At 41.7% G+C, this 144179-nt stretch overlaps 2 protein-coding genes across 3 annotated transcripts; both read right to left on the minus strand.

Annotated features, from left to right (window-relative positions):
• Nucleotides 1–2281: 2281 nt before the first annotated feature.
• Nucleotides 2282–19999, minus strand: LOC122530002 (glycine receptor subunit alpha-4). 2 transcript variants are annotated; one of them, XM_043656599.1, is made up of 9 exons: nucleotides 19712–19999; nucleotides 18519–18594; nucleotides 17246–17377; nucleotides 12441–12618; nucleotides 11248–11474; nucleotides 11086–11168; nucleotides 9783–10094; nucleotides 7767–7972; nucleotides 2282–2546 (listed from the first exon to the last, which is right to left on the minus strand). In XM_043656599.1, the coding sequence occupies exons 2-9, from the start codon at nucleotides 18590–18592 to the stop codon at nucleotides 2370–2372; spliced, it is 1389 nt and encodes a 462-aa protein (XP_043512534.1). In that variant the 5' UTR covers nucleotides 18593–18594; nucleotides 19712–19999; the 3' UTR covers nucleotides 2282–2369. The 2 variants fall into 2 exon arrangements, with proteins under 2 accessions (XP_043512534.1, XP_043512535.1); XM_043656600.1 differs by lacking the exon at nucleotides 17246–17377.
• An 18554-nt stretch (nucleotides 20000–38553) lies between these two features.
• LOC122530001 lies at nucleotides 38554–116527 on the minus strand. Its single transcript, XM_043656598.1, has 14 exons — nucleotides 116499–116527; nucleotides 116183–116310; nucleotides 109451–110467; nucleotides 108044–108220; nucleotides 90947–91052; nucleotides 90240–90392; nucleotides 86166–86309; nucleotides 84179–84384; nucleotides 80620–80880; nucleotides 79514–79578; nucleotides 77269–77473; nucleotides 76476–76621; nucleotides 75468–75596; nucleotides 38554–39324 (listed from the first exon to the last, which is right to left on the minus strand). Exons 1-14 carry the CDS (start codon nucleotides 116525–116527, stop codon nucleotides 39094–39096), a joined length of 2997 nt encoding a protein of 998 aa, XP_043512533.1. The 3' UTR covers nucleotides 38554–39093.
• Between the last annotated feature and the right edge of the window lie 27652 nt (nucleotides 116528–144179).

Genomic DNA, 144179 nt, shown 5'->3' on the forward strand with positions numbered 1-144179 from the left:
ATCCAGACTCTAAGTACCAAGCTTGGCAATTTAATATTTGATCGTTTCTTTCATCTCTTTCCCTTTGTCTTTTAATTTTATAATGCGCAATGAAATTTATTGAATTAATTTCATAATGCATTTCAATGAGAGATGCTCTCATTTTTTTAACAGGCAGAGATTATTTTTATTAATATGAAAAAAGGATGGCAAATTAAATGAAGGTCTGTCCAAGTACCAATCGCTCTTTTCATTTCTTTCTCGCGTTTTAATTTTCATGCATTCCAATGAGAGACATTTTCATTTTCAACAAGCAGAGATTATTTTTATTCTGTTTTTTACGGGGGGAGGAGGCAAAGGGGTGGTAAGCTAAAGTTTGTCTAGGATCTAGATTCTAGAACGAGCTCGAGTTCACGATGGCAAGGGGATTCCACCATCGATCCACCATCAAACCGAAGTGAAGAGGACCCACGAAGACAGGAAGCCAGAATCTGTTTAAACGCTGGAAATAAAACCATCTATCGACTGCGAAACGAACGAATAAACGAGTTGGCGCTGTTGAAGCTCGTCTTTTTCATTGCTCCTTTAACCCACCCCTTTTCGCGTTCGCGCGATTTACTTCGCCCCAGCAAGGGAGCAACGATTCTCCACAAACCTGTTTAATAGTCCTACGTGTTTATTCGCCCTTAAATTCAGCGATCGCCTCGCACAAACGAGCAGAACGATTCCTCTTGCGAACGACGTAATCGCGATCGAACCTCCACGCGAGCAACCGTCTGCATTTCAACGCCGTCCCATAAAATTGCGTGTCGAAACACCGTAAAAACTGCAAGACCATCGTGTTTTTATCAATTTCCAATCGTCCCACTTTACAACGTTTTCGTATAAAAAAGATTCGAACGATCTCGGAGAATTTTTTTTCGCTTCTCGCTTTTTCTCTATTGTCGCTTCTCTGCGTACATGTCGCGACTAACGTGAATTACTTCGAGGAAACGCGTGGTCACCGAGTATATTTATCGTGGCTAATCTCGAAGAGGCAATCGAGTAATTAATAATTGAAAAGACTAGATAAATTAACCCGTTGCCTTATTTTTCTCATAGATCGACGTGTATACGGCGCGAATCAGTAAAACAATTGTTGTTGATAATTAATAACTAAGGACTATATTTTATTTATTTCAGAAGAAACTCAACAGACGGAATCGCAATTTAATTTCTCACGTTCTACATTTTCGTTCTACAGTCGACTTGCTCCGTAATTTTTTGAATCGAACAAAGTGTTAAAAAAAAAAAAAAAAAAAAGAAAGTCGTACACGACCGGTCGTGCCTGATGAATCTTACGCGCAACGTCGGGACGAAAGAATGTTTCAAAGACGAGTGGTAAGGAAAATGCAGCGTGTTTTTAGAAAAACGGAATTATATTTCATAAGTGCAGTGAGTAAATGTAAAATACACTTTAGAATACATTTGCTATCGGCTAACACGGCAAAGAACATGATATCCATATTGTGAACTTCCTCTGATCTGCTATCGCTATCTGAAGATAAGTCAAGAGAGAGGTCTAAGTAGAAATTGAACTTCCACGCAAGTGCAAGTACAAGTTTGCTTGAACTTCGTTGCGTTCGAATCTGTGAATCGATGCCGCAAGTGTATCACTCGGTATTATAAGGCAATGGGTTAAACGATCAATCGTTTGATGATGAACGAACACGGATTGCAAGGAAAGAGAGAGAGAGAGAGAGATCGTTCAACGTGGATCGAGGGGAAGGTAAGTACTTGCACGATCGTTCGATTCGATATAAACTCTTGGAACGCGATATACGCTCTTACACAATGATCTTAGAACGCTAACTTAATTGCTAGGATGCTCTTACGATTAATCGATCCTAAGCTCTCTGTTCTCTACGTTATATAAAAGACACTGAACTCGTTTCCCTTCCAGCAGACTTTCTGTCGTAGAAAAATCGGCAACCGTTCCTTTCTTTCTTAATTGCTTACTACGCCCTGTCGAACGATCCACGAATTAAATTCCTCAGACGAAGATATAGATTTGTCTCGTGTTTTCGTATGTTCTTGTATGATTCAAAGTATCAATGCTTCATCATCCATAGATCTTTGCGTGTACAAAAATTTGACGGTGCAAAAAGAAAAAAAAAAAAAAAAGAAAATGTACACGCAGCGCAACACGCGAAGATATATAAAATATACATAGAGCAGAATATTTATACGCGTCAAACAAATTTCCATTTCCATTCTCCTTCCGTTCTGCGCATACAAAAATCATCCGCAGTCCAATTCATTTAACCCTGGATAGGCTAAGAAAGATCGAACGATTGGAGATTGTCCAGAGATGATCCAGCGATCTTCGTTTCCGCCCTCGTCCGTCCCTTTTACAGGAAGGTGCTCCAGTAGACGACGTTCAGGATGAGAAAGGAGAACGGGAAGAAGAATCTGGAGAACTTGTCGATGTAAATGGCTGTTGCTCGGCCCTGGCAGCAGGTGTCGTATTGCACGGTCGCAGGTCTGACGGGGCTTCTGCTCCTCTCGGACTCGTTCCTCATTGGTGTCTGTTGGGAAGAGACACGTTCAACAAAATACCACCAAGCTTCTCGGGGTAAAAGCCGTAGCGAGAAGATTTAGCGACGAGGGTTATACAGCTGCATCCGGTTGACTGATTGCGAGGCAACAGAACGTGAAAGCAAATAAAAAACGTACATAAAGCACGGAGGGATGGCTGATGGATCAGCAGATTGTGAATGTTTTGTATATTCATGGGAAATTTGAGGACGCGAATGTGTCGAAAATAGCGTGCTTGGTAATACTCTGGTGTTCACAAAAATATGGAATTGCACTGTTGATGCGGGTGATCTCGTTTTAAATCAATTATTATGTTACCTTTTCTTCTTATAATAATTATTTAATTTCGCTGGTTTAGTGGTTCAGTTATTTAATTCGCACTCTGTATCGCTTCTTTAAAATTATTCCTTGATTTATTCATATTTATAGCATTGCCATTATTATCGCTACTATTTTCAAATATAAATTTATTTAGTCTCGAGTAAAAATCAGAAATGGTATTCGAAGCGAGTTAGAAACTCAGTGGAACAATCACTGAAAAGTCAGCCAAGTCAGCTAAATTAAAATTCAATTCGCTCGCTATGATTTTATCCTCGCGATCAGTTTCTCGACTCTTCCCGATGAAACCGACTCGCCAATAAAATCTCCGAGAAACAAACAATTTTATCCAAACAGTATTCGGAACAGATCTTTACGTTTTTCTTTTTTCTTTTTCTTCGAAAAGAAAATTATTTCTATCATAGTTAATATTGACGAGACACAGCGTTTCACTATAGATTGTTTTCGAGCAAACGATCCAAACAGTTGTCGAGAGTCTGCAATGAAAAAATACATAAGTCAGCCGTTGTTATAATCATCCGCGATCCGGCGGGACCGAGGATAAAAATAAAGCTTCCTTATATTTCCTTACACTCCCGCATGGCCGATCTGCTCGCAAACGTAATAAATTATTAATCCGGTTGTAAAAGCGCGCGCGTTACACGTTTCAACGGTACCGTCGGGTTGTGTCTGGCGGCGAGACCCGAATGAAATTTAAATTAATCTCGGTTTGTTCGGGGGTTCCGTGGGTTCATGCGTTATTCAAGGCACGCGAGATTATCTTGCTCTCGGTACTCGCGCATGCAGCCCTGCAGAAACGGCAAGTTTTCTCTTTGCGTTTGATGTAAAACGTCACTATTTTTTCTCTTTCTTTCTCCAGACTTTGGTCCTCTCGTCCTCCCGCCTTTTCCACGGGAAAATCTGCGTAACACGCTGCTTCGAAGCTCTAAATTGATAATTTGAAACGTTCAAGGAGAGCTTAAGTTTCGTATATATCGCGAGGTAAAATGGCGAACGATTGGCAGAAATTTCGGAGGTCTATTCGAGTGAGAATCTCGGAAATTTGTCTCAACCCTTCGGTTAATTTAAAGGAAACTTCAAAGTTTAAATTTTGAATACACGGCGTGGTTAAAATTCTGCAAAGTAGAACAGACGAGTGTTATAATTCGTTGCTAGTTGAAAGTTTGGAGGTTAAATTCTCGTTAAACTCCCAAAAAATTTAAAGAAATTTCAAAGTTCGAATTACAAGCGTACGGCACGTTCGAGAATTCTGCAAAATGAATAGAAGCGTTTTGCAATTCGTTGTCGGGATGAAATTTTCAGGTTTCGTTTATCGTTGAGACCCGGCGATCGAAAAAGAGGGGAAGAGAAAGACCGACGAGATCCATCTCGTTCGTAGATCCAAGTTTCCGTCGAGTTCTTGGCCGAGCAAGTTTCGAAACTTCTCACTTTGCTTACCCCGGGCGAACTAATTTCGCCTCGAGATAATGTTTGTTCCTCGTGCCTCTCAGATGGGAAACGCATCTCATCGCGGTCGCCATTTTCACGCGCAACGATCGCCTTTCCTCTTTCATTTACTTTCGTCAATGCTCGTTTAACCGACTGGAACTCTTTCCAGTTGAAACTGTCGGCGATATTTATTTTCCAGCAAGAAGAATAAATATGTGGTTGCTCGTTGTATAAATTATTAACTGTAATCGGTCACGATTGTGATCATTATACTGGTTAATTTTCAAACAAATCTAGAAATACGTATAAACATAATGAAATACTTAATACACGTAGTACATGTTGTTCGTGGAAGCATTTGAACACTAATGAATACACTATGCGCGCGTAAAATATTTCATGTAGTGAAACTCAACTGATCTAAAAATCTATGTACAAATTATATGATTAACCATGAATATAAATTATCCGTTAAATATTGCGCTTTTCATAGCGATAACAAAGCAAGATCTTCAGCAAGACAATACTGTTTTCCAATAACGCTATCTCTTTCAACATTATTACCAGTTACCTCGTAACTTTTCATAAAAATTTTATAGACTTGCAATCGTACTGCTTTAGGAATTTAAACGATTTTTCGTTCAAACGAAAGCCTCTGTTCTTCAACGTCATTACAAACTTTTTTCCTCGCGTTTGAATTCCTCTGAACACGTGTTTTGTAACACTGAAGCATGTTCGAATATTCTAAGTCAAGGAGACTCTTCCTGTTTGCCCCTAAAAATTTTTTACACGCATCGTGTCCGCCGGTTCCACGTGTAACGAATGGCGAACGATGATAATCAGGTCAGAATGTTCGAGGCCAAATGTTCGATAAACCGCGCGCAACTCGACGAGCGATGATAATTTAAATTCAATTTCATCGCGGCATTACGTTTAAGCGTTAACCTCTTCAGCCTCTTTCGCGCATTCCGTCCCAGAAAGCTTTCGTGCTTCCTCCGTTCGCCACTCGACGCGCCATAATTGACGTTTAATTTTATAAAACGGAACGCCAAGTGAAACAGACACGGTTCGCTTTGTGCGAATGGAAGTCGACGACCGGCGAGTCGCTCCGGTTCGCCTCTGAAAAAACGCGATTTCTCTCTGTGGAACGTTCGTAGAAAAAAAAAAAAAGGAAAAAAAAAAGGGAAATCGACGCGATCTCGATTCACGAGGCCACGGCAAAATTACGTGTTTGCGTTTTACGCGACGCGGCCGCGCGCTTTTCGCAAACACAGAGAATTTAAAGGCGACCCATGGCTGATTCACACGCCACGTCATTAATTACGCCATTAATTATGCCTCGGGCCTATACGTCAACGTCAAAACGGTCCTGTTTTTCGGTATTAATGAATCAATAATTAGACACGTCGCTGAGTTCTGCGAGCTCGTTGAATTACTTTATTTTCTCATTTGTTTTTCTTTTCTTTTTTTTTTTTTCACTATTTTATTCTGCTCAGAAGCAAAGATTATTTATTTCAAAATCGTACAAATTGAATCTAAATTGCATCACTTCTCCTTAAAATTGTTCACGTCTCCTTAAAATTGTCTTTCTATTATTTTCAAGATCTTTACAAAACCAATACACGTAAATCCGAAAAAAGCGACTTCTTTTCGCGATTAATTTCTGAACCTAAAGAAGTGACTTGGATACTGAGTTACCGACTATACAAGTACACAAGAAAGTTTCCCAAAGAGATGCCACGCGCATATTCATATCGCCGTCGACTTTCGAATATTTTCATTAACCGCCATAGCCCTCCTCCTTCTCCCCGTTCTTTTCTTTCAATATATAACAAGTTTTTGCCGGGAGTCGAGAGAAAGTTGCCAGACGCGCTCGTAGAGCGAGCGCGTTAATTAAAGTCGCGGCACTTTCGGGCTGCTGAGGTTGAAGTACTAAGTATGTCAGGTGTTATCAAAGCTCGCGCGTGTACCTGGCTTCCTCCGGTCTCCCTTCTCACCCCTCTCTTTCCCAGATGTCGCATTAAACGGCCGACCTCCGGAAAGAAAAGGGATCAAAAGACGAGGAAAGAGCAGAAACAAACGTCTCCTCTCCCCGAAACTTCTCGTTTCTTTTATATCATATTTTATCTTTAGCAAATCTTTCTCCTTCTTGCGGCGTATTGTGTCTACAGAAGCAGATAGAACTCCTGGGTTCGCGTTCGCGCAGTCGAAAAATCGGCGGCCATTTGTTATTTACGTCCCCTGCCTCTGTACCTGCTAATTGTAAGTTCGAGATGCATAATTCTTTGGGCGAATGCAAAACGAGAACGCGCCGCCGCTGCCGTTTCATGAATCACCCGCCTGCCCAGTGAAAACCGGCCGGCCTTTCTGCCTCCTATTTCCGCCGGTTTTCCGCGAATTTTCCCTCGCCTCTCGCTGCCACGATTTCCCATTTCCTCGTTCGAACCGTGGTAATTACCAGGCGCGCGAATTTATTACGCTCCGCGAGGCAGCCAGGCGTCGATATTTTTGCACGTGGTGTTTCTCTCCGCCACCTCGACGCGGACGTCGCTCGCACGTTTCTTAAAACTCGCCGGAGGGGAAGTCGAGGGAACTTTGTGGCTCTCAGTTTTAAATACGACAGTCCTCTTGTTGTTTCTGCCTGTTTGCGGGAAATTTGGAAGCAAATGCAAATAAAATAGAGTATGATCTGGATATATTATAGTTTGATAAGTAAGGGATGTAGATATAGCAATCTAGCTTAGACGTTAGACACGTGTCGCATATGGCGTTTAATTGTGATGAAACCAATCTCTACTTGTAGGAAGCTATTAATATTATACAAGCATAGAGGTAATCTGTTTGTTACTTTTTCAACTTAAATTGGATTTCCAATGGACTCTGTGTTAGAAATTCTGTAGACAAGCATACTCTTATTCTTCAGCATGCATGCCGAGTTGTCTATGTCCGTATTTTCTCATCTTTTCCAAAACACCTATATATTTTGGGACACTTGTGCAGTTAATTTTTCGAATATTTGAAAATGAATTTACTCTGTCTCGATCGTACGATGTATAATAATCATTTTAACACTATAATTTTCCATGGAAATTTTTAACAGTGTGTTTTTAGATACTCGAGTGATTTTTAATAGAAGCTCGTGTCCTTTATTGTGCCATCAACTTTCTCTTGTATCTCGCACTTTAATTTCTTTCCCCCACAAACATTACACCTCAATGGTTGGTAGTTCTAGCGTTAATATTCCGAAAGTTTTGCAGATACTTTGAGAGCTTGTGTCTCTTTGGAAAAATTAGAAAAACAAATGCATGAGGAAGGATTCAATTTCTATACTTGTCCCAGAGTGTTTGAGAGCCTTTAACAGAGGATTGAAAAAAAATTATGGTGGTATAAATGATTTAGGCTTGCTTACGAAAGAGGTATTTAACGAAATCTAGGCTTCGTACTTTGAATTCGTCGATAGCTTCCCTTAGATCCTCGTCGGAGTAGCCTTTCATCGCCTTGGTGGCCACTGGTCCCATGTAGTTGTTCACCACGGCGAACTCCATGAGCGAGAGGAACACGAACACGCTGCACGAGGACATCCACACGTCGATGGCCTTCACGTAGGAGACCGGCGGCAGTGATTGCTGGGACTGCGTGTTCTGAGTCGCTGCAAATCAAACAATCGGGACGTATCTCGGTCGCTCTGTGCCAACATTAATTTGCTGTTTGCTATTCGTTTCGCAATTACACCCCCTCCCTTACTGTTCTGTATGCAGCAGGACCACGTTTGTATGAATTTCATTTACGAGAGTGAATGTGATTTATTAATTATCAACAGCAACACTTTTTTGTTCTACGTGTATGGTCGCTGACTTTGACATTATGAGATCAAAGAACCTCAATGTTCATCTTTCTATGTAAGTATAATGATTTTTTTCTTTTATCGAATATTTTCTGCTTTAATTTCCATCACTAACGTTTCTTGTGCGTCATATTTTATCACGAATTCACGTTACATTTCTCTTACTCTATAGAAGATATTCGTTTTCCTGATGCCTCTTTTCGCACATGTTACGAGCATCAATTTTATAATTTTGCAATAAATTTTCCTAAACACATTTCTCACGCTTCATACCTTTACGAGCCATAAATATCCTACAGAGATAATTTATGGGAAATTTCTCATATTTTACTAAAGTTACGGTAGATTAAAGGTGTAAAGTAAGCCACGACCATTCCTTTTAGAAGCGTCGGTAACCACTCTGAAAATACATGCTCCACCCTTTTCAACGAGCTGAACGAGGCAGACTGCGTCTAAAACGAGCCCGAACCTAAACCCGAGCCCTTGCCCGTATCACGAACTCCATGACCCACGATTTTAAAGACACCTCGTTATTCCGTACATGGCATTGAAAAACGCGCGGATGCTATGTCACTTATTCTCGTAGCCTCTGTGCCACCCTCGATTCATCTCAACACAAAAGCACCGACCTCGTGTCGTTTGAATGGCCACGGTGTACTGCGCGTTTCAAACTTCAACCCTCATCCGTCCCTTGCGTCAATTTCTTTTGTATAAAATAATATTATATGATTATATATTACTTATTATATATAATATTAAAAATATTAATCAATATTAATGTTTATTAATATTTTTTCGTATAAAGGTACTTTTAACGTATAACATGTACTATTGACGACAAAATATATCGCCAAGAGTTGCAAGCAACTTTCAAGTCCCTTGACGATACATTATTAATTATTAACTAACTTATACCTGAATCTGTTCAAATTTGCAGAAATTTCTGATTCAGTTAAATATATATAAATTATTTGTTATATATAATATTAAAAATATTAATATTTATAAATATTTTTTTGTATAAAGTCATATTGTACAGGTACTTTTAACGTATAACATGTACTTTTGACGACAAAATCTATCGCCAAGAGTTGCAAGCAACTTTCAAGTCCCTTGACGATACATTATTAATTATTATTAATTATTAACTAACTTCTATCTGTTCAATTTTGCAGAAATCTCAGATTCAGTTAAATATATATAAATTTAGTTTGTTTATTTTCCTATCTTCAGTTTGTTCAGTTCATTTAATTAATTTATCTTCAAATTTGAATTTGGATGAGTTGTTGAATCTCCGTCGTCTCAGCAAAAAGTATATAACACAAACAGCGGAAGGGTAGTAGGACGGAAAGTAAAAAGAGCACGAAAAGAAAACTCGAGGAGTACGCGATTTTGAACTCAATGCAGAATGGTTTCGTGGTAAATTTATCGCGAGGGAGGTTGCACGTGTAAACCCAAGTGGCTAATTTCTTGTTGAAATTGTTGTTCCAATCTGCTGTTCCAAGAAAAAACCGAATCTTTGAGTGGTCGACCGAGTCGATCGATCTACGGAGATGGAAAAACGTCGGCGAAGAAACGTCGTCCAGGATGTGGTAGCGGGGCACGATGACCTTACCGAGGGTCAGCAGTGACGTCACTCCCAGGGTGACCCGGGCCGGGATCGCCTCCGGTTTGATCCAGAACGCGATCCACGACATGACGACGATCAGCGCGGACGGTATGTACGTGTGGAAGAGATGATAGCCCAGCCGACGGCGCAGATTGAACACGATCTGGATGCACGTGAAGTTGCCGGTCGAGTACTCGATCGTGCAGTCGGTCGTGTAATTATTTGAAATGTCCAGCTGGGGCAGCTCGATCTCCGGGTTCACCACCAAAGGATCCGTCATGTTCCAAATGAACACCAGATCCTGGGTGGTGTGCGACACTGAAAGGCAACTCGGGTTAAAAACATTTTCATTTTCGAGATAGCGTACGCGAATTCGGCGTTTGTAGACGAGCGGAAGATTCTTCAGACGACGTGTCGAGATTAAATTAGGAAAGTATCTTTTTATTCGGAGCTATCGATTTTTAGAAATTGTTAGCTTGTTACGGATCAAGATTATTTGAAATTTTATACCTGTTGACGTAATTATTATGATTTACATTGTTGCGTTGGAAGAAAAATTTAATGTATAACACGTACTATATGAAAAATGATTTCTTAAAGTAGAAATCCATTAAATTTTTGACTGTCGATATTCACAAAAAGTAACCACTTTTGTAATAAGTTAAATTCGTCTTTCACTTTTTCTTTTCTCACATGAAGCGAGTAATGTTATATATTGGATTTTTAAATGACCATGATAACTTAGATTACAAAAATTCAGAAAATTTTGCATTTTATATTCAGCGTAATGAAGATTTGCTAGTCCGTCGAGGGTGAGCTTCGCGTTCGGGGAGGTTGACGCGTGGTGAACGTTAATATTTACGGAGAAAGTAACACTTTTGAAATTTAAATTGGTCATCTTGGGTCGGAAAGCAGGGAATTGCGTTATCAAGGGAGGATTTCAATTTCTTGGGTTAAGTATGAAAAGCAGATCTCGCCGTCTGTTAGTCGATCCTTAACTATGGGTACATTTCAACAAATCGCGTCTGTGGAACGTCAAAAAGTAACAAAACTAAAATACAAACCAAGTAATTTAATTTTAGACGAATAAATGTAACGTAACTATAAAGTTACTGTAACATAAATTATCTCTATATAAATAAATCTCAGAGATGACTAAATACTCGATTATTGATATTACCCGGGTTTCGCGTATATTTTACTTCGACTTTTGTTTGAGTACGTTAAAGTTAAAAGCCCATAGTTAAAGGGTTCACAAGTCAGAGTTTTATTAATCAATACGAACATCTACGTAACGAATGATACGTACGACTTTCGATCATCATTGAGCAAATCTGAGTGTCGTGAGGATAGGACTCGAACTTCATCGCGCAAGACAGCACGAGAGTCAATCTAGAAAGAAAGAAAAAAGAAAATAGAACAAATGAGAAATACGTGAATATCGCGGGACGATCGTTTCGATCGATCTTACTTCGACATGTACAGCAGCGTCTTGTCGTGGTACAGCCAGAGATAGTGATTCGGTATGGACATCTCGTGAAAGGTGACTTTCTTCGCGTTCTTGAAGAAGCAGTCAGGTCTCCAGATATTGTGCAGCCAGTCTACGTCCAATATTCTGTACTCCTCGGACATGTTCTCCGGAAGTCGCAGTCTAGAGTCCCGCCAGCTTTGCGCCAGAAATATGTCCGCGACGTACGTCTAAAAGTCAAAGCCAATGAAACGTTCCGCGGAGAATTTAAAAGTAAAACTTTATATGTAGAAACACTTGTCGAGGAAATACATAATTAAGAATTAAGAATATATATATAATATACAATAATATAATTATGATATTAATTATTTGTCTTCTTTAATTATTCCTTGTTCTATTATCATTACTCCTGTTAAATAAATATTATTTATATTATATCTCTACAATATTGCTGTTTAAATAAATATTATTTATATTATATCTCTACAATAAGGCAATGAAACGTTCCGCGGAGAATTTAAAAGTAAAACTTTATATATAGAAACACTTGTCGAGGAAATATATAATTAAGAATATATATATATATATATATATATATATATATATATATATATATATAATATATATTAATAATATAATTATGATATTAATTATTTGTCTTCTTTAATTATTCCTTGTTCTATTATCATCACTCCTGTTAAATAAATATTATTTATATTATATCTCTACAATATTGATAATCATTCGTATATCTTAGAAAAAAAAAAAAAAACATACTGCAAAAGCGTCTGAAGCCAAAAGTATTCCCGCCAGAAGTCTAAACTGATGAATATTCAATTTATAATCGTTATCTCAGCCGTTTAGCCCCGGTTAACCCCCGACGAGATAAGACGTCAACTAAGACACGAGCGGTTACACGCTACGTGGCCCAATTTGCATGCGCGTTAGCGACGATGCGCGAGAAAAAGAGGCATACGCAGGCACGCGGAAAGGTGTGAAACACCGCAGCCAAGGCTTGCGTCTCTTCGACTCCCACCGCGAGGACTGCCACCCCCATTTACACGGTTTTCCCCTGTGTTCGAGGCGCGTGATGCCTCGGGCGCGGGCAGGCTTCCCCCCGGTGTTGGGTTAGGTCTTAATTAAACGCGAGTACCCGAGTACGGCGGTCGCTCTTTCGCGTCAGGCGAAATTACCATAGATTCCTCGTTTATGGAGTCGAGGCTGAGCACCGTCACGTGGAAGTAGACAATGGTAGGCTGGCCGAGGAACTTGGGCGCTCTGTGCTTGTCGTATTGCTTCGGGTTCAACGGGAGGATGTCCCTGAGTGACAGAGAGGCCTCCTTCCTGCCGTATTCCTCGAGGTCCGACTCCCTGGAGGAAAACAGAGAAGCGAGGAGAAAACGTGACCTGCGGTGGAGGAACTCGGGAGGGGAGAGGACTCGCGCCGAGTCCGCCATTATGGTGTGTCGTCGTGAATGCATCGAGAGATTTCTTTCATTTATTGCTACTGGAGATTGTCGTGAATGACTCTGACGGTGATTCGACGATTTTGTTCGACGGGTTGTTTTATTAGTCTGTCACTGTATTTAGACAGGCGAACTGTTGTATTGTATTTTCTTTAATTCTGAAACTGAAACTAAATCTGTGATTCTTCTCTATGCGATGGTTGATCGTTTCAATTCCAAAAATCTATCTCCAAGAGAATACGAATGAACGAAAGAGGTGGGAGTAGGTTGAGCAACAAATAACGATACACTCACGTACAACTGATTTTTTTGTTTATATTATATATGTTATATATGTTATTTATTATATTTTGTTTATATTATATATGTTATTTGAGTATTAATTAATACTCTAATTCTAAAAATAAATCACAATTTACGCATACACGTTATTCTTTTGTTGTATTTATTGTTTATACGATCATTCTTACTTTCAATAATTGACACTCTCTGCTCTGCGATTCTTTTTCGGAATAACATGAATAAATAGAAAGCATTTATTGTATACACATATTGTATGCAGTGTTGCTTGACGTAGAATATACTTCACACATCTTCACCTTGTCACATTTACCATCACCGAAGCACAAAAAATGTTCTCCACGTTTCATATTCTCTTTGACGGAGTTTCTTCAGAACCGAGTTGACATTCACACCTAAACAGGAACTTTCTGACTAAGACAAGAGATCATTCACTATTTTCCTTAACAGTCTCGCTGCTTTAATTTTGGTTTTCTCTATCCTTGACCCTGTTCGTCGTATTCTCTTCTTTCCTGTTCCAAGTGATCAGATTATCTTATCTTTCGTTAGTTAAGCTTGTTACGTTATCTCTTGTCTTTGATCGTTAACGAAGCTTTGTGTGTGTTTCCTATTGATTTCAGTAGCGTTACTGAATCGCTGGGGAGTAACTCGATCAAAAACTTAAACTGTTGTGTGTAGTCTCTCTCTCTCTTTTTCTTGTTAGTTTCAAAACTTTTGAATTCAAAGAGGAACAATTCATATCATTCACTTGTATATTTATAGAATATGCTAATCGGTGCCACCATGTATCCTATGGAACCAGTCTCAGTGTTTTTGGCACCGTTCTTCTCGCATTTTCTCGCTTTCGAAGTTTTTGTGCATTGTTTTGAATTAAGTCGTGCATTAACAACTTTTCTATGTACGAAATATGATAATTAGGTGGAAAACGACATAGGTTGACGCATCTCGGAACCTCGAGATTTTTCTTTTACATTCTTTTCGTTTCTCTATCTTTAAGCGGATTTTCAATGTCAGTTTAAGTAGTTGGAGTTTACGTTCATACTTGCACCGAATTGGCAAATAAAAATGGATTTTCTTCTGCAGCATTGAAAATGCCGGTGAGACGTAAATTTTGCATAATGACAAAAAAATTCTACCATTTAAAATTAAATGAAACCACGATCATAACGATCCACTTGGGGGTAATCTTTTTCTTACTTTGCAAACAGAATTTCTCTTGCTTACAAGAGGAAAAGATTATTTTTTGTTAATTGTAGTTATTCATTTCGCTGTAAAATATATATCGCAATTAATAACTACATCATTTGGTATCTGCGTAATTAATTATACAAAGTAATGATTCAACGTTCGTAATTAATAAAATGGAATAACGAAATTCGAGCTACAAATAGTGCAGTGAATGTTAGAGTTACAATAACTGCGAAATAGTTTTCTACCGGAGTGAAATTTTATTCCAGCCAGTAGAATTCTCCTCATAAAAAAATCTTTCCGATGTATGAAGTACAATTCACGTTACAAAACAGATTTTCGTTTTCGAGAATTCTTCACTTCAACGAGACAGAGTAAAATTATTCCTTCGGTCAGAAACTTCTTGCAGTCGCTGCGTACTTACGAATCTACTCCCTCGAATTTATAACACAATGCTTGAAAGATGAGAATTCTAATTGCGGGAACAGTGCTTAAACGAAGAAACAAACAAGTAAGCTAAATTAAAAATAGCAAGAAACTGGCGATCGTCACGTTCGAGTGGCACGCGTAAATTCACGATGAAAAACGCGACGGTGAGTCGCTCCGATATTCGCGAAGTCGTCTCGTTACCTCTCTCGATTTACGACACTCGGCCGCAATTCCGGCGAATTATTTCGTCATATTTCTCGAGCGGGGCGAAGACACCGATGAAACGCCGATGGATCGAGCAGATCGGGGCCAAAGGAAGTCCAGCGACGATGCGGCGAGCGAGCCGGACTCTAAAATATTGCCGCGATTCCGATGAAACAGCAATATCGCAGAAGCCATAATAGGTCTTCGTGCTTGGCACACCTTTAGGTCCGGCCGAGATACGTGTGTTCCTTGCACGCGGACATTTTAATATGCTAACCTACGACCTCCGGGTCCGGTTACCCCCCCGGAGAATTTCCACTTTCGTTCGTGCAATTTACCCGCTCTTTTCCCCTCGCCAACCTTATCCTCCCACCTCCAACCCTCGTGACGATTTACGCCGGGCGGCTCGGCTTCCACCAAGGTGTCACGTTCGATTTTAATCGAACGACGCCGAACACCTGCTCCGGGGATCTTCTTTGATCTTTGATTTACGACCTCGTGATTTAGTGGGATTTGCGAGGGTCGAGTGGTTGCGTCGTACGAATTGTCCTTGAGTCGCAGTCGAGAGGACAGTGAATACAAAAGAATCCAATGTTTCGTCGTATAGCCATAATATTGCCTCGTGTTCTCTCTTTATTCTTCTTTTTTTTTTTTCTTTAATAAAATGCCCAAATATCCATAATTGAGAGCAGGTCAGACGAAAGTTTAATTATTCATCTTTCCATCGTAGGTATTTTATCGTCTTTCTTTCTTTTCAGCATTCCTTTTCAATTCGACACCAAGGGATGAATTAAATTGAACGAGGTTTTGAAGTTTGATAAAGTGGCAATGGCAGGAAATCGTGCAGCAAGTTGTCAGGGATTGATCCTCACGAACCAGTGACACGATTTTTTTTCATAATTCTGAAGTTTGACAATTTCGACGATTCTCGAGGATGAATGCGTCCTTACTTCTCCATTCGTTGCGTGACGTAAGGATATCCTCGAACGAACAAACTCAGGACTATCGAAGCAGAGGCTTCACGCTTTAAAATGAGACCCGGTGGATTGTTACGTGATTCTTCTTTACGAAATTGTAACAATTTAAAGTACCGATGGTTCTTCATTGTCATTCTTCTTTCTCGAGATAGTTTTTCTGAATAATTACGAAACGTGTTCGGATTGTCGCGATGATAATTATATCGTAGATGATGAAAAGCGCGCGACGTCCATTTATTAGAGCGCACGATTCGTGAAATCTGCCGAGCTGATAATTTACGACAATTTTTAGGAATTTTCTTATAATTTCTTCCCCGAGCGGCTGGACTCCAGCATCGAATCAGACGGAAGAGGTTCTCCTGTTTCACTGTCAAGTCATTTCCAAGATTTTTCTCCTCGTTGAACGAACATTCGCGAAAATCGCAGCAGAACTCGCAGAAACTCGATAAAATCTCCCGCGAAAGCCATCTGTACGAGAAAATGTGCTTTGAAAATTGCAAACGCAAACGTAAATCGAACGTAAAGAAATGGATCGGATGATGAGTTATTAAAGTCCGCATACATCTGTCAAACTTCGAGTATTCAATCCTTGGACATCGGATGCTCCAACAGTCACTAAAGTAATTTATAATGACGAACGATTTATACGTAAACGTCGCTGCTGCTTTATTATTTTTGATTTTATCCGGCAATTAGGATTATGTAACAAAGTATAATGAAGTAAGCAATTAGAAATATATAGTAAAGTACTATGATAAAAATTGTAGCAAACGAGTTGTTTGGGTTGGTCAAAATAGAGATAAAATATCAATGTGTAAGTGGATTTTGAGAATTTTATGAATCTTAATTAATCTTTTAAGTAAAATATTGACAACGTTTCTTATATTTATTTAGGAGAATATAAATCGCAATCTTCGGTAACGCAATCTACATATATAGATCTGCAATTATCATACGCTTTTTTGATATGCTCGTGATAGTTAACCCTTTGGTCTATTCCAAGAGAAAGTTATGTCAAGAACACGTTGAAAAATGAGATTTTCATTAATTCTGACATCTCTCGACGTCTTAATTTTATTCCTTAATTCTACAAATACATGACAGAATTTTAAAAAAAAGAAGAGGAAAATAGCAGTTTCAATTATATTTCACTATTGTACCCCTCAATTGCAGAAATATCTTTCATTTACGTTTATCTACGCTAATCGTCACATTTTTTTTCAGAATCTATGCAACTGTGATAAATACAAAACATTTAAGATCCCTGTTTTCCTTTAAGTATTCAAAATATTCGACAGATGCACGTGGACTTTCGTGACCAAACCGTGTCAAATCGAATTCTGCGTAGAGAAATAGAGAGAAAGAGAGAGAGAGAGAGAGAAAGGGAGCAGGGAAGAAATGTTTTGATGATGTCGATCTAGCTTGGTGCGTTACCTTTCGATCTTCGGAAAAAACCGGTACCCGCGCTTTCTCGCCGAAAGTCGAAACGTACTGGACGATAGGCTATCGACTTTAATATGCCAGCCTTCGACCTCCGTGGAAAGTACCGGTTCGCATATTTCCTCGCTGAAACTCGACACAGTCGCGGGTGATGCTGGGCCAGATTCTATCGTCGCCGTGTTTCGCAACGAGAACGAATTTACCGATGAACCTTTCCATCCATCTCTCACGCCTCCCTCGCCATATATTAAAATTCGTTCAGAACAAGACGTTCAGACAAAATTTTTGCCGACGCGAGTTGACACTCGAAAAGGACACGAATTTTAATTACAATGCAAAAAAAAAAAAAAAGGAATTTATATTAACTCCTTGCCTTGTTAATTTCGAAAGGATTGAAAAGTTATTTCAAAGAGTCTTTTCATTTTGTATTTTAAAATATATTCACGTAGACAAAGAAACGCATTAACCTAAAGTTTGATACAATTGATTTTTAAAGAATTAAAATTATAATTAAAAATATAATTAAAAAAGTTATCGCGAGTCTTCAATTGTACTGAAATCATCTCGGCTGGATCTGTATGTATTCGAATACTGTCGGAAAGTGAGCTCTATTTTTACTTTTATTTCATTAATCTCCTTTTTTGTTTTATTACACCTATACCTTTCTCTATAAATTTACATATACTGTTCTTCGAAAAAGAATTTTGCAAACGTAATACGACGGAGATGAATCTTAAAGAGTTTTCTTGTTCTGCACAGTTCCCTTTTTCTCCAAATTGACTTGCTATTAACGAGGCAAGGTACCACAGGATTTTAAGTATAAAATTCTATTTTAACAAATATAATTTAATAATAATTAATAATATTTAAAATTATAATAATGTATAACATTCATTTAGATGTCACCGTACAATCGTCAAATCGAAAATTAAAACAGACCGGCGAATGAGAAAAGTGTCCGGCACATTTTTAGCGTCCGCTAATGACGGTACGTTCGTTCTTTTTGCAAGTAGGCCACGATACTCGTCCTCGGGATCGCGTTACTCAGCGATCGAAGGGGCGTGCATGCGTGAAAGAGAAAGATAAACCAGGAACGAGACTCGGAAGGCACGAGAGAGATTTCCGTCGCATTGGTCGAACCGATCGGACGAGAAATTACACGAGAAATCTCTGCGCCCTTCGATCTAAAGGCTAGCCTTCAGCACTGCTCTACTCAAACCGGTCGCGGCTTCTATAGCTTCCGAGTTACTCGTGTTCGCCTACTCACGGAAAATGCAGGGCCACCATGTCAAAGAGCGTGTACAGGTAGCAGCATAGGATCACCAGAGAGTGCCTCGTCATTCCTGAAACAAATTGTCGATGTCAGTGAAGCTGAGAAAGATTGGAACGAGAGTCGTAAAGATCGTGGATAACGTCGAGAGCATGTAACTTTCAGTGGAAAACAAAAAAAAAATGATATTCAACCGAGCGGAACGAACACGATCGAGTGGAAAATTCTCGCGTTTCACGAATTTTTATGGTTCGTGAGCATGTCTCTTTTTTCCAGTGTTGCCCTGTACGACGAAATATAACGACGACAGACTGTGTCGCGTGTGTTAATCTACCAACCAGTTTGTCAAAAGATCAGGCAGTAACTAATTACAATTGAATTGCGGATTTTTATACGTTTAGAGGAAATAGAATAATGGCTTCTACAATTGTTCAACAATTTTCTATTCATTCAATTATAGTTTCAACAGCGCGAATTTGTATAAAAGTGTCTAATAATTTTATATTAATGTGTCAGTTTCTTGAAATTTCGTGAAACTGTAGAAGATGAAGGTTATTAGTAATGAATATTAATCGAATCGGTGGAACTTCATAGGACGTTAAAAAGAATCGAATTTGGTAATATGAATCGACAAGAAGGAATTCACAAAATGATAAATAATAATTTGTAAAATGTTATATTTGTATCCATCCATTGAAAAATCTAATAGTGGTCACTAATGATCTTGTTGTTACGCGTGATGGAACGTAAACAATCGAGAGAGAAAGGAAACTCCCATAATTCGGCGAGGAAACCCTCGTCGCCACGGCGTTCTATCGGTGCCGCGAAACGGAGAAATTTAGGTCGAGGCTCGTTTCCCAACGTTGTTCAAACTTCGCCGTTCTTCTTTCGCGCTAATCCACCAGCAAGTTCTTTCCGATTCTTCTAAAATCCACTTGCGAAATCCCCGCAATCGATCGCAAGTCTACGCGACAATATCCCGAACGTCAATATCAAGCGAGAAATCAGAAGCGAGAGTTGGTCGAATCGAAACGGAATTTCCCTTGGCCATACGTTTCGCCGCCGATCCAGGCCAGGAATTTGAATATTACCCCGGCGCTTCTGTCACTCGTGATAGCTCGATCACCATTCTTGGACAGGATAACGAACCGGCAAGTTTCAAAAGCCACGACGTCAACCGTGAGACTTACCGATCAGCTGAACATTCTACCGTGCCGATCCTCTTTGACCAATCGAGCAGCTGGCGCACTACGAATCCTCTCCCGACCGCTCCACAACTCCTTATCGCGATAGCGCACAACCGGCTTATCAACCCAGCAGCCACATCCGCCGGAAGTTCCCTCCAATATCCATCAAAGTCGATGGGCTAAACACGCGGCTTCGATCAGCGACAACCGGCCCGATCCGTGAACGATCATTACCAAAAATCTCTGTGTTACGCGTTTCTCTTTGGCAAAAACGGTGAAACGTGGCTCGCGTATATACGCGGTAAATCGGTAATGCACGCGATGGAGAACAAGCTCGGAGAACAGAACGAGGAGTACGCGTCGCGCACAGTGTCGTTGCACAGTGTTGCCTGTGCGAAATTCACAATTTTGTGGGAATTCTCGGGGGCGCGATCGCGTCGAGGAAACCCCAGCAAGGATCGGGGACACACGGGGCGCGACTCTTATCGGCGAAGGGTTGATTCGCCACTCGGCCACTGGCCACTGGCGGGGCTTGCTGGTTCTGTAAACCACCCTGTCGGTCGCTGCCTCTAAGCCAATTTGCCTATCGACTAACTGATTAAGCCCTACTCTCTTTCATCGTGGTAGACGTGCTCACGCTCTACTGGACCTACCTAACCAATGTTGTCCAACATTGTGCGCGACTCTCGCGCGTGTTTGTGGAGAAGCGGCTGTGCACGTCGTTGTGCCGAGGGACGGCCGAGGCGTTTTCGTGTGTGCGTTACGCCGAGAGACAGAGACCTGTGCGAACCTCGTGTCCCGGCACGAGATACGGCTATAGTTGGCTAGAGCCACGACGCCCGGTTCATTCGTCCGCGTTTCCGTAGCGCTGTACCACTGGAAACTCTACCACCTTTTTTCTTTTTTTTTTTTTTTATTCTTTTCGGTATATTTCGGTATATTTGATAGACACCGCCGGATTTTTTATTTTTCTTTATTCTTTTTATTTTTAAATCTTCGCCGCTTGCTTTCGTTACTCGTAGCTTGTAATTACGTAACGGACGTAATACCGCGCCGTGGTATAGTAGCTGGCGTGCTAGCAATTGGAGCAACGAGGACGCGATTGTTTTTTTTTCCCCCCCTTTTTTTTTTCGGTGAAAGTTTTCGCAACGTCGAGAGTTTTATACCGATCGGAGAGGAGAACGGTATGATGCGAAATGCATTTTCGTGCATTACGCATTGCTATCATTTGCGGAACTTTCGACGTCTCGTTAGTTTTATTAGTTCGAAAAAAAAAAAAAAACAAAGAGAACCTCGTGATGTATTACTTACGATTAATTACGAATTTCGGCGTGAGAGAGAAATTACGATCGAATCGAGAAGGATTCGATCGGAAAATGTAGTAGATTCTGGAAAGTGTTGTAGAAAACATTTCGAAACGTCATTAGTATTGTAAATGGATGGAACAAGATATGTGATAAATATGTATTTAAACAAATGTGCAAATGTACATTTGTTCAATTCCAAATACTCAAAGTGGAAAATCAACTTTCAATCTTTCAATTTTGACCCTCTTGAAAGTAACATTAGCAATTTTTTAAAAATTTTCTCCACTTGCTACTTCGCTGCAAGAATATCAAACGAACTATTTATACGAACGACATTGAATTAATTTTTAATTGCAACAAATGGCCGTAATTCATCTTTCCTTCTTGCAAGTAAACGAAATACCGGATAATGTAATATATATATAACGTCTTTCTTTAAAATTTTGTTCAAAAGTTTGACACATTTTGCAAGCTTTCATCGTGCGACAGTTTATGATAACGGGTATCTGAACCCGCAAGCCAATTCCCTTGTTAGGCAAATGAATCGATGGCACCATAAACGTCGAAACGCGCTGATCAATGCATTCAGCATTATACCGGATGGTCCACCGCAAATGGAACATCCGAATAGTGCGTCGAAGGCTCAAAGAGATTCTATTTAAAGGGGGAATGTTTAACAAGCTATTCAACGTATTCGCGTTTCCTGTTCGCTACTAATGGCGAACAGAATACTCGGCCGCTCTATTTTAGGCGAATACAGTGCAACACAGTAGCGGCCGCTGCTAGTTTCTTACGCTCTGAGGCTTGTTTCTTACGCGATCTTCGGTAAGACGATCGAATCTGAAACCGACGAATCGACCCCTGCGTACTCAGATTCTCAGTCTTCTGAACCTGCTAAGCGAGCTAATAAAATCCTCGTCGTCTCTCCGCGCTTCAAGAACTTCGTATCCATCCTCGCGAGCTGTGCAAGACGAGTTTCCACCTTGCGAACATAAACGTCCCGCTTGGCTGGATCATCTGACGCTGATCATGTCAAAGTTCGCTCGAAATTTCGCGTGCACGGTTGGTTAAGCCGTGAAATTTCAATAATTTTTAGTAATAAACGCGTGTTACCTTCTAGGAAAGTATAGTGTTTCCGAAGCACCAGTTTCTGACGAAGTAACTTGGAAATGAACTCGACTGAGTCCCAGAAACGAAATCGATTTAATTTTCTTTTTCCGAGACAGTATAATTCTTGTGTTATCAGTATCTATAAATCCGATTGTTAAATTCTAGTAGCAGATGTGTCAATTTCATGTTTCTCGCAACAGTCAACAACTAGGACAACTCAGTCTGGATTTGTTTCAGTCTTTCTAATTATTTCAACACGTCGTGCACATCGACAACACTGTTGTCGTGCTTAATTTTTCAATAAACATGGCACGATCCCGTCCCCGTAATAACTGGTACATTCTCTCGCCACCAGTGAAATGTTCGTCCACACGTGCAACGTGCATGTGTGCACACATGGCTGTTATTGGATATAAATATCCGTACGTGGCCAGTTATGGCACACACGCGACTGTGTCGAGCGTACATGCGAGTATCGATACCCCTCCTGGTCTAATGAGATTCACCGGAGGCGCAAGTACAAACGAAGAGGGTTTTCCGAGCGGATCCGATCGATCGACTCCTCTGACCGATTCTTCGATTATTCCCGATTAATTGGACGCCTCTTTATCAAGAACGTTCAAACACCGGTTATCTTTTCTTCACGAAGATTAAGCAGTACTTTTTACTTCGCTTCGGGGAAAAATATTATAGTTGGAAACGAGAATAATTCCTCCTCTTTCTCGAGTAGTAGCTCTAGTACCTGTTAAAGTTTTATAAAAATGGAATAAAACAAGTCTAATACGTTTATAATAAATTTGGACTTGTCCAATCTCTGCAGCTTCCAAACTTTACTAAATTTATTTTTTAAACATCTTTTGGTACTTTGTCACTGTTTACTTTTAAAATCACGCGGATACGTCCTTTACGAATAAAGGGAAATCAATGATCCGAAGCAGCCTGTATCTGTTAAAAGATATTGAAATATGTATCTGTGTAAAAAATATTAATAACAAAGCTTATGAATTAGACTTCTTATTTATACCTTCAGCTGTTCGTTTTTTTTTTTTCATTTTCTAACAATCTAATTTAATCCTGCGAATTTTTCATTAATTCCCAATATTTCGAATCAGGCAAGTTCAGATCAATGTACTGAAATTCCAACCGAGGATGAACATTTACAACAGTACAGTATTGAGTAAGTCTACAGTATTAAGTTATTAAAACAATTTACTGATTTTTCAAAAAACAAGCGTCGTTTCTTATATCTTTCCAAGTTCAAAATATCGACGTCACTGCACAAACGAGCTGCGTGCAATTCGATTTTATTTTTCTTTTTTTTTCAATTTCCCAGAACTTTCAAGATTTGGAGCTCTGGTTATTGCACCGAGATCTTCAATTACTCGCGAACAACGAGAATAACTCTCGTGGCGCGATCTGCGTCAGCCGAAAATAGCCGATTCTCAAGATCTGACTCACTCGATTCGAACGTCGAATTAAATCTCTATATTTTCAACTGGTTATCGAGCTGATTTAGACGGTCGTTGTGCGTACTCACCGCGGCTTTGTTTCGCCCTTGTCTGCTCTATTTGCCGCCCAGACTAATTATAAGACACGTCACGCTCGCAGCGTGAAAAAAAAAGCACCGGTCTATTTTGATAGAAACCGGCCTTTCTCTCCAGCGCGGAATCTGGACCGCACGATTTACGCGGTCGTTCAACTTGCAAACATCCTGATTAATCATCCTTTGATCGCTTCTTGCGTCAGTTTACCCATCGTTTTGTTTCAACCGTTCTTTTGTTTCAACAGAACGCTCAACAATCGATTCGTTGTTGTTTCGTGAATATCGTTCCTGGTTCTTATTTCCATCGGGAAGACCGAGGTCTTGTTTTCGTCTCTCTGTGTACAGTTGGCAGCTGAAAAGGCGAATACTTTGAAGAAGAGAAAGCTGAGAGCCGGACGAAACTTTGTTAGCTTCAGGTTTGAGGAGAGTTGATAAATCATTATTTCTTCGACGAGTTGATTTTAGTACTCTAACATATTGGAAATATCTCAATGTTTGATAAAGAAGAAATATTTCCTTCTATCTCTATGCCAAATAAACTTTCAACACCATAACGAATGGGTACTTTAGGAAAGTAATTTTCACTAAAGATAAGCCACGTGCATAATCTGAGACGCTTAAAATAATTAATTTATTCGTTAGAGGTTCGAAGAAAACATACATTGAATGTGTTTTACATTTTTAATGTGTTACGTGCTTTTCATTTGACGTTAAAGTACTCAACGAGTTGACAACTTATGACTCTTGTCTATTTATAACGGAATTGTTAATAAAAAAAAAAAAAAACGAAAGTACTACATACTTAGACGAGAATACCATTGACTGTTATAGTATTAAAGAGTCAAACTTTAGAGGGTAATTTCATCCCTTACACTTGAATCACCACGATGAAAAAAATATAAAATCTACTCTTGTTAACTTTCCTTGCAAGCTTATAAAGTTTCACCTAAATCATCCTTTCCTTGCTAATTACGTTACCTACATAGTTTTTATTATTACAGCAAAACTAAATTAAACTAAACTAAACTACTAACACTAATGCAGTCTATTACAGTTTTGCTGTGATGAACTAAACTAATATTACAGCGAAACTAAACTACTTAAACTAAATTCTCATCGATATCTGATTAAATTCGAACTCGCGCTCGTCGCGAGTCCATTTATTCGAACCTGAGTTAACCTATTATATACAGACGAAAAATCACCAAGGAGAAATGGAACGGCTGTTACACGAACTCCAACAAATTCATACAAACGTAGTTCTGCTGTAGATACGATCGACACGTCTGCATGTATTTTGCTTTCATGCGTCTGTCCACCGTAACAAACTAGAGCACCGAATCGCAGCCAACCTCGCAGTCATCCTCGCGGCCAGTACGTGGTCAATAAATGTGTTGAAAGAAATTACCCAGTAGGTAAGATGGGCGAAAGGGGATGGAAGAAGATCGCGGACGAACGTGCTCGTCTAACCCCCTCGAATCCAATTATTGGACGAGCAGGTGTTTTGACAGTTCGCGCGGTTAAGCGTGTACAGAGTGGCAGCAGCCACATGCTCGCACGCTGAAATATACCTTTAAATCCTCTCGCCGCTCGGCGAGCAGCCGAGGGGTAAGTGGGGTTAAGCTGGCCTAGTCGTGAGGTCGCGTCAAACAGAATCGTAAGAGGGATGTTACCGGGTTATAACGCATACCGGACGTTTTATAAATTCCACGGCGCGTTCTGCAAGCAATGTAAGATCATTTCCGCGGTTTGGTCAGTTTCGTCTGAAGCAGCTCGCGAAACTTCTCGGGCGCTTGTAACAACTGTTTATGATTATGCATGTTGTCTGTGTCGCATAATGGGACATTTTATAATTTTGTGCAACGACGTTCGATTATTAAGATCAGACTGTGGTTGTTTATGCATAAATATAAATATAAATATAAATATAAATATAAATATAAATATAAATATAAATATAAATATAAATATAAATATAAATATATATTTATATTTATATATATTTATATACAGATCCTAGTGTGTCAAATAAATAGAAATTTTGCAAAATAATGAGCATACTTTTAATATCAATTATTTCGTTTTAGTATGGTGTCTGTCGTTGTACAGCGTAGGAGAAAGAAATTAATATATATAGTAGAATGTTAAACTCTACTTAGTTTGTAATTTAGTGTGAAATGCAGCATAATAATTGATCCAAACTTTAACCGGTTGGAAATTATTATTATTACTGAACGTTATATGATTATTATTGAGGATTGTAATGATCACAGAGAGGTATAATACACGTTCCTGTGTATTTTTTTGATAGGTTGTTTCATGTTCATTAAAATGAGCTAAGATATGCTACGTAACGTAAGGTATAATGCCGTATCCTGTCTGTCGACTAAGATAACAATTACATTCTTGTTTGAAAGTCTTAAAACGCTTTTTACTTTTACTTAATATTTATTTATCGCAAATAATAAAATCATTATGTCGTATATGTAATTACTAATGCAAGAACACTTTCCAGTACAAACTTTCGTTTAACGGTTCCAGTTTAAAACAAATAGTTTAAATAGTTTAACAGTTTCAGTTTAAAACAAATAGTTTTAATAGTTCCAATAGTTTAAAACAAATGCAACATCTGTTCCCAAGACTCTTGACACGTTTCTAAATCCTCACGAAAAAAAATTTTTCTATTCTATCGGTCTTAATTATCAATTCCCAATGACTGAAAGGTCAAAGTTAACGAATGATTCTTTCTCTTTTTTTCTTTTTTCACGAAATGGCGGACCTTGGACCGCGAGGAATTCGAAAACGGAAGTTTCTCTGTCCTGAAAAAAAGAAAGAAAGAAAGAAAGAAAGAAAGAGAAAAATCACTCTGATTCATCGCGTTTCTCCGCGAGTATTTTTAACCAAGAGGAATCCTTAGGTGTGGCACAGTTACAGATTTCATTCAGGCGTCCCGCGGCCGACCGATTCGCGTTTGCATTTGCGTTTGACCTATATGCGTTTGCGGTCTGCGTTCGTGCACGCGTGGACGCACGTCCAAATTGGACGATCGATCCGCGGCCGGCCCGCGCGATATCGATATCGCGCTGCCTGCCCTCAACATTCAATTTCACCGTGTCACTGTTTTCGCCGAGGTGTTTTGCCAAGGCACGACCGAGACTAACGTGCGAACAGACTGTCCCAATCATGTGTGTGTGTGTGTGTGTGTGTGTGTGCTCACTGCAAACAGCTCGACGATTTAATTAATGTCCGCGACAAACTTTCGCCGGTAAGACGCATTCATTAGCTACCGACCGGTTGGCCCGATCTATAGATTCAAGACTAGTTGATTCAACGAGAGTTGAATGCAGCTCTGAAGACTGATAGAATGGAATTAAATTTCATTTCCCGTTGAAATAGGGATCGATAGGTTGCAGAGCAGACTGCGGATTTCCATGCATTTGTATGAAATTTAACAGACGAGACAATTCTCTATCCGGATTTTCATTCTTCCAGTTACATCTGCAAAAGTATGAATTTAGAACATTGTTATATGTGTATCTCATTTCTTGATTGTGAAGTTTATACCACAGATATATAGTGACAGATAAAAAGGAATTTGATCTATCAAGTTAGATCAACGTTTCGCTTGCAGTTCTTTTTAATCGATTCGTATTGGCACATTATAGTATACATGGGCTGTGAGAGAAAATTCCATCTAATATCTTTTTGATCGTTATGTCTTTCATCTGAATTTCATGATTTTATGAAATTTTCAGAGTTTTGGAATATCTAGAATGTTATGATGAATTATTTAATGAATTGAGAAACAAGTGCTAAGAAGACGTAGCGGATTTTTAGAAAACAGAATTATAGTTGACGAGAGCAATGCAAACGAATAAAATGTAAAGTGTACTTCAGAAAATAAATTACTGCCGCTACAGTAATATCGAAAACTTTCTTTCATCTGTAACCCATTTTTGACAACTTAAAACTATTAACAACATATCTAAAAAATTCTTCTATCCACTACCGTTCACTACTAAATGTCCAGTGCTATTATTTCTGACAAGTTACAGCTAAAAAATATATGAAATATATAAAATATATAAAATAAGTATAATATAATATATAAAATAAACATAATATAATATATAAAATATATAAAATAAATATAATGTAATATATAAAATATATAAAATAAATATAATGTAATATATAAAATATATAAAATAAATATAATGTAATATATAAAATATATAAAATAAATATAATGTAATATATAAAATATATAAAATAAATATAATGTAATATATAAAATATATAAAATAAATATAATGTAATATATAAAATATATATAAAATATATAAAAAATTCCTTTGTCCCCCCACTGTGCACCAAGATTCATCCAGCTCTATAATTTTCGACGCATAAAAAGAATGTCACTAACTACGTTAATTAATGCACAAGCGTCTTCGAGGAAGCGGGGAGGAGGAGAAAAGAATACAGAAACTCGGACAGAGCTTTTATAATTTCAGAGGCCCGGGAGGACCCGTTCGTATTTATTTACCAACGCCTCGGCAACTCGTTAGTCGTCAGTATAATAATATTGTAACAAGTACTCGCGCTCTTGTACGCATCGTCCACACGCACGCTCACGCACCCTCCACTTTGAATATTCTCTCTTTTATTTTTCACTCTATATCGTACACCCACGCCATCCGCACCGGTGTGTCGTTTATTTCGTTAATATTCGTACTTCTCGTCGTTTTTCTCTATTTTCTTCTTTTTTTCCCTTTTTCTCTCTTTTTGTTTTTTTTTCTTCTTCTTTTTGGTTTTTTCCTCGTTTCCCCGTTTGTCTTGATGGCTTGCTCGCATATTTTCTAAGCGGCCTGTGCGTTCCTCGAACGGCCATTGTTCGCCAACTCGTTGGAAGCTATCGAGGCACCACCGATAATGACCGAAATTCGACGACGATGGCAGCTCGAGGAACTACGTCCGATATTTTTCTAGGTGATTTAGGTACGCGTGCGTACCTTCGTGTATATGTATATTATGTATGTTCATATGTATATATATATATTTATATATATATATGTATATGTATACTTATGTATAGGTATATACAATCAACGTTACATCGGTATCGCGCTAGAGGGTTAGTCGAGAGGGGTTGTTGATGTTTTGCGAAATCTAAGGGATGTCCTGTCTCCCACCCATATGTTCTTTCCTCGTGTTTCCCGCGAACTAAAGAATTTTGAAGTCGCACGAGCTTCTCAGAAACCATGTCACCGATCAATCTCGCAGAGATTATTAACGACTGTACAACAGAAATCTTATTTTCTTTTTTTAAACTTACCAATCGCGAGGAGAGATAGCGTAAATAATAAACTTCTGTGACACACTTGGATAAATCGTCGTTTTTCATTGTATTTTAATTCACGTAATTTTGATCGATGCAGCTTCTGAACGACTCGTATCCAGACTGCGGATCTTTATGCAATTGTGAGAAATACGAAGACGCGGAAAACGAACGCAATGCAAACAACACGGAGGGAAACGTACAAAGCATTTAAAACATCACATTCCTCGCCGGTGAATATTCAACCGGTGAAATAACGCTCTACTTGCATTTCGTTTTTTCCCCGCCCCCCATCCTTTCCGGAAAACATGAAATTGCATAAATATCCACGGTCTAACGCAGCCAGGCTATCGATTACGAATTCCGTTGACCGAGAGGAATTTGTTCGTTCCGCCCCGATTATTCGCCATTATCGTTGTCCATTAGCAACTACGGTAGAATTACGGTGCAAATTACCAATAATCACCGTCGTCCATTTGTTATTTACAAGTAGAGATTCTCTCGAGGACACCCCCGCGGTTCAAACGGCGAATCACTTGATGTCTTTCTCTTTTTTTTTCTCTCTCTCTCTTTTTGTTCCATTAACATTCGATGTACGTTTTCAGGGATGATTTTCAGGGATGAATTTGAAGGAATCTACGCGTAGCCATCGTCTCTCCGTGTTTTTCGGTAGCGTCGAGCCGAGCGAACGACTACGCTGTCAGGTCGGAATATCAATCGCGGTTACGGTTTGCTTACAATTAGCCTATTAATCTTCCTTCCGGCATCTCGTTGGATCGAAGCAGAAAGCGGTCATCATACACAGGGTTTCCGGACACACACACACACACACGCATACACACACACATGGACAACAGGCTCTCGTGCACGCGGTTACGTTGCTTTCGAGTACACCACGGGACAGCCAGAACACCGTCGTCCCCCTTAGTTTTATTATACTCTCCGCCTAGTCTGCTTTCCTGTTCCGCGTGCGAGCCGAGAGAGATCTACTGAAAGCGACGTCCCACTTTCACGCCTTCTAAAGTGACCTCCTCTGAAAGGAGCGTCTCGCAAGCATCTCAGTTCGTTAAATATTCACGCGATGGAAAAAGTGGCGCCGACGTACACTCGGTCTCCGTAATTTTCACCGTCGTTGGCCACTCGTTTGCCGAGCGGTTTGTCGAAAATTCGATTCGCGAATCGGCAAACCGGCGGCGGTTCAGACGATTACAATTTTTATACATGGCGACGATCATTTTGATTCCGTTAGAAGGAGGGAAGGTGAATTTATTAGAGAGCTTAACGCGCTCACACGTCGATGGGACGTGGTCGGCTCATCTTTTTTTCCATCCGTAAGCGTACGTACGTTTGACTGAATGTTGGCTGCTTACGAGACGAGAGGTCCTCGACGGCTGTTACGAGGATTTACGTGTGTCGTTCAGGAAGGGTGAAAGCATTTTGAATGGTGCGCTACTTAAGTTTACGTTACGTAACCGTACGTTTTATATTACACGCGTGGCCGGGGTCAGAGTGCGTTTCAAGTAATAAAATATATGTATATATATTATATATATATGTATATTATGTATATGTATATACGCACACGGGTATATATGTATAATTGCGCGCGTTTAGTAAGTGTTAAGTGTGTAGTCGGAGAGGTTGAGCTTTCGTTCTGTTTTACCAACGGCGAATTATCGTCTTCCGTAGGAGGCATACGCGAATTGACACCATTCGGAGATCGAACGATCATCGGACCGTCTCTCAAACAAATGTACCAATTGCAAGAAATCTAAAGGCGCGTACGGATTTGTTATTCAATCTCGTCGCATGTTATTTATTATTTTTCGTAATAACGAAAGCAAACGATAAGGAAATCGTTTCTAAATCTGTCTACCGATACCAGCGAGTCTACACTCGTTCAAGAGATATAAGTGTTCCAAGTAACGAGTCGCGATATAACAGAACGCAGAGTTTAGCATCTCTTGTCGCGACGCATTGGTAACGAGACAAAGTAACAAATATACACGCGCTCTAAGAACTCAAGTAACAATATACAAGCGCTCAAACGATGTCAATCGAGTAAGTGTAACGTTGGAAAAATTATTTAACATACCCTCCACCAGTGTAATAACCGATGAATGGTAAAACAACTCGCGAAAGGTTGACATAGCTTGGTGTCGGTACCGAGTGGTCACGGTACCAAGAATGAGGTAGTTCTCCACGAAACTAGTTACTAAAGCAGGGTAGGTACTGGGGCCGACGATACCAGTTTCTCGCCGTTGGTAAAACAGGAACGCTTTCAGTGAGCTTACTTACTAGCTAAGGAATCGAATAAGAGAGGACCACGCGGTTTAGTGCCGCGTGGAAAATCGATATCTGACCCCTGCCACATTTGTAGCGTTTCTCGCCTCGCGTTGATACATCCGCAATCAGTTTTTGAAACGTAGCGATTGGCGTCGATATGCCGGTAACAGTGTTGCCATGTTCAGGTATTTTCTCCTCGCAGAGCTTTTCCCCTAGACGATATCTAGGGCGGTTTTCGAACTCGGTCGGTAAATTTGCCGTAGGCGAAAATTCGGACCGAGTTTTACTCGATCGGACGAGAAACGAGAGAAAAAAGGAAAAAAAAAAGGATCGCAAGAAAATAGCGCGTTTCATCGGCAGAAAACGTGTCGAATCGCTCGTCTGTCGCGGAGAAATCCCTGTAGCAATGGCAACGGGAGCGCGAACGGGCCACTTTTGTGTGTTTTCTTCATTTTTTTTTTTTTTTTTTTCTTTTTGTTCTCATAATCCTCACGTTCGAAAAAAGCATCGAAAAAACTGAAGCTACCAGTGAAATAAATCGCTTATTGGCTGGCCACTTCTAAGAGGCCTTGATATGTTCGATTGGAACCATCGTGTCTTCTTTTTCTCACGAATTGTTTTTCGTCGGCCTCGTGTCGTCCACGAGGCGACGCTCGTACGAGCTTTTTGTCTCGAAACGACGCTCGGATCGGTCTCGCGATTTCACGTCTGTTTTTTTCTTTGCGCTTTGGCGTTCGTTCCATAAATTATTGCCATCGCTTCTTTTTTCGCGAAGCTCTCGGAGCTTTCCCTCGAAAACAACTGCAAAAACAACGGTGCCGCCGCTCTCTTTTGTAAATCGATTCCCTATGAGTCTTCGTACGTTTCTTTGGAGCGAACGAAATAAAAACGGCGAACGTCTGTACAAAGTGTCGATATAACGGGAGCAACTCCTCTGTTTAACGGATATGTTTGTCGGAACGTCGAGTCCCGTCAACGAGATCTCTACTGCAAGTAGAATCGGCCCGTCATACGAAGACCCACGAGCGTAACTTATAGGAAGAAACAACTTATCCCTCGTCCACTTCTCTCCACTTCGTTTTAAACATCCGGCACACGAACTCGTTATTTTCCACCTCTGTTCGTCCTCGACGATCGCCATCGGATTTCCATCGGGTTTGGGTTAGGTTCTCGCTCGATTCTCACGAAGCACAGAAGTGTGCGTAACGACGAAAGTAACATCGAAAGCATACGAGACACACACGCAGTTAGGCCACACGAGTCTCGCCCTCTCACGTAGCTGCCGAATATATACGCGAGGCTACAATTTACATGTACAATCGTGCCGAACGTAAATCGCGTAGAAACACGGGAACGATCGCGAGTCGTGTGCGTGTTTGGTGCAACTCCGACTCTCGGTGTGCTACGATAGATAGAACCAACGTAAATTTGTGCATCCGTTCCCCCGTTACAACACCGAGGGAACTTTAGAATCTCTTCTTAACCCATTAAGGACCAAAGAATGATTTATCACGAATATTTCAGTTCCTTTCAAATTTTGTAAAACTGTCGAATCCAGAAGAAATAACGATGAAAAGATATTAATTTCTTGTCACAATCGCAAATATTCTGTACGATATCTTCATCGTGGATGGAATTGTAACATTTGTTTTTAACTTTCTTTCTTCTTTTTTTTTATTAGAATATGAATTTGACAGACTCGATTAGAACAATCGAACTTGTCAATATTCTTCTTTGTCAAAATTAATATTGATTTCTGTTTAGACAGAAACATAACTGTACAAATCTATCGTTTGGAAACTGATGATTTGTACGTAGACTATTTCGATACATGTTAAAGAGCGGCTGTTTCAATGTTGTTCCAAAGTCATTTAACAATAACTTTTCAATCGTGCAACGACCGCCGTTTAATACAATCACTGTCAAGCAATCTAGCTGATCGTTATTAGCAACGAAATTGTAAATCCGAATTTGATGATACAAATTGATCGATGATGTTGTTGCATCAACGCAATCTTGGCCCTTAATGAATTAACAAACGCGAAAAGTATTTTACAAGCCGATGAAATCTTCCGTGCTTCGTGAAAATAGTCACGTACGCTCTCGCACACACATACATATACGCTTGATTCTTCGTTTTCCTTCAGTTTCTTCCAAACTGTTCGAAACTCCGATATAGAATCGATCGTTTTACGTTCTCACAGGTAAAAGATCTGTCGTTACACCCTTCCCCGGTTCGTTTCATACGTTCGATCGCGATGGAACATTATCAGCCGTTCGTTCCCCTCCCCCTCCCCCTCCCTCCTCTCGCCCCGGCAGGGCCGAGAATTTCGACGCGAATTAACATATATACGCGTTACAATTATTATACGGTTTCTCCTACGTGCGTGTTATGTATAACGTGACATTTATACATTTCGCCCTGGCTATATAACCCGTCAACCCCCAAACACACCTCTCCCCCACCCGTTTTTGAGCGACGTGCCCGTGGATCGTAAACTTTATACATTATTGCTTTGCCGATAGCCACGTCACGTACCTACGATCCGGCACACGTTCGTCCCGTCGAAATTCCACTAATTGCGCGGACGCGTTTCGCCGACTTTCGCCGCGGCGGCGACGCGACGCTTCTTGTAATTTTTGTGGAGTAAAACTCGAAAACGTTCCCGGGAGTGAGAAACGTTGACTAACGAGATTCGCAGAAGAGCCAATTTCGGCCAATTGTCGTGGAAAATTTGTTGACAGACAAGGAAATTATTTTATCTAAATTTGAAGCGAGTTTCACGGCGCGACTGTTCGTCGAGTTCAAAGATATTTTCAGGGCGGTATTTCGAAAAGGTTAGGCCGGAATTTTGTAGACAGATTTTTGGATTTTTGTGAAACTTAACTTGAAACTTAACTGGAAACGAACGAAGAATGAGTATGCTTTTTTTTCGCGGAAAGAGTAATCCTTGGTGTTGAGTAGCAAGTTTGGTAGAAGGAAAAATTTTGAAATGTATTAAGAAATAGAAAGAAGAATCACTGTATTCCGATAGTGAGAAATAAACGATGACTCTTGCGATACAGGCGCAAAAGACTTGTCATTTTCAAATACAGCGACTTATGACAGACCATTTTTCTGCAGCTACCAAGTTTAACCTGCCCTATCTTTTTGCAATACGTGTTTCAAAATTCGAGAATGCTAATTAATCGTAATTGTACCAATGTACATCATCATTGAAAAAAATGTTAAATTAAAACAGTATCGATTCTCAAGGTCCATAATTGAATAATACATCGTCGTTCGGTCGAGAAATATTTTAAAGACACGCGAAAGATTTTGAATCGAAGAAAAAGTATTTCGGTTTCGAACCACTGTACATCTTTTGTTGGTACGAGGAACACGTCTTTTGTTTCGAACGAACGCGAGCCGGAATCTCCCTCGAACCTCTTCACGCTTCTTTTCTTTACACGGACTGGCGCGCGAACGCACGCACAATTAATTCTGCTAAATTGACGAATCTCTTTCATTCTCAGACCGTCGTTCCTTTTCATCCTCGCTCCGAAGGCTCGTCGGCTTCCCCTTCCGTTTCCCGCGTTTTATCTCGCGATCGTGACTAACGTGGAACACGTATTCGTACGTTGGAACAGAAGAAGCGCCTGTCTCGTTTAAGCCTCCTTTTTTCCCCTTGAGCTCGAGCCGCGTTTTCCCGCTTGACACGCGGCAAACTAAAGCTCTCTTCTCTCTCTCTCTCTCTCTCTCTCATTCTTTGGCCGTGATAATTTTCGAACCTTTTGTTTCCGAATTAACCTTTGCTTTATGTCGTCTCGCGGAAAATCTGGAGGAAAATGAACGAAATAGAGGTAAGTAGCCTAAAAATCTGACAAATAGCCTATAGCTATTACGTGTTTCCGCTGTTCAGAAACTTCCGACGATTGTGTGAGTGAATGTGTCGTGTCTTTTGTTTTTTTTAATTTTATTATTTAATATATTTTTTTAATACTTTTACGTCTGTAACTATCTTTGACATTTTTAGTCATTTTTCTTTTATTTGTGCTTATTTATTATTTCTTTTCGTAATATTTGTGGACCTGCGTGATTTTTGTTTAAACAGCAGAATATCGTGTTTTCAACTTTACGTCAAACATAAACGCTTAATTGTGGAAAGCAGAAATACGTTGGTACAAAGTCAGATAGTTGGATGTGAGATTACTGCTACTAATTATAATTTATAATTTTCCAGCCGAAATGTTTTGATTAGTGAAAAGAATAAAATCAGTTTTTGTTCATTCCCTAATAAAAATATTATCCCATATTTTGGTATATACATATTTTATATTATTACTGAAAATTATATAATTACAATATTGAAAATTGCTCGTAATTAGATTGTAGTTTCTTATGCGTTCATGAAAAATTTGAAACCGCAAAAATATACAGAATTATAATTATAACATAATATAAAAATACATGTATATGAAATATCCAATGTTAATCTGTATTACTTGTAAAAATTTATGTATCAACGTATCATTTCATAACAAATTTATATGTTAATAATGGAAACACTGTTCTCTCTATATGTATTATAACTCAAATGACATTAAAAGTACAAAGTTGGTGTTCGTTCTATTGATTTGGCTACTTTCCTCGATTAGTTCGAATCTCTGACTTTCTTTCGCCGATCGGGAGGGAATCTTGCGACAAGTGTCGCGAGTTTCGCGCGAGACAATTGGGAAATTTTGCGAAAATTCGCCCCATTTCGTGCGAAAAGTTTGGCCAGCCACGGGGAGATTATAATCGAGCCGACGAGCGGAACGAGGAGTTTTTCCCGCTGAATAATTTCAGGTCGTGTGTTTCCGCGCCGTTTGTAAACGTCACGCGTCCGGGAAGCTGTTTAGAAGTTTCCCCTGTTTCCCGCTTCTTTCTCTCCTGTCCGCTGACAAATCGACCGTTTCGAGAGCGGCTGTCTCTCGCGCACGTACTCGCGTACCATTCACGAAACGACCGAATTATCGCCAACTCCTGGCGCTATAATGCGCGACTCGTGTCAGCTTTGTCGTGTCACTGACTAAACTGGTAATTAAACAAGCAGGATCCCTGGCTTTTCTCTATTATCGAGCGAAATGAGCGTCGAAACCAGCGTCACCGTCATTCGTGAAAGAAGACTGAAATTGAAATTCCGGCATTGTTGCTGTAATTACGGAAATGTAATTTAGAAATTCTCGATTGGCCTGGTTTAGAAATTCTGGATTTATCGACGAAAATCTGTCACTAAAAATCTGATATTGAAATCTACTGACAGTAAGAAATTATCTTTTTACATGTAAAAAAAAAAAAAAAAAAACAATTAAATGAAAACGAATGGTATTCCAAAAATTCTAGGCGTACGACAGAAAAATTATTATCGATTATGAAACTTATAAAATAAAAATAAAAATAGAAATTTTACATATGTAACAAGAAGAGTAATACTGACCAAAATATTCCACGTTCCAAGTGAAACTAGAAGAAACTATTTCAAAAAACTCTGGAAAGACTAGCGTCGACTGAAATATTCCGCGTCCATAAACAAGAATGAAATAGAACTAGAAAGTATTCCAGAAATTCTAAGAGAATTGTTCCGAGAGAAAGATTCGTTTACCGATTAAAATTATTATTTCGATTGCACAAAATTAGTCTCTGAAGTAAACTCTACAAATCCTCCATCTATAGCAAAAGAATTCGCATCGATCAAAGAGAATTCTTCGCCAATAGACAGCCGCTCGCTCACGTTCGATCGTTCGAAGCGATACGTTCGTACACGTCCGCGTACGAATTCTTTCTCAGTCATCATCCGCATCGATTCTACTTAGTTACAACTCTATATATAACAATCTACAAATTATCTACACACTCGAGCCTCTTGCGGTATGCCTGAAAAAAACGCCCGTTAGATTTTTTAGCTCTGAACAACGTTTAATAAACACCTAATGGTCCGATTACAGGAGGAGCGTTCGCGTTTTTTTTTTCTCTTCAGCTAGATTACGTTAATTACATGGTAGGTTAGCGCGTTTTCATTTACAGACTCTACGGTGCTTCCCTTTTATACACACGCGCGTTTCGTCGTTGCGCGCGATCGAGGATCACGCCGTTCTCACCGTCCTCTCGCCGCTTCGAACCAAATAAGAATTCTTTCGTGAGGGGAGATATGCGAGAAATTTGCTTAATTTTCGACGTGACGTTCGCGTTCGACGACTTCGAAAAATTTGCAATTACGCCCGTGTCGCGAGCGGGCACCTCTGTTAATGGGGGAGGGAAGAAAGGAGAGACGTAAAAAAGGGAAATGGAGAAAAAGTTGGAATCGAACCGCGAGCCAGCGTTTCGAAACTCGAAGAGATCCGGCAAAACTATCACCGATACGTTCCCTCCTTCGAATCGGGGCCACGGTTATCGAGTCGATCCACCCTTTCGAGGCCAGTTGCACAGATATGTCGCGCGCGATTCTAATGACCGAGATCGTTCCGGGATTTCCGGGATTCGTCGGAATATCGTCGCTGATCCAGCAGCGAGAGTGGCTGACGGAGCCACGTGTTTGGATCCACGGCCATTCTCTGCATATGGGATCCCTCCTCCCTCTTATTATTGACCACGTCCGCGGGAGAGGGTTGTTTCGTTGTCGAACGACGCTGTACACCGTGCGGCAATAAAAATTCTGACCGTGTGCGCCGCGTGCGCTCTTTTCGAGAGAGATCGAACGTGGTTACGATGGAACCGGTCGGCCGACGTGGAGTAAACGACTTCGATTCGCGGCCCACGGGAAAGTACGAAATTCAGAGGGACAAATAAATGGGTTAACCCTTTTAGCGCTGATGACAAAGATATCTCTTTTTGACCGAGCGAAATGCGCCAAACTGATGCAGCTTGGCTATGTAGGTTCGAGAGAGAAATGATAGAAACGAAACAAATAATTATTAACGATGGTGGATTATTGGATTCTTCCAACATGGCTCGCCCCTTTTCAAAGTTTCACCTACAGCGATTCGCGCCACGCTGCTGCCCCGAAGTTTCAAAGCATTTTCATTCTCGCCATTTGCGAAGATAACGATGAAAAACGTTTAAAAATGTAAATCAAATTTGAATTTTAAATCATTAAATTTAAATTTTAGATCCGTGTTCTTCAAGCGAAATTAATCTTCTACGCGGATTTTTCGAAAAATATTGTAATTACAAATTTCAATTTCAAATATAATCAATTTCAATTTGAACACTTCGATAAGGTACGATTTACGAATACAGTGTCTACTTACTTTCCTTTGAGGTTTCAACGCAAGCTCTACAATTTTCTAAACGCCATACTGTGTGCTCGGCGCTTTTCTCAGGCGTGGCCGGTTATTCAGCACTAAACGGGTTGAATCAATCTTCGAAGTACAAATCAACAGAATAAACGGGGAGAAGGAAACAACAGAGAACAGGAAAGAAATAAAAAATCAAACCTGAGTGATTAATTGAGGTGCTAAGAAAGCACCGGTCCTCGATCGCGGGCAACGATGCATAAATTCTCTACTCGTTTGATCCACGAGGCACGAAGATTAGAGCCCCGTTTAATAAACTGCGACTTCGACGTTCGTTGATGATCCAACAGCCACGAAGGCCATCGCGCGCGATTCTCGCTGGGTTTCTTTCTTTTATTTCTTTCTCTCTCTCTCTCTCTCTCTCTCTCACTCTCTCTCTCTCTCTCTCTCTCTCTCTCTCTCTCTTTCAGAGACGTTCGAGCAGCTTTTTCTAGGCGTTCGAGAATTTTCAATGGTCTCGATAGGAAACGAGTATGGGTCGTTCGTGTCACGAGGCGACCAGGCACGTCGACGCCGATCGAAACAGGCTGAGCAGCAGGAGGATCGCGACCAACAGGAAGCTCGACGACCTCGACAGGCCTCCGACCTCGTTGCTGTACGGTAACTTGACCTCGACCTCGGCCATCTTGAAGATGGAGAGCAGCGGGTGCGTGTGGACCTCGTGGTGCTTGTTGTTGATCTTGTCGCTGAGATCCTGCAGCATCGAGGCGCACTCCTCCTGCGAAACGTCAAGAATTCGTTAGAGAGATTGTTCGCGGCGTTCGTTGCCTCCTGAAATTTGCATTACCGCCGCATTACAGCGACGCGCCACGATTTCGGGAGAACTGGATTCCGTCGACATCGACGCGATATAATTTATCTGCTCCCAGCGGTACTAATATCCTTGCGAAACGGGACAGATTAAATATTGAAATTCGATCGTGCTACGAAATCGGCTACGAGATGGGCAACCTCTTGCGCAACATAACGCGAGAGAACTCGGAGGGTTTTAGGTTTATAGGTCACGGTCGAAAAACAATCGCTATTCTAGAGTAACAGAATTTTGAAAGGGTATAATAGAATTGCAGGTCAGCAAATAGAACGTGACTTGGTAAGTAATTTAACAGTCTTGCGCTGGAATGTTACGAACGTCGGGAATTTTTTGGTCCCAGAGTATCCAATACTTTCTCAGTTTCAAGTATAATTAAGTAACCTAACCCAGGCAAAACAAATAAGAAATTTATTACTTCTCAATAATTTCTATCCAGCGATGTCATACCAAACGACGACGAGCACCAAAAAGAAAGCGACGAATTGTTGTATACGGTTTGGTCGCTCGTTATGGTCCGCAATACGGTCAGTTGCCAGCGCAACGTGGTTAACGAACCTTCAATCTTTTAACATCAAATATCTCGCAGTGGCAGAGAGATCCTGTCACGAACCACGATGTTTCCAATATCGGTCGATATTGAATATTCCATGGGAACTTATACTATTAATTAATTTTAGCTTATAATGTATCTTCTCATTCGTTAATAATTCCGTGCGAGCGTAATAATCTGATACCGTGAGAATGAAATATAGAGCTCTGAGTCTCTTTCTATTTTTCCTTTCCGAATTGAAAATTCAAATTCATGAGAATTAAACCTTTGAGAAGCAAAACATAACGTAATCGTATTCTGAGGATAATTAGTTTGGCATCGGTTAATACCCGCTAACTCGCAACGATGCAGCCGATCTAGATAATCGATCGATTCACGATCACACGTTGAAAAGTGCGGAATCGTAATGCGACAGAGTTCGCACCCTTGATCGTAACTTACGCGTGCAATCGTAATTCTCGTTGTAACAATTTTTGCATAAATCGTGTAAATTACGAGTCACGCGGCGGAATGTGACTGTCGAGGGCCGTTATCCTGATGATTTAATTAAGTGGAACGGATAACACATTGGCCCTGGGAACGCAGGATTTCCCTTGTAATCAGAAATTAAATCACGGCCGCGTAATATCGTTGAGCCCTGAAAATTCTCGCTGTCCTTTGTCCCCATTGTACGCCAGGGCCAACGTCGTCCGCCGCGGCGCGCCAACTATTTCAGATAACAAGTGCTAATTTTTTCCGTCGTTGCGTTTAAGCCGCGGCACGGCCCCTCCGCCCAGCGAAATTATACTAAATTAACAATAACAAGATTCCTTTGTCCGCGGCAACGGGCGAGCCTCTTCCTCGCGCTTATAAAACACACACACACACACACACACACAGCGGGCTTGCAGTTTATTACCTCGAACAAACTAGTTTGTCAACCTCGCCGCCGCTGCCACTCTCTCGTCATTCTCCGATTCTTTTCCTTCGGTCGTGCTGACTTTCGCCCGAACGAGACGAAGAGCGTTCGCAATACACGCGGGAATATCGAGAATTGTTTCAATTGCCGTTCGAACGCTTGAAACACGAGTGCAAATGTGACAAACTGTGCTAAAAGTTCAATTTTCAATGCACGCGAGCAGGACAAGTAGTATATACGTTTCAACACTGAAGTTCGTACAATTGTGTTCGAACAGTTAACGCAAATGGAACAACCACGAACCTGATGCAATTGCAAAATTTGTTGCACACATTCACAGGCTTCGTTAAAATGCCTTTCACGCTAAAAACCGTCCGACGTTCAAGGATTCTCTGGATTAAAAGCTGTATAACTAAAGACTAAACGATGTATAACGATGTAAAAATTCGTGTAACTAAAACATGCACAATATATACGTATTCACCCCTCTAATCGAAATTGTTACCGTGGCCTGATTCAGCCCGCGATATAAATATCCGAGACGAGAAATAAAAACGAAGTAAGAGCGAAAGATCAACGGTAGAAGGAGATAGAGAGAGAGAGAGAGAGAGAGAGAAAGGGAGCGGTGATCTCGCGGTGAAAGGGAGCGCTTTTAATGCGGTTTTAATTCGCTCTGACTTCGAGAGGAGAGCCAGGCGAATAATTAACTCGGTTCCAAGGTCACGGTCGCATTAACTCAAAAGGGGCGTGTTTCACGCGCGCCCGAGCACGCCCTTAAAGTTTTTCCATTCCCCCCCGAGGGTAGAGAACAGCGTCCTTCCTAAAACGTTTTCTTCGGGGATCTCCCTCTCGATATCGACTTAACGACGCCAAATGTAACTCGCGCTCCGCCGTTCTCCGCCGGTTCTCTTCCCTCCTCTCTTCCTCCGTGCGCATCGATTTCCATTTTCAACCCCTCGTCGTATCATTTTCCCTCTTTCCTCCTCTCTGCTTCTTCCAACCCGCTCCAACCGTCTCTCCCTTCCTCCCTCCCCCTTCCCCCCCAAGGGCTTCTCTTTTCCCCTTTATTTCGCCTTCTTGTTCACCGTCGCCGAATTTACCCTCGGCTCGTTGAATCTTTAATTTCCGGCGGAGGCGAGACCGAGGCCAGAGCCGGATTTTTGGCCGATATTTTTCGGAGAAGCAGGCTGCCGGCCGCTATCGTGGTGCTCTCTGACGCTGCTGTGCGCCACGTGGTCCGACCAGAGTAGCAACGAACGCGTCTGCGAGCCCCACGACGTCACCACGTCGTGTCCCTCTCCTCCTCGTCCTGTTACGATAGAAGGTTCGCTGGTTCGTTCGTTCGTTCGTTCGTTCGTTCGTTCGTTCGTCCGTTCATTTCGTCGAAGCATCGACGTCGGATTTTCAATGAAATTAAATTCCAGTCGAAAGGAGAGAGCCAGCCAGCCATCTACCACCCCCCCCACCTACACCCTTCTCCTCCGTGCACCCTTTCGAATAACTTTCCGCGAGCGAGCAGAGGCCCTCTGGTTCTTGAAATTATCGATGCACCGGGAATTTCCCTGTCCTGCTGCACACGCCATTCGAGCGATATCGATCCATATCGATTCGTCCTGGTATCTGTCGCGAGCACACGGATTTCTAACGCGAGTCCTCTGCTACTCTGTTCTATATATACATACATATACATATACAGGGGACATATTCCCACTTTTTTCGATCCTTGTTTTCTCTCCGAGGGTAATATTTTTTTTTCCCCCGTTCGATTCTTTCTTTTTGCGTGTACTTTTTTTTTCCGACGTATCGCACGTATCGCCTGATCCTCGGATTTTCGGAATGGAAAAGAATTTCAAAGTGTGTCTCGACGAAACGTCAGCGAAGCAAAGTCCTCGCTCGAAACGATAATTTATTCGGCGAAACACTTCGAACGAGGACGGCGATGTCATCATGCAAGTTGGCTATACCTGCAAAAACTGTCGAGAATGACACGCGTGAATCTCGCTAACGCTTGGCAGTGACAAGTTTCTGAACAATTTGCTGAATTTCAGGTGTATCTTTATTATCTTCTCTCGTCGCGAGCCGTCTGCTCGGTATCAAACTCAGTTTCGAAATCCAGGGACGAAAAGAGCGTTTCATTTTTTTCGCGCTCGGTCTTTCGACAATCCTTCAGGACTCGCTCTCATCATTCAGCGCCGAACGGAAGAGCATTCGCAACTTGTTTCGAGGTTAATAATTCGGAAGCTCGGATTCGAATAGTTGTTTCCTGTTTCCTTTCATCGTCGCGTTGGAAACGCGGGCGGGAAAAATCGTTGGAGCTCGTTCGACTCGTCGAACGTAATTGAATTCGGCCACCCACCGGGGAAATAATGATCTATACGCGGCCGGGACCAAGTCCACGGCGATAACTCGTTTTACACATTGGCCAACACTAATTGTAGCGTGTTGCGGCTTAATTATCGAGTATGCGATCCGACCGCGAATTTCGTCGCTCCTCTCTTCTCTCCGAATACCTTTCAAACTATTCTCCCAACCGCCCCTCTTTATTGACAAAAAGTATATATCGCAATAATTAGCCCGATTGCCTCTCCGAGCTCACCAATTTCGATACCGCCGCGTGACCTCAATTATAACGTTCAACGACAATTATAAATAAATGAGACAGCAGCAATAAAACTCGCAGGAATATCCGAATATTATTTTATCGAGCATGGGAGAAGTTCTTTCGGCCCTTCGACCGAAAGCGATCAATAAACGTGTAAACGTGTCCTATTTATTTTTGTTTATTTCCATTAATTTTTTTTTTTTTATCTCTTTCTGCTTTCAATCGAATCACTTTGTGAGATGAATTTCTCTGCATCTATTTGGAAAATATCTATGTCGTTTTGTTTGAATCACACTTTCGAGTGGAAAGATGGATCGCCGAGCGAAACGAAATCTGGTAGATACACACCTGAACTTTAGAGTGGACGTGAACTTCTTTGAAAGTTCGTGGATGTAAAATATTATAAATACTGCAATTTCTTGGAACTTGGTAGTTAGCAAATCCCTTTGGACGCAAAAATTGCTGCGCTTTACTGTATAATATTTGTTACGGAAATTTTTTTACCAAGCTTCTACATTTTTAATTAGACTCTCAAAAAATATGAATTTATACGCAGTTTACTAAAAACGAATGTAAAATGTACGTGGAAGATGTAATTACGAAAAAATTTTCAGAGTCTCGATTGAAAAATAAAATTTGATAATTAGACCGTCAGTTTCCACGTGTGTATTTCGAAATTCATAAAAAAAAAAAAGAAAAAAAATTGGAAAATCTAAATAGAAAATTGTTTTATCCGTTGTACATATGATGGTCTGGATATTTTTGCAGTTTTCAATTTCTCACAAACACGTAGAAACTCGCAGTCTGTTAGTGAGATAAATTGATGAAAAAGAGTTGCGATTGAAATGTTGCATTAACACAATCCTTAAATCTCACTCGTCGTTGGCTATACTTGCGAAAAATCTTTACTCGTCGGGTGTGCTATGCATTTCAGAATTATTATTTACGCGTCTTTTATTTATTTCTTTACACATTTCTTTATCAATTCTAAATTTCTATCATTTTCCTCTTAAATCTCGTCAGTTTGACTGACTTCATTTAGAAAAAATTTTCTCGTTGTCCGAGTTTTTCATTCCACCAAATGGAACGACATGATTTCTCCGAGTATTGTTAAGCGAGACATCTAATTGTCAAGAGACATTCGTTTCGCGAGCGTTTCGTGCCAGTTCCACCGTTGTCCGAAAGTGGAAATCGCGTTTTCGTGGCTCGTTTTGCAGCGAATCTGAATTAGGAAGGAGAGAGAACGAATAATCAACCGACGTTTGAAACAATGACACGCGCTGCCAGACGGCGCCAAGTTTCACTGTTCAAGGATGAACCAGGGGTATCCACCAGGCGTTTCACGCCTACTGGCAATCGTTTTACTCCTTTCGTCGGGGAAAATAGCATTCTCTCGATCCGGCGTCGGCTAATGATATTCCTCGGGAGGGTGGTGAACCCACCCTCTCACGGCTCGCCAATCAAACTGTAGAATCGACACTGGCACCGGTTATTCACGTTGGTCGGTCGACGTTTAGAATTTACTCGCGAACGAGCGAGTCGGGGAAGATTTATGAAGTCGGAGGACAGAGGATAAATGATGATACGATAAGGCAGGAAAAACCGGCGAGGAGGGTGGCGAGAATTAAAAAAGCAGTATCGGGAGGAGACGTGAAGAAACTGCCTCGGACTGTGTGCTCCGAGAGGGGCCAAGAGAATCCAGACCAAAAGTAGAACGAAGAATTAAAAGAAACTCCGAGAGAGCAGGGACGAAAAACCAGGAAGACAACCGGCGAGAAATCGAGACTGGTGACCGGATCACGTGGCACGTCGGACAATGACTCGAACGTTTCAGGTTAAAAAAGGAGAGAATAAGAGTGGAACGAAGGGAGAGAAATAAATCTTTCACTGCGAGTATCTGTCGCGGACGACGTGGCGCCAGGAACAAGCGCCAAAAATACAAAAGCTCGAGAAAGAGGTTACAAAGTGGCTCGGATCTTCAGTTACCACCTTGCGAATGTAAGATCGGAGCTCAATTTATCATGAAAAATTCTCCGGAGTGCTCCGAGTATCGCAAGATCTTAACTTCATTTTCTGAAAGGGGGAACGTACGGAGCCACGCCAGACAGATGGAACTGACCCCGGCTCAGAAAGAATAACAACTCGTTCTCAAGATGATTTTGTTCCTTTAAATGAAATTTCATTGGCAATTAACTAAACGTTCGTACAATCTTATTTTGTCACTTTTCATCGATTATTCACTTCTATTTAATTGGTTAGATCAGAAACTGACTTTATAAATTCTTTTTACAAAAAATTCATCGCAATACATTTTGTATGGAGGATAAGAGGGAGAAAAATTCAAGGAGATTTGAAACTTTGCACAAATATAGCTAATAACAGAACAATTTTCTTTATTAATCCTCAAGTGAACTTTCAATTTTAGTCCAACAGATTGGACTAAATTATTTATTATCATATCAAATAGACAAATGAAAATAAAATTTCCCCTGCGTCATCAGAAACACGAGGAGATATCAGAGAATCATATAAATTTTCAAATAGTGCACGTAATAATTAATAATTTGTTTACTGGTCCACTGGAGGAGTAAAGAAGAATTTTAGGTGAAAACACTTTCCAAAGGAATCTTGACTGTTTCCTTTGAAGTTTGTCAAATTATAGTGCTGTTTTCAAGGAGTCAGATTAATTAGGACTGCCACGAGAGTAAGAAATATATATTCTATCGACGTTGCTATCTGGTTCGAATTGTATAGCAAAATCGAGTTGTTGGTTTGTTGGTTGGTTGTGTATCATTTGTGACGGGAGACACGTGATAATTAGCATCATCATCCGTTGATCCGGGGGCTCCCATGGCACGCATCAAATCCAATTATATCGCCATTATAAATTGACATCGTCGTTCAGGCGGTGGAAACCGAGTGTATAAGGATCATCTTGGATATGGGGAATAGAGATGGCCAATCCGCGAGAACAATCGTTCCTGATATCAAATGCATTCGCTTCGATGAAAGGGCTTTCTCCCTGTCGGCAGAGATGGAAGGGCCAGTGGGAATCGTAATTGCAAGATGGATTCCTGCCTGTTCTTCGTTATGTCCGCCTTGGCTGGCTCCCTATTCATCTACCGAGGGCGTATCTCGTTTCTCTTCGCTCTCTTCTCATTTGTCATTACGTATTACGGCTTGTCGTTGACGTCGTACAACACATTTCGTACATTTACATCTCTTAATCCTTGTATCTCTCATCCTTCATCCTCTTTTCCCTTCGTCTCCTTGCCTCCTACTATACTTTTATTCCTTATTTTCTACTCCTTTTATTCTTTGTATTCTTTCTCTTTTCAATTTCTCTTGCATCGCGAACGACACATGTCTTGGCAGAATTTTACAATTTTTGATGATAATAGAAAACACATTGCATTACACTACGAAATCAAATTGAAGAAACCTTGTGTTTGAATTTTGAAGATGTACATGTTTGTAATTTACAATTCATCTAGCGCCAGATTTTTCAAATTGATCAAAATAACAAAAGGTTGGAGAATACTGCACAATTGCAACGCTTAGAAATTATTTTCAAATTCAAAGTAACCTCCACATTTTTCTAAAAAAAAAAAAATCTAAAACCTGCTCAAAGAATTCGACTTCATTTTATCTCGAATTTTGTGAAACTTGTCCCATTCTTGGTAGATGATCGACAACTGTAAAGCTGTGAATCTGTTAATGTCTCTAATGCAATTTCACATCTCAGCAATTCTTGTTTCTCTTTTCTCTTCCAATCATGCTTCTTGCGATCTATCCCGGTTCTTCTTTCTTAGCTGTCGCTTCGCGAGAGGCGAGCCATGTTATCCATCCAAGAAACTCAATTAGCCGATCATTAATAAGGAATCCATCCTGTCGAGGTTGTAAGTGACATCCTTCTGGCTATCCACAGAGAACAGAACCGCGGAGATTCTACTAGATGCACTTTCATCTTTCACCTATCTAGCGACAAGCTATCGCGTTTCTTTATCGATCGTCCCGACCATTCTCCCTTTAATTTTCAACAGTACAAGTCGAGACAATTCTTAACATCCTTGGAGTTAACCATGACATTTCTTTGGGAAACTTTTGTGCCATTAAATTACTTTTGACACATTGTAAACATGTCGAAAAGAGGAAGATCAATTTTCTTATAATTTCATGTGCGAGTCTTCTCTCTTATTTATAGAACCACTATTTTTGCAATATATTTTTTAATATTAATTATTGTTCTATATATTTTAATATACGAATATACTATTATTATATAAATATATACTATTTTTGGAATATATTTTTTAATATTAATTAATGTTCTATATATTTTAATATACGAATATACAATTTTTATATAAATATATACTACTTTTGGAACATATTTTTTAATATTAATTAATGTTCTCTATATTTTAATATACGAATATACTATTATATTAAATATATACTATTTTTGGAATATATTTTTTAATATTAATTAATGTTCTATATATTTCAATATACGAATATATTACCAGAATTCAATGTCTACTAGCAAGAGATGGTATTCTAGTTGCTAATATAATATTTCAATATTAAGATATTCGAAAATAGAGATTCGTTGGAGAAGAAAATAAGTACCAGGATGTTTGAATGTTCTTGTATTCTCTTTCAGCGATTTACAAATGTTCAATTTACGTTTTTTTTTCTTTTTTTTCGAATATTATGAAGACTTTTTACATTGAAATGATTTCTACGGTCATTTCGAATGTACATGTGGTACAGGTGTAATGCTACAACTAAAACAATTTTCTAGATCGTATTTTTTTATTTATCTTCCCAAAGATGTGAATGTAAAACTTAATTGTGCACTCATGGTGAGACTCCCAATACGTGTACATGAACTCGGTACGTAACATGACATTGTTACGTTTTAACGAATTATTTCCGTACCATGCACATCTTTTTTATATTCACGCTGTACAATTTGATTATTGCGTATTAAAAAAAAAAAAAAACGGTCGTGAAATTAATTTAAGATAAGATGTCTGACGATTTTTTAAGCAAGTGAAACTAGATTATAGATGATCGATATGACGAGTATACTGTACAAAGAGCACAACACGAAGAAGAAGACTATTCATAAACAGCTGAAAAGATATGAAAGAAAGAAAGAGAAAGATGCACGTCAACGACAACTTTCATGAAAACGCCTCACGGGTGAACTCGGATACGTTCTAAGGGTGACAATCTCGATGCGAAGTAAAAATTAAAATAAACGATCTCCAGTGTTCTGTTCGCGCCTCGTGTGCGCTTCAGCCGTCTCTGTAAACAATTTCGAAAAAAATATCGAGAGAAAGAGAGAGAGGAGTAGGAAGAAAGACGGTGTGCGCGGCGGTGTAATAAAGTTTCGCCGATAAGGCAAAGGAAAAGAGTGGGTGGACGGTGGGAAGAAAAAAAAAAAGGGGAGAAATTCCGGCATGCAAGATGTCGGTGCGCTTTCACGTGCTCGCTTAATCAATAACGACGTCGAGTCTGCTCGACGTTAATCGTTAAAATGGAAGGCAAAAAAAGAAGAAAAGGAAAAAAAAGGAAGAAAAAGGAGGGGAGGGGGAGAGAAAAAAAGAAGGAAGGAAGAAAAAGAGGAGGGCAAGAAGCGGAGAGAGCGCTCCAAGGGGAGATGGACGGAGGAGAAAGAGCGAACTCGGCTCGCATAAAGGGGGTCGGTGGAAAAATAAAAATCAGCCAGCCGGTCTGTCGAGGGGGCGAAAGTCAAGGAATAACGACATGCAACGCATGCCGGCTTTATAACACGTAAAAGGGTTGCCGTCGCGGAAAACAGCCCTGTCACGCAATGCAAATGAGCCTTCGAGTCGCGCGACAACCGACTACTGCACGCTCTTTCTCCAGGCTGGCGTCTGTTTCTCGTGATATTTTTGCCCATATTTTCGTTCCGCTCTCGCACCTCCTCCAACCTCTCACCGCCCACCCGTCGTACGGATTTATTATACACGTCGATTTCATTTCGTTTGAGAAAGGAACCGGTTTTTGATTCTCGTTTCATAAATTCAGAATCCCAGAAGGACAGAATACTTTCGATCGCTGTGTTATAATCGTTAATCAGTTGATACCAATGTACTACACGTCTTCATTCGCCATCAGTTTGTACGATACACGTGATTTCATGAATTATACATCAATTGGCACACGTTCTAAATTCTGAACTGTACTTTCACCATGTAACTTCTTCGTTGCATCGTACATTACGTAGAAGCGAAATAAAAGGGACAAAGGATAAGAAATATGTATCTTCTGCATGAATCCGGGCCACGGGCACGATTTTTACATATCCAAAATTTGTATTCAGAAGTCGATATTGAAAACTACTGTCGTAATCATCGTTGTAGCAGTTATATCGGAATATACGATATACGAGAAGAGTTTCAGAAAGAATCAAAATAAAACCGATACGGGGAAATATTAGAACCGTAGAGCCATAACCGGAATATAAAACCGAATTGCAGAATTGAAAAATAAGAATCGACGCAGAACGGATGTGGTATTGATTGTAACGACTCGGAACCGTAACCGATACAGGTCAGAACTACTATATCTATAACAGTTACGACATTATTTCGGTTCTCACAACTATTTCGATTATATGTACAGAGTGTCTGATTTGAAACGTCCCAACCAGTTATTCGTTATAGATATATTTTATGGTATTGTCACATCTTTCCGAGGTTTCAAGATCTTTCCCTTTTAAAATGAAACTATGTATGTATGTCTTTTCATCACTCTGAAACATTGCAGAGGGTACAACTATAGAGATGATATAAATCAGTCGAGATCACCATATAGAATATAAAATTATTAAGACTAATATTTTAGTACGCAGATAATTTGATGAAAGGCAGTAAACGATCTTGAATAATCGAGAAATACCGTAACACATGATAGATCGATGAATTCATCAAAGTCCATCCGAAGAAAAATACATAGATCACCTTGAAGCGTGTCCAAAATCAAGATTTCTGACCACCGTAAGATTTTCTCTTCGAAACGAAGTAAGTTCTACTTGAAACGTGTTCTTTTTCTTTTCTCTTTACAAAGAATAGTCTAACAGATAATTATGAATATCTTGCACAATGCACGCAGACTTGAAACTATTTCGATTCGTAATTTCCAGAACGCTCGTAAGAAATGACAGGCTTCACACATTTACAATAATTCGGAGCCGCTGATAAGACAAAGAGCGGCACGGGTTTTCGAGCTACGTGTCTGAACAGTTTTTTTCAGCTGGATATCAAGATGGGAGAATCGGTGTCAACCGAGTACGAAAGACGGTCGAGCCCGAGCCACGGGGATGAAAATTGGTCCACGAAAAACACGCGTCCGGTTGTTTCCCTTTAAAAGCCCGGGATAAGCAGATTGCGTGTTAAAGGGGTCTTTCCTACAACTGCGTTTCGTGTGTTTCGGCCCGTTCTTTCTTAAAGTCTGGAAAGCTCTCGACGCGTCGCCGAGCCGTTTCGCTGTTTTAAAAATGAAAGACGCGCCTCTTTTCCGCTGTCCGCTGTCTATTTTCAGTGCCCGGCTACGAAATCCTCGAACGAAACTTGGTCGCGAGACTGAAGATCCTTCGATCCGGTGAAACGTCGCGATTCTCTGTTTGCGAGGTAAAAGTGGAATTTTCTATCTGGGGATAGATCCAGGATCTCTCTAATTTAAAAAAATATTATACCTGAGCATTATTTTTGGACAAATTTATACTATGTTCTATATTTTGCATATTTCTTCCGAGTAATTATATATTATAAGAGTAATTATATCGATTCGAATTAACAAAATTTTTTGTATGTGGGTGTCTTTTTTTTTTTTTTATTTTTATTTTGTTACAGTCAGGAGCTTGTCATTATTGTCCTGGTCAAAATTTACATAAAATTTCGAGCATCGTCATACGTAAAATTGAATTTTTTTTTTCTTTCTAGAATATCAGTTCATTACATTCTTCTGATATTCTAAGTTTAAAATATTTTTACATTCTTTTCTAAAGATGTTCTCATGTTTACTCTGTTACGCTCAGGATCACTTTATCCCAGCAAGCTTTACGAGAAATCATTGAAAATAATTAGTTCGAGCTACTGTAATTTCTCTGCACTAAATAAGATATTTTTCAAATTCCTTTCCGTTTTTTAATCGGAAAAATTTTCCCTTTGGAAAGAATTAAGCGTCAGATAATGGTGGGCTTGATACACGTATGTGTACGTCGGAATTCTTTTGACAGGACGAGGTGTTCGCCTGATGTGAATGCAACAGTTGAAGATCATATATAGAAAAATAGAAATAATGCTTCTCTGGTATAAATGCGTGCTTCTGACGCTTACAGGAAATTTCACCTTAATCTCTTCGGTTACGGGTCTTGTCAGTTGTGCGGTATTACTTCGAGATAGAGAGCAAGCGAAGCGCGAGATACTCTCGTGTGAGACGTGTTTCATAATAAAGTGTGATGGATGTTTCTAATAGAAGAAATCATTTTCAAAGCTCAGTGAAGAAAAAGAAAATTAGAAATTACATTGTGTCACGAAGATTTTAAAATTAAAAAGAATGCAAATTATACTGTGTATTGAATATACAAATAACCATAAATTTACACTAAGCACAAACAACTCGCAACAATACTTAATGTCTACTCCGTTGATCAACGGACTGATCCACAATCAAATTTAAAAAGTATTATAAAATATTATAAAATATTACAAAATCTAAGGTATCATGTAATTATTATATCACTGACGACGGTAATACACTCGTAATTAGTTGAACTGGAACACTGGAGCACGTGTGTTAATAAATTCGCAGTAAGTAAGTGTCAGAGATGGATTAAAAGAAAAGCATAAATGGTACTTTTGACATTTTTTGCACCATCAGAACGCAGATATTTCACCCTCTAATCTAAACTTTGGAAAGTTTCTTGTGCAACGTGGTTATCGCAAAGGATTATTTCCAACGAGAGAGAGAGAGAGAGAGAGCGAAAGGGTGACGTATCCAACGCTCGAATATTGGTTAATCGCGATGGTGGAAATGGTTTCTGGGCTCGTTAAGGGCAGAGGTTATACGCAGAGGTTATACGCAGAGGTTGTTCCCCAGCGAGAGGGTAGGGCCGTGTCTCGACACAGTTTCGCGAGGAAACGCGACGAAGCTACGAGCGATTCTTGAAAGAAGCGGGCTTAAGAGAGAAAGGCCCCTTTCATTTTTAAAATAGTCCAAAGGCGTGCACCGGCGCGCCCGCGCACACACGCTATCTTTAGGGCTTGAGAGCGAGAGAGGGAGAGAGAGAGGCTCGAGAGATGTTTTCCTTTAACACCGGGGCCTCGCTTGGTAAAATGAAGCAGCCCCGGTCTCACGGCTATGGCCGACTCATTAATTTTAATCGACGCGAGTGCTCGCTCGCCAATTCAAATCGCGTTAACCTCGTCGGCACGATCGTCGATCAAAGTCGACAGCCACCGAGCGTGTGTACGTACAGCGACTCTTATTAATATTCGAATACCTTTTCGATGGGCTTCGAGCATTATTTTTAACGCCGATATGCTTACGCGATATGGTATACAATAATTCTTTGTGCAACAATCGTAGATATAGCTAAGAAAAAGAAAAATGGTCCCTGAGAGAGTGACTTGAATAATTAGATTTATACAGTATTAGAGCGAAGAAATTGATCATTTTTTAAATCGACCGCCGAATTGGAAAATGTGATCTGCCGACAGGTACAAGCTTGTAATGGGATCAGTCAAACTCAGACGAGAAAGACGGAAAAATAGAAAGGATATTGTGATCGTATGTTGAAATTAACTGAACTAGAACATTGAGAATTTTAAACAAAATGGCCAGATCATGTCTTCTCTCTAATGATTAAAGTCTGAAACGATCCATTACAGGCCAATAATTGTGGTTGTCAAACAACAATGATTTTCTACAATTGTACGCCAAAGATCTTGAGAATTTATAGCGTAAAACATTCTCGCGTCAACAGTGAATCGCGACAGCCAATTAAATCATTGAAACTGAGACATTGAGATTTGTTTAGTATCAAATTCATCATTTCTTCATACAACAGCTTCAACTCCGTTCGTTGTTTTTCGTTTTCGATTTTAATGCTGGCTAAGAGCGATTCACTCGCGCGTGCGAAATAGAAACACGACTGAAAAATGAAGAACGCGGTGATGTGTCGTGGTGGGATCGTCACGTCGGGGACGATCGTCGGAAACGATCGTCGTGGGACGTGCGTCGAGTATCGAAACGATCTACATGCGTGTCTGCCGACAAAAAGAAAGCACTCTAAAGGGAGAGTCGTCGGTCTGGCTTCGTCAAATTGGCAAACGTCGCGGGGACGAGACGGCGTCGTAAATTTTCGCGTGCAATTTCGTCGTCGCGCATTTCCAGGCCGAACTTCTGGGTGTGGCTTACACTCGTAAACACACGAGAGAGAGAGAGAGAGAGAGAGAGAGCTCTTTTGCCACTTTTTCCAGAGCACTTTCCACTCGTGACACGCACAAGTTTTTCCTGGATTTTCCGCCCGCACGATTTCACCGAAATTACTGCCTTCTGTGTTTCTATTCTGACAGTAACACTTCGTACAAAGTATTTCTTCAATCGCGATACAATCGCTTAATATTTCAATTTTGTAGCAATTTCTCATGAAAATACACGTACAGTGAGTGATCGGTCAACGAACATAATCCGTTCAAAGACGAGTTATTCGTTCGACGATCATAGATGGCAGTAAAATACAGTTCTAAAAATCTTACAACGTCGTGGTGAGGTTCTCGTTGTCCGATTTGTTCGAACTGTTCGATAAAATGATGTCTATCGATATTTGTACGTATCATTCTGAATTTAATTCATTAAATTATTATAAAATTAGTTTTCCTCTATCCGATATTCACAATGTGTCAGAAATTATCCAATGACAGAAAGATTTAGTTAAAAAGTCATAAGTAATTTGAACATTTTTTCTGATCCTCTTCCATCTTCCATTCTGTTTTATCAAGACTAGTCTAGTTTAAATTAATATTACTATTTGTTTATTAATATTATATATTATATTATAATATTTGTCTATTAATATTATTATTTGAGTACTTGTTATTACCACGGTAATTTAGGATTAGTGTTTTATTGTTACGAAACGGTTTCCTAATTTTCGTTCATTCCCATTTCTCCTCCTTTTATATCACATCTGCACCTGCTATTGTTCAGTTATTCTTGAAATTCTTAATATATAAAGCGAGATTATTAATATATAAAGCGGAAATCATTAATATATAAACGGATTGAATTTAATTTTCGGTCAGAACACTATCGCGGTCTGTGAAACCTTCCATAATGGTTTTATTAATTTATCAATACCTACGGTATATTAACGTCGAACGTGAAACATTAAATTTATATTTCCTTTCCTTACGCCTGCCATATGCCAAAAAATATATCACGCAAAAATTTAATTAAAAGGAAGACGCGAGAATTTAATAACGGGTGATTTAATTTCGGGTATAAAGTGTTGAAAGAGCGACAAAGTGACGCAGATTTCAGTTTTGTTTTTTTTTTTCTTTCTTCTCCCAGCGCGCAGAGAGGAAACGAATTCGTTTACAGAGAATCTTGCGGAGAGTGGCGAGGGGAATTTGGAAAGAAGGTTAAGTAAAGAGAAAAGGAGGGGGAGGAAAAAAATTGGGGAAAGGCAGGTAATTGCGTGTTACCGAAACGTAACACGGTACCGTAACATCCTGGCTGATCCCTCTGTTGGAACGGTTTATTCCGCCGCTGCACAGCGAGCAAGAAACAAATTTAATGATCCGCAGCAGGCCACTGCAGCGTAGTTCTCCGCGCCAAACGTACGCGAATCCCGCTCGTTCCGTTTTAAAAGCGCTCCTCCGGCCAATTAGCCGGGGAAATCGAGCCCCGATTCAACCGTCCGATTCGTTGATTCTCGCCAGTGGGTCATGAATATACACTCCGACGATTTGCCCGTTCTTACAACGACGATGCCCTTGTCAATTATCATTTCTTGGTAGAAATTTCAATGTGTAAATCGATCTTGGATTGACAACGCGAGGATTGGATCGATCTAGTTTATGTTTTCTGCTGTTAAAAGAATCTTGTGGAAATCGTGTGTCGAAATGACCCTGCCATAAGCTAAGATCGAGATTGAGAAGCAGTTGTGGCTACCAATTTGTTGATTCGGCTCATTACAGCTAGAAATTTTTCTCGAAATGATTGCGGTGTCTTATTATACGTACAGTCGTTTGCATTATGTTTATTATATTTAGTATATATATATATATACATATTATGTTAATTATATATGAAATATTTGGACCATTTATCAATGATATAACGAGAAATTATTATGATTATATTAGTAAAGGAATTGATAAAAGCAATCTGAAAATGTATATAATAGTTACATGATACAAGTACAAGACTAATACAAGATATAGTACAAAAACATATATTTACTATGTTAACACGTAATTTCATTTCATGAGTATGGATCAGCTAAAGATAATTCCATCGAGTATTATTGGAAATATGTACAGAATTATTAGAATTAATAGAGTAAAGTTAGTATTAGAATACACATGGAATACAAAAGGTATTGAGAATGTTTATAGAACCACAAAAGTGTATATTTCGCGATCAATTTGTTCATCCATTATATCAATAAAGTCTCAACAATCGTCAACGCAATTTCTGCCAATTTTCTACTAAATGATCGCAATAAATATTTTACAAAAATCTACGTACACTTCCCGGATCGGTTTCAAATTTCACCAATATAATCATGATAATCGTCTCTTGCCGCAGCGTTTGATGAAATTTCGAAACAAACGTTTCGCGTAACACGGCTAAGATACGTATGCTCGTAAATTTACGTCCATTCTCTCACGCGGTTATCAGTCTCGAGACTGTGCCATGGAATCCATTACGAGGGGGTGCGAACGAAATTTTACAGTTACGGGAATAACGAGGAGAGAGGCGGAGGTGGAAGAACGATGGTGCAAGGAGAAAGGGTTGAAAGAAAAAAAAAAGAAAAAAAAAAGAAGAATGCGAGAACACGGTCGAGAGCTCGTTTGCTCTGGCGCGGCTTTCTTTCGAAAAATCCACCCTTCCTCTCTCTCTCTCTCTCTCTCTCTCTCTCTCTCTTTCTCTCTTTCTGCCTCGGGCGAAATTAATCGGGGGTGGCTCGATCCGTCTGTCGGTGGCTCAAAGGCGTTGCGAATCATTTCTCGCGGGGCTGCCGGTACACGGCAACGTCCCTCGGCGAAATAGTATCTCTCCCCCTCGTTACTCGTTCCGTATCGTTCCTCCTTCCTTTTCCCGCGCTTTTCCTCTCGCCGCAAAGTCGTCGCGCACGTCGAAACACACACACGAAACCGTTTCCCACCGAGTACAGATTAGCCTCCTCTTTGACACCGATCCGGATATGGAATAAATCGTCACCACCGGAGGGGAAGTCGCCGGAATTCCTCTTCACTCGTGAAAACGCGATCGTTGACGCGTCGAGCGGTGATCGTCGCGATAGGGAAGCTCTTGAAACTCGTTAACACGTTGACGTTTTATTTCTGCACGTGACGCGGGGTGAATTAACCCCCGGAGAAGCGAAAGTGGAATGTTATTGAAACTTATTATTAATCAAATCGAGAAAGTTTTAAGTTACGGATGAAAGTCAAATGAGTTTCAAAGGGGACGTTGCCAGTCTTCTCAAACAGAATCGATGCATTCTAATATTTCCCATAAACGAAAGTATTAATGTCGACAAATTTCTGGGTTTAATAATGCAAAAGTTGTCGATCAAATGAAATTGATCTTCACGTATCCTCTGCATTAAGTTTCTCCGTAAGTTATCCTAGAAACAGAACGACGTTTTTCGGTATAATCAAGTTTCGAAGATCGTCATCTTAATTTCCAATCCTAGATTATACATATCCGGTATATTATAGAATATATTCCACAATAATTAAAATAAAACGAACATTGTTATCGACAGAGAAACTTCGAGTAACTATAAAATAAAAAAAATCGCGCTTTCATTTCAATGCAATATTTCCGAAAAATGAAATTAAATATCCCCCTCGCGCAGAGAGACGAAAATGAACATGTGCAAATTTCGCGTGTCGGTGTGGAGGTATCAACAAAAATCGAGCAACTGGGTCAGGAGTGCATCCCCGTTCTCCAAGAATGAAAGGCGAAGAATCACTCGAGAATCCCGACCTAGATTCCGATCCAGAGATCCTCGCCTCGTACGAATTCTGAAATCGTCTTCCGCTTAGAGAACAATCGAAACACATCGAACAAACGCATGACCCACTTCGTCAAAGGATCTCTTCTCTCTCTCTCTCTCTCTCTGTGTATGCGTGCACCCTGTCACACGTCGACGGTAGAGACGTTTCCTTGACATTTTCAAGGCAGCCCACTTTACCCGGGCGAGTCGCAGGGACAACAGGGGCCTGTCGTCTCGGCGAGCGAGAGAACTCGCGGAATCGACGTCGAAGGGTCGAGGAGAATCGGCGCTTTGTCGCCCGGTTGATGACGTTCGTCGCCGTTCGCGATTGTCGATCGGAGACCCGAGCACACCGAGATGGAACTCGAAATGGCGGCGTTCGGCGCGATATCACCGTCTTCATTCAGATAAGGTCTCAATACCTTAATGGGTCGGCCTATCGAAGCCAGCCACCTAACATCCTCGTGTCCCTCTGCCGTATTGTCTGGCTTCCGTTGCTCCGGCTGCCTAACATCCACCATTCCGACAGACGATTTCGATATCTGTTGCCACGTACGTGGCGGCCCTTTGTCGCCGGAATTTAAAGACGAGGGAATCGAGATCGCACGAGCCTCGTTTGTCGCCGCCCGCGAGTTCGAAGAGGGTGGAAAAAAAAAAGAGAGAAGGGAAGAACAGAAGATACATTTACTCTTTACGAGATGTATAAGCCGCTGGTACTTCCCTTGATCTTTAGGCTGAGTTTTAATGAAACGTTATTACGGTGGGATGATATTCCCCTGGAGCGCGGCGGGTACCGGGCCACGTCGGATGAATTTAACTTGTCCGCGGAGACAACTCTCGACTCTTTGTAAAAACGTTTTCCCTTGAAAAAAAAAAAAGAAAAAAAAACATTTCTCTTTCTTTCCTCGCCGAAAGAACGAATCCTCTCCACTTCTTCGTTCCCGGCGCTATCTGACGAAACAGAACGATCGTTACTCATCCCCGTAAACTCACCTCTCGAAGAACTCCCAGAAAACTCCATTCCGCGAGGAAATTAAACAAAAATCAAGGAAATTTCTTTTTCTATCCGGCGCGGGTTCTATTATTCCACGAAATGGCAAAAAGAGAGAAAGAGAGTGAGAGAGAGAGAGAGAGAGAGAGAGAGAGAGAGAGAGAGAGAGAGAGAGAGAGAGAGAGCGTTTCGATAGCGAGGGATGTAACGCGAGGCAGGTTGCTGGTTTTTTCTTCAGCCGCGGCGCGCCGACTTAATGGAGCGGCAAAGCGCTTTATCTCTGAATTTAAGAGAAGAATGAGTCGAGACTGGAGCTTGAAAAAAGAAAATAGAAATGGGCCTCCGCGCATGGTCCACGCCCTCGAATCCCCCTCTCTCTTACTCCACGATAATTCAGGATCGTTGATACGAGGGAACGGGTATTTGCCTATAATTCGACGCTCTGCTTAACAATGCGAATCGGTTCCCGTTCGATTCATCGATCCCTCTCCTTTCTAAATGTTAAATGGAACGAGACGCCGGCTCGACGATGCGAGAACCGGGGAGAACCGCGTTTCCGGCCGCCATCGAGTCGGATTCCTTCGAGCGCAAGCACCTCCCCATGAAACTTTCATTCGGCGGTTGAATTAAAAATTTTCAACGATCCGTCGCCTATTCGCGTTCCTTTCTCAGATTTCGTTCCACCAGCAACGGTCCACGATCCCATTTGTCGCACGCCGGGTACAGGCCAAGATTTTCAAATCGATCTTGAGTCGAGTTCAGTCAAAATGTTTACGCTATCCGTCCTTTGACAGTTTGCTGTTTATGGCTGGTGTACAGTGAATTGAGAGGAGTCTCACAAGAGTCTTTTATTCGTGGAAGATTCGTAGTTACTGGAGATACGAAGAGACTTTGTTCGAAATATTTGTTTAATACAGAGGGGAACGTAATGTGACAGTATTTAATTTTCTATTTTTTTCTTTCTTGTAGCTAGAAGGATAAGGTGACATTTTCTATCGAAAAAGATATATCGAGAAACTATTAATTTAGGTGATAACCTCAGTTCTGGAAGATTGAAACAAAACGAGTTTTAAAATCAACATCCTTGAATTGGTAACTTCACCCAAAGTGACGGAAACGACACGTTCTCTCCCCGAGTGTCGCGAGCCTCGTTGACTGTCTTAAATCGACGACTGGGCGAGTTCGATATATTTCGAATCTCAACTTTCTCCCGGGAACATCGTTCTGACATCGAACGCTTCAGATTTCAGCCGGCAACTATCAGAAACCCGGGCGCGAGAGTAGTCAAACATTTCAAACCCAGGAGAGAGCTCCGTATTCATAACCAGACGCTACGGCGTTTCCCCGCGAGCATCGTCGAGGACGAAAAAAGAAAAAAAAGAGAAGAGAATCACGAGCTTCGCGAATATCAGACTCTTAGCAAACTCGAGGCACGAGCAAACTTTGTTCCTCCGGCTCCGACACGGTGTATCTAAAACACTCTAAATGGATTGATCCTCTAGCGTCTAAAACGCTGTTTGTGGATCGTTCTCTTTCTCTCTCTCTCTCTCTCTCTCTGTGTCCGATTTGCTCGGCCGGATCGATCCGACGTCGGATAAATCCGCCCCTGTTCCGGGAGGTTGACTCTCTCTCCGTTCGACGTCAGTGTTGTCGGGCAGAGTTTATTGGAACGTGCTTAATTAACTTTCCAGCGGTGACTTGGCCGGTTAGCGTCCACGTCGTCGCGATTATCCCTAAGCCGACGAGGAACAGCTGGGAATTCTGCTCGTCGTGCATGCGTCTACGAATTCCAACAGTTTCGTCGATGGTAACTAATCGCGAGGTAACTAATCGGTCCATCGAACCGACGGTTACTATATCTCGTCGATCGCTGTATTCCCAGCGTGCGTTTTACTTTGCCTCCTACCAGTCGGAGGAAACTTGGATCAATCGAACGTGGATCGTTGATGGATATTTCTTCCCAAAGTGTCGGGAGACAGAATTTCCCGTTTTATTTCTACGCTGCTGTCTTTGCATCTTATGTTACTGTACTTTTGTATATTTCTTTTGGCACGTGGTTTAATTTAATCATTTATTCCGTTACGAAATAAAATATTTAATAATCTTGATGGTATCGTTTGATATTTCGTTTTATAAGGAAACGAAATATTGAATCAATATTACATATAACATAAACGTTGAGGAGACACACGTGTATTAAGAATTTGGCCAATTTATCTGCGAGAGTTTCACGCATTGGCATAAAATGCAGAAAATGCATGCAATATAAATATATATGTACAAATAAACTAGCGAAATCCTTGTTACAACATTTAGCAATAGATGTAAATTTCTATCATAGACTCCATTTCTTTAATTCTCAAGAGGACCATTAAGACTGCGGCAATCGTCTCGGGTTAATTAGCAATAAACTACACTGTACAAAGATTCACGTAGCTCTCTGTTAACCTTTTCAAAATTGAAAGCTTACCTACTCCAAATCCCGAAGGTATCAATCTCGAAAATACCAATCATGAAAATACGAAATCTCGCAAACAGCCGCAACGTCGTGACACTAAGAGACGACCATGATCTAGGTTACAGCTGCAATTGCAGCTGAAATATCGCACGCGTGGCTCGCGTCTTCGTTTCCAAGAGAGGGGAAACGGATGTAGACGCAGAAGAGGAAAAGGCCGAGCGTTCTTAAGGTGCCCTCTTAAACGGCGCATGGAAATTGAATGAAAAGTCAGGAGAGGAGAGCGGAGATCGATACTTGGACGCGGGAGCACGGGGTGACCGTGGGTCGAGGAGGCATAGGTGCCTCCTGTTGGCCGTCTGCCAATGCTTGCCTATCTATGTGGAACACCTGTGCTTGCCCCGGCGTTACCTCGATATTTCCAACGACCAACAAAAAGCGCGCCACCACCTCGCCCTTCCGTCGACACAGCTAATTTCGCAAATGAATTCGACGACGGCGCCCGGCGTCCTTCTGCGTCCTTCTACCTCACTGGCGCTACCGCGGTATTACGTAAAACGGAACTACCGAATCCAGTGCCTGTGTTTTGTTCCACGTTCCTCGTTTCTCGCGATTTTCACACGTCGGGATATCACACGTCGCGTCCCACGGATCTTGATCTGCGCGAGCGTGGTAGAGAATTAGCAAGAGAAGAGAAAGAATTTTTGCGAGACTGATTGATAGCGAATTCCATGGCATGATTAATGTGATTGATATCGAGTTTTAAGGAGAGCGAACAGGTACTTTAAATTCCTGAAACTCTGAGAAATATCCTAGATGAAGGCTATTAAAAAAATAATAACAACAACAATACGAAAAGAGTTGAAGCGAAACGAAAAGAATTGAGAATTACGTCAAACGTTCTACGATTTTTCACGCCTAACTCTGTGTTGAGGAAAAGGTGCACGCGAAATTCCCCGGAAACTCTCGATCCGAGAAACTCAGGGAATTCAGTGCCGATCGAGCGTCAGAATTGAAACAAAAAGCCACGAGCAACATGCCCGAGGGGTCGATTGAACCGATCGAGATCACGAGTCGGAGCGCTGCGGATTCCAAGAAATTTCAAATCCACATCGATCCCGAAATTCCGGACTCCACCGGGAACCTAATCTAGAAAGGTCCCTCGCTACTTAACAAATCCCTCTCTCGCAATCCCTCAAAGTGATCGCCGATAACGAGAACCCGTGGAAACCCCGTTTCCCAACGACGACGGGCTCTTTCTATTCTCGCGTGACTGTCCCGCTTCGAAGCCGATTAAATTATTTCCTTTTTCTTCCGCGCGATCGAACAAGGGATGGATTCTCGAAACTGCGGCGGGGGGGGGGGGGGTTAGAAGGGCCAAAGGGGGAGGCTATACCGCGAGCAAGCGGTCCTCTATCAGTGATGAAGGTCATTCGGAGGCCAATAAGTCCATTCAATTCTCTAAACTCGCTCCTCTCTCGGCATCGTTCCTCTTCAATTTCCCCCTACCACCTTCCATCCAGTTTGCTCGATCGCGCGCGTTCTCTCTCTCTCTCTCTCTCTCTCTCTCTCTCTCTCTCTCTCTGTTCGTTTATCTACGTATATATATATCTGTAGGTCGGTGCCATTCAGCCGTCCAGTTTCGCGGAAGATCGAAGCTAGCTATCTCCGCGGGCAGAATTGGCAGAAACGAGGCCCCTAATCCCATCGTGCTGTTATTCAAACAGCCTCGATTCTCGTTTGCGGTCCGGGCTATTCGTTTCCTTGCCGCAAGATCGTACTTCCACCGTGGCTTAAGAACTGGCCGGAGAGGATGGAACAATTTATCCCGGCCGAACGAGATTTCGAGCGATCGAGTGGCCTCTCGGACAGCCGAGATGAGAATTCCGGAACGTTTCAATGCCACGGGACTAGGTTTCCTAGTTTTATTTGTGAGACAGTGCACCTCGAGAGCGTTACGTAACGTGTAGGGTTCGACGCGAAAGAAGAGGCCGGTGTCCGTGACTCTTCTTCGCGAAACGAGTTCAGGAATCTACAGGAAGCTACAGTTGCCGCAAATATTCGAAGTAATTTCGTAAGTTAGTGAATTACCTCCTTTGGCACCGTTGATACGAAAGAAGACGAGGCCTCTAACTCTTTTTGTAAAAGAAATTCAGAAAATTGACTACAGTTGCTCTGACTACAGATGTTCGAAAATTTAATTTTGTTCTGTAAGATCGTTGGCACGAAAAAAGACGAGGCTGTGTTTCTGTAACTGTTTTCGTGAAGAATAAATTCAGGAAAGCAACTACAGTTGCCTTGACGATGCTGCAGATTGTTAATTTTGTAAAATTGTTAGGTTGCAGATTGTTAATTTTGTAAAATTGTTAGGTTGCAGATTGTTAATTTTGTAAAATTGTATCTGTAACTCTTTTCGTCAAACAAATTCAGGAAATTGACTGCAGTCTCTTTGAATGATGTCGTAAAATGTACATAATTTTCGTAGGTTATCCGTAACATTGTAGAGAAAAGAAATTGATTCCTTCGAGAGGATTGACTCGATTCTAAGGACAGGAAAGTTGGCTACAGTACAGCAACGCTTCTGTTAGTCAAAATGGTTATCCTGTTGCAAAATGCATCCGTCCGATTCTATTCGTTTATTTATTTATTCATTTTGTAGCGGCCTAGAGTCCCTCGAGTACGAGTTTCGAACACTCACTCGTACAAGCCGCAAGTGGCTGTGCGCCTAGCGTCGAAGTCAACCGATATTCGATGTTAAGCAAACAGAGTGCGGAACACCGCTGGATGGGTGACCGTCCAGCCTAGCGAGTAGTTAGAAAAACAAGCGTCTGGGGTAAGGGGTCGCTGCCATCAGCCCCACTGATGAGTCTAGGCAGCGACTCTGAGACGAAACGCACAACCTTTCCTCACCTTACCAACATCATCACTTCCTACATTATCCTCGCATTATCATCGCCATTTCAAGCCCTTCAATTTATTTATTCCAATTTATACGAGACAAACCCGTTGTAATACGGATTTAAAATAAGTATGCAAAGGTCTGAAGGAACGAATAGAAGAATTACGGCTAGAAGCCGATGTTTCATTATTCAAGTAACAAGCTAGAAGGTGAACTACTCTAGTTTACAGTTCAAAGAATATCCAGCGAAGAATCACGATATTCATTTGCATCCTCAGACCAGATCTTCGGATCAAATTGATCGAATCAAACTGTATTTTTTCAATCTACGTTCACAAATTGAGAATCGTATGCGAACGTCTTAGTCTCATTTTGCAGATTTCGTGTATCGTGGTTATTTCGTTGGAATTTCGCAGGGCGGCAGATTTTTAAAAGAACCTCGATTAACCTCGCGTCCTTTTTGACAGCTTGCGTGAGAAGATCAGCGAGGGATAGGAAATCTGGCGGCGGCCGGATGTGGATCGCGCGCCACTCTCCGGAAATCAGATTCAGGTCAGCCGCGAGGAAACTAAAGGGGAAACGAAATCCACGAATTCGCGGGGAAAAGAAATCGACGCGACGCACATGCCTTGAATTAATTATAACCGCCTCTCGCCTGAATACCACACACATATACACACACACGTCCGCTCGATGTAATTACTTTCCGTGCAAACGAAACCAAGGATATTTTCCATCGAATAAATTTCCATCGGGACTCGCTAACGAAACAGGTGTCAATTACGTAAAATGAATATTGGTCGACGCGGTACGTGTTTCCGCGGAAACGAATTTTGAATTGAAATAATGGATATTGAATCTTCAATGAAAATAACCCCCTTCATTGGGCGAACGAGGCTGCGCGAGCCACGTCGATGAATAATTGAAAATGCGATTTGAAAATCTATGGAACGAGCTCGACTCTGAAAGGTACTTTCGGCACTTTGCGTTCCAGGAGGTCAATGATATACAATGGCTCGCCAAAGTATCTCGCACTCTTGTCAATACCTTTTATGAACGTATTATCTGTGCTCCGCGAAACGTTTGGAAACTTTATTAATAATACCGTGTCCGGGGAACTTTGTTACGTTACGCGTGTTGTACAAAGCATTTTGATACTCTATTAAACAGTATAATGAGAAACGAGTATCGTGGTGTGTATTAAGCATTTTTAACGATTATGAATCCTCTCTGTACACAGAGATTACAAAATGTTTAATACGAATACGTATCTGAGAGAGAGAGAGAGAGAGAGAGAGAGAGAGAGAGAGAGAGAGAGAGAGAGAGAGAGAGAGAGAGAGAGGGGGCAAAAATATTTAAATAATTTCAATTCATTGTATCAGTAACCATGTAACATCATCTTTGATATTTATCATGTGCTTAATATAGCCACCATTTCACTAGATGTGCATTTGCTATGAAAATCTTGTTACATTCTCAGATTCGTTTCAAGTTTCACCAATAATTCACAAATAATTCTGACGATTCTGTCTCATCACGAAATGTCGAGATGTCTCATTACACACACGTGATTTGCAGACAAAATTTTTGTATATCATTCAGACGATTGACTCCGCGAACGGGCAAGTATCGATCCGCATTTTGTTTTATATTTGGAATAGAAAGCAAGAGACAACGGCAGGCGAATGGCTTGTCAGGTTGGACTAGGTTTCTAGTAATTTGTGATTTTCTTGCGACAGTTAATTCAATCTCAACGGAGGTCGGTTTTGATTTCTCAGCGACAGCGACTGGTCATTAAAGCGACTTTTTCAAAACCTTCGCGCGTTTAAACGAGCATTATTCTCGCCAACTGTCGGTATCCTTCTGCTTTCCTGCCCAGGCGAGGCACAACCAGCACCGCACGAACAAACACGGACCTTAAGAAATTAACTTGGCAAACTTGTCTCGGCGATCCCGTAGCACCGAAACGCTCCGAAAAGTTTCGAGCTCGCCGAGAGGAAAAATTACAATGCTCCGGTGACTTTGTTGTACAAAATTCAATGACATTTAAGAACCTACACGCGGTAAATCCGAGAGACAACTTTGACCCCGTTTTTGTATTATTTTCAGACTTCGATTTCACGTCCTTTCCTTCCTTTCGTCTCTCTTCAACCCGAGTTCTAAAAATCCCGGGAATCTCGCAATTAATTTTACCAGTTTCGCTACTTCGAAAAGCAGAAAAAGAAGAGAAACTGCGAACCGTGAGCACAACGTGGAAAATACACTCTTTCTATATATAATTCTCAGAAAGAGAATCGGAAAGAGGAGAGCGTGTTTCATATTATTTTCTGAGATATAATTTATTTGAAAAGTTGAGATATTTGAAAAGTCTTGCAGATAATTAATTTCACCTAGAGAATAGAAAGAGAGGAGAAAGAAAGGAAGAAGAAGTATACCGGTCCGTTTTATTCAATCGCAGACGAGGTCTTTCAATTCTAAAATCTCTCAATTTGACAACGAACGTTTATACTCGTCTCACAATCAAATGGATTCATTTTGTCCACTGAAAATTACGCTCCATCCACCGCGACATATTTTCCATCATATTTTTAAATTACATCAAATACACTCTGTTTCTAATTTAATTTCGCTCGTCTACGAGAAAAGGATAGAGGGGGAGGAAAGAAAATGAGGAAGTGCGAAAAGTAGAAGACGGCTAATCGAAGCAATACGTCACGAGGTCACGGGGGGTGGGAGGAGGATTGGGAATAACCAATCGGCACGGGGCGAGAAGGTTGTTCTCGTCCCGAAAATCGATTTACGAGCGACCGAGCGGAAGAGTGCTTTACGACGGGTCGAGCGGCCGGTCGCGGTCCACGCGCCATAACTTCGGCCGGTCGCGTAATTGCTTTATTAGGAACTCATTTGCAGGCCCCCGCAAATGGCCGCGATGCCGAGGACCGAGCGACACGTCGAATTAAAGCGACCGATCGAGCCAAACCGTGATCGCAAGCGACCGTTCCGCCGAGTTCGTTTGCGGTCCGCTTTACCCACTGTTCCCTGCTGCAACCTGGTTACAACCGATTCCTTACAACGCCACACTCTGACCTCTCTCCCGCGTGTAATTATGCCCGTAGGGGTCTGGTAATTGAGTAACTACTTATACGTTTCTTGCTTCACGTGCCGGATTCTACGTAGATCGATACTACGCATCGTCCTTTGCGCTTCTTTTTTTTCGAAATTTAAACCCTTTGCTATCCCCGATAGATTTGAAACATCATTGTCCACATTTGGAACACATTTTTCTACCTCCGTTTGGTGGATGCTCGGTGTATTTAATTCGTTCGTATCGTGCGTATAGAATTTCAGAGAGAAAAGTCTCGATTTCTTATGATTTTTCAACGTAAAAGTTAAGGTAATTAATCCTGGGGGCTGTTGAAATTAAAATACGATTCAATGTAATGTTCAAGTATGACTGGGTTCAGATATCCAACCTCATATTCTCATGGCTCGAAGCCACGTTCCGAGCTACCGATTCGATTCAAAATACCGAGCGTTTTATTTCCAACAATAAACTTCAGCTTTCGGATACTGTTTCGTCCCGTCTGTCGGCAGACGATCGTGTAAAAATCTTGGAAACCAGCCACCGGGAATGATAAAAAGTTTCCGTGGCAGAATCGTGCGAGGTCGCTTCGTGATTGGTGCGTCTGGCCAGTTTTTACGTTCCTCGAGCAATTTCGTTCCGCGCGGAATACGGACCAGCGGAATTCGCGGCACGTAGAGCGAGCTTAGGAAAAACATTAAAAATCGCCGTCGGCGATATCTGTTTTTTTCTTTTTTTTTTTTTTTTTTTCTTTAAATTGCGCTTGTTTGGCCGGAGGCCAGCTACGACTTAGCCTTAATTAAAGATTTCGAGCGAACATTGGTGGTGTAGCACAACCGTCTTAGATCCGACTGCGGTCTACTCGCTGAAAATTATTTTTATTTGCAAAAGGAAATTTAATTTTCAACGCTATCAGTTCAGTTCGTCAACAGACAGTTATTACTGTTCTAACGAAGATCGATAATGTATCGATAGAAGCGAACCAATAATTATCATGGTTATAAATGCTGTTATTCGTGTCAATTTGGCTGTTTGTAATTTTATAAAGGAGAGCAACTTCTTGCGCCAAGATGGATGCTGTTGGATGTTAAATCTAGTCACGATTAGTTCGTTAATTACGATCTTTAACTTTTCAAAGACGACTGAATTTTTTCTTGCAAATCGTACTGATTTCTATCATTTCCATTATATAACTTATGAAATTGTAATTGTATATAAATTTCTATAATTATATACCACTTATCGCTACCGATTAAGGTTACAAAATACCATTTAAGGTTACAAAAATTATGATTAAACAATACGATTCTCTGAAGAATTAATGGCTGACCAGACTAGCAGGACAAAAATTTTGAAAACTGTCTTCAGACTCTCTCGATTTAAGCTATACCTTCAACCGGAACCTCGAAGCAGTCTCGTGTAGCGCGAGTCATAATTTTCCCAACATTTCCACCCCATTTTTTCCTTTTTTTTTCCTTTTTTTTTTTAATCCTGTTGCTGCTCACCGAAACAAATAAACCGTCGAATTCCTCGGGATTCAATAAAATTCGAGTTTCGAATCGGTCGACGCTCCAGAAGCTCGTTCGACCATTTCCGTGGGTCCGTGAAAAAACACACGTACACACACGCGCTCACGCACACGCGATACACAAACGACGAACGGATGAAGTGCGTTGGCAGACGCGTTTCAGCCCCGCGAGTCGAACAATAACGCGATATCCGGCCAAGCTATTTGATTAAAACGGATCATTGGAGCCGATATATCGCGAATTCAATTGGAACTCGTCTCGGTCCCTTTGCCGATCGGCGGCCGATCGTCCGTTCAATTACGAGGCAGAAAGAAACCGAACCAGCCAGCCGACCCCTCTGATTTCTCGTCTATAGGTCACTCTCCAGGAAATCGACCCTCCCCCTTCCCCCCCCCTCTCCCCCAACGTGTGCGGCCAAAATTCGCTCCTCTAATTTCCGGCTCGCACGCGTCTACAAAGCGGCTGGATCCCGCTGGAAATTGAGAGGTCGCCCAGCTTCCTCCCGCCAACGATCCATCACGCTCGATTTTCCTCTACTTTAGTACTTTAGGAATCTCGAGCCCCCGCTGTCGCCAACTTAATTAAAGGGCATTGTTAATCAGCGACATTAACGAAAGGGGATGGCCAGTTTTCATCAATTATCGTCGCGCAAATTCGCTATCCAGTCTTCGAGGAAGCTTCGCGTTGTCGCGTGTTGCACGCGTTGTTCTGGTTTTCGCGGTCGAGCGATCGTTGCAGGCGGTACACGCGACAATCGTCGGCAGTCCATTTCGGCGTGCTATTATTTATCGATGACGCGAATTCCAAACCCGAGACAGACAGACGGACAACGGAGAGGGAGTAACCGCGGCATGCAAATTGGCGTATTCGCGCGGTGCTCGCGGCTCCGCAGAATTCTCGCGACGCGGCTCAATTCGCGAATTTCGTTCGAAACGGCGTCGTGTTTCGATTCGGACGCTACTCGGGAATCAAGGACAGTTTGGAAGAGTGTTACCGACGGGTTAAATGTACCAATGGAATGGCGAATGTTTCCTCCCCGCGCGCGTGTTCTAGTGATATGAAAACTAAGAATGCAGAATGTTAATATCGTCTGATTTTAAAAGTTACTGATCGTCGAAAGATAAAACCTGTTATCAGATTAATTCAATTAATCAAGAACGCTTCAGTGGAATATTAATAGATTTCATGTCTAACAGAGTTACATAAATATAAAGTAAAGCATTTGAACATTGAAAATTAAATACAGGTATGGAAGGTAGTTTTTATATTCCTTCCTTTAGGGAGCTAATAGTCTAACAGAACGGATGTTCATTTTATTCTGATATGATTTTATTCATTGCAGAATCACGCTTATGGTATGGTTCTGATTTGAAACAAGAGACAGATTGCAACTCTATGAAACTTGGAATGAGTCGAATTTTTGAAATTAAACTGAAGTTTAACAACTCTGAATTATACGCTTTCTTAGCAAAATTAAATAGGAGTATGATGTACAAGCGGAAATACGAAAGAAATGTTGTGCGACGTCTTACAAAATTTTAGGTAACAATTATTAAACGTAACTTGGTTCGCTCTCACAGCCCTTGATTTCCACTCGTGGCGAACTTAATAAAAGGCGTAAAGTATAAAAGTACACGCCAGTAATTAATTCAATTGTACGAGATAAAAGAACAAAATTCTCAAAAAAATTCAGGATGCAACAAATTCCGTACTACATCGATGTCAAGCATACACCAACGAAGAAAATAATCATTTTGAAAATTGATCTGCAATCATACTGTTACCAACAAAAACTTCATATTTTCGCTCCTCGAATAGAAAACACTCTGTGCAATAACGTTTCAACGCTTTACGTTTAATACGATGCTACAATTAACGATTGCAATAATTAAATGCCTGGAAGATTGATAGTAAAATCGTAAGACGAGGGGTTGAAGAGCGGCAACGAGGGAAACGATCTGACTTGCACGACAAATCGTTCGCGAAATCAATTTGGACGCGTGTTTATCTCGTCAGTGACGTTTTTCTTTTTTCTCCTTTTTTTTTTTTATTCTCTGGCACCCGTGTATTTTTCAGGGAAAATTTGTCCAGGTCCGGGAGCCGCGTGGACAGCGTTTGTCCGCATCGATAGGAAGGGGAGTGCGCGTTGCGTCGATGAGGGAACGCAGAGCATTTTGCGCCGCTCATACGAGCTCCCGCGGCGATTTCCAATTTGCGATTAAGCGCCGGTCGATTTGCAATTTGATGGAGGGATCGCGGATTTGAATTGGCGCGCTCTGCCCTGTCTCGTTCGGCACAATCTACTCGCCTGTATTCGTCCCACCTCTTTATTTCCCCGCCAGGCCTTTTCCCTTGTTCCGCTCTTTAACATTCCGAAACCGTCCTCGACGCCCGGTGGCGGTTTCTCGGATTGAAACATTACACCGTTTCGACGCGGGAAGAAGCAATTTGCAATTTTCTTGCTGCCACTCGCAATTTCGCGACCATTTTTAAAATTTATCAATCCACTCGTACACATTGTGTCGAACGTCGTTCTTGTACTTGTACATGTGGTGAAAGTATTCTAGGAACGTCGAACAAATCAACAGCAGGCTCCTCTTTGATCTGATCGTTAACGTTATGACTACTGATTGAAACTTGTATAGTCAATATCAATAAAAAATATCACTAATATCAACGACATCAAAATAATATCTCGAATACTTTTTTAATTTGATTTTTAGACTCAGAATAATCGAAAACAGGGACCACGAGCGAACAGTTGCAAAGAGCACTGGCGGATTATTCTTCGGTGGAAAAGTTTCTCCATCCAAATTTCGTAATTTCAAATTTCGCCACCGACAAACACAAACGCCGTGTCGTTACTTCTCATTGTAGGACAAAGACCGATTAATATTAATACATTAACATTTAATATTGCAACCGATCATATCAAAAACAATTACGTTAATTATACGGATAATCGCAGAATGATTCCCTCTGTACAGGAATATATTTTTCAAGAATAACAAGTAATTGAATTTTTATTCGATCGAATTGAAACACGCGCAAACGAAGCATCGTTCCGATCGTTCGGGAATATCAGGGGGATACTAGCTATAGGATTGATATTTCCTCTACGAATGGAAATTCCGTCTACACGCGCGGCTTAATGTTTCGCGCGACAACGTATATCCGACTCGTTTATCAATTTTTCACGCTCGTATCCCTCCTTTTTATCGGTCGTTCGGTTATCCGCCACATCGGCGCGACTCGACTCGATCGCGCTTATTTACGATTTCCGTGGAACAGCCGCCGGTGTTATTTGCTAAACAATTTATCGATCGAGGAGGAGGAGGAGGAGGATGGAGGAAGAGGAAGAGGAAAACACGGGCGCGCGAGCACGCGTGGACTCTGCGAAATTTCACGACTACTCGGCCGCGATAAGTGCTCGCGAGGCTGCCTAACGAAATCGTGTCGCGCTTTAATTGCCTTTTCAATGCACGCCCTCACCCGCGGCGGAGAAAAAACCCGGCCACCATCTGGAGGAGGGAAATGTTGCGCCCGCTCTGCAACGAATCCGCCCGCGTAATTAGCATCGCTTGTTCGATTATCGTTTTCACCTCTCGCGGGTCGAGACTTTTCTCCAAATTCGCTCCTCTTCCCTTTTAATCAAAAGTGGTAACTAGCTTTTCGTAGCGTGTAATTTTCCCTCCCTCTTCCATTCGGTTGGTGCGTACGAAATGCCTTTTTTTTTTTTTTTTTTTTTTTGAAGTTTGAATTTGTGTCAATTATCACCTGGAAAAGTGCGAGTTGAAAAGTCAAAGAAATTGCTAATTTTGTTTTTTAAAATTTGCGATTATTCACACGATCTGCAAACAAACTTAGAGACGTGAGTTTATTTGTAGATTTCTTTAGAGAAGAGCGAACACGTCTCTGCGTAATAAAATTGAAAAATCCAGAGAAGCGGAGTTGGCTTCCGAGGATCAGCTGCGTTACAGAAGGAAATGTTTGTTAGAAATCGTCGTCTATTCGACGTTGCGAAAACTTGTAAGTAAAAATATCGTTATCCTGCTATTAAATAAATATTAATATAAATAATATTTAAATATTAAATATTAATATAAATATTTAATAAGATCCGAGATACCAGCTGCACAATTTTTTAAATACACAAATTAATCGAGAAAGAACCACTCAAATTTTGAAATTCTTACAAATTCTTTGAAATCATGAAACTCGTTACTATTTCTATGGAAGAACGTAGGAATAATCGTTTCTACGCGCGATCAAAAGTTATTTATTTGACGATCGACGGTAACAGAAATAGAAATTCGTCGGATTTAATTCTCTCTCTCTCTCTTTCATGAATTGAAAAGAAAAAAAGAAAAAAAGGAAAAACGTCGTTCGAAATTCTCGTCTGTCGAGCGAGAATGATTTTTTTGCGACGATGGTCGAGACCGACGAGTCGCGAAATCAGACACGAAAGGCGGAGGTTGGGGATCGTCGGATAAATTTCGGAGAAATTAAGGACGGCGCACCGGCTAATTAATCGCGATAATCCCCTCCTCCACGAGAGGGGTTGTTTCTGGCTGGTTTCCCCTCGCGAGAGAAAGAGAGAGAGAGAGAGAGGATTTACGAGCGAATCGACGAACGAACAGTGGACAGAGAGACGACGCGCAGAAATGAAAAGTTCTGTAAAGTTCTGATATCGCCCCCTCGGCAGTTATGGCTGCACGCACTTCCTGCGCGTGGCACGCACTCCGTGCTCACGTAAACACGAAACCAGCCCTTTCGTCGCGTGCCAGATTGTCCTTCTGCACGCGATTCTCTCTCCCTTCGCCTCCCTTATTCCTTTCTTTTCTTTTTTTCTTTTTTTCTCTTGTCTCTGCGCCTTTCTTCTTCTCGCATTGCGCGATGATAAGCCACGACCGCGGACCGTGATCTTGAGCTACGTCTTTCGAAATTAAACGACGATAAGAAAGCGTTGTGGGCACACGGGGAGAACCTTTTTACCTTCGAGGTAATTAGCGGCATTCGAGACCCGTCACAAGGAACACGAACTTTCCATTCCACTATCGACTTGCGGCCTGCCGTTTGAAGTACGTGGACACTTACCATATTTATGGAATTTCTGATAAATAGGTTCTGCCGCCGAGGTTTATCGTTCAAACTTTATGCCAGCGCGTTTCATTTTCCAACTTTTTAATGAGGTATTAATGGGAAGGATCTTATTTCTACCTATACAGAGGATATTAAAACTTCTGCGGACGTTATATCGTTTATATTATTACTGTCAAGTGACGTTTTTACGAATATTAGAGGTGCGCGAGAACACGAAATTTCTTCGGGATCGGGACAGGTACTTGAAAATTTCGAGATTCTCGAATTTATCGGGATTCTCGCAAGAATCGGGATTCCCGAAAGGATTAGTAACAAGAATAAATTATTCGTTAAAGCTCTCGCCTTCAACTACTACTATATCGAAAGATCGCAGATCTAGAACCATTATTCGAGCGATTCCTTGTGTTTTTATCTTTAGATTTAACAATCTTTCGCGTATCATTTTATACACGCGACAAATTTTATATCGATTCAGTTTCTTTTCTAGTACATATACATTATGTACATAGGCATATGCTTCAAATGGCGTAATAAACCAGTAGTATTTGCATACCTTGTTTTAAATTCACGGTGACAATGCGTGCATTCCGCCTTTGTATCATCTTTTTCTTGAAAATGTTCCCGAACAGAGCTTCTCTTTACCTTCTTTCTTTGCACGATATCTTCTGCACTACTTCCTGCTACCACAACTTGACTCTCACTATCACTCGACATTGATTTTAAAGATTTTTAGTCTTTATTAAATTCACGGAGATTTTGAAACATACGTCTGACCTCCCCGAGTTTCTCCGCGATACTGTTCAGCAGCGTACATAATATCAAGCATGCGGTCACACGTTCGTTTACATCAGGTCACACGATTCTTAGAATTCGTGTTTCCAATAATTTCACTGGCAGAAGAAATTGAACTGTGTATTTACATATTTTGTCGGCTGCTATACAGCATTGTAGAGTAGTCCGAGAAACGGTTTCCCGATATTTTCGGGTTCTCGCACACCCCTAACGAATATCCTCTTAAATAAAGGAATGTTTATCTGGTCATATCCAACACCGTCAAATTTTAATGAAAAAAACGATACGACAGTGTGACGTTAATACATAGTTTTGACAAGATTTGCAATTAAACATTTCCGTTTTATCAAAAAAGTTCACGTAAAAAAAGATACAGAGTGTCTTGAGAAATTGATCCTAATTTAGGATAAATGTGAGTGTCACGCGATTCACTTCTTCCACGAATCTTTGTCCTTCGATTCGTACTATGCCTACGAACTCGTCATCGAGGGAGGAAAAAAAAAACGGAGAAAGATCCAAGTTATCAAGAGAGAAAGTAGTAAAACGCTAAGGAGGCGTCGCCGAAAACGAAGGAATAAAGTCCGTTGTCGGACGACGAAGGTGTGCCTCGCGGCTAATTCAATAACCCGTTACGTATAAGCGGTTGACGAGTGGCCAAATAGAGAAGCGGGCTAGCGGAAAAGTAGCAGGGCTGGCAATAAAGTTAGCAGTGAGGGCCGACGCGATGCTAGGGCTGCGAATGCTGCCTTAAGAGAGGGCGCCGGAGTTGGCCGGAAAATAAGATCAGAATTGATGCGAATTCACGGCGCACTTGGGGTAGCGGAGGCGACGTAGACAGAGAAGGATAGAGAGCCGTTGCTATTTGCAATTTACTCACCTTGACGCGCAGAAGGTGCTGCAGACTTTGAGCTTGGCTGCTATTTAAGGGTGGATTGTCAGTCCCGAGACGCGCCACTGCAATCACGTTCTCTCGGGTGGCGTTGTACAGGAACAGCGTGCACACTGTCTGCAAATAAAACGGAAAAAAAGGAATAGCGTGGGGAGTGGGGAGTGGGGAGCGTTGGATGTGTCTCCGACGTCATCCAACGCTATCTCGCATTATTAAGTTTCGCCCAGCCGTGTTCGCTTTATATTCCCGATCCGTCTCTCCTGCTGCTTCTCGAGATTTTTCTCGTTCCCCCAACGCGTGAATACCTCACGGCCGAGAGAGCGCCGCCGTTTCGGCTTAAAATTCGTTCGGCTCTGACATTCAGCTTGAGCAGTTTGAAACAGATCCCTCGGCTCGTGCGAAACGCGATGGAATTTTGATCTTCTCGGGAGGGGAAGGAGAGTGGGTCAACGCATGCGACGACACGCTCAGTTGTTTCACTTAATCGTCGATTAAGATTAAATTGTCACAATTTTATACACGATAGACAGTACAACTATTTAAATTTAAAATCGAATAGAACAGCAGTGGCTTCACTTAGTTTTGATTATTATTACGAGGAGGATAGAAGTAGAATGGATCAATGCACGCGACGACACGCTCAGTTGTTTCACTTAATCGTCGATTAAGATTAAATTGTCACAATTTTATACATGATAGACAGTACAGTTATTAATTTAAAATCGAATAGAACAGCAGTGGCTTCACTTAGTTTTGATTATTATTACGAGGAGGATAGAAGTAGAATGGATCAATGCACGCGACGATACGCTCAGTTGTTTCACTTAATCGTCGATTAAGATTAAGTTGTCACAATTTTATACATGATAGACAGTATAGTTATTAATTTAAAATCGAATAAAACAGCAGTGGCTTCACTTAGTTTTGAGTATTATTACGAGGAGGATAGAAGTAGAATGAGTCAACCGAGAGCGACAGTACAGTGAGATGTTCTACCTGATTATTAACTTCTTCTCTCATGAAGTTATCGAGGGACGACACTGCGTCCAGGACGGTGAGGTTATTGTGGCGTCGTAATAAGCTCTCGTCCTTTTCGCTGTAGCCCAGGAACATGAAAACTCCGTGCGGTATAGAGTAAGCGTCTGTACGGACAAATTATTCAGAGAGATTATTACATCACGTCGACAACGATAAAATATTAAACGCGAGCTCGTTCGCGTTTCGATGTTACGTTTCCTTTGAAGAATACAAACACAGACGTAAAAGTCACACAAACGTCTACGTACGACGGAGGAAAACGAGCAAAAATCTATGAAGAATAACAGAACGAAATGGTGCATTTTCATCGTTTGATTGAATAAATCATACGTGCAAAGTGCAATATCTGTACTCTCGTCTTTGGGGAAACGCGAACGAATTTATTAAGCTAGCGCTTATCACTGAAACAAGCGCAACAGCGAGACAAGGCAATCGTAATTAAATCGATGGAAAAAAAAAATATATCAAGACTAACTGAAAAAATATTAGCTCCGAACTGATGGGCTGAAACTGACTTGCTTCGCTATTGCCAATAACAATAGAACAAAATAATAATGCATACACTGTTGACCAAACGTTATCGTTAATTAGTTAATAACAGCAAATAGTAATTAAGCGGAGCATCCTCGCACTGTAAACGTTGGAACTGGGTTTCCAATTAAACCCGGGTCGAAAAATATTTGGACTTTGTTCCCGTTCGCGTGGATCGTCCGGATCGGATTATATTCAAAAGGGTGGCGTGTATATTCACCGGGCGAGGGCCGCATGCATATGAAACGGCCGCTGTAGCAAAGGCAGGGCCCGCGATGCGCCTGATACGCCGGTGCCTCGTGATTGTAGAAGGCGAAGTCCGTCTTGCAGGGCGACGAGTCCACGCAGATCGTGTTGCAGATCAAAACTTCACCCTCGCCGCACTGGCACAGCTCCGAGCATTCCGGCTCGTCCTCGCGGTACAGCTGCACGAATCAAGTACACGGCTGGTTGGTTCGTAGCTCAAAGAGCGTAGCTTTCGTCTAAATCTTCTACGAGAGGGACGAGCTGCGTCGAGCTGATTTGGCTACGACCCGCTTTTTTCGTTTAAAGGGTGAAACGGTCAAAGTCCAGGAAGATGTATAAAAGAGACGCGATCGGTTGGGAAGATCGAACATTTCCTAATTAAAACGTTGATGAAAATTTCATCGATCGATAAATAAAGGAACGCGATGGTATTTTATATTTTGCTGCTGTTGCTGCTCTCCCTTATAGACGACATGAATATTATGTTTCAATAAATATGATATAAAATACACGTAGCTTCTGAACATTTCTCGACATAATTTTAATGTATTCTACGATATTATTTTTCTAAACAAAATATCGCTGAAGGAGACAGAACATCGACGCGACGAAGTAGCGAAAGGAGAACAAGTAATATGTTGATTTTTATTTCGAAACTCGCGAATATATACATATATGTAATCTGCTTGTAACTAATAGACTCACGAAGTTTGAGTCACTTGTTAAAATTTTACTCGGTTAGTAAAATTTTAAAGTTTCCGATCGGCTTTTGAATGATTGAATTTCCAATACCTAGAAAAAGGATTCTCCGAGCGTTAAACCCGGTTCAGTTCACGCGCTGCAATCGCGCAGTTCCCGAAATCAACGACCACAATCGGGATATTTCGTTTTAAAGATGAACGGCCCGGCTCGAAAACGCGTGCACGCTAAATATTATATAATTGTAACGTCGACGTTACAATTAATCGCGGCACTTCAGATTAAACTTTTCACTTCGCGGTTTCGCTGTACGTTGTTAATTCACGACAACATCCCGATCAGCGAGTTAACAACGAGCCACGCGCGGCGAAAGAAAACAGAAAAAATAGAAAGTGGAGGAAAAAAGGAAACGAATAAATAGAAATCTTCCTCACTTTTCTCACTGTGATTCAGCGGCTCGGCCGAAACGTTTTTCAACGTTACGTGTTTCGACGGTATTAAATGCCTGTTTGTTATTTCTGTCGGTGTGTTTCTTTGTTTTTTTTTTCCGCGCCAATTAAAAGCTCCATCTAAGCGCCCCGAGAGCAGCGAACTTTCAATTTCGCATTAACGTTGTCGCGCACGCGATTAAAGTTACCGATGTCATACACAATAAACACTCGCGACGCAGTTTGCTTTTAACAAACATACCAATGCGGCGGGAAAAAAGTTGCGCGAGAGAGACGTGGACAAATTATTCATGCGAGCGAGTAGCATATAGCAGACTCCTTAACTGGCATCAGTTTGAATTAACGAATCAATAATATCATTTGCAAGTTGCAAATTCTTCAATATTGTCCCTGTTCAAAATGAAAAAAAATATTGCACGATACTATATGTATATACATTTTAATTTGTAAATTAATCTTACTACGTATTATGAAAGAGCTATTGCCCATGAATAAATTAAATCAGATTAAAATATCGTGTAACAAGACATAAATAATATTTATTGAACGAGAATTAATAACAAGTGAAAAACGTTGCGTTCATTGCAGAGATAACATCTGACAGCAATAAATTGTTCGAGTCCATTATTTACTGCAGAGAAAGCTCACAATCTATTCCTGCACCTTTGACCGATTGAAGCAAGAGTGACTCTATTATAACGTTAAATAAAATAAAAGGGAATCTATCATAACGTTATAAATCTGTGCCAACGACACGAGAAAATCACGTTTAACCACGCTTATCTTACTTCAACACTTCGCTCTAGTTGCTATTAATTTCATCACAAGTGGGAGAACATCAACCATCTCTTTTCAGCAGTCTTTTCAAAATCCGTCAATCTTGAAAGAAAAAAAGAAAAAAAAAAAAAAAAGAAAAACGCAAATCCCACCGGCGAGATTTTTCATTTGCTCTGATCTTCCTGGACGATTCGATTCGATTTGCTGGCGTGCGTTCCTCTCGGATCTGCCAACCGGGGAACGCTTTTCGCCTGGTCGCTCGCGAAAATACTTTGCAGATTGTCGAACACTCACCCTCTTGCCTTCGCCCTCCCTTATGTATTGGTGACTTTGCCTCGGCCTTTGAACCACACAGAAGCCTATAAAGAGACGAACGTACAGAACGTGTGCCACACGTTTCCCGGCAAACTGTTTTCCTGTCTCCTTTTCTCCCCGCCCCTTCGTCAGTCTGAATACCCACCACCACCACCATCGTCTCGCCCGGTTTCGAATCTTTCTTTTAGCCTGTTTCAAGCCACCCACCCCCTCCGTTCGCAACCCTTCGATTCGCTTTGTAACATTCGACGCACGGGCACTCGCGGCGGTGAAACGAAAATTCCTCGCGCGTGTGTGTGTGTCCCGAGCAAAATCTTTCTCGTCCGGTTCGAGACGATCAAAGGAGCTGCGCGTTTCCCATTCGAGAAATACCGCGCCCACGCATCGCCATTTTCCCTCTTATTTCCCGGAGATTTCAATACACCCTCCATCGATTTGTCAAGCCTCGCGCGAGTAATTTCCTTCTCTGTTTTACCTTCCGTTCGATCCCTGATAGTGAATAATTAATGTTAAATCACTGAAGGGTATTTCATTTTCGTTCTCGTCATGTTGATCGCGACAGAGATTAGCGAGAAAATTGCGAAACCAAGGTGGTGTAACCATTGAAAATTAGATAATACATAGTATCATAATTTTGCATTAAATTACTGGAAATTAAGACAACATTCAATTTTACTTCGTATTTTATCCTATACCTCGTAGGAATTGGTGCTGTAAATTATATTCCGGATTATAAAATTCCAACATTAAGTTAATCCGACCATTGGAAAGTGTAGTTGAGTACTATAAATGAGTATAGCAATTTACGATAAAATTACGCGACTAGAATTCCGACTGTTTCAATTTTTTTTTTATCAAAATCCTCCGTGAGAATCGAGTCGAACGAAAAATTTTCAAATCAAGCGACTTGATCCGAAGTTAAACAATCCAATGATACCAGCTAATCCGTTGGGGAATGCGAGTGTAATTTGTTACCGTCGAATTCTCTTTCCGAGGATTGACAAACGCAATCGTTTGCAATTTCGAAAGTGGACAAAGTTTCGAGCCAGGGGAGACAGTATTATTGCGGGAAGATTGGTACTTACGAGGTGGAGTGGTGGTGGTCGTGGTGGTGCTGGGAGTGGTACTAATGGTGGTACTGCTGATGGTGGTGATTTCCCAAGTTTCCGTGGGTTCTGTAGTCGTCCATCTCGTCACTTCCGGTATTTTATTATCCTCCACTTGTTCGACCACGGTGACCGTCGTCGTGCTAACCGGCGACTTGGTCGTCGACGAGACAGTCGTCGTCGTGGTCCTCGTGTAATGATGATGTTTCCTTCTTGCGTGATAATCTTTCTGGGACTCGACTGAAATCATCGACATTCGATCGTCTGTGATTACTTGTAGTATCACTTGAAATCGCTTGCATTTGCCCTAGGATCGATTCGAATATCTGACCACGCTTTGAGCAAAATATTGCTTCTTATTAAGAGAAGAATATACAGAGTATATATATCTTGAAATAAAATGCAAATTCACGAGCAAAATTAACCTATGTTTAGTAATACAGTAATCTGTATTGTATACAAGAATCTTGAGACAAGCACGTATAGTACGTATTTATCTCAAACAATTTAATACTTCATTTAATCTCAGACGAAGGAAAATGGTTGCGAATAACTCTGGCTTATCGAGCTCAAGCTAAAGGATTAACCACTCTGTAATAATATTTTGCAGGAAACGTATCGCGTCTGATGAACCACGCAGCATTGCCTAAAAGAAACACTTCGTCGAATGCGAAGGGGTTGACACCGCGTCGGAAATAGAACGGAGGATCATCACTAGAAATGGATGGAATCGTGCGTTTCAACTAAAACGCAGTCTGGTAAATAAATTCACGGGGAACAGCCGTTGGTCCAGGTTAATTTGCATCTGGCTCGTTTATCGGCCATGCGAAAGGAGGGCATCAAACCCTGCTGTTCGACCCACATTCCCTATCGGGAATCGACGAAAGACGATCGAGCCGGTCGATGCAGTTAACGCCAACACGTACACATACAAACAGAGAGAGGGAGAGAGAAACATACGTAGAGAAACGATGCACTCCTCGAGCGAGCAGCAGGCGCAATTTCTTCATATCTAAATGACTTATCTGTCGGCTGAATGCCGGTTACTATCGAGTTTTGCAACGCGATTCGCGGTAACAGATGTAAGATCGATAAAAGCCTCGTTTCGTCCGTACGTTCTTTCATCCGACGTAATAGCGATTCCGCGATCGCTGCAGATGAACGTCTTTATGCTGCTAGCTGTGGTCTGCAGCTTGGATAAGACACGAGTTTCCGTACCTCTATTCATCCAGCCCCCATCTTTCCTCCATTTACTACTTTCCTCGCTGTTGCTCGTTCCACTTGTAAAAAGGCGATGAATTTTGTTTAGAAAATAATTGACGAGTGGCTACTTCTCGCGGGGAGCAAAAATGAAATCTCTCAGCAGGATGGGAAAAAGAATGATTTACAGAATTCGATCTTGTTCTTGCTGTTGAACGCGAGCGAGAGAATCCATCGGAGAACTTTCTTATTGATATATTCGGGATTTCAGGAAAACAGTCGAGGAAAGAAATTGAAAATTCAATGCGCCATTCGTTTAAATTTGTAGCTACTGTACGTGTCAGTTCTCAGTTTGTTCTTAAATTACTAACTTATGCGTCTCTAATATATTTAATACAATAATATTTATATTATTATAAATATTACTGTATTATTGTAAATATTACTGTGTAATTATTTTCTAATATATTTAATTTATATTAAGTACATATAGTAATATTTATATTATTATAAATATTACTGTATAATTATTTTCTAATATATTTAATTTATATTTAACATAATAATAAATGTCTTAGTTTAATATTATACATATTTTACCATATATTAACATATATATAATATTATACATATTATACATTTTTAATATAATTTATAATATATAATATATTTAATATACATTACAATGTGTATTGTCTGGTTCTTTTCAATTGGCATTTGAAATTTTCTCTACAGAGACAGAATTTAATATTCCTACCAGCGGGACATTTTGCCATAAGAGAATGAAATTTTTCAACTTTTTCACAGGAATCCTGCTATTTATAATATTCGTCGAACACAAGGCGTATCTTAAGTAACAGCGAGAATACGGAAGAGAGAAAGCGCGAACTAGGACCATTCATCACGTTTTCCAATAAACGACCGAATTACATATTTAACCGGGGTGAGGAGGAGGGGGTGGGTTGCTGGGTGATAAAAATAAGGAAAACTCGCGCGTAAAGGAATCGGCTCTGTCATCGAGCAGATATTAATCGTTCCAGATATTAATCACCGTGCGGACTGGCACCATCCGTATTGTCTCGAATGTTTAATCCTGCCGGATGATTTTATCGCGGAAAAGACAGGGCCTGCTTCGAGAGCAGCTTTTTCCCTCTTCCCTGTGACGATCGTACGTTGCTTAAAACAACGAGACGATTCATTCGACCGCGAATTGTATCTGTCGCTCACCGCGTACGCGTGAAGGTTTTTCGCGACAGAGAACATCAATTACAGGTTCGTGATCCTTGTTATTCTGTCCTTCGACACACGTTCGCCACGTAAACAGCGTCGCATTTACGTATCGGCTGCGATAAGTAAACTAACGAGCACGATACGATATGGAAACAAAAATACAATAACAAACGATGAACACATCCTTCCCCGTGAGTTTCCTTCTTCTTCTTTTTTTTTTTTTTTTTTCTTCGAAACACGTGTAACATCAGGCATTTGCGAAAGTTTCCATTACTAACTGTGAAAGGGAGGACTTTATTATGGAGAATTGTTGAAAAAGCTGGAAATTATCACAATAATTCCGAGAGAAGGGAAGCAGCGAAAAAGTCGAAACGATGAATCTCGCTTTACGCAAGTTTCACGATTAATAATTTCATCGTTCGGGTATACGATGAGCCTTCCATTGTCGAACTTGATCGCCGTGGCTTCCGAACGGTTCGACAATTCAATTATTTATTCCACGTGAACTCGTTATTGGTTATTGGTAAATAAAATTCGGGTCATCGATGATGGTTACCGCGAATCAAAAGAAAAAAAAAAAAAAAGAGGAAAGAAATTTATATCGTTCCCTCTGTCATCGATAGCCGAGAACGATTTTAATTATTCACAATGTACTTTTCGTAATCGGGACAATTGAAAATTATTCGATCACTTCGAGAAATTGAAACTTACCGATGAAAACGTATAATTATTCAATGGAATGTCCAAAGTAAATGTTATTTCGGATATTTAGGTTTGATTTGGGATTCATTATGGCATTCCTTCTTACGACTAACCCCTGATGTTACAGATAATTAATTACATCTATCAACGCAGCGAGCACTCGTGTAATTCCTTGTGCATATAATACCATGTTATACAAAGATAAAAGTTTTGTTTTTCGAGAGATAGTTTGTAAAATCTTGTCTCGTAGAATAATAAAACGAAAGAAGCTGTCTCTTTCTCACGTGGTAACGTTTCTTAAAATTCGGTGAACCTTCTCTTTAGGAGGATGAAATTGCTTCACCGAAAAGAAAAGAAAAAAAAGAAAAGAAAAAGAAACAGAAAGAAGATGATAAGATTAACTCACCGACGCAAGGATTCACCCAGAGGAGTCTCTGCCAGCCCAAGCAGTCGTAAAGTTGCGTGAGCTCCGTGCCCTTGCACGCGCAGTTCGATCGCAGCTCGGTACCAAGGATTCCCAGCATCGCTTTCCTACACTCGGCCGTCGGGCCAGCACACTTCTTCGTCACGCTGTCCACCGCGCAGTTTTGCTCGTAGTACTCCAGCCTCGCTCTACGCAGCAATTAAATTACGTAATTAAATTCAGCGGCGAGAGGGTTCGAAAAGCGACAGCCGATCGTCAAAGCGATCGTCTCGAAGACTGAGACGCCACTCTTCCCACTCTACGCCGCTTTCTTCGAAAAATTAAAATCAGAATCGTACGACTGGTGTTTGTAAACGTGTCGACGCTCCAATAAGGTCTTCGGGCTTATCAATTTGCTTCGCTTCGACCAAATCCGTGTTTTTTTTTTTTATATTTATTACACCGAGACCTCTCCGGTTAATTTGTTACATTGATACTCGTTAAGTGAAAAATCTGATACGTATTCGTACTAAAATCGTGTCGATAATTGAAATTTTATTACCTGAATAGTTAACAAATTAAAAAGCACCAAAAGTATCTCGGTAGTTGAAGCCAAATAATAGTTATGAATACGCATAGGTGAAATTATTCAGAAAATTGGCACGTTCGTTTTCCAAGATACAGAATTAATAATAAATATAACTAACAATTCGACCGTGATTCGAGCAACGTGCACGATGAAATCGAAGGATAATCTTCGCGATTTATTCGTCCGATTGCCATCTGTCTCTTTTTTCTTTTTTTTTTTTCGGCAGTACACGCGAGGGATCCCCGTTGCAAAAATTGCTGCATAATGCATCACGCGATTAAAGAATATTCGATCTGTTAAAAACGAATTCACAGCTGCGAGGCGCGCGATAATAAATCAATTAAAATGCCCGTATACAGACGTGCGCTGTAATTCAATCGTCGCGTGGATCCAACATCCGCTTTGATCGATCGGAATCGAATCGTTCCCGTTTCGAGAAGCTCGATTCCTTTTCAATCCGAAATTTTCCATCGAATTAATCAACGGTCGGATTTTAATTAGGCCCTGGTTAATTGACCGGCGATAAATAGATTCCAACGCTTTCGGCTGATCTCCGTTTCAAGCTTTCGGAATCGTCTGCACTTGTTAGACACGGATCGTTCTCGCAATTTCAACTAGCGAGCCGGATGTCTTTATCTGAAGTAACAAAGTGTTTCATTACGCGGCCGACCAGGGCTGGATCAAGTCAACGCAACGTCTCGTTGTCTCGCAATTTAACTTTCAAATTGAGACGAGCACTCCATCCAACTACGGGGGTCGGCCGCAGGCGAGAAAAAAAAAAAAAAAAAAAAAAAGAAAGGATACGAAGCGTTTAATCAAAAGGTCACCCGGTTTACACAAACCGTTGTTGTCTCCACCGTGCCAATTAATTTCTCCCGATCCCTTGAACTCTTAAACGACATCACGAGGCCCTGAATAACTTGCATCATAGTGCAGAAACTTACGGCATTTTATACTCTATATTTTCCTTGATAGAGACTAGATCGAATGAAATATTTCGAGATGAAGCAATGCACGTGGAACCTAAATCTTTTTTTACTTCAATTTTGTAGTATTTAGTTGTTAATCGTAATAATTATAAGGTATTAAGTTGTTAATTATAATCTGATTATAAATTGGGGATTAACAGAGATTTATGGGAATTAGCGCTTCGAGAATAGGGAGATTCATTTTCCTCAGATCCGTTAAATGTTATTATCTTTCCAATAATGAATCGCTAGCACGCGAGTTTGCTCGCCTGGAATATTTATCATTGCGTCACAGTAAAGATTACTCGACGTTTAAAATTAGAAAACGTCCTTCCGTCGATGGTGTTCTATTTTATTCGAATTATTCTGAAATATTTACAGGAGTCGAAGAAATCAACGTTGTTAATTGGAGCGCGCGTATTTCGAAACGTACCTGCATGCCTCGTGCTCTTTGCAAGTTTCCGCCAAGCTGTGACAGGTCGGTATTTCCCCCTCGCCTCGTTGCGCGCACGCAGGGTGCATCTTCTCCTGCGCGATCATACAGTCGTCTTTCTTCTGTAAAGAAACGTCCGTCTTTCTGTAAAGAAACAAAATCATCACGTTCATTCAGATCTACGCGAATTCACGATTGGGAAGATCGATCGTTGATTGTATAACGGTGGATAGTTACGATGGACGTTAAAAGCTGGGATCGATTCGTCAGGGTGGCGCCAGATTGCGAAAACAAAGGGAAGACGCGACGATTTATCGCATGACGGAGCACCGTCTTGCAGTCCATCTTTTCGAGTGCTCGAGCGAATTTTAAAGGAGGGAATTCACCGCCAGGTGGGTGTTGCTCAACGAGCATTAAATGAGACCGCCAAATATTTTATTCGAGCCCGGAGGCTTTTCCATTCCCTTCCACGATCGAGGTCCTCCCTCCCTTAAGTACTTCGACCATAAATTTTCACTCTTGTCGATGAGAAGTTGCTCGCGAAAATTCGTTCGTATAATATAATATAATATACTATATAATATTTTATTATAAAACACGTGTTACACGGAAGTATCACACGCTTCAATTGGTCTGAGCCGTGAAACGCTTATATTATATTATTATATTACTAATATAATACAATATAATATAATATATAATACTTATATGTATAATATAGTTAGTTATATATTAGTATTATCCTATATATTATAATAATATAATACTAATATATAACTAACCGTGTAATATAATATAAAATACTATATAATATACTATATAATACTTTATCATAAAACACGTGTTACACGGAAGTATCACACGCTTCAATTGGTCTGAGCCGTGAAACGCTTATATTATATTATTATATTACTAATATAATACAATATAATATAATATATAATACTTATATGTATAATATAGTTAGTTATACATTAGTATTATCCTATATATTATAATAATATAATACTAATATATAACTAACCGTGTAATATAATATATAATACTATATAATATACTATATAATAATTTATCATAAAACACGTGTTACACGGAAGTATCACACGCTTCAATTGGTCTGAAACGCTTATATTATATTATTATATTACTAATATAATACTAATACAATATAATGTAATATATGTTATATATATATAAAATATAGTTCATGCGCATTCAACTTTTTACAAACACACTACGAAATTTCGTTAATGGCGTTAATTAACATTGGTTACGTCAGTCAAATCGGAAACAGATAAATGTTTTTGTAGAAATTGTAGGATGTTTAACATATATACGTGTTTGTGACTGCAAAGATTTTAATTACTGTATCTTTATCGGTCATTCGAAATATGTTCGTATGTATAAAAATTCTGCTGCAACGCGTGTTCGAATATTTTCGCGAGCTGTCTCGATGCAAGACCCAGTCAAAAAGAAAAAGACAGGGACCAAAAGAAAAAACGGAGAAAAAAATTTAAGGGGACCAAAAATGAATCCGTCTGATCAAAGGAGAGTCCCCATTCAACGATCCATCGAATATTCCACGGAGCAGCCTTCACGCTGCTTAAATTAATCGTCGCGTTTTAAACAGAAAAGTGCGGGAGTTCCAATTTGTCAAAGACACGGTCCAACGAGGGTCGTCTAATATTCATAAATTCCTCAGATGATACCAATATCCAGTTGCGGGTTGGCGCGGGACAAAGAAACGGTCGCCCAGGACAATGAATACCGGAGCGCGTACGGGGAAAGTTAAGGAAGGGAAAAAAAGGGGGTGGGAGAGGAGGAGGAGGAGGAGAGATCGAAGGTGTGGGGAACGTGGAAGACGGATAGAAAGTTTCTGCATTGTTTCGCGGGCAAAAGCCACTTAAAAGTTAAAGGAGCTTCCATCGAAAAGAAGCCTCGGCCGGTTGCTGGCCGCGCGAAGGGATTAGAGATGCAGAACTCCGGAGTATTTCCAGGTCGGCGATGGTTCTTTGTGCGCTGGTCCTCCCCTCTCCCCGTCGTGACTCACCTTTGTCTCTACCCTATCACTTTTGCCGCGAGTTTACTCAGGATTACGGCGAGCGTACAAAGACGAGCGGCTTTAATTGAGTCGTATTCCGAGCGAGTCGCGTTCCGAGGGACCTGGCTACGTCTTCGTCTCGCGCGGACGGTTTCCAACGATCGTTTCGAGTTTTCGTTGTATCTCGATCTCGACGGAGAACGAGATTGTCCCGTTTAATCCTTTTCGCCAAAAATGAACGCGATAAAGGCTATGATAATTCCTGCTATAAAATATATCCGACGACTGCGCGGGAATATTAGATTTAGAATATTTCCGAGGTTCTTTCATAGCGGGATTATAGGTTTCAGCGATGTCGGAGTAGATTATGCACATGCAGGTCAGTTAATTCTGCCACCTGAAATTACTCGAAACTCATTTGTTATATGGAACAGCGTTTCGAGCGAGCGTTTCGCGTGATAGAGAAAACTAAGTGGAAATTAATTATTATATTGCACGACTCCCTTAATATCGCGCAACTTTTGTACTGAAAAAAATTTTTTTTTTTTGCGAGTAATTGCAGGTGGTAGCGTCAATTGACTCACTGTTGTATATTACGTGGAATTGGATTTGCGAAATATGTTGGAGGTGGCACACCTGTTTCTTCGTTGAAACGGGCGGACGTGATCTTCAATATACATACATAAACATATTTTCCACTTCTATTCTAAATTATTCGAGTACAAATTGAAGTACATTCTGAACAAAATTATTGGAACGCTATCGTATCGTTCCGATAATTTCGGGAGAAAAGGTTAAAGATCTACACGGGAGAGCGAGGATCGTTGCATCCTCGTCGGTTGACTCGTCGCGATCAGCACACGGTGGCCACGATTATGAAATATCTTCGCTGACTGCGGTTACTCGATCCTTCATTAATCAAGCACGAAATTAATTAGCGGCCGAATTTATCTTCCGCCTGTGATACCCGCGGGTTAATTGTTTCCGATTAATTCGATATCGTTTCGAATAGAAGACTCCTGTTCGCTACGGTGCGATCCATCATGCATAACCGAACGCGATACCGGTCCCATTTCTTTCATTCCGTTTTACCTGCCGTTCCCCGATTGAAACTGATATTTGTTTTCTTATTAATTAACAGCAGTTGAACTGGCATTGCAATAAAATAAGCGCGTATTAATATGATTTCTCCTGTTCCTCGGCCAATTTTCAAGTATGTAGATTCTGATGGAATTAATAGGTATGAATTCGCGAATCGGGGCAAAAGAACGAGTGAACGAATAAACACATATTTATATGTATTTTTCTTTCTATTTTTCGCCTCTCTTTAGACTCTAGATCTAGAAGTCAATGTTTTTCTTCTTGTCAATGACAAAACTATAATTTTTATTGAGGAAACATTACGACATATACATGCGTCATCTGCTACACAAAATCATTTTTTCCAGCAACGCAGCCGATTGTCGCATCATGTTAACTATTCGTATGCTTACGATAGCGAATGGTAAATATTATTTTTTAAAAGATCAAATTATTATTGCGCTTCAGAGATTTCATTTACTAATAAAAACGATCTTTTCTCGATTGCAATCCAACAACTGAATAGCCAACATCGCAATTTATGACGCAGATGTTGCAAAGGTATTAATTCCACGCGTTAAGAACAGAGATGCTTTAACAAATTAACGACACGATTTGGCGTTTGCAGAGTCACGGAATTTCGTTGTGATCGGACAAGTGGCCAGATTCAATTTTCTTTTATTATTATAATAATAATTATTATTATTTTTTCCGTTCATTTTTTATCCGCCGATACACAGCGATTCACCACGGAATATTGCCTCTGTCGAGGCAGCTACGAGCGGAAAACGATTTTCATCACACGTGTCGCGGATTTATAAAATTTTTTATCTCGTTACATTTCAATGACCGATCGAACTACCGGTTGAATTTTCCATTTTCTCTACCGAACCACAAACTTCCCCCTGACCTGGGTGAGTTCTCTGATCTTTTGATTCTTTAATACGACTCACCTGCACAGACAGAACGCGATCTCGACCGAGTGCTTGTGGTTCGCGGATTTGTAGAAATTCTGCAACGCTTCCATGCACTCGTTCTTCGCGCAGCTCGCCGACTCGCAGTGGTTCAGCACCGGTTCCAGCAACACCCTGCACTCCGGATCGTTCCTGGAATTCACAGAAACGATCGTGCGCCAATGTCTTCTTGGAAACTTTCGAGATTAGGTCCGATCCAGGAATAGAATAGATCACTTTGAGCGCAAGAACAGACTGAAACTCTCTTCCTGTTAAGGAAACGCGAGTGCTCATTCGAGTGATTAGCGAAAGTAGCATCGAATCTTGAAATTGCAACTTCTGTCACAAGCTTCCAGAAAGCTTTGAAATTTACATTTACGAGATAGTCGATAGGATTATTTTTGAAGTTTTTTCTTTTTTCTTCCTAAAGGTATACCATTTCTTTTTTAATATTTAAGCTTCGAAAACCTCAATTTGAAGTTTACTGCAGCTATTTATTGTACTACCACTACAAAATAAGAATAAAAAATAAGAAAGGTTACAGTCTTTAAGGAAAGTGTAGACGCAGTAGCAATTGTTTAGTACGTCGACTTTTCAGGAGGCAAGAAAAATTTACATTTGCCGAGGTTTCTGATAAGTTTAGTTCTTTGAACACTGCGTTGCCACGGTATAAATTGTGAGATTTAACAGCGAAAATTTCTACTCACTTGCATGCGTTGTAGGCGTGGTGACAGGTGCTGGAGAGCACGACCTTGACCGGCTGCTGGATCTTGTCCAGGTCCGACGAGGCTGATGGCAGCACCACGGACGTTTCTGGGGAAAAGCACATCGAAACATGTGCGCAGTCAAGTAAAACGCTGTCGAATTGACAAAGTGGATCGACAAGCTCTCGCGACGGTGCACGAGCCATTACATTTGCGAGTTAAAGATGCTGGGAACATGGACAAATGTCAGCCTGGTTAACTAGCGGTTCCAGAGGTTTATGTGTACATGACGCGCGTTGCTTCTTAAGGGAGAACAGCTTTGCGACAAGAGTTTGGAGTTTCTAGAAGGTGTAACGTGTATGTGTGTTCAGTAGTAGAGAAAGAGAGAGAGAGAGAGAGAGAGAGAGAGAGAGAGAGAGAGAGAGCTAGCTTCAGCAGAGCGGCGAACTTGTGTTCATACGTTGCGTTAAACTCGACTGGATCTGCTTGGGCGTTCTAAAGCAGCGGATGCTTGTGATTTAAAGCGTACAACAAACTCTTTTCCCACTCTCTCGCAAGGCAAAAGAATTTCTGCTGAGGGGCTCGTGGACAAGAGGCAAATGATAAATCATTAGGTGACCCGTTAGGTTCGCCTGACCGAACGAAAGAGAAAAAGAGAGGGGCCTTCGCGACGAATCTTGAATATTTATCAGGTACACTCGCCAGTTAAAAACAATCGTCGAGAATAATTGTTTATTTATGCAAATAACGTAGCCAGCGCCACTTAATTTTTGCGGAGTCGAAGCTGGAATTTAAAAGGCTCGGCTATTAATAAAGTGAGGATCGATGAATAAAAAGAACGCCGAGCAATAAGGAATTTTCGCGTGTAACACGTCGTTAATTTCTCCCGTTAAGTGCTGTAGATCGTTTCAAATATTCTTCCGTGCCCATCCCTCTTCCTCGCATCACAAAATATTCCATATTTTTATTTTGCACTCGATGCATTTATTACTCATCAATAAATCAATCGTGCAACGTTTCATTTCTTCAATCTCGCTTGGAATCTCGTTACTAACAATAACAAAGCAGGAGCAATTGAATTCGACGGAGTCCAAATTTGGGGAAAATTAAACGATATCGACGAGTATTTCTCGTATCGTAAATAGTGATCGAGAAATTTAGAACGGCTCTCTCTAGCGGACTGTCTCTGACTCGACGGACGATAGTAAATTCGACGGTTAAAGATCAAAGATCAAAGAAAATTGAAATCGGAGATGGAGGAAAACTCTCATTAGTCCATTTCAATTTGCCTCTTTAATCGGCGATAAATATTTAAGGCACGGCCGTTATCCGAGGCCATCGGAAGAGAAACCACTCGGGGGCCGGGATAAAGGAGGACGAAAGGAGGACGAAACGAGGCACGATCGAGGATCGAAGAAGAAGGATTCACCCGATGACGAATGTTTGGCGTCGTTAGCCAGCCACCCTCGTTCGATTGATGGATTCGATCGGCAGGGTTAACGACCTACCGACTTCGAGGAACCCTTCTGAATATTGGCGGAACAGTGGCCTGTTCGTTCGTACCACGGGGAGGGAAAAAAGCAAGTGGAAATAGGTCGTAAGAGGGGAAAGGGGGAGGCGCAGTCTGCTCGGATGGCTAGCCATAAGTCAATCGTTTCGAACAGCGTGCCTTCGACGCACTTTATTAAGACGAACGATCCAACATCTTTCTGTTTCTGCCTTCGTCGAGGCCTCGAGCATTTAATCGCCAACCTCTAAATCTTCGTTACGGTGCCACCCTAACCGTCGAGATTTGGGCCATTCTAATCGTTTAAAAAACTTGGATGAGATCCTTCGTCGCCTCTTCGTTTCTTCGTAATGAATTTTTATCCCGGCTTCTTTCTCTCGATCGTCGCGCGTTCGTGAGAAATTGTTTCGTTTCATTTTACGAATCGTGATTAAGATAGTTACCTACGTGTACGTTTACTCGAGAAGAGTATTAGTATGCGTCGATCCTTTCGTGCATCGTCGTTTTCTCTTTTTTTCTCGAATCTTCTTCACTTTTTTTTTGTTTTTTTTTTATTTTTAATATTCTTTTTACACGTTTATTGCATCGACAATCTCTGATTTCTAATATCTTCCGAATTTTAGGAAATTAAAAGATCACTTTATTCGTTTCATTAGTTTCTCTGTGAATAGCGGTACGTGTCCAATAAAAACGTCAGTCAACGTCACACTAATGAGTAGACTGTAGTTTTTCATCAACTTTTGGGAAATTTGAAGGTACGAAAGTGCATAAAATACGACATTTGATACGTGAAACAAACTCCTGTCCTAGTTCCATTTTTGAAATTTAAAAAAGAACGAATTTGCATGAAAAACTCAGAAAATCTGTTCTTACAACAGAAATATAGTAAGAAAATTCTACAAGACTCCATATACATTACAGACATTTGACAGAAAATTACTTACTTTTGTAATTATCGATTTAGTGCGTGATTGATTAGAGTTGCAGAAAATTTCCTAGTTTACAAGTTCGACTGTCAATTTCGTCCAAGATGAATTTACAGGTTGTCAAAGTTAACACATTTTACATGAAATTTGAGCACGAATCAATTCGAAATATATTGCATTTGAACGAAAGGAAGATTCCCACAAACTTACGAAATAATTCTCTACAATTCTATGTGAAAAGGATCAGCAACGGGCGAGAAGTGACTAATAAACAATTTATCGAGTCAGCCGACTTCCTCGAAAGAAATCGAAAGGGAAGCTCATCGTCGCGACGAGCAAAAACGTGAGGAACTTTTAAGCGGCCGAATAATTTCACGAGGAGTCGTCGGCCCGTAAAACTTCGCCCCACTTTTACTATCGATATCTGCATACCGTTGAAGCTCGGGCATAAACTTCGATACAACAAAACCCAGATCGAGGGGAGGGGGAAAGGAAGAGGGCGATGTTAAATACGCAGACAAAATTGTTGAATCGGTTTGTGAGTTTCGCGGTTAAGTGGGTTTCACAGACGGGTTTACGCTGTTCCTTTCTCGCTCGGCCAAGCTCCGCGAATTCTTTATATCCTACGATACTTTTAATTTCGTCAAATGAAAAGTTCCAATGTTTTTTCCTTTTTTCTTTTTTCACCCAGACGCGGTACAGTGAAAATTTTCAGCTTTATCGTTTCCATTCCTTTTTCCCACCAGTTCAGTTAAAATTTCACAAAATGACGGAGTGGTTTCACCAGCTTTGAAATTTTATTTCGTTTGCCGGTCGCCATCGGTTGCAAAGGACCGGAACATTTAAAGCGAAAAGTTCCGATTGATTTCCAAATAAAAACGTGCCGTCTGAAATGAAGCGCGGACGAATTTTCGAAAACTGTAGCAATTACAGAAATGGCGCGACCCGGCTTCAAATGTTTGCGAATAATCAAATAATCGTACGGTTCGTTTCGCATAATGTGTCTCCATTTGAAAACCGATGGGAATACTTTCTACTTCAAGTTTTCCAATGCTTTGCAGCAAACGGCAAGGTCGATAATCGAAATCCGGTTTTGTGACATCGACTTCGTCATTTCGTGAAAATTTCAATCGCCGATACGAATCGTCGCCAAATAATTTTCATCAAATTACTCATCTCTGAACAAATTACAACGATCATCCTTCCCAAAGAAATCCTTCGCTCGTCAGTGACTACAGACAAACAACGAAAACATGACATGAACGAACTTTCGATGTCCGAGCGACGAAGAAAAATTAATACCTTATCTCTCGAGTCGAGTCGTCCCCAATAAATCATCGAGCATCGTGCCAGAGAATATATCGTTGGAAGATGTCGCGATCGTTATCGATGAAACGATTCCTTAACGCAATTTCTCGGTTCTTGCGCCCCCGAAGGAAAGTCTGATTCAAAGCTGAACTCCGCGAGCGATATTGCGATAATTTACGACGCCGAATAAAAAGTTTTCTCGAATATATCAGTGGCAATAAGAGTACAGGCCGCATTGAAAATTCCGTCCTCGAGCCAGGGTCGCCGTATAAATTCATTCGGGATGCCTGGACGGCGTTCCCTTGCTCCGCATCTACCGCGGCGAATTCCCCCTATTGATATTCCCGCAGTTTTGGAGCGTATGGCTCGCGTTACGAGGGTGGTGGATACCGTCGGTGTTCTTCGAACGATGACGACGATCGTCCTTCCCTAAATAAAGTCGTCTGTTTTATGTCGTCCGAGGTTACACCGTCTTCGAGGGTCTATCGACTGTTGTCCGACGAGAAAAGAACTGTCGTTTCCGTTCTTCTACCACTCTCACGTACATACCTTTCCAAATTATCGAATTTGAAAGAACGAAATTACTCCTTTAGTTTCTGTACGTTTATTTTTGCAGCAATATCGGTCCGTTGGATTTACAGTCATCGTTCATACACATATGTCAGAAGGGTTTTCCTTTTTTCCAAACGAATATGAGAGATTACGGTTTTGAACGTGAATTAAAATATACATGTTCACGCGACCCACGAAACGTGTATTTAGAAATTAAACATTCGTGTTTTTAATAAACATGTATATGGATTACAAATGCGTGTGTTGACGGGATATTTAAATACACGAGCAGATTAAAAATTACGCGGATTAAAGTACGGATTCGTTTGCCGTGCGCGTATTTATAATGGGTCAAAAAAATATTGGCGTAATTGCCTTTTTTTAAAAATTTATTTTACACGTCGAGTGATATATTAATACAAATCGTTTAATTGTATGGTGTTTTTATTTAACACTGACCAAGATGGTTTAAGAAAGTTTTTATAGGGAAACAAACATCCTTAACATACGATATATAATCTTCGAAAAATTTACGTACAAGGGGTATTTGCACTGTATTTTTATTTCACACTTTGCGCACTTGCATGTATCGCACGAACGTTGTACATCAATCATCTCTTTACTTTGAAAGTGATAAATTACACGCTAGTAAGTTTCATCACGAAATTTAGGAAAGATTTAATCGTGGGTCATACGTAAAGGGTTGAAAAGAGTTGAAAAAAACGCAGAGAGACGTAGAAAAAAATAATCTTCACGTGGATTAACGGGTGAATGTTCGCACAATTTCAAGCAAGCGTTCGACGAACAATTTACTCAGCATCGACGAACGCTCGTCACGGCGGCCGGAATTTTGTCAAACTGAAGCACGCGCGGACGCTCCCTCCGAGTCCGGTCTGAACGCACCATTATGAAAAGAATTCTATAATTCCGCAATGACGATCGCTGAATCACCAATCGCCATCGTGTTCCTCGATCGACCGAAAACGTCCAATTAACGTCCGATCCGCGCCCTCCGCATAATTTCCCCCTTAATTGCTTTCGAGGCGCTCTCGAAGCGTCACGCAGCCATCGTCCAATTAAAATCATCGTTACCCGTCCGCGTTCACGACAAAAATCTCGTTCGAGATTTTCTCGACGAAAGACTCGGCCAACCAGTTGCCCCTCACGGGACACGGTTCACCGAGAGGAAGAAGAAGAAGAAGAAGATGAAGAAAAAGAAGAAGAAGAAGAAGAGGAAGTCGAGTGCTAAGGAATATCAATCTCGGAAAGTTTCGGGGGTACGCGGGCTGGGCGGTGTCCTGACTCGATCGCCAGTGCAGATTCCTCTAGTCGGCCGGGAGAGAAACACAGCCAATTCGAAACGGCGGTAATTGGAACCGGTGTCCGTCTGGCTGCTGGAGAGATCGATGCCGCGAACCACCCTCCCGTCAGGGTACATCCGTCCGGAGGCAGCCACCGAGCCTTTCTCTCGGACGGTGACGCAGCTGCACACGAGCCTGCAAACTCGACGAGCCTCCGTTAGAACTCCGCGAGCTAGGCAAATCGGTCGCCATCACGGATAAAAACGGCCGCGTCTGTTCGACGATCGTTCGTCGTCGATTTCAGCGTCACGGTGAAATACGCAGTGACGGTGGGAGCCGAAGGATCAAGAGCCCGTTCGATGTTTTGTTGGATCTTTCGTTAGAATTTCGCAATCTTGAGACTTTGATAGTTTATATACTTCTGTATTCATTATTCCATATTTCTTTTTTTTTTTTTGTATGTTTGACTCTTTGATATTTTAATTGTAGCGGCCTAGAGTCCCTCGAGTACGAGTTTCGAACACCGACTTGTACAAGCCGCAAGTGGCTGTGCGCCTAGCGTCGAAGTCTAACGATATTCGATGTTAAGCAAACAGAGGACGGAACCGCTAGGATGGGTGCCGTCCAGCCTAGCGAGTAGTTAGAAAAAAAAAACAAACGTCTGGGGTAAGGGGTCGCTGCCATCAGCCTCACTGATGAGTCTAAGCAGCGACTCTGAGACGAAACGCACAACCTTTCCTCACCTTACCCACATTACCACTTCCTACATTATCCTCGCATCATCATAAACACTTTTCAGCCCTTCATAGTATATTATATTATTTATTCATATATTATATATTATATTATTATTTTTTATTATATACTTTTGTATGTTATACGTGTTTATTATTCTGTACACCCTCGGAGTAAAATTGACAATACCGAGCCAAGTTGACGTAGTTTGGCAAGATTTGAGGAGAAAATGTGCACTACAAAAATGTCAAATAGAAAATTCATTCAGAAATGAATAAATTACTGTAGGCAAGAGTTAAGCTTCGTACGAAAGCATAAAAATCCACAGTGCAGTGATGACCATCACTGTTCGCGATGAGCTGATGTTTGCGGAAGATCGCGTCGATACGTACACACGTGTGGTTCGCGTCGCGATGACTCGATATCCGACAATGGTAAAGCAACTCGAAAACCAGAATGTGTATTTGCGCGCCGTGTTCTTCCGTTTTCATTTTCGTTTGCGGACCAACAAAACGAGGTCGGTTGTCAGCAATTACCGGACGTATGTCTTCCGTACGTTGTTCGGTCAGTCGAAACGAACGAACGAACGAACGAACGAATCTCGTCGGTCATCGAGCCAGTAACATTCGGAAAACGCGTAGGTCGTGTCAACCGGGAGTTTCGTCGTTCGAAACGTAGATAATTATCCGTCCCGGTGTGTTTCGCGTTTCAACGTTCGGGATTCAATGTTCGTTCGTTTGTAGACGCGCGTCTTCCTCCTTCCTGCTTTGGCATTTCATTTAATTAACGGGAAAGTGGGTTGAGAGTAGTCGCGTTTCAACGATCGTTGCACACGTCTATATGCACGATAATAACGACGATAATCCAAAGCTTCGACGCTTTTAATAACACTCGTCCCTGGGAAATTGCCTTGCCGCCCTTGCGCTCGCGCTCGCGAACAGATACGTCAGACGCGTGACGAATTAGGTTAGCGACGCGCGCCGTATCGAGGTCCCTTCTACGTCGCCTATTCGCTGTTTCGAACACGACATCCTGATAGCCTGTAAACCACGTACAAACGATATCTCGCAATTAATATCAATCGAGCCTGTCAATTCTAATATTCACTCCGTGAATATTGGTGAAGTTGGAGATTGTTCGTCTCGTTGCGCCGCTAGTAAAAAGTGTTTTCGTACTTTCGACAAACGTGATTTGCAACACGATTGTTCGAACACTTTCGCAATAAATATTGTCCAATTCGTTTCAAATTTTTAATAGAAATATACGATCTCTCGGGGTAATTGTTACGTTATCTTGAAAGAAGATCAAGAATGGTATGCTTGTTTCTATATGTTTAACACTAGAACGAACTAAATTCGTCAACGTAACGGATCCCAGATTTTCCTTTCTTCGTAACTGCTTAAAAGATACTGATATTTTCGATTTCTCTTTATACAGACACAATATTAACTATTTTACTATTTATTCTAATCATTATTTGAATTATAATGTTTAATATATTATTAATAAATATAATAAAATATATAATATATATATATAATAATATAATTATATAATATATATAATATATGTAAATAAATATAATAAAATATATTATCAATATATGTTAATGTTAATATATTATTCGAATTAGAACATAATTTTCACACGCATCGAAGGCCTTTCGGAATTTCCTCCAGTTCGTTCGAGCCATTAATTTACAAATCCGACCGACATTCTCCTTTATATACCCCAGGTACCTCGGCTTCTCTCCAATTTCGTTTCGCCGTCCAAACAATCAATTCCTCGCAGGACATTCATCCTGCCATTTGCTTCATTTGCATAACGATCGCTCTAACGTGCCCTCTAATTCGTACGTCTCTCGTCCCCTCTCGGCACACAGCGCGGTGAAACGTCTGGAAGGTGGAACCGGAACCAACCGAGCAAGCACCACCGACTAGCAGCTAGCCCGAGCGACACGATCCCGACTTTTACCAGCAATTTCGTTCCAACCTCTTTCATCTGTCTGCCCGCTGGAGATACATACGTGTGTGTATACCGTTTAATCGCGTCGCGTGTACACAACGAGGGTGAGGAGGGAAAGGGGGAGGGGGGCCCGGCCGCAAAAGCGGTGGCCGGTCGCGGAATTGCTGTCAAATAATTTTTCGCCCGTTCGTAGAACACAGTTTGTTTTTCATTTGTTCGCGAGGCTCGCCGGTGTTTGGCCGGCGTCGTACGATCGATTAGCTCGATCGATCGCAAATTTACAAAGAGCCCTGTGTGCCGGCCCGTTTGTGAATTTTCAGCCGATACTTTTGCTTACCGTGGCGGAACTCGTTCCATAACCTCTCGGCATAACCGCAAAGTCCTCGAAACGCGATCCGTTTAATCGTTCAATTAATCATTCAAACATGCGAAACGCGATTACAATCGGCGGATCGGTAGCGATCGTTTAGGGGCGCTTGCCCCCCGCGTTTTTTCTCGTATACGCCTGTTTGGCGTATCCTATTCGTCTATTAGCGGTGGAGATAATTTAGCCGATCGTCGCGACGTATCCGTTCAAATGCCACGAAAATGCAAACAGCGACGTGACAGATCACGAAACCGTCGGGACGATCGTCGACAACGGAAGCATCGATCTCCTGCGTTTCGACGATTTTTCCTTCCCACGGAGTCCTTCTCCATTCGCGATTAATGCTTCGAGGCAATGCGGATTCTCGATTGTTACTGGAAATCCAATTTTATTCAAATCGATTCAAACGTCATCGCTCGGGCAAATAATTAAGAGGTCGATATCGAAGAGCAATTGATAATACACCTTCATTCGTTCAAGGAATCGTTGAACGTTGCAGCAGGATTTCGCGGAGGATTTTCGGGAACAGAGATTTTGTTGGTCGAACGAAACACGTTTCTGTTTCCATACGAATGTTTTATGTTTCCGCGCGTGTTGCGCTAGACTTTTTACGACGTTCGATAGGTAAAGCGAATCTTTATCCGAATTTTTTATTTCTTGGAGCAGTGCCCATTTGGAGCGTAAATTTGCGCAGAACCTGTTTTATACGCGTGTTTTATACCTACCGGACGAGGGAAGACTTTCGACTCGGCAATTCAGAAAATTGTGAAACACCAAGGATAAGTAGTCGTCGCGCAATTTTTCTTTCTTATCCATTTCAAAAATTTACAAGTCAAACGTCGCTTCTTTCGACTATCGTATGGTGAAAGGTTTATCAATTTATTTCTAGCAATTTATATACGCGTTCCTCATCTGGTTCTACAACATCGTCGAGAAACAAAGGTTCATTTTTCCTGCTATCACCTAACACGAGCGTTCACGCACTTAGGCTGCTATGATGCCACCTTGACCTAGCTTTCGAGAGACTGTCGAACAACTTGTAGGTCCACGAGGCAAAGGCAAGTTCGATTAAGTAAACCGATTAAGGGCTTCCAAGACTACGACGTGCTCGGATACCTAATGCAACCAGACTAGTTAAGTAACGCCGTGAATACTTTCCTAATTACGTCCTGCGTCAAAGGATTCTCTATTTAACTTGCGCATACCGGACGTGACTTACTTGTCTTGCGCTGCGTTTTGTATCGGAACTTTAGATCCTCACCGTCGTTCGAAACTATGTTTTTGTAAAACTAAACGAACGCAACAATTCCGCTTCTTTCGAAGAAATTCTCTGAAAATTAATTTTCAATTTTTCTAATTTTCCAGAAAATCTCTTCCATTCTTTCGAGCTTTGGTTGCTTTAGCTTTCGACCTTTCGAGTTAGTGTGTAAAGTCACGTTTGTATCAGACACAGTTGAAACGAGCAGATCAAAGTTGAAGACAAAATGTGACGATTAGTAATTTAATTGCTCGTTTCAATTTTAGGTTGTTCGGCCAATAAGTTAGGTTAAGTAGTAACCTCGAGGTTGATGGCAGGGTCTCTGGTATCGAGATATGGATAAAGTGACTCGATCAGAAAGACATACGCTGTTAGAAATGTGTCGAATTATTATCGTAGCAATGTAATATTTATTTTCTCAGAATTCTGCTCAGAAATTAGACTTCAATTACTACCAGTTCGCCAACTGTAACAATGGCCAATTCAAACAGCTACTATCGACTCGATTGATTACACTGAAACGACTTCGACACGCTGAAAATTCCGTTTCTCAAAAATATAGCTTGTCCTTGAACTCTCGACACTAGGAGAATTTGATTGGGAGAAAAGCGAGGATATCTGCCAATACTTTTCGTGTTTTCGTGTTTCGTCGAAACTTCCGAGTCCTGGCGATGACCACGACGATGAGGAGAGAGAGAGAGAGAGAGAGAGAGAGAGAGAAAGGAAAAAAAAGAAGAAATTGCCGCAGAAAAAAAAATTGCGGGGCAAACGGGGGAAGATTCCTCGGTGGCGCCGTGCAGATTCGTCGCGTTTTCGCGGGAAAGGGAAAAATGTAGGACAGACGGCGCGCGTTCGCGGTCGGATTTTACTTTATATATATCCGAAATCGATAGGGGCGCACTTTTGACGAGCACACTCGAACGTGCTCGCAGGTGCGCGGAGGCGGGCGCATGCCCGGACCTAGATGCGCGTACCGGTGTGAGTTATAATTACGGTGACCCGTTTGTTTAACTCTGCCGATAACGAGCAACGATTTTGTGCCCACCTCTCTCTCTCTCTCTCTCTCTTTTTTCTCTCTATATTTCTTTCTTCTCCTCTTCTTCTCTGGTTACTGGTTCAACGAGAGAGGAGAAGAGAAGTGGAGGGAAACGAACCGGCGGGGTGAAAAATACACAGAATCGCTTTCAGCCGTGTGTTATTATCGGGCGGTAAATCTCGAAGCGTGCACTCCCGCTTTGGATCGAGTAATTAGCGCGAACGCGAAGATCTGTCCCTGTTCTAAGAGCTAATTCGGATAATAGCCGACTGCATTCGCCAGCCTTCGGGAACGCCTGTTTCTTGGGATCGTTAGTGGCTAAATGGGTTGCAGCTTTTCTCGCGGATAACTAGGTTGTAATGCCTCGTCTGCACTGGCTGCAACTACTCGCCGGCAGAATTGTTGCAGGATTGCTCGTTAACAGCGTTCTCTCGTCCCGAACATTCCCAAACTTGGGAAGATGTCCGAGGAAGAAGATCCGCCGTTGTATATTTAGTTTAAAATAAAAGAAATAACATTTACAGTCTCCTGCCACGGAAACGCGTGTGCGATCGTTGATATCCAATTAGTGGAATTATTTCTCGAGTCGATCCACCCCGCAGTTGATGCAATTTGCAGACGAAAATTAATGTTTGACAAGTAGCACGTTCATACTCGTGCGTTCATCAAAGTTCTACGTTTATACCGGCAACTACAAACGGTAGGATGAATTTTGTCATCAATATTTCATCGTCTACCTTTTAGTGTATCGAAATCCTGCTTGAAATTGAGTTGAAAAAAATTTAATCGCGGGATATAATGAATCTATTACCTCCTTGAAGCCTCATTGAAATAAAATCTTCGAATGTTACGAAACACTAAATTTAGAATTAATAATTATTGTCTACACACAAAAGTTGTATTGGAAAATCAGATATTTTGCAGCAACAAAGAATTTTTAAAATTGTAATATAATTACTACGTTAATCGTATAATATAGAGTACATAATTTTATTGCCTATGATAAATATTGAATATACTTTAAGCGGCTGTTATCTACTTGCGATTTGCAAATGCATTCGTATGCGTGCTGACGAATACAACGCTACAATCGTTTCCCACCTTACACGGAATCGAGTAGAGGAACTTCCTCTCCTCGAATCGAAGTCACGGAGTTTTAAATTGAACGATGATGTTAGACGGTTCGAGAATGATTTCGCGATGGTACAAAGTAACCAGCGGGGGAAGAACGAGAAGTTTCCAAGATGCAGCATCACAGGCCCAACGAGAAGCAGTTATCCGATGAACCAAAGAATATCCAATAAAGTTCCATCAAGATAATGGAGCAAACCGACGAAACTTTCTTTCCCATTTCGGGGGCAATCTCTGTGGATAAGTCTGCCTTTATATCAAATTTTCAACGTCCCTCGATCGACCGGCTTTCGACCTTCGCGTTTCGGCGTGTAAGCGAGAACGAGGCCTCAAAACTTTTTTATTTTCTCTTTTTTTCAATTAATCACTTGACAGAGATAGATGTCGACCCGATTTCTTTATACAAAGTGGCCGGAAAATGTAACGCAACGCCATTGCGAAAAATAATGTTAAAAATCTGTTTCAATTTGAATTTCTATTTCTGCTTCCGTGTCTTCGATCCGTGATCATCGTAACTGCTTGTTACGTTATTAATTCGTTTCTTTTTATTACATCTCGAGTGATTTAATAAGTCAAGGCAGAGCCGTTAATTTCATCAACGTAAAAGCTGTCCTCGATACGTCGAGCAGTGCACGGTATTGGACAGAACCGGTTGCAGATAATTTCACTGTATCAATTTGCCTCGGTCTCTTCGATTCTTTGCAAATTCCACCTAGCTAGCACCTCGTTTCTCATCTTCTCCAATTTTTTCTTTTTTCTTCCTTTTTCACCGCGATGGAACGGGAGGAGGGAACCTATCGGTTCGATTTTTCGAACAGAGTCTCGACTGCATCGCAAGATCCTCGCTCGAACGACGAAACGAGTTTCCGGTCCCGGCAGGCCGCTCCACCGAAATTGAATATATGAATGCGAAATTCCAGCGGCGCTCAAGTCCGTCGAGGATTCGACTTTTCGAACCGGCGGAAAATAGCGACTCGTTAGGCGTGCGCGCGGCGTCTCGTCCACCGAGGAGAAACACGGCCCAACGAATTTTAATTAGGACGCGACGAATGGCGGGAAATGCGCGTTTGTTCCAACGCCAAGGTGAAAGCCGGCTTGATTACACCTTCTACGCGAGCAGTTTCCAGTCCTCCGGTGCGCCGTTCGAGGAAAAAGCGATCGATTCGATTTTCATTGCCTCGGTGAACACACACACACACATACGTGTGTGCGTCTGACGATGGATTTCCACGATGATTTTGTGTTTCTCGAACACGTTCGTGATCAATGACGATGGCAACTGTCGTTACTCATCGAACATCTACGCTCGGTTGTCAGTAACCGAAGATTCAACGTTGTTAGTTGGTTCTTGATTGAAAAGGCATCGTTTTATTAGCAATGTTGATTACGGACTAGTGTCTACGAAGCATTGTTTAACATAATTGATTGAATTATGTCACGAGCAACGTGTTAACAACGTGTGAAAATGGAGACAGACTGGTACGGTAACAGCAACGAATGTTGTTTGGAAACAAGGATAATTTAACATTAAAACTACCGACGACTACAGCGTAGAGAATTTTCATCAGAGATATTAAAATGAAAAAAAAAAGAATAGGAAAAATGCAATGGGATGCACAAACTTTTATTTATGTATTTTATAAATAATCATTTAAATCTCTAAAAGTATACCGTTTCACGTCTGTGATGTATATCTAATAAAAATTAGGAAACATTTTTACCAGCTCGATAATTCTAGCGTTGAATGAATAATTTAGAGAAACTACTCTGCCGAATGAAGAGTATGAAATTACACTTGCAAATATTTCGTGTAACCTACAATAAAAATTTCAAACGATATTTGTATTTCGGTTCATCTTCGTGCTTACGATTTCTTTGGTCTATTAATTCTAATTGCCATTTTAATTGCAAAATCGTTTAGAATTATAAGATTGACTGACGTGAAATCTTTTCAACAAAAGTCACTTTCTTTTTCTGTTTTTGTCTAGCGAACTAAGCAGCAAAAACGGATAACCGCCGAACGATCTTCCGCGGCATCGATCCCTCGCGTTCACATTTCGGATCGATATCTCGCTCAGAGAGAGAAAGAGAAAAAAAAAAAATCCATCATCCACGGGTTTCTTCCAAACGGATCGCTGAACACCGGGACGCGTTCGCCTCGCGTTGCTTGCCGAGGCGTAGGAGAGGCCGTTTCGTTCGAATCAATCACCCGACGGAACATCGATACGCGGGTAATCGCTGGATTAAAGGATAACCAAGGATAATTACCCGCCGTTCGATCCGGATGCAATCAATTCTCGATGCGTTATAGTTCGCGCTGGCGCCCACCCTACGGCTTTCTGTCCCCGCGATCGCTCGCATCCGTCTTCCTTCCTGCTGATTTTTACCTCCTTCCTCCCATACTATCTTCAATGGACCTCCGACCTGGCTAGACCTGCCTTTTAATTTTCACATCACAGTGGCGCGTTGTTTCGATTAATGATCGATCTAAAGTCGTAATTTTCTGGCAATTTCGCGAAGGATTTTTCAATCGATCGATCATGAACGAGTGAATCGAATCCTGCGTTTCCATCTCAAGAGTTTCGATTTTCATTCTCACGAGATTGGATTTTGATTCTCTGACGAGGTTTAAGCATGTTTGAATCTCTTATCTTTTCTTGGGTCTTCGTTAGGTACGCATTTGGCTGTGACACGTTTCTAGGATATGTAGAAAAAGATATATTTTACGAAAGTATTTACATGGGGAGACAACGTGATCGTGTAGAATATTTCAGAAGGTTAGAATGGATAACTCTAAAGTTTCTTCGAACACGGTGGAATACACTAAAACCTCCCTTAGGTGAGTCTGTATTATTGATAGTGTTAATAATATAGCTGATAATGATAATAACCAACAACTAACGCGTGTAATTAGAAGACCATTCGTTGCACAAAAGAGGTTTCCTGACGGTCCAGTCACCAAAATTACTCAAAAAACGAGCGTTCCTCTCTTTACCTAGCCCGACAACCAGAAAAAAAACTTGGTCGCGCTATAGCGCGAGAAATTTTCAGAGAAACGAATCGCATCTTGCCCCGGGAGAAGTTCAAACGTTGACGAAGAGCTTCTTTTACTCTTCTGGTCAAACAGCGGAGCCGGAGGATCGGTTCAGCTGGGAGCGTGCGAAACACGGCTCTGTTCACACGAAAATTGTACTCTCCGCCTCCTCCCCCCTCCCGTGCATTTTTCACAAGCCCGCGAAGGATTTACAGCCTGCGAAACGGCGCATATTTGCCGGTGGAATTATGCTGACCATAGTTTTGTTCTTGTTAACACGGCGCAACTCGTCCATCCATCAAGTTCCGCGAGTTACGACGGTCTCTCCGGGAAAATATGTATCCGGGTTGGCGTTCCCGGCTGGAACCGTCTTTTCAACTCGACGTCGACGCTCCCCGCTCTTACGTTACGGCAATTTCAACGTCGAGACGAGCCATACTCGACGTTGGGCGCACCGCGCGAAATTATCCGGCGAAATTATCGCGGTACAAACTCGAGAGCCAAGGGTCGGAGGAGACCCCGAGTAAATTTTTCTACCGCACGGCCGCGAGCGTGAAAGTTCGCCCGCGAAATCGATCTGACGCGTAATATCGCTTACCGCGAATCCTCTCTCTCTCTCTCTCTCTCTCTCTCTCTTTCTTTCTTTCCCTTTCTCTGTCCCTTCCTACCAACAGGACTTATCACCGTGAAACTTTAATTTAATTTCGTCTCTGGGTCCCCTCATTTCCGTCCCGTTTCCCTCGTATCTCCTCATATTATTTCCCGAGTACGCCGGGATTTCGAACTTTAATCCCGACCAGCCGACGTAACTTTTCGGCCGGAATCCACGTATCTCGTCCCGGGGGCCGACTCGAGGCGGCAGCGAAATAAATCGTCGATAAGCCTCGCGTCTGCGGAAGTTCAATTGCCCCGTCCGGGCACCAGACTCTTTCCTTCACCTCCCACCTCCCTCCCTACGCTCTGCTCCTGCTTCGTGACACGCTTGTTTTCCGCGTTTTAATTAGAAGTCGCTTCCTCCGTCTCGCGGATCAAAAGTGGAACTTTTTTTTTTAATTCAGGAGGATCGAGGATCCGTGCTTCGGAGACAGTCGAAAGAGGAGTCGGAGGGAACCTTGATGATGGAACTTTTATGCGCAAAGTACTCGCGCGTTCGCGCACAGAGCGACGAGTAAAGTAAGGACGGACTGAAGAATTCGATTTTAATTAAATTTCAACTTTGTTCTCTCTGTCCTGATGCGTTCTCGTAACTCGGTAACGTACGGTGAGATTTTTATAATGAAAGAAAAGGACGTACGCAACGACAGTGTATCAACTTATTTCTGTGGTATTCCCAGTCTTCCATATGTTAATTAATAAACTGCGGATTTCTCTGTTCGTTTGTAGAAACTCTCGTAGTGTAAAATTGCACTGACGTGTATAATAATATCGATAATACGTGTGCAATATTAATATCACAATATTAACTGATTGTAATTGTTACAAATTATAGAAATAATACACGATACGTATATAATATATCCAAAGTACTTCCTATATGTTCTATTTTATAAATTATATCCCCACATAATTATTACAAACGATGCAAATAATACATAATACGTATATGTATGTGAAATATCTAAAGTATGAAACTTCCTACATGTTCTATTTTCTCAATATAGCACCGTACTTCCTATTTTGTTAATTATATCTGCACATATAAATAACACGCGACATGTATGTAAAATATCCAAAGTACTTCCTATATGTTTTATTTTTTTAATTATATCCCCATATACAAGTAACACACAATACGTACATATGTAAAATATCTAAAATTTAATACTTCCTATATGTTTTGTTCTCCTAATTATGTCCCCATATACAAATAACACACAACACGTATGTAAAGTTCAGCACCTTCTATATGCTCTATCCGCAGTTTATCAATGAATTCTCGTCGTTTATCAACGCGCGTGGAAAAATGCAAGATATACTCACGATTCCGATCGTCCGTCTGGTTCCTCTTGTGCTGCGTCTTGTGATGATGTCCACCGGGAACAGGTATCTGCTTCATGGCAACGAGATCGTGATGGTCGGCGTCGATCAGCGGGTTCTCCAACTGCGATTCGATCACCTCGAAACTGGTCGAGTTGTCCGGATGCGAGATGACCTTCACTGTAAACGAGCAAACGTAACGGAGCATGGAGGGAAAGCTTTGGCGGGTCTGATCGCGTTCATTCGATTCGACGCGTTTCCGTATAGCAGCGTGCGACTAAAGGGGAACCGCTCGTTCCTCGCGCGAAATCGAGCGACCTAGCTCCAAGCGGCGCAGAAAAAAACAGCTTTCTCGAAACTATTTTCGAAAATGTTCGCCGGCGTCGCTAGGTTAAAGGAGACCTTCTTAAAGATCGACAGACCTCAACCTCTTGCGCTGGCAACTGATTCGCGGACCATAACGGGTGACCGAACCGTATAAAATAATTCGTCGCTCTCTTTTTGAACTCGTCGGTACCGATATCACTGGACAGAAATTATCGAGAAGTAATAAATTTATTACTTGTTTCGTCTATACATAAATATATTCAAAACTGAGGAAATATTGTCATTTTGGCAGAAAAAATTCTCGACGTGCGTAGTACGTCATTCCCAGCGCAAGAGGTTAAATTTCGGGACGAAAGACCGATCGTCAAATTCCCACGCGCTCGTCGGACGTTCATTTCAACCTTAACGACGCGTTCACACGCGGAATTTTCAAATTTCATAGAAGACGTAAAACGAGGTAAAACGTCGGCTGATGTCCGTAAAAATTTCGCGTTCTACGAGAGTGCAATGGCAAGACACTGACGCATCTGATGGTCATAATCATAGATTCAGCGATCAGCAGTCAGATCGAGACGAATTTCTGCTGTTGTCAACGCGTCGCAAGGCAGGTTGCTGCGATCTTCCAGACAGTGGCGCCTGGTTTTAACAAATTAATGGGAAGCAGAGTCGACGCAACACGGTTTGGAAACGCTTGGAGAACAATCGGATCGATACGTAGTTCCGGCGTGGTCGATTCGATCTCGACAACTCGTTGCACTCTGCGCGACCTGGCGTCGAGTCGTCGCGAGTGCACGCGGCTGCGTTCGTCTGCGTTGTTCAAAGTAACGAGTCGCCCTCCCCCCCCCCACCCTCCCTGCGAACAGGTGCACAGGTCCAAGTTCAATTTTCAACGACGGGAAGTACAATCGACTGAAAAAGGTTAACAGTTTGGAAGTCGCGGAGACGGCGACTTGATACTTTTATTTTTTTTTTTTTTGTTGGCGGGCTAGAATACGCGAGCAACGACGCGACGGCGGCGGCGCTCGATTGGTCGAGGAGCCGCGATCGATGGTGTCTGGCGCACCTTGACACCGGTGTACGAACCTTGGTCGACGAACCCTTCGAAGGCCTCGCGGAGATCGAAGAGCCGGTCGACTGGTAGCGCGCCGATCCTGAACTCGTCATCGAGGTCGTCGTCGGCGCGATCGAAGATTGCCCGGTGCTCGTAGGTGGGCCTCGGTGCGAATTTCTTCGGCTGGACAAGGTCAGGCCTCTCGATTCGTTTCGTCTCGTCCACGGTAGGCGTTGGACGAGCCGGCGGCGGATAACTCGACCACGACGACGACGACGATGACAACGACGACGACGACGACGACGAAGACGAAGACGACGTCGCGGCGGACGGTGGTGCGGGTGGTGCAGGGTGGTACTGGTGGTGCTGGTGGTGCTGGTGATGGTGATGATGGTGCAGGTGCGCGTCATGCTCGCTTTGGGAGTGCCTTGGCTGCAGGTGCACTGTGCTGGAGGCACGATCATGCTTGGACAACGTGGAAGAAGAAGAAGAAGAAGAAGAAGAAAAAGAAGAAGAAGAAGAAGATGAAGAAGAAGATGATGATGATGATGATGATGAAGAAGAAGAAGATGACGATGACGAAGAAAAAGAAGAAGAGGAAGAAGAGGAAGAAGAAGAAGAAGAAGAGCCGCGATCATAGAAGCTCTCAGGTCCCTCCATTTCACGATCGTCCGCATCTTTCTCCCTGTACAGAGGCCGATGCTCGTCGTCGGTACCAGCACGAGCCTCCTGCCGGTTCTCGTGATCGGCACGAGGATCGTACGTTTCGACCACGAGGACACCGGGCCTGCCAGGCAACTCCGGTGCTTCCTGATGGCGGCCGTGCTGATGACGGTGGCCGTGCTGACGCCTCTGTCCCGGCTCCTGGACGTCGTACGTGCTCTCGTGGTCGTAGTACGAGGTGCGCGCGGCCCCGGGGAACAGAAAATAGGGGTACATACTGGTCGGTGGTAACCAGATCTCCTGGTAGCTCTCCTGCTGCGGGTCGAACGGATACAGGGCCGAGTCCGTGCCCGACAGGTCTATGGAGGTGGAGGAGGGCAGGAACTCTGTAACAGAGAAGCAGAGACGCGGACGAGAACGGGGTGAGTGGGGTGCGTGATCGCATCGGTACACGTGCACGGACGGGTTTCGCGTGCTACGTGCTACTCTTGTGGTCGTGGTGACACCGTGGTGATATCGTGACAGTGGGTGAGAGTTGTGAGACGGTGGTCAGAATTGGTTGGTAGTTGGTGAGGAACGCGTTTCTGAAAACCGAACACGGTGTTTGTTTCGCTGTCGTCGAAGAAACCAGCTGCGACGAAGAAACCAACCGCTCGTACGGAGTGTTACGAAAAGCTTTCAACGCTCGTTTCGAGAGCATCCCGTACCTACCGTTGGCTTCTTGACGAACTTGAAACTGAACTCGCAAAATTGACGACGCTTGTCTTCAGAACGAAGAACAGTTGTTCTTTCAGGAAACACGCGGCATGAACTTTGGGTTAACCAGCAAATTACTCCAGCGACAAGCTCTCTGTCGGGTAGCATTATCGTCCCGCAGTCGTACCAAAAGCCGATCAACTTTGTGACGTGCAAAAAGAAGAATCTCTCCCCTCATCCTTCTATTTCTCTCTTTCTCTCTCTCTCTCTCTCTCTCTCTCTATCTATCTATCTTTCTCTGGAGAGATCGTTGCTCGAACTGGAGGCAGCTGCTCGCGAGAGGGCGTTTGCTTAGCCCGTTTGTCGTCGGCCGGAGTTGGCAAGGAACGGCAGCAAAAGGAACCTCCAAGTCTCTCGTCGATTCCGATTACGTCCTGGTTCGTTTAACCCTGTACTCCCTTCTGGCGTTTCTTCTTCTTCTTGATCTTTACCTGGAATCTTTGCCACGCGGCGACGCAGGTCCACGCGGAACCAGACCAAGCGAAACGAAAATATTCGCTTCACCAGAAGAGTCTACCCCCTTGGTATACAGTTCGTGGGTTCGTGCTGCACGAAGTGTTCATCCGTGTGCGGTGCCGCGTGCTGCGAAGTTTAAAGGGCAGCTTCGGCTCTTCTTCTACAACGTTGAAAGGTCTCCTTTACGCTTCAGCATCGAAATAGAAGAATTGAAAAGGGGTCGGCGGTTAGGGTTAGGTCAAAAGGCCAAGCATGGATAGCTGGAACGTGGCTTCTCTTAACGGACGATGAGTTTTTCGTCATTCGACGTTTCTATCGTTGATAAATATCACGCCACGCTGTCGAAGAAACAGAAACAGAAAAAGTGAGCGAGAGACGATTTTTCGTTCTTTTTTTTCTTTTTTCTTCCTCGCTGGAGTAATTTGTAGATTATTCCTGAACGGTTTCGTTACCTTTTTCTCGCTCTCTCGGATCTTCGCAGCGAACCTAGAGGAAATTCGATCCGGCGTTCGTTCGACAGTATTTAGATCGAAAAAAAAGAGGAGCAGAGAGGATCGAGTAGTGAGTCGAGTAACAGAGAGTAAAAGAGTCATGGTGGGCGATTAATCGACGGGCATGCGCATCCACAGACAGAATTAGAAAAATACGAGCATGCAGGCTGAGAACGTGCACGAAACGTCTATGAAAAATAAAAGAAACGAAAGGAAAAAAGAGAGAGAAAACAAAAAACGGAAAGAACACTCGTTGCTCGTGCAAAAATACAGCATGCGGTGCATAATCTCCTTTTGCGTTCGCGCCCGAAGGCTTTCTGCTTCTTATCCGCCCTCTTCCGTTCGCCAAACAAAACGCCAATCCTCCCGAACCGTCCATCGATTCGTAATTAATTACAAACCTGCTCCGTCGAAAAGAACAGGGTGCAGAAAGTAGGTAGCGTTCCGCTTTTATTTTGTTTGATGATTAACGATTAAACGTTTTCAGACGTCCCGATGCAGATTAAGTTACGAGCCACGCTAATTCCATCGGTTTCCTCTCGTATTTGCCGCTCGTGTTTCTTTCGCTTGTTATTTTTACTCGTCTGCTTGTTTATTGATAACGGAGCAGAGCGTCGTTAAACGAAAGTAAAACACGATCGTTAGACAAGGTGCAATAATAATTCATAAAAATGAAACTTTCTTTTGCGAGAAACGAAATGAAACGATAACCCCGCGGTTGTGTTTCCGTAAATAAAGAAACGAAAACGAGCGAAAGACGACGCAGAAGAAAATCGATGTGACGCGAGTGACGAAATGCCGGGAATAAAAATAACGCGATCAAAAGAAAACGGCAAAAGGCAAATATGGTAATTTTTGTCGACGTCGTCGGCCTCGCGTGTTCCTACCGATTCGAGATTTTCCCCTCCCCGTTCTCTCTCTCTCCCCCTTTCGAGAAAGGTGTTCGTGCTGACCCAGTTCGATTAGACGATCGAGGACGCGAAAAGCAAAGACCGAGCCCGAGGTGAGAAAGAACTCGCACTCGGAGATTGCGGCGGTTCGAGTGTAACCGGAAGAGGAAATCGTGCGAATCGATGGCGAAATGCGGGTCCTTCGGGCGGAATGCGTACTTAGGGGGTGCTCTGGTGCTCTCGTGCACACGTTCCTTCTCGTTCGAGGATCTCGAGGCTGGATCCAGAATTTCTCTCTCTCTCTCTCTCTCGTTTTCTTTCTTTATTCTCTCTCTCTCTCTCAATCTTTTCCATCGCCTCGCCTGATATCCGGCTGATGGCGATTTTTCGAGATCGCGACGCGCGTCCAGGATCATCGTCCCCCGTTCCTCTTGCAGCTCGCCTGGGCGATCGCGTCGTTTCACGACTATCGGCAAAGATACGATTTCACAATACGAGCAAACGTGGCAAAAAAAAAAAAAAAAAAAGATAAAAGAAACCGTGGTCGAATTGAAATCTCAAGACGGGGCGAGTTGGAAATCAGAATGCTCGGCATTGTTTCGATTTGGCTGGTTCGGTCGCAAACTTTCGCAAACGCGGCTGGCAAGATCCTCGTTTCACCTCGATTTCAATCACCCACGCGTGCGAAACGTGGCATCTCGAATCGACATCTTCGGGCGAAGTGAGTTACAAAATTGGACGCGGCGACTATCGAAACTTGTTGCGTTCCCGTCATCGTGGAAGTTTCGCAACGCGCGTAAACGAGAGTCTCCGTTGCAGCGGCGTTTAAGAAAAATCTGAGGATTCCCGGTTGCTCTTCTTCGCAAAAATTTCGATCTCCGTCTACTATCCATTGAACGACCGACGCGGATCGAAGCGACGGTGAATGAAAATCGCGTTCGCGACTTTTCTGCGCTCGGGCAACGGCAGACTGCGCGCGACGCAGCTCGACTCCTCGATGCTGAAACGTAGAAAATTGATTGCGCACCGATCACACCAGTCGTTCGTCGTCGTAATTTCCAGCAACGACGATCGGTTCTCTGATTGGCAGGGCCAAACTCACGGCACACTCGCAAGAGAAAGAAACCAAACACTTGCAAACGCCGCACATGCGCCTCGTGTGGCTAAGTGTAAGTATGTATATTTACTTACGTAGTTACGCTCTAAAACATGATCCCATTGCTTATTGCACCGTGTTTTAAGAGTCGCTAATCTGTTATTGCTCTCGATCGTGGACGGACGAGAGTTTCGAAGTTCTAGGCCAGGGACGAATCGTACAGAAATAGCGAAAAGTTTTGAAAAGCAGAAACTATTACTCGTGGATCTTGGCGACCATTTTGCGATGAAAATTGGAAAGAGTATCAAACATTTCTATCGCGATGATGATCAGGTACAGCGTCAACGATATTAAAATTGCAAAAAGTTGAGAGAGAATTTCATACTCTTTATTAACGAATGATGCTAAAATTTCTACCGTAAATATTCCCCGAATGTTGAATCTCTCGATTAGAAACTGTTAACAAATTACAGGAAGGAGAGAGTCGACGCGGCCTATCGCAACGGATGATCCTCGATCGCGATTGACAAAAGGGAGGGCCATATTTCCTTCTTTTTCTTTTTTTTCTTTTTGGCGGGCGAAAACGGATGAAAAGGGAGGGCCTAAAAATAACCGAGTCGAGTGTCATTAGACTCGAAGGTATGGAAGAAGAGACGTTGCTGGAAGGGAACGGGATTTCAGTGAAATTAAGGTCGAGCCTGCCACGCGATGAAATCCTTATCTACATCTCGATACCGGTGGCCTTTGGTTAATTAAGGAGAAAGGAGCTTATCCGAAGGAGGCTATAACGTCGTCCCACGAGCCTTAAACACCCGTGGTATCGCTGAGAGTAATTGCTCCGTCGAGCCTTTCCCATCGACGTCGACGCAACCGTGGGGAAAAGTAACGAGACCGGAAATCGTCTTCGCCGACTATTTCTGGCTTTTCGGGCTTGCTTGCGACAACACTTCTCCTCGCCGCGATCGTATTTCACCATCTTTACCCTTTACGGCGGTGAAATGAACTTGCAAACCCGGTTGCAAGTGGCACGCGGCGGCAACCTTTGCTCGTGAAATCGTCGGCAATTTGTGACAAGCTGAGATCTCACAAACGACTTTGTTCGAACCTTTTACGATTGTCGTGAATTTGCAAAGACAACGAAGCCTTTTGAGACTTTATCGAAATGTAACATTCCATGTACAATTCTTCACCGGGCAGCCTTCGCTTGAGATTTCATCTGATTTCGAAATAATAGTTGCGCTATGTGTTAGCAACAGTATTTGAAAATTTGTACAACCCTCCGGTGGCTCATTATGTGGTTCTAACTGCTGCGGTGGGACATTTATTTCCATTTACAAATTCGATGTAAATTATATGAATTCCAACTATCAAATTAAATGAAAATTGAAAGTCCACTTAACTCTACGGGTGTTATGCTTTTCCCTTGTTCCGCGATGCTTTATTGCAAAAGTTTAACATAAATACCCCTAACCCCCAAAGATTTATACTTTATAATCGTCAAGTTAGGACGTTAGAATTTGTTCCTGTTTTTAATAGTTTACTCTTCGAACGATTCTTTCAATTACTTTTGAAATCCATGTATAACAGTGCTTCTTCTACTTTCAACGTCATGGTTACATAGTTCAACTGTTTCCACTGTATCGCAATGGCCTAGTCCCATTAAATGATTAAACGAGCGATATTTAATTTTCGTTCGAGCAACGACACGTTGAAACTAGCCTCGCTAGTTACGATGCTTCGGTCCACGATCGACAGCAGGTTGATTTCGTTTTCTGGAGCGTACGCACATCGATCGAAGAAAAGGTAACAGACTAGAACAGAGCACGTCGGTAACAAGGTACAGACAAACACGTGTACAAAGGGAGGCAGTAAAAGGGGAGGCAGGTCGAGCCTCCCGACGAAATCGGACGACAAAGTAAAAGAGAAATTTGTAGAGTGTCGTGTAAGTACATGAAACAAGAGGAACGAAAAGAATGTTCAAACAATATACACACGTTTACTTCACAACACCAACAATCGTTTCCCACAAGGATGCGCTAAAGTAATATAGTTACGATTAACCAACGTCATCACGTATATAAATATATATGTACTCGTTCATTCAAGATTACAGTAAAGAAAAGAAAAAGAAAAAAAGAAAAAAAGGAAAACATAATTGACTCGTGGTCAATCGAGACAACGAAACAGAGAATAATAATAATAATAATAATAATAATAATAATAATAATAATAATAATAATAATAATGAGAGAAGCAAAGTAATAACTCTCGTGTGTACGCACTGTTACAGATGCCTGCGTATAATAGATCACGTTTACACGTACACATAGATATGTATAGATATATGTATATATATATAAATATATAGAAAAGTTAATACTGCGATCGCAGCGGGCTCGATTTCGTACTCACCAACGCACGGATTGTGATTCACCATCGAGAAGATCCTGTCGCAGCGTCTTTTCATGTGATTGTTCGGACAGATGCAGCCGAACATCGGCGACAGTCGTAACTGAGTCCAAGAATCGTGACAGGCGTTCCTGAAACACGGAAAACCAGGCGAGAACTTTTATTATTAAGTGATGATATAAATTTTTATACTTTATTTATAATATAGTTTATTTATAAATTTCTTAGATTCGATTCTGCCGATTAGAACTGGAATTGGAATCGAAACATCGGACAATCATGAGAAAATTATTAACATTTCATTCAGTATTAATTTTACGCGAGACTATAAATGGGAATATGAACCATCCTGACCTACTGAATCAAATTCAAATTTGATGTTCGCCGAAGATATTAAAAGAAGAGATATCCAATTCTACAGTTCTGGTCCACGACATCCGTCGAGCGAAATTAATAAATTTTATCTTTCAAAGTCGTATATTACTCTCGCAGTGTATATTATTCCATGTAAATTTGTTGAACGTTTACAGAACGATGAAATAAAAGCAGCTGTTTCTCGAAATGCAGCGAGCTTTTAAGAGATTAAATCGAGCAACCTCGTACTTTGCTTCTCAGTTTTCTGCATTTTACATAATATCAACTGTATCTATCAGTTACGAAGGAAACCGTAGGCTTTTAATTCTCTGGGGAGAATGCGCAGTCCCAAAGAGAATCACGAAAATAATGGCCGAACTTTCGAGAACGAAAGCAAAAGGAGGATACGAGTCGGGGAAGGGTAAAGTCTGCCAACTGTTCTGGGGTAAACGCGTTCAAGTTCGAAAGTCAATTTCCACGGCTCGCGTAAAGTTTCGTATGTTACCGTCTGATGGCCGAAAAAAAGGAGGAGGCCCAGCTCGTTTTAGTGCCCGATCGCTTTTCAAATGGCCTGTATTTTTATCTGCGATTTGTAACTGCAACGCGCGATAACCGCAAGGAATTTCCAAATATAACGTGGCACGAAAAATATTTTCGAATTTCATCAATGAAAGATGATCACTGCCGTTAATTCAGTGAAATCTGACACCAATCTAAAACTATAAAAGACGCGAGACATTGGTTGGATAGACTATATCGAGACTAAAAATCAGCGTGCTACGTCAATGGCCGTTTTGAACGTATGATAAATGTATGAACGTGCATATAATCAACGCCAGACATAATGTATGGCCCCGATGAATATTCAAGCTTACTGACGTAATGAATAATTGGTCGTCCTTTAGTATTTCTGTCTTGATCTTTACGAAATATTTGGTTTGTTTTTTAAACTTGGCTGATACAATCGTACAATCTCGATGAGATGTAAAAATGTTTTGCGCTAGATTCGTATGTCAGGTTGCCACAGGTGTTCGAATGCTTTCGCCCAACTAATCGTACGTGTGATCGAAAGTGGAAGTATTTCAAAACGCCATATACGGGATAATATTTCGGAGGAAAGTTGGGAAAGCAACGGCGGGCCGTGGCGAGCGTTTTCGAGCGATAATACCGCTTACGCGAACTGCATAACAAATTAATCAAGCATTAGTTGGCGAGCGAGGCAGTTTTGTAATTATGGAAACGGCCGGTAGTTTTGGACAAAACAGGTGAAAACGCCCGGGCCCGGGTTTAATCACCGGATAATTTCCCTTCGTCCATTAACAACAATTGCCAATGACGCGTTGTTTACCGATGGAAATCAAATCGAATGTCATTAATTGCGCCCTTAAACCCCCGGTCGATCGAAAAGTCTTTAAAGCCTGGTGTTCTGCGCTCTTTCGGCGAACGAATTTAATTAAAATATCGTTATTGCTTGCCATTAAAAAAGAAGAAAAAGGAAGAAGAAGAAACCGCTTAACACATTCCACCCGATAATCTCCGCGTACGGGCGAACGTCGTTCCGTTTAATAGTGGTTAACTATTTAATTGAAATTCGAAAAGTCTGGCAAGATCCTCCCGCGCGGCAGGAAATAGAAACTGCGAGTGATATCGCGACTGGCGCGACGCATTCAATTACCGCCGCAACTTGGCAAATTTAAATTGGCTGCGAGACGAACGGCGACAGATCAACCAGCAGTCGCAAAAGTCTATATATTATATATATATCTGCGAAATTTAGATATTTATAGAAAATTGATTATTTTAAGCGTTAGTTGAAGTCGCACAATTTCTGGAAAAAATGGCACTTCTTTTGTGTTTGTTTGTCCGATAGGTCGAGGAGCAAAACTGTCACGAAATCTAGTACACCCTGTTATTATTATAATTATAGTAGTTTACTCTCTGTACCTTTTGAACAAATGAACATTTTATAAATGGTCCAATTTTGGATCAAGAGACTAATTCAAATGAAATATTCAAAGTCGCATAGTTTCTGAAAAAATGACACTTGTTTCGTTTGGTTACTTGTAGATAGATAAAGGAGCAAAAATGTAATGAATACTATACTCTATTATACTCTATTATTGTTATTATAATTATAGTAGTTTATTCCTGCATTCCTTTCCAATATCACACGATAATTAAATGACAAAAATTGGCCCCTCGATATGTTTCGACCACTCTAGTATTTTTTGATGTTGAATCTTGATCATTCCAGTGTTAAAAAAATGAAGAATTATCACTAAATGTATCTTTCTTCTCGCTCCGTGGATTAAAAGTAGTCGACGTTTGTTTCACAGAGGATCGAATGGTCCAGCTGCGCGGCAAGGAAGAGGAAAGGTGAAAGGAGACTGGAAGAGAGCGGGAATTTGAGAAGAGTATTGCTCTCTCTCTCTCTCTCTCTCTCTCTCTCGGAGAATTATTTGGGTTAATGGCACACACGGTAGAATGGCTCTCGGTTCTAGACGAATTAGAGAGGAAACGAAGCAAAAAGGAAATACGAAACCGAAGGCGAAATAAAAATGGCACGGCGGGCAACTTGGAGGATGGATTCTTCAGCTGGAGAACGGAACAATTCGAACAAGATGAATCGGGCTTTCCCCACGACTCTGTTTTTTTTTCTTCGTCGCGAAAACACGTACGTGTATCTATTTTATTCGTACATGCTTCTTTCCCTTTTTTTTTTTTTTTTTTCTTTTTAAATAACACGCACCTAACCTAGGTATCTGTCACAACTCTATTAACGAAACTGAAGGTAAATCTTCTACGAGGATTTTAGAGATTATTCTCTTTTATTCTACGAATATTTCACAATTCCAACTTGAAGCATATTGGAGTTGAAGTATATTGGTGTTATTACATTACCAGTGGAACTTCATTTATCTGAACTTGCCGGTGAGGTTCATCAATTTTCCCGACTACGTATTTTTCGTTCACGTAGACACAACAGTGAATTCAACCGGCGGAAGAAATTAACTAAAATTATATTCTACAGCAGCAAATGAATGGAATTTTTAATTTTCACTCTCGTGGCACAGGTGCTTTCCGAAGCACGAAAATAAATCGAAAGGGTAGAGGAAAGGTGTTGGAGCTTGAAGAATATTAATATTCCGTCTCTTTGTTATACATCACAGAAACTGATACCCTGATAGTTAGTATTGTCTCGACGAGCAAGTAATTTTCAAAATTGTTCGAGACCATCTTTACAGACAACACGCGTACCTAGACTACGTAGTCCAAAGTTACAACATGAAGCCTTCAATGCCGAGACTCATCGAGAGGCAAAACTTGTTCCGAGCTTCGTAAGGATTCGCAGCTCTACTCTATTAACGAGTCTAGTAACCAGGCATATCGTTTTCGAAACAGCGTTCGCCCGGCGAGTAGTTTCGCCTCGCATTATCAAAAAAAGGTTTCTTAAAGCTCGAGCTCCTGGCCGAAATGCCTGGAATCCACTTGGTTTACCAGGGAATTCGTCACGGTCCGGTTAACGGGACGCTCAATCCTGGTATCTCCCGGGCTAGCCAATGAAATTATGGTTTCGTCTGGCGACGACGACGACGATTTTCGTCGGTGTGCCGCTGACAGGTATCCAGAATGCAGCCTGTTCGAGAAACAAGCGTCGTCGTGTGCGGTCTGGCCGCACATCGAACGCAGTCTCGGCCCGTCTCCGTCGAGTTCCGGCACACCAGCTCTAAGCCGCATCCGGTTGAATTTATGGCGGACATCGCGCCACGGCGATCGGCTGTCGGCCATACCGTTCGTTGCTTGAATTTCCCCCCCTGGGCGTCGCAGCGAAAAATCCCATCGATCTCTCCCAATTTTCGGACGCTACCGTTGGGTGTAAAACGGGCACGTGTCGCGATTTTTCACGTTTCCTTGGTTTTTAACCCTCCGCCTACTGTGCCGGGGTCACAATTTTGACCTGTGCTGGGAGTTGCTTGTGTTAGTGATCGCACTAACGCATCATACGGCTGTGTGCCACGTGTTCGCCAAATTGCCGAAGTGACGACGACTAAAGACGAAAAAAACGTAGTTTCTGGTAACGTTCTGAGGAAGAAAGACGTGTACACAGCAAATCGAAGCAAATATTTTATATTTTAGTGTTTTTAGTATTTTAATATTTAGTATTTAATAGTTTGTATTATTCTTTTTAGTATTTAGTATTTTATATTATTTTTGTACTTACTACTTAGATTTTAGTTTTTAGCATTATTTTAATATTTTACTATTTTCACTGTTAATTTACTGCTTTTATCATTATTTTTGTTCTCTCTATTACTTTTTCCGTTGTTTCTATTTGTCGACGCAATGTCTTCATTGCCAACGAGCAATCTTTCTTTGTCTTCTTTTGCTCAATCTGCACAAGACGTTCCTGACAGTGAATGACATAAATGTATAGTAAATGTATATAACTTTATTATTCATGTGACTATTATTTGTTCCTTATACTCCTACATGTTTCTATATGAGTCGGGTGTCTGTCACTGTGTTGGTACAATATCAGTGAGGGCCTCGGTCTCGAGCGATCGTCACTCTGTACAGTATCGGTGAGCCATCTTAAATATGTATTGGTGGGATATCCGTGTGGGTCAAAATGACCCCGGCACAGGACGTTGAGGTTCAGTAGTCGGAGGATTAAAGCTCACGACGATAAATTCTTCCGGTCTGTGGAACATTTATTTTTGGAGTGACTGGTGGCAAAGAAATGACATTCACAATAATGTCATCTGTCTGATTTATTACAATTATCAGTTTATTTCGGACATTTGATATATTTTGCATACTCCGTAAGTTTCACATTTTTCCAGAAAGTCAAAGTCTCCTTGCAAAAACTCCCGTACGTACATCTGCAAATTCAACAGCGTCGTACGTTTCACGGTGAAATCTAAATCAATTTCACATTTAATTTTACGCTTAAATTAGTCTTTTCTAAGTGATTCTTTGATGAAAATTAAAACGTACTTTCATTAAGGAGTTGTTATTTTGTTACTGCATATTTTTTTATAGCGATTTATAGCGATTCGTCTGCGATTGAATAAATAAATGGACAAAAATACAAGTGCTAATCAAATTTCGAAACGTTTCATGGTAACATTTTCGCGAATCACAGTATGTGTAAGTTCGTTTTTAAATGCCTCTAGTTTCACCACCTTCAGGAGTGTTGATGAGAGTGATTAATAATACGATGAGTCAGTAATTAAATTAATAATAATAATCAGATACGTTTGACGGTAATTTTTATAGCACTTTAAATGGGTATTTGCTGAAGTAACTTCTAATGTTGATCCATCTGAAAGAGTCAAGCTCGAGCACGAGCATGTTTCTACAGAAAATTGGCAATGAAATGTACGATTTTAAAAAATAATTCGCGTATTTCATATGTCCACGGAGGAGATTTTATTCAAATGAACAGTACGTAAAAGTTCTCCCACGATAATGTACACATACTTTCACGAGCCAGTGCGCGAAGGAACAGGTGACTTGTCATCTTCGCTCCGCGACTCGTCGCCAGAGATCGATGTAACCTATTCTCAAGCCTAGCCAAAGAACAGTATGAATAATTCAAAGACGCGGCGGGAAGATGAAACGCCGCGGATTTAATCAATGCCAGATAAGAAGGCTGGCGCGGTTTAATTCGCCCCCGGTGTCGGAGGGCCAGACTAGTTATTAGCGACGTCAAAGGGTGCCACCGAAACTTTTGCGGCGAAAGTGACGAGTTTCTTCTCACGTATGCTAATCAACGTTAGCGAAAGTTATTCCAAACGCGGGGAAATTTAATCCCGGGGCCCGGTGGGTCGCGACCCGCGCGAAAGACACGTCCCAACCTCCGGGGCTGAGCCTGACTCTCAAATTGCATCCGCGCCTACTCCGTATCCCCTTCGGCGAGAAACCAGCCTCAGAAACGCGAATCCTTTGCCAATTTGCCGGCATAATCCGCTAGAGCGCGATTTACAAAGAAGCAAACCAGTCATCCCCCGTGACTGACAATGAGATCAAACAGCCGCCGCGTTTCTTCGCTTTCGCTTCAACTTTCCCCGTGTCCTCGAGACGATTCACATCTACCTACAATTTTCTACGATTCGTGGGTGTACTCGTGGTAATAATTGGGCGAGTTTAGCGACAACTACGTCGTCGTCTACTTTTGTTTATTATGTATAAGAATGCTCGAGTATAATGATCCGTGTTATATTTAGTACGTTCAAAGATAACACTGCAATCTTCGTTTAGAAAGTGTGAACAGTGTACGAAAGTTTCTTCGGCTCGTAGGAGGATGTATATGAAATTTCAGAAAAATATCATCAGAGGTTTGTTCAGAATAAACTGAAGGCAGAAATACTACGAACTATTTCGTCAACTTCACAGTTTTCTCGGGCGCAAGTGATTGGGCGTCACTGGACACCTCGATCGAAAGCGGGCGAATCTAAAATTTCGAAAACGGAAAGGAAAGAGGAAAGAGAAATGAAAATTCGGCTTCTTATCTGCAGAATTCATTTGAATTCTCGCCGGCAAAGAATAAAAGAGGAAAAGAGAAGCTTCTATTACCCTGTGAAATGTGTTTTTCCACATGCGTTTCGCGCTCGGCCGACGTGCTTTTTTTTCGTTTTCCCGAATGTCTCGCCGTTCGAGAGTTACAAAGCGCAAAGTTATCCAGCGTTATTCGAGGGTGAGGCAAAGGCAACGGGACCGATCGTGAAAAGAAAAGGTTATGGGATAGCTCGTGGACGGACATTCGCAGAGATTGAAAATCGCACGCCGGCAATGAAATATACTCTCCGCTCTGTCGATTTTCGACTTTGCTGTTTCATTCGTGCCATCCGCCCGTTCCGCTTTTTAAGCTTTTCCTTTTTTTTTTTTTTTTTTTTTTCTACGGTGACCCTGTTACGACCGAATGATCGTCGCCGTGGAAAATATTCGCTATTAAATTCGCCCAACTTTGGCCGTTTTCGATCGTTTATCGTTATTCGATGAGAAGTTTCGTCCATTGAGAAAGAAAGGAGCAATGTGCTTGATCGGTTTCGTAAGGAGCGTAATTTTACGCGGGCGTGCTTTCAATCTCTTGCGCTAGTAACTGGTTCACGGACCATAACGAGCGACCAAAACGTATAGAATGACTCGTCTTCTTTTCGAATTCATCGGGCAGTATCACTGGATAGAAATGACTAAGAAGTAATAAATTTATTATTTGCTTTATTGTTTGCCTGAGTTATATTTAAATATACTTGAAACTGAAAAAATACTGCAATTTTGGAATAAAAGATTGGCACGTCATTGCATGTTAAAGAGTTATCCATACTGAGCGTTACGTCAATCGACGAAGAAACAGACGTTTTTACCACAACGAATCACCATGGAACAATGCAGATTTTTAGGATTTACCATCGAGCGATCAAGTTCCGTTTGATCGTGCGACTTCCTTCACGATCTTCGAGTCTACGTTAATAACTCAGAGACAATACAATGTCACAGCCACTGGACTTCGTATAAATATCGATATGACGTATTTTCAAAGATTCAAATAATTTCGCATAAATAAAAACTCGTTGATTCTCCGTTCCAATCGAATGTCTCCGCAAATTTTGTAAATACTTTAGCTGCGAAGTTCAGACTCTGATTAAAAGAAAAAAAAAAAAAAAAGAAAAAGAAGGAAATAGTGCTAATCTGTGAGTGACGCGTGTTTCGTTTCAACGTGAAGGCGCGACGCTCGATTTACGAATAACACCCAGTGTTGTCGCGGCAAAGCCCGAACGTAAGTACGACGCGCGGCTGAAAAATTAACCGGCCTTAATGAAACCGCGCGCGAGAATAGCCGGGAGAATGGAGAATACAGAGAGCGAGAGAAACCACGGGAATAATCCGTAAATCTCGTTTTTATCGCGGTGGCGACACACGCCGGCTAGGTGGGGCAGGTTGGAAAACGCGAAAGAACAAAGAGGAAAGCCAGAGGGGCCAGGGGTCGCGGCACAGAGTGCGCGCGCGCGTATGGATGTCGCCGGAGAAAGAAAGTTGGATGAAAAGAGAGACAGATAGAGAGAAAGAGAGAGAGAGTATGTGTAAAACAACGAGACGGCCTGTACGTACTTGCCCTGTACGTACGGTTGGGCGATAATTTACTGACGTGTAGGTACGTCTGAAGGATCCAGTACGTGCCAGTCGAGTGGTCTTACACAGTCGGAGGGTGCTAAGTGCGCCTACGTGTGTGCTGACGCACCCTCGCGTCATCCCAGCGTGCACACGCGTCTTGCTCGCCAACTCCAAGGACGCTCCAACTTCTCAACGATCGATCGACCGATCGGTCGATCGATCCGCCGAGATTGCTCCTTCGATTGTACGGAGCTGGATACTTTCAACGGTTTCAAACTTCGCGAAACAGAATGGTACGACAATATAGTTAGCCTCGCGATATCTCTGCTTTATCAGTCTTGAGCTTTCTCTTCTGAAGATGTTTCGCATCGTGATAAAGCAAGATGGTACTGTTTGAAATTTGGGAAAAACCTCTTGATATTTGCTGTATAATTCTTTCTTTTCTTTTTTGACATTTTATTGAATCTTGAACATCAGACAACAATTCAAGAAATCTTAACATTTTGCCGTTCAAAGTTCAATAAAACGCCGAGAAGATCGTATAGATTTTGTGGCAGCGACTTCAATATTTAAAACGATAGTAGATTCAGTTATGAGAAAAATTTTTGAATGTTTTCAAAGGGAATCCGAATTTTTACAATTTTCGAGAACGAAAGCATCCTTGCTTTACCATTTGTTACATGATGTAAAAACATCTTCGAAAAAAACTTCGCACTTTAAACCTAGTCCAACTGGATTGTTTTACGACTTTCTTTTCTTCTTTTTACGAAATTATAACAGTTTAAAATATAGACAATTTTTCATCGAGTGTGCGAATATTTTCGCTCACCTCTGTACGTATAGAGTGAGTCACGCAATTGGGACGAACTATATGTATTATATTTTTTGGTCGGAGATAGACTTTCATTTCTCATCGAACAAACGAGAAATTGTTCTACTTTCTCTTAATCTTAATTAATGAATCGAACGCCACCGATGATCGATATTTCAGGATAATTAAAGCAAGTTGAACATCACCGAGAGAAAACTTTGTAACAACTAGATAAAAAGGTGCTTTCATTACACTTCTACCGTGACGTAATATTTCACAAGAATTAAATATTCCATTCCACAAGTAAACGTGATAATACAGATTTTTCAACGACGAGATGAAACTTTGGATGAAACGTTGAATAAGATAAAGAGTTTAACCGCAGGGTTCAGTCAAGAGTTACGTCTACGTGTTAATTTTACCAGAGATTCGCACTACGTACAACGTACTACCATTGATTTTCAATCCAAAGACGTTGAAGTACTACGTTGAAGTTGAAGTTCTCCGGGAATAAATCAATTACCGCGTTAATACAGTTGATTAGTTCCGCGGAGCTGGATCAGATCGGTCAACATGCTCCGCCGAGTCAAGGAATCTTCAAAATCAGCTAACGATTAAAAATCGTTCGTCCACGTAGAACTCTCGCTTCGAGTCCCTGAACTCGAAAAAGACATAGGATACAGATGTACACGGTCAGTTCGAAGTTCGAAATTCGCGCTCGTTTGTCACATTAACGTTCGTTCGATCTACTAAACGAGCGGGAAATTGACTGAATTTAACCTCTTGCGCTGGAAATTAAAATTGCAATTTATTTTCTCAGCTTTAAGTACATTTAAGTATAACCCAGACGAAACAAATGGCAAATTTCTCTCAATAATTTCTAGTCCAGTGATATCATATCGACGAGTTCTGAAAAGAAAGCGACGAATTATTTTATACGGCTTGGTCACTCGTTAAGGTCCGCAAACAACCAGTTGCCAGCGCAACTCGTTCGTTTCGTCGAGACAAGCCGAAGGACAAGCCGAAATAGCTCTGTGTGCTCGCATACTCGCGGCGAACGGAGACTTCGGAGGCGAGATCGATCGTACATAAATTTCGCAAAAGCCGGTTTCGTTGCCGCGGCGAAATTTGATTTATTCCCATTGGCCGGAGAGTGTCGGTGCTATCTAGCGTGTACCCAGGCCACAATTTGTCATCGTACCGACACGCGGAAAGGGAATACACTCGGGGCCGGCCAAGGCCTCCTTCCTCCTTTCATGCGTGTACGCATGCGGCCTATGCAAGATTCATAGGTGCGCCCGTTGAGTGCACTCTCCGCGTCATCTCCGTAGACGCGTCGCCACGGGACGACGCCGCGATATCGCATAATCTACGCAAACTCCACGTCATCGAGGCTGACAACGCCGATAAATAACTAACGTGGTAAACCAACTTACAAGACAGAGAGAGAGAGAGAGAGAGAGAGAGAGAAAGAGAGAGGTTAGAGCATAGTTTCTGATCGAAAAATAAGGGAATCTTTCCACGCTGATGGATTACACACATAAGGATAGACGCTTGCGCGTGTTGCTACAACGCTGTTAACGCTGCGTTGTCGAATCTATTCTGATAATAAAAGGATATATATTTCATGCATGGAATAAGCGACGACGAGGATCGAGTCGCTCCGGCATCGATGCTGGGACGGGAATTTCCACACGTGAAACGGTGTGGATAACCGGGCACGGATAAGTGCGCGCCCGAAATCGACCGGCTTGCATAAGGTGTCTGAGATGCATGTGTGCATTCGAGGGCGTCTATAAATATATGATGCGCGGCTCGTTCAGCCGGTGGGGTGCTAAAGTGGGAATGGGCGAGTCGCCTTATGAATTTTAATGATGCGTATCGTCACGTGATAGGGAGAAGGGCCTGCTCCGTGCCTGCCGCCCTTTGCGAGTAGCTTCCGTGTAGTCCGGGCCTCGCACGGACTGGTTCTTCAGCAACTTTAGGCAAGCGCCGGCTCGCCCCATTGCGATCGATCGATCGCGCCGACGTCCGCGGCCAACGATTTTTGAAACCGGCGGCAGCGAGTCGACTTGTTGCTGGATTTTGACTTCTTCGTTCGCCTCGGGATAAAAATTCGTCCTAACGAGAGAGGGGAAGAATTACCGCGAGGGAGCGCGATCGAAAGTGAATGAAATAAAATATTCTCGACGAACGCGAGATAATTGACCAACCCCGGTTAAATTGATGCGAGGAAATGGAGAGCAAGCGATTAATACTAAATCACCCTTGGTTGAAACGAATGATCAAATCGAGCTAGTTTAGCAGTTGGAGAGTAGCACGCTATTCTTGAAAAATGTAGCAGAAAGCGAAGAAAATATCCAAGGGGTTAAGTGAATTCATAAATTATGATGGAAGATTAAAGTTAATTAATGTTATTAGGGTATTGGCACATTTGTGATTGTGCTTTGGTATGGGAAAGGGGAAAACAAGAGTACGTGTGTGTGATTGATGGTGTGAAACAAAAGAAGTCAGAAGTTTTAAGAAGACGGTGTAACATATTAGATGGAGTTAGACAAGGAAAAACAATGTTGTATTAACACTAACATAATAAATATATGTTCATATTGAAGATAAGAAATAAAACCCCTAACTTTACAAATGTCAAAATTTCCGGGTCGATAAAACGAGAGTTTTATTACGATTTTGTGAAGAAACGCCACCTTGTTTGGCATTCTTCTATCGTTGAAAGTTACACTCTTTCATCGAAGAAGTTCTAAATCGAAACACTACATAGTGGAGTTGTAGTCACGACCGCAACTCGAAACGCAGGGTTATCAATATATTCGATAAGCAGGCGCCTTGAAGATCTACCTTGTTGGGCTCTTTTCAACGCAAGAATATAGCGGGGAAAAATATTGCTCGGCGTTGCCATCGACGGCAATAAAGTAACAGGTTTCCAAACAAAACGCGAGTACGGCGCGTACGTAATTTGTTACCGATGACAAAGAAGGACGAACGACAGCGGAACGCGTTATTTTTCCATAAATATAATCACTCTCCCTCCCCCCTTCCTCCGCCCCGCTCCAACCCGTGACAATCTGAAAATTATGCGCGGCAAATTGTTCGATTCGTTATCGCGGCAACGATCGTCCGCGCATACAGATCGCGTGTCCGCGCGGAATTATTGAAATTCTCACGTGGCCGTACTTCGAATTAGCTGCTGCTTTTTTTTCCCCCCCTGCCTCGTGGCTGTTAATCGGGATTTAACGACTGGTAGCTGCTCAAATGGGATTCGACGATTTGCCCGCGATACGCGAATCGTATCCCTTCGAAATCGTTGATGCGCGAATTAACGTACATCATTCTTGGAATGACTTCGATTGAACTTCAACCTCGGCGATTTAACGTTCAACGTGACTTGTCTCGGTTATGGATACGAACATGTAGCGACGTTGTACATCTGTCTTTTTCTTTTTTTCTTTTTTCTCTTAAGGTGAAATTCATTTTATAAAACGTAATCGGACAATTTAATTAACATAATCTAATCCTGTGTTTCTAGATTGTCCATTGCTAAGAAATATCAATACGATACGTTATACCTTCAACTTGCGATTACTGTATTGATTTACTTGGATTTGATCGAGTAAGTGGATTAATAAACGAATAAATATACGAATTAACGGATTCGGCGGACGAGTACGCAATCACGACAGCGTGAGGTTTAATTTCTTTCGGAATTGCAATCACATTTTCACCGCCACCGCGATCAACCCGCGCCGTCCAACGAAAATTATATTTCGGTTTAGCAGCGTCGGCGCGTCGTGATTTTGCAGGCGCGTGTGATTTCGATCGACGTGGCCACCGCGAAATTCCGACTACCAAGGGCCGCGTCGGAACGCGACGTGTCGTCAAACATTGACGAGGACTGACGTGCGCGAAGAAAAACAGCAGTAGGCAACCGTATATGAATAACTAAACCGAGAATGGGACGCTAACATCGTTTCGTATTCAGACGCGGAGTGCCGAGCCGTTCGCGCGGCTTTCGAGACGAAAATTCGCGAGAGCCGAGGTGGGGAAAAAATTGCGATCGAAGCGTGGCTCAGCCAGCGGTGAACGTTCAAGCATAAATCGCGGGAAGATTGAATTCATCTTCGACTTCCCAAGTTCACTGTTGGCTTTAACAACAGGTTTGTATCCTCGATGTCGCCCGGGAGAAGCGACCGGCGAATGCGAGGAAACGAAGGGACGAAGAGACTCGTGGAATATCCTCCGAGCAGACGAGATCTTTTCTCAGTGGCATGCTAAATAATTGCTCGGCATCGCGTTCGAGGAAAACATATTTACATCTCTATTCGATGTCGCCGACTGTTCTTTGCTCCTTCCCTCATCTCGGCCAGATGCTACCACCTCGCCTCTTTCTCCTTTTCTTCCCCTCTGCTCACGTTACGACTACCACCTCCCCTTTAAGCTCCAAACACGAGGATTCCCAGCCGGCGTATCCATTTTATTTATTATAATCTACCGACTCGATCGAACCGATCTCGTCCTCCGAACACGTACGATCGTATCTATAAATTGGGCAATTGTGTCTCGGAAATCTCAGATTGACTTCCAGCTTACCTTTAAAACTAGGTGCAAGCACAAATCATTGATAAATGGTACTTTAGAGGGAATACGTTTATTCTGGTTTAATTGTAGCTTGATACATAATTTTTTTGGTATATTTTGGTGTATTTTAATACGATTCTCTTACTCGTATTTTATCTACACCTCGTCTTTATATTTGCGTTCAATTTTGATTATTACTATTCTTTATTATCTCTGTATCTGATCTCGCATAATTTACTTTATATGGAAGAAACTTTCCGCAGAGATAAACAAAATGAGATTGTAGGTAAAATAAAGATTGGATGTTTACACGTTCGTTGCGTATTTCGATCTTTGTTCAAAATCCCATTCGTCTGACTCGCGGATTTCCATGAAAAAGAACACCGAGCACGCTTCTTCTTTTTTCTTTTTTTTTTTTTGATTCTCTATGCCCGGATTAATGCGTTGCTTATTAGCGCGACAGACAGATTCGAGCGCGTAGCGGTATGGCGATATAATAATTTCACGCCGGCGGTGCGATGAAAATGAATTAACGGTGCACCGAAAATAAATGACGCGCGGTACAACGTGTCTCTCTGGCCATTCGATAAAAAAATGCAACGAGAATCGTTTCGAGAGCGACGGGAGGAGGAAAAAGTGCGTGACTGCTGGCCTCGGGCGACGCACGCATAAAACGGTTGTACATTGTCGCGTAAAAATCCAACGAGCCTGCCTCGCATGATCGCCAACCGCGAGACAAAGAACAGAATTCGCGTCAACGAGCCGGAAAAATCGCCGCGATTTTCGTTTTCGCTCGCCTTTACTTTTCAGATCCTCGCCGAATTGATCGTAAGGAAACGAGCACTGAAATTTGATAAAACACCACTGTCTCTTATACGAGAGATTTTCGAAATCAAAGCGAAATTATCCGATGTTGTAGAGAAATTTCCTTCGAAGGATTTCTGATTGCTGCGATCTTCTTTTGACGGTGTAAGTTAGTACCCAACAATTGTAAAATCTTCAGTAAAAATTCTTCTTGTATAAATTCTATTGTCGCAACAATTCGTTTTTGAAAATAGGCCCGTAGCGGGGAATTATATGTAGATCAACTTTTCTATATTACTTTCTATATTACTTTCTTTCTCCAATGAGTAATGATCGCGTGTAAGGGATAAAACGTTGCATGCTCGAGTTGCTGCGAGACGTGGTTAAAAATAAGGAAAGTGTATTTGACTCTTGCACATATATATATATATATATTTCTCTTCCACGTACCTCGAAGCAAATTTATTTTAGTATCAGTATTAGTACACATTAGTATTATTTTTTATCGAATTAAATTTTAGCTTTCCACAAAAAGTCAAATTGGTAGCCCAGTATGTAATAATTAGTGAAACTGTTTAGTGCCTTTCATGCAGTTTTAAATATCGCGTGCGCCAATTTTCCGCAAATGGCGTGGAACTGAAAAACGGTAACCTCTCGGCTTCTAAATATTGTGACAAATGGTTTTGTACAATTTGGAATACCGCGTGTGCTCCGCGAATTTTTACACTCTGAAATTTTTTTCATAAATAGCGCAGGAATTAAAAAATAATGATTACTCGTTCCAGCTTCTAAATACCGTAACAAACTGTTTTACGTAACTTTAAATATCACGCGCACTCGGCAAATTTTTACATTCGCGCTCTAATAATAATTCAATAATTTAATTCAATTATTTCTCGACGTTTACAAATGGAGGCCAATCAGTACGAGTCATTTTTCATTAAAAACTCGTACTACATACCGTTTCACAACACCTCGATAAATACTCGTGTACCGTCGAAACCTTCAATTACACATTAATTAATTACATTACAACTAAATTGTTTCACCGACTGAAAGGAAAGTCGACATTCATACGGATTCTGAATCTTTCGAACTTCATCAGAAATACTTACTCGTTTCTCCCCTGTTCTCGTTTTATAAAATTCGATACGGGGCTGTCGACGCGAGATTCTGCAGGAAATGATTCAACTAACGACGCCGTGTCACGCGTCGTGGTCGGCAATTGCGTTACGAGACGTAACGAAGCAACGCAGCGGCGTCATAAAGAAGATACTGATAAAAGAAACGCAGAGGAACGGGCGTGAAAAACGAGAGAAAGAGAGAGAGAGAGAGAGGAGAGGGCGAGTCTGGCGGGCGCGGAATAAATTAACAGGGATGTGCGTACGCGCGCGAGAGCCACCACTCGAACGACGTGCGTGGAAGCACGTACGAGACGACGACCTCGTAATTACAGGCTGACTCCATAATAGGATTTTCGGCGGTTTTAGCACGAGCACCGCCGCCAAGGAGAACGATGCTTGTCGGCGACGACGAGCCCCCGCGTTGACTGCGACGAACAGCCGCGCGACTCTACACCCGGTAACTCGCTATTTACCGAGTGGTTACCGTTTGCTCGATGAGTCGCAAAGTGTTTTCCTTTTTTTTTTTTTTTTTTAAGTCGCGTACTTTGCTCGTGCACAAAGTTGAAGCGAAAAGTTGGTCGATGCGTTACAGGCGATACAAAAGTGATGCGAGTGAAAAATTCAAGCCCGCTTGGGAAAGAGGAAGGGTGGAAAAATGAAAGCTGAGCAGCAAAAATGCGTAGAATTTCCGTTGCACGCTGTGCGATAGTTGAAATTTACGATCGCATATTTTCACCATCGTTTTGTTATTGTTTGAACCGCGAACCGTTCCCATTTTTTTGGGAACACTGGAAATTTCGGCCAATTACGATTCCGTTAATTTATTTAATCGACCGCGTTGTTGCTCGCGGCGCGGCAGCAGGAGAAAGCGAGTATTAGCTTTTCCGCGTGGTTCGAGTCCAACCGGTTTCGGTACCTTGATATTTTGAGAAATTAAAACAACTGGATGTACGCCTAACTCTCGTGGTCTAACAATCAAAGAAAACTCTGTTTTTGAGATAAAATTTCTACAAAAAGTTCGTGTCTCATAGAGCTGCGCTCGCTTCGGAACGATTGAAACGAGATCAAACATCGCCGACCAAAATAGAATGACATTAACAATTGGATAACGTTGATAAAATGAAAACTGCGGTCTCTTCCCTCGTAAAAATTAAATACTCCATTCTTGCTGTAAAAGTTTCTGCCCGGAGAGGCTCGGACGGAATATAATTTCGAGAGGAATCAGCACACGTTATAATCACAACTCTTACACCGGAATTAACGCGAGGATCAGGTAACGATAACTCGCCGAGGGAAACCGATTATCCAACCCTTCCAACTGCTCGAAAGCGCAGCGAGGTATTTAATAAACGGTGGAACGCCGGCCGTCCGCGCTGTTCGATGGAAAAATTAGAAATTACACGCGGGAACCCGGGAGCCTAATAGTCGGCGGCGATGGTGATTTACAGCGTTGATTATTACCCGCGAAAAGAAGCCCGTAAATCATGGCACGCGTCTCGCGTGCGCTTATTGCGCGCCTCCAGGAATTTCCGCCGGGAATTTAAGGCACATGCGACAAATACAGGGCGGAGAACAGAGGAAAACTGACGATCCTCGAAACGCGATGGAATTTCAAGTTGTTAGTCATTTTATACAGGAAACTGTTTGCAAAACTGCTGAAAAGAAAGACACCAGCGAGACTGATTTCGTCTACTTCGAAGACTTTCTAATTTCGTCGGGAGTTGCTGCAACTTTAATCCTCGCTGCTGTTTTAAATCTTGAATATTGGCAAGTTAAGAAACAAGTCGCAGACACTTTCATTTAAATTAATTTAAATTCAAATTCTCGCAGCATCTCGAAATTGTAGAATATTACTATTCTGCTGTTGATAAAATGGCATCGAATAAGCTGTTTCCCGTCTTAAGTTCTGTAATAAATCTGAACGATCGACGACATAAAGAAATATTTAAAAAATCGTCAAATTTACAGAGCTCATGTAAAGGGATCTCTAAGGGTTTTCTAACTATTATATCTGTCTTAAATCCTACAGTTAATCTGAACGATCGATGATTATTCAATATTAAAAAATCGTCAAATCCCTACAGCTCGTGTTGTGAAAGGATCTCTTGTTTTCTAACTATTATATTATCGGTCTTAAATCCTACAGTTAATCTGAACGATCGATGATTATTCAATATTAAAAAATCGTCAAATCCCTACAGCTCGTGTTGTGAAAGGATCTCTTGTTTTCTAACTATTATATTATCGGTCTTAAATCCTACAGTTAATCTGAACGATCGATGATTATTCAATATTAAAAAATCGTCAAATCCCTACAGCTCGTGTTGTGAAAGGATCTCTTGTTTTCTAACTATTATATTATCGGTCTTAAATCCTACAGTTAATCTGAACGATCGATGATTATTCAATATTAAAAAATCATCAAACTTGTAATGCTCATGTTGTAGAAGGATCTCTTGTTTTCTAGCTACTTTCGGTATTAAATTCTACAATTAATCTGAACGATCGATGATTATTCAATATTAAAAAATCGTCAAACTTGTAATGCTCATGTTGTAGAAGGATCTCTTGTTTTCTAGCTACTTTCGGTATTAAATTCTACAATTAATCTGAACGATCGATGATTATTCAATATTAAAAGATCGTCAAACTTGTAATGCTCATGTTGTAGAAGGATCTCTTGTTTTCTAGCTACTTTCGGTATTAAATTCTACAATTAATCTGAACGATCGATGATTATTCAATATTTAAAAAAAAAACCTCGACTTTCTATCGTGCACCTGATCGAAGAAGCGCGATCGATTGTTAGTACGGGGGATTTTCGAATTAACATTCATAATCAGGCTTTACGGATAGGCGCGATGGACGGCGGAGGGCGGAGTGGGAGAGGGGAAGAGGTGATTCGCAATCGGCGCACGTGCAAACGCGACGACTACGTGATCGCATTACTTCCGCGGCAAAAAAATGTGGGAAAAATTCGGACGAGCCGGCGCGGCTCGGCCAGCCAGCCGGATGTTTGGTGAAATATTGAAATTTGTTTTGAATTCGCTGGCCCGCCGGTTTACATTGGCGCCTGTCTCTTCCGGCCTGCAATTTTCCTTCCTTTTCGTTCTTGCGACGAGTTGTGTAATATTTTTCTATCGGTTCGGGCGACTTACTTCTTTTTACCGAAATTTCTTTTTTCTTTTTTTAATTCAACCAGACGGACAGACAAGTGTCTTAAACCTTGGTCTTAATTTTCTAAAGTTAAAGCAAACATTAATCATCTTGAATGTAGTACAACTCACGTACATACGTATGTAACGTCATTCAATTGAATATTCTTTTACTTAGTTTTGTGAATGAATAAGTTTACCATAGAAAACAGGAGCATGCTGTTAAAAATCGTTCGCTTCCTTGAAACGAAAGTATACTAGAAGTATATATATCTATTAAAATACAGATTCTCGATGTAGCCCCAGTATCTATCAGAGACTATTCAGAATTTAGGAATAATTTAATAATTTGATAATTCGACTGAATTTTTCCGATTGTTATATGTAATACGGGGAAAAAGGAATTCTCTGTAACGCGGTGGACAACTGGGCCGAGACGAGATCGGGACGAAATCGGCCAACCAAGTTCGATTAAAGCGTACGGATCGTTGTTTGCTCGAGCATCGAGCAAACAGCGATTCTCGGTCGTTAATTACGTCGCAGGAGGAGCAAATTCACTGGCAGTGGATTTTGATGGCACGTTTGTTACGTCATTAATTGGACTTGAATCAGTCGGTCACGTTGCAGGCCCACTCGAGCGTGTACACGCGCTCACAGCAGTCATCGCCGCGATTGGCCGTGGTTCGCCGTTTCGCTCCCAGTCCCTGGTGCACATCTTTCGCCGTCCCCGAGTGCAATCCTACGGCCGCCGTAGTGAAACTGCTTCACCGGATAGTAATTGCGCTCTGTTTAAGCGTCGTCGTCCGTGAAGAATTTACCTCGTTACAAAACCCGAATATCGCGTCTGTCCGCAAACTGCGTTTAATCCCGTAATATCTATCCCTCGGCGTCAACCAGCGTCGCAGAGGACGCACGGAAATATTCAACTCGTCCGTGGATCCGTCGTCGCGCCAACTCTCGATTCGTACGTTCCAAATTTCTACATAGTCGAAAGATGGCCGTTTCGAGAGGGAGTGGGGGAAATTTTCATTGGCGTAAACGCCGTATCCGCTTGATCAGCGTTTCGACGATGAACCAAGCCGGACGTCTTTCAACGTCTTTCAACGTTGGATAAATTATATCGAAACGAGAATGAGAAAGCCGAGCAAGCGTTGTCTCCCGTTGCATTTTGCATGCCATCAGCTACGAGAGAAACTCGCCACGCTAAATTCCACATCCTTTCGCCGCGAGGTTTATTATACGACAGACACGCGGCTCAGGCTCGCCAAGTTAACTCGCGAGTTAGCTCTTCGTTTCGCGCGACTAGTTTCTTTCATTCTTTCGCCGCTTGGTTAACCTTCGTATGAATAAGGTAACGACGGTGTCGCAGAACGAAAGGCTGCCATGCCCTGTGGATTGTCCAAACGAAATTATTCCTCGGATTTCCTCTTGCTCTCTCTTTTTCTCTCTCATAAAAATCTCATCTTGCAATCTTGTATTTGGTACCAAGAGAACCGACTCGTCACGATTCGTTCAGAGTTAGTTCCGAGATTCGATGGATCGATAACAGGCGATTTCTTGAGTTCCTCGCTCTTCGTCTCTAGTCGTGTCCGCGTCAATCAACAACTATAAACGATATCGTGCGAGAGTTGCACGGTCTTTTTATATTACGCCATTTTCAGCGGAGAAACGAGGACAACCGATAAAACTTCAGCGATTCCGCCAAGATATTGGATAAATGATTATGGACAAACTTTATTCGGACGTGCAGGGCCAGTTATAACTCGCCACGGTAATCTCGCCTGCACGAGAGCATACATGGAGGCACCGAGCGACTTGCTCATAAATTAAAGCAATCCTTTCTCTCTCTCTCTCTCTCTCTCTCTCTCTCTCTCTCTCTCTCCCCGTGTAGCCGGCTGTAACACAATTTCTGCAAAATAGCCACAATAGGAACCCCAATATAAATAACTTATCACCCAGATGAATTCGCTTCTCCGTCGGTTCTCTGCATCCTCGCGCTCTTTCCTCCCGTCTACCGGTAATCCTCGTTGCGGTTACACGCTCTAGACGGTCTGCTTCTCCTTCTTCTATCTCTGGCTCTTCCTCTGGTCTTCCATAAATCAGCGTTCTCTGCACGAAATTTTCTGGCCACGATAATGTCCTACGTCGTTTCGGACACGAAAAATCGCGAAACGCGAGTTGAGCGACTTCGAGAGCTCTTTCTCGTAACGATGTTTTTACGGCTCGCGAGTCAATAACTCTCGAGCAACGTCGCTGGATTATTAGCTAATCTGACGAATTTTGATTGGTCCAACGTATAAAATTTGAGCCCGTACGTGATACAGGTCATTTTAGAAGAAACGACGTGTACTCTGAACTACAATTTTCACACAAGCGAAATCAAATCATTTCAATACCTTCGTCAGAAACAGGGTAAACGAAAACCACGCCAGCGGAGGAGTGGCCATTGTAATTTCGGACAAATATGATTCTACTGAGATCTCGTTAAATTCAAATTTAGAAGAATGTCACACCACAGAAACCCAAAGACAGAAATACGGAATCAACGCAAACATAAACCTCACTTTTCAAAATGACATATAAAATGTATTAAAATATCTCAAAAACATAAACTACTACACACGTATCTAATGGCACCTCGCTGTCGATGCGACATTAAAGAAAAATAGAAGAAGAAGAAGAAGAAATCTCAAAACCGATCTAATTTTTGAATATTATAATTATTTGAATATTATAAATATTTCTAAATTTGAATATTATAAATATTTCTCTGCATACTTGCATGACTTGTACTCCTTTGTCTGTCTGGTTTGCAAATTATTAAATCAGAAACAAAATTGAACGTTAAACGAGAAGATAATTTAAATAAGAAATGAACGACAAGTCATAATCTAGTGTATTTTTTTACGAAGGTAGCAATTTTTCAAATTACATCCTTTAATTACTTGCTACAAAATTGTAGACTGTTCATGCCGAGAAAGATATTTTAACCGCAATTCTGCATACAGAATATTTCGTACGAAAGACGAGGAAAGAGCAGTCCTTGCGCGTGCAATTAAAATTAAAACACCCTCTAAAATAATAATTTTTGCATGAAATTAAAATTTAAACATCCTCTAAGCTAATAACTTTTTGGCATATACACAGTTATCCATTCGTTTCTTACCCGAGCTGTGTTTCGCGTAACAGATAGTTTACGAGTAATTTGGATTGACAGATCGAAATAAATGATTCAAAAAATTGGATCTTTTCGAAATCTTCGAAAGAACGAATTCTCTAAAGTAAAAAAAAAAAAAGAAGTCTTTCTGGCTCTCTGGTTCATTCACGATTTCGTTGTCAATCGAGAGATGCATCCAATGGTACGCTTTCACTCGGACATCATTGCTCGCGTCTAACACAATGGGAAGGGATGAAAAGGACGCGTTTCGCCCGCGATATTACGTAATTTATTATCGCGTTGAACAAAAGTATGTTGCCGGTGTATTTACGATTTTAACGAGTCTCTTTCGAATAGACTAGAGGAGGAGAGGAGAGGGACGATGGATTCATCTGCGTGCGGTGTGGTATGCAGCTAGTTGCAATTTTAACCAGCTGAATTACCACGAGCGCCTTCCGCCCAGCATTCACCCCAGCTGCTTTCATCGCATTTTCCGGCTGGTTGGCGGGATGCAGCCCACCTCCGGCAACGGAACGAGCCTCGCCGACGAAAGAAAAATCGAGCAACGTCTCGAGACTTCGTTACAGCCGGGAGATAAATCATGATTCCGCGAGGTGTGCCACCTGAGAAATCTTGTTTGAGATTTCTTCGCTGGGTTTAACACGCGGTTTCAATTTCGATCGCATGTACCGCAACATCGTAAAGATCTGTTCGCGTCTATTTTATTAATTGCTTTTTTGCGTCGAGCAATTGGACGATTCACTTGTTAAAGTTACGGTATCTTTTAAACTGGTTTGATTTAAAATTACACATACGTATGTATGTACGTATGTAAGAACAACAAGGAAAATTTTTATCAAGCGGTTTAAAATAGATATAAAGTTTGTTCATTTGGGAATCGGAGAATACTGAATGACACAAAGCTTTTACTACTACTCGCTATGATCTGCACGCTGCCACGATTCGTTATTTTCTACAAGTCTGCACTCTATCACGACTCTGACACGTGTGAGACACGCAGCAGACAAGAAGAAACATTATAAATCCCATTCAGAGAAACCGGAGTTGACCTTGGCAAGTCTTTGACGAGATTAAAATCCACTGACCACAGAAAGCTTAATCAGCCGTCTATTGAAATCCTCGCTGCGAATTCGACGACGAGACACAGACGACCCCGTGCACAGATGCGAATCGGTTCGAGGCGCTTCAAATCCTCTCGCCGATTGCAACTGGCGCAACTTCCAAGAGGATCGAGGATGGGAACGATCGCGAACGAGGGAAAGTTGGCCGTTAGAAAGGCAGACCGGTGTTCAACGCCTCTTAACGCGACTCATAAATTTTTCCGCCGGGAAGTTGCCGGTTCTCTGATAGCTAGTTTGCAATTCTACGGACGACCGCTGGCAAGATAGGTGCCACCGGAGGACGGAGAAGGAAACCCGGCGGGGCAACGGTGGTGGAGGAAACGTGGAGAACTGAAAGAAAGGGGACGGACTTGAAAACGACGCGAGAAGGGAGAAAGTTATTAAGGGGAGAGGGGGAGAGAGACAGGGGTGTAGGTAGGACCGAACCGCATTGCAGAATTACTCGGCGAGGAGGTTTCTACCCAGAGAGCATAAAACAATCGGCGCCGGCTGCTGGCCGCCGCTCCGGCGGCAAATTTATGACGTGCTTGTACGCGCCGAAATAGAAACGTGGGTCCGCCGGCAAACTATTTCGCCATCTCGCGCGTACGTCGAACCGGTCGTGCCGGTCTCCATCGAGACGATTTCATACAAAGATCCTTCGAGATCCTCCGCTTGGGGATCTCTCTGCCTCTTTGCAAACAATCTCGAGCAATTTCGACGCACTCTCCTCTTTCGTAGCTTTGATATTCAAACCTACCCTGTACAATGGCAGACTTGAAACGCGCTAAACCGGTACACATAGAAATTTACTAGGATTAGGAATTTAAAGGGTAATACGCGACGTACGTTTTCCGCTCGGATGATAAACCACGTTTCAATCCGTTCTGTTCATTGTGCAAATATCCTCGGTATTTCTATCTATTGTTGCGCGCCTTGTTTCCTTTGCAGACGTCAAAGGGATTGTTCCCCGCGAATTAAATTGAATATATTATACGCGTTCGCGTACGATCGTCGCAATTTGTTGCGCGCACAATCGAGAATCGCGCTGAATCGCGCAAGATCGCAGCGACAAACGTCGCATAGGTGAAAAAAACATTCTTGAAAACATTCGTCGTGGAATCGCCCCTCTTTCGATCGATCCTCTTCGTTTGATCACACAGAGCATGGCCGCGCGGAATTTTAACGCATTCACGTATGAACACACGCGTTGTCTACCGATTAGATACGCGCCGTCCCGCGTATGTGGGACGAGTGCGGCCGCGATCGATTCGCTTTGAGTGGATTGACAGCCCAGGGTGGAAATATCGCGTTTCAACGATTTTCTCTCTCGGCCGGGGTTAATATCCGCGCCGCTCTGTATCGCAATTTGCGGCGGATTGAAGACATTAACAAGCGTGCAATCGCGGAACGCGAGGCTGGGATGTAGCACCGGTTGTAACGCGGCCGGCTGTTTGGAAAATCTGGAAAATTAGGATAACGCAGCCGCGGTTACGCGCTGCAATTCGGCGGAGTTTCACAATGCCCGGCCCCGGCGCTGTACACGACTATGTATATTAATTACTACATTTACAAGTTCGCCGCCGCGGCAGTAACTCTGAATAGTTCATAGCGCGGTAATTTCGTTCGGGGCACGCGTTTCGCGTAACCCCCGCCGCGCGAATCTCTCGGACCGAACCGGAGCTCTCTCGTGCAACTTTTATTTTCCCCCCTTCCCAGGCTAGCCGCCGAGCACGCGTGGAAAAGTTTCGGCCGCGACCGATATCCGGCGACCGACACCGTGAATTCTTCACTCTCGTGACCGAATGAACACGAGTTCGCCTTTTTGTAATTCGCGCACTCGCGCCCTGTGAGTCGGTGTGCACGCAAAACGCCTGACTAACGGATACTGACGGAGTGGAAAACTGGGCGCCGCGTCGCAACTTTTTACATCCCGCGGTATATAAATATGTGATGAAATCTAAATTTCGGAGTCGAAAAACGAACGACGCCGCGACGCGACAAATCCAGTTCGAGTAATAGCTTGCGGAGAGACGATTCATTTTCTATCATTTCAGTTGTACTCAAAGTTTCAGCTCAAAGAAACAGGCAATCTCTTGTCAATCCCTTTACATAAGCTGCCTGTTTCTTTGCCTGTTTCAAACTTATTTGTTTGACATCGTTTGTTTAGATTCATTTGCACTTATTTACCATGAAATTGAGCATCTGGCAATGAAGTGTGCGACAAGTCCAATCTATCAAGTTCGTATAACGATAATTCCTGTCAAGTTTGCATAATGATAATTTCTATTTTATTTATAAGATCGCAGAGATGAAAGATACCGTAACACGGTTAATCCAGTTCATGAAGCTGAAAGCTTGCAAAAAAAAAAAAAAAAAAAAAAAAAGGAAAGAGGAGAATTTACTTTTGGACATTCTGCTTACATTGCGATTTTGTTTATTTGCATTCAGCGTTTATTCCGCGTGCATGTCCATTTATTTACACGCGCTGTCTATATTCCAGGTTTATTTGTTTGCGTTTTGCAGGCAGTTTGCATTTATTTAATTTCTCTTTCTCTCTCTCTCTCTCTCTCTCTCTCGCGCGCGCGCGCGCGACGACGCCGAGGTCGTCGAATCGCCTCCAAGACGATATTTCATGTGACCAAAAAGACGGACGAGAGTCGCGAAATGTTTGGACGACGATAGAAACGAAGGGGATAGAAGGTGGACGTATGCGTCCCCGGGGATGCAAAGCGTACAATCGCGATGGTCTGAGCTGCATTCGGGAAACTGGCACGAACGTGATCGCGATTTCAGCCTCGAGACATCGTCTGTGCGAAGGAGAAAGAGACGAAGAACGAGGGGGCGATATATGTCCGGCAAAAATTCGAACGAATTAGTCAGGAGGTTGGGAACAAGTGGATTGAGACAAGGACTGGTCAGACAAGCCAGCGTAGCTCGATCGTCTTGTACGACGCGTCTCGTTATTTTCTCAAAGTTTCGTATATCACACTGATATTGTACTTTGTTCTGTACATTGTTCCGCGTGTTAATTATTAAAGTTGCAGATCGTAACAGCTTGGAATTTCCAGTCTCAATCATGGAGAATTTAAAATACAAAAATGAAATTAAATATCTTTAGTAGTACGACGTTTGGTATTTAACTGTGTTAAAGAACGCGTACAATTGTTGAGCATAAAAATTCGTAATGACAATGTGAAACCTTTTTTGCCGTGATGCTGACCTACGATTAGAATGTTCTTGTAAATTACTAGAAAATAGTAATTTAGAAAAGTACATCGAACGAAAACTATTCTGATTAAATCGATGATCTCTTGAAGAAATTATTTGGCATACATTATATATTTGATCGTAATATACCAACTCAATACACACGAAAATGATTTGCGGACAAAATGACAACGAGATTATCGAGGAACAGGCTAAAAGAGAGGAAGAATTCGACGAAAGCTCGAAGAATTCTCGAAAGCTGAACGAAAGACAGCAAGAGAGACGATGAAGCCGGAGGGTAAACGACGTCGAATAATGTTTGCAACAAGAATGGCGATCGAGAGGAGAAATAAGGGGAAGAGATGCTCGCAACAGACCGTCAAAGCCAGAAGCGAATTCGCGGAACTAGTCGGTCGTTAAAGACCAAAGTTTCGGGGTGCAGGACAATTCGTCGTCTGAGAGAACGGGGGCTATGCTCGTAAGTAACAGAGACGTGACCATGCGAGAGGGAACCACGCCGTGACGAGATTCCATTCTGAATATCTATTTTCGTGTTTGCGAACTACACGAACTGTCGCTCACTCACAGGCAGCACTTGCATCGAATCAATAGCGAAACAATTGTTTCCGAATCTAAGTTCGCTCCTTGTCTCGGTCTTGCGGGATTTTCATCTTTGGCTGGTGAGAAGAATTGCCTTGCATCGTAATGGAACCTTTTCCTCCCCTTTCTCTCTCTCTCTCTCTCTCTCTCTCTCTCTCTGTCCATCTGTTTCGACATTGCTCGATGATGGATGCGACACGACAACAAAGAAACTTCGTTTGTCTGGTTAATCGTACCGGGTCGACGCGTTTGAACTCTGCCGCAGCGGTTTAACAGCTCGCAGCCGATTCGGTTTTGGAACACTGGCAATTCGTATTGTCCTCTATTGCCGAAAATCCCCAAAAAATCCCGATTTTCCGGATCGACTGCTTCTCGTAAGCAATCTTAAATTCAGTGGTACATTTCCATTTCAATGGTCTCTTTTATCTCATACGTGTATAAGTTTAGGTGTTCTGTTTTTTAATAGCTACGAACCTGTGATTTCGTTTTACTCATAAATTTCCTCGAACAGACAACGACTGCTCAAACGCAAATAACTGATGCAACATTGGAGAACACGCTAGTAAATGAATAACATATATCGCAGTTCATTTTATTTTTTTTTTTTTTTTTTTTTATAAGGGAGATGAAAATAAAAGTAACAAACCTAGGATTATTTCAGCGACTGTATTTAATGATTAAATAATTAATTCTTTAACTTTGCTACTAGATTTCTTTCTTTCACTCAACCTTTGTTTCACAATGTGTTACATCGATACTATTTTCAGTGTAATATAAAATATCTCCTTCGACGCTGTGCTTTGTCAGAAACAAAATTTAGGCTCGAAAGTATCGAAAGGCTTCGCATCGTCGTTTACGTAACGAAAAAAAGATCCGTTCTCCATTCACGGTCGAGCAGACCGCAACGTCCATCGACAACATACGCCGGAAAACACGATCGGCTCGGTAGTAACGAG

Source organism: Frieseomelitta varia, unplaced genomic scaffold (genome assembly GCF_011392965.1).
Source record: "Frieseomelitta varia isolate USP_RPSP 00005682 unplaced genomic scaffold, Fvar_1.2 scaffold_32, whole genome shotgun sequence".
In the NCBI taxonomy this organism is placed as follows: Eukaryota; Metazoa; Arthropoda; class Insecta; order Hymenoptera; family Apidae; genus Frieseomelitta; species Frieseomelitta varia.

Excerpts from the sequence above, each read along its gene's own strand:
- LOC122530001 (XM_043656598.1), bottom strand. The coding sequence starts at position 116,527 with ATGGTTCATATTCCCATTTATAGTCTCGC. Across the intron at positions 86,310-90,239 it reads ATCGCGTTCTGTCTGTGCAG|AAAGACGGACGTTTCTTTAC; the intron begins GTGAGTCGTATT and ends GTTTCTTTACAG. Across the intron at positions 39,325-75,467 it reads AGCACCTTCTGCGCGTCAAG|GAGGAGTGCGCCTCGATGCT; the intron begins GTGAGTAAATTG and ends GACGTTTCGCAG.
- LOC122530002 (XM_043656599.1), bottom strand. The coding sequence starts at position 18,592 with ATGACGAGGCACTCTCTGGTGATCCTATGCTGCTACCTGTACACGCTC. Across the intron at positions 17,378-18,518 it reads ATGGTGGCCCTGCATTTTCC|CGAGGAAATATGCGAACCGG; the intron begins GTGAGTAGGCGA and ends GTCGAGTTTCAG. Across the intron at positions 2,547-7,766 it reads AAGCTATCGACGAATTCAAA|ACACCAATGAGGAACGAGTC; the intron begins GTACGAAGCCTA and ends TCTTCCCAACAG.